Raw genomic sequence first — 121,896 nt, 5'->3', positions numbered from 1 at the left:
CAGCCACTTTGTTTTGCTATAACTTTGATCAAATTATTTAAGCAGCTTAAGGTTAAACAGCAGTGCCCAACACATACTGAGAAATGCTTATGAGTGATAATACCGATTGCTTAGTGACTGCTTTGTGCCAGGAGCTCCTCTGCAAACTGTAATTTGTATGAGTTCCTTTACTCTCCATCATCCCTAACACAAAGAATCTACCACCTCCCCACTTCACAGATGAACAAGCTGAGGCACTGAAAGAGAAAGTGACTTGCTGACAATCCCAGAGCCGTGGTAGTTCTAGAACTTATGCTCTCAATTACTAATTTATTCAATAAATTACTTAATGACTCCTCTCCTTCCTCACTTTTTCCTTTCTTCTCCCTCTCTATCCCACCTCTCCTCCCCCCTCCCTTTGTTCTTTTTCCTCTTTTATTTCCCTCCTCCTCTTCCTTTGTCATTGAGTAAAATCATGAAATAGATATGAAGACATGGAAATTTACAACCTGCTCTTTCTGATGTCTTTCAAGCACTGGATCAAGCTGTCCTGAAGGCGGAATTACTCCTGGGCTGTTTAATTTTGTAAGCTATACATTCCATTTGCCTAAGCAAGTTTAATTTGCCTTTCTATTCCTTATAACCTGAAGAGGCCCGATCAAAACACCAATAGCATAACCAAGACACAGAGAATGGAACAAGTAATTTTGCATGGGAGCATCAAAGAGTACTTGATGCGTGTGTTCAAAACCTTAAGTGACAGGGGCCAGCGCCGAGGCTCACTTGGTTAATCCTCTGCCTGCAGCGCCGGCATCCCATATGGGCACCAGGTTCTGGTCTTGGCTGCTCCTCTTCCAGTCCAGCTCTCCGCTGTGGCCCGGGAGGGCAGTGGAGGATGGCCAAGGTGCTTGGGCCTCTGCACCCTCATGAGAGACCAGGAGGAAGAACCTGGCTCCTGGCTTCGGATCGGTGCAGTGCCGGTCGTAGCAGCCATAATGGGGAGTGACCCAATGGAAGGAAGACCTTTCTGTCTCTCTCTCTCTTACTGTCTGTAACTCTACCCATAAAAAAAAAAACCTTAAGTGACAAAGCAAGATTTGATAGAACTTTAGATGCTAGGCTTAGGTTTCTTGTTATATTTATGGATACTGTAAACTGGGCAGGATTCCAAAAAAAGGCCATTCCAGTCTTTAGGATCCAAGAATATAGTCTCTGGGAGAGGTGCTCTAAAGCTGGCTATAAATATCAAACAGTTTCTCATTAAGACTTAAATGTCACCTCTCTGAATTGTCTTCCCTGACCTCCCCATCCAAAATTGTCCCTAAGTTTCCTTTCCCCGTTTAAATGCCTGAAGAGCACTTTTGGCTCTGTGTCTTCTGTAAAAATTTGTTTACTGTTTTTACTTATTTATTATAATCATCTTATCTTAGAATACAAAATCCTGAAAGATGAGAACACTTTCAGTCTTGATAAGTGTGAGATCTGTAGTGTCTAGCTCAATACTAGTCATCTGGTGGCATTTAAACATGTGTTGAATTAATGTTCAGTGAATTAGAGAACTGAATTCTGGCTTGTCTTCCAAATGTTTTGTAATGATACAGACAATAGCAGCTTAGAGAAAAGAAACAGAAAGAATGAAAGGGTTGAGCAGTTCAGGAAGGAACTCTTAAAGGAATTAATACAGATGGCTGTGGAGAAGGGATTGCTCAGGAATGACTCATTTCACAATTACATGATGACTCTTTACTCGAACAATGCAGAAAAGTTGTTGTTTATTGTCGCTGACTGCTGTATCAAAGGAGGAAACCAGTAAGAGCACTTTCCGTGAGCCAAAGGGAACACTTGAGTGCTATTAGCTTAGGGGAGTATCCCAACATATTATGGCTTTATTCAGATGCCCACCTTTGTCAAGAGAGCAGAAACTGCTGGTTGTTTATCCAATAACTACGCTCTCCTTCACGGCTTGTGCAGAACTCCGACATTAGGATGCTTCTAAGAAACTGCATTTCTGCTACCTTAGTATGTGAGGGTGTCCTGGTCAATGGCATGCATAGTGCAATGTTATGGGGAAAAAGCTGCTTAAAGGAATTCCTGAGAGTTGTAACTCCTTTATTTGCTGCTTTTCTTCCTCTCACAGGCAAGGAAAATAAGCGTTTTAGCTGAGTTCCAGCAGCTATTTTATGACTTGGAGTACAGAAATCATGAATGGCAATGAGAAGGAGGAAAGTATCTTATGTCCTTTATGATTTCATGGAGTTACAATACTGGCCCTGGACTACCAAGTTCCTGGCTCCGTTTACGTGGAATAAAAACTTTTGTATGCTTTAGCCATTATCTTGCATTCTTAGTGGCAAAACAAGTCTGGTATATCTAAGTTTTCTCTATCTTAAAAAATGCTTTTTTCATTTTTTATTTGAAAAAGCACACACACACACACAAAGAGACAGAGAGAGAAAGAGAAATAGAGAAAGAGGGAGAGGGAGAGAGAGAAAGGGAGAGACCGAGCTATCTGCTATCTGCTGATTCATTCAAACCAGAGTCCAGAATTCCATCTGGGTCTGGGTGGCAGGGACCCAAGTTCTTGAGCCATCCTCTACTACCTTCAAGGACATACATTAGCAGGAACCTATATCACAAGTGAAGAGCTGGGATTGAACCCAGGCCCCCTGATCTGGGATATGGGCATCCCAAGTGGCAACTTAATCACTGTGCCAAGTGCCCACCCCTAGGTTGTCTCTTTTAAATCAAATATATCAAACCTATTTTATAAGAGATCTTTAAAAAACTACAAACTAGTTTAAGTTTAATATAACTGTCTGAGGGGCAGGCGCTGTGGTGCAGTAGGTTAATTCCCTGGTCTGAAGCGCCAGCATCCCATATGGGTGCCGGTTTGAGACCAGGCTGCTCCACTTCCTAACTAGCTCTTTGCTATGGCCTGGGAAAGCAGTAGAAGATGGCCCAAGTCCTTGGGCCCCTGCACCCATGTGGGAGACCCAGAAGAAGCTCCTGGCTCCTGGCTCTGGATCAGCACAGCTACGGTCATTGTGGCCAATTAGGGAGTGAACCATCGGATGGGAGACCACCCCCCTCTCTCTGCCTCTGTACCTCTCTTCTCTCTGTGTAACTCTGACTTTAAAATAAATAAATAAATATCTAAAAAGAAAAATGAAAAAAATAACTGTCTGAATTCTGGGTTCTTTTTTTAAAAAGATTTATTTATGTATTTGAGAGGTAGAGTTACAGAGAGAGGGAGAGACAGAGAAAAGTTTTCCATCTGCTGGTTCCCTTGGCTGAAGCTGGGCCAATCCGAAGCCAGGAACTTCTGAGTCTCCTATGTGGGCTCAGGGGTCCAAGCACGTGGGGCATCTTCTACTGCTTTCAGCCACAACACAGAGCTGGATCAGAAGAGGAGCAGCTGGAACATGAACCGGTGCCCATATGGGATACTGGCACTTCAGGCAAAATCTTAGCCCACTATGCCACAGAACTGGCCCCTTTTCTTCTTCTTCTTTTTAATTATTTCTTTATTTGAAAGTCAGAGCTACCGAGAGAGGAACAGAGAGAGAGAGAGAAAGAGAAAGAGAGAAAGAGAGGGAGAGAGAGAGAGAGAGAGAGATGTTCCATCTGTTGATTCACTCCATAGATGGCTGAAATGGCCAGTGCTGGGCTAGGGCAGAGCTGGGAGCCAGGAGCTTCTTCCAAGTCTCCCATAACAGGGGCCCAAAAACTTGGGCCATCTTTCATTGCTTTCTGCAGGCCATTAGCAGGGAGCTGACTCAGAAATAGAGCAGCTAGGACATGAATTGGCACCCATATGAATGCAGGCTTCCCAAGCGGCAGCTTACCCAGCTTCACCACAATGCTGGCCCCTGAATTCTGGGTTCTATGCATATACACACATAAGATGGAAAGGAGGGGCCAGCGCTGTGGCTTAGCAGGTAAAGCCACCTCCTGCAGCACTGGCATCCCATATGGGTACTGGTTCGAGACCTGGCTGCTCTACTTCCAATCCAGCTCTCTGCTATGGCCTGGGAAAGCAGTAGAAGATGGCCCAAGTCCTTGGGCCCCTGCACTGGCACGGGAGACCTAGAAGAAGCTCCTGGCTCCTGGTTTCATACTGGCCCAGCTCCACCGTTGCAGCCGTTTAGGGAGTGAACCAGCAGGTGGAAGACCTCTCTATGTCTCTCTCTGCCTCTGTCTCTCTATAACTCTGACTTTCAAATAAATAAATAAATCTCAAGGAAACTCAAAAGAGTGGATAAATTACAGGAAAAATTTCAGAAGTTAATATAGAAGATTGTGTATGCAGAGGCTTATACACTAAACAACAATCAAACTCAACAACAGATTGGAAGAGACTTTTAGACATTTAAGAGTAGAAGCTCACTGCCTTAACTGGGAATTAGTATCAATCAAGGTGAACCAGGAAACCAGGAATGAAGTATGTGTGTTACTTCAAAAAGCCTCGTAATTTTAGCGTAGTTCAATGGAATTTTGATGTGAAAAGGCTGGGAACAGATCTTTTCAATATGTTTTACCATTGCCAGATCTTTCTTTGTTTCTTTTTTCTTTTTTAGATTTATTTATTTGAAAGAGTTACACACAGAGAGAAAGAGAAGCAGAGAGAGAGAGAGAGAGGTCTTCCATCTGCTGGTTCATTTCCCAGATGGCCGCAACAACTAGAGCTGAGCCCACTTGAAGCCAGGAGCCAGGAGCTTCTTCCAGGTCTCCCATGCCGATGCAGGGGTCCAAGGACTTGGGCCATCTTCTACTGCTTTCCCAGGCCATAGCAGAGAACTGGACTGGAAGTGGAGCAGCCAGGTCTCGAACCGGTGCCCATATGGGATGCTGGTGCTGCAGGAGGTGGCTTTACCTGCTAAGCCATAGTGCTGGCCCTGAGATCGTTCTTAAAATTCGGGTATCTTGTTTTGTCCTCTAAATGATAAAGAGGAGAAAACAGGAAGAAAAATGAGTAAGGGATAGAATATAGGTAATTTGCAAAAAGGTTTTAAAAGAAAAGATTTGTATCTTGGAAACAGAAAAGTAAAGAGGATTAACATATTACAAGTATTGCTGCTTGTGAAGTACTATATTATTTATTTATTTATTTATTTGACAGATAGAGTTAGACAGTGAGGGAGACAGAGAGAAAGGTCTGCCTTCCGTTGGTTCACCCCCACAAATGGCTGCTGTGCCAATCTGAAGCCAGGAGCCAGGTGCTTCCTCCTGGTCTCCCATGCAGGTGCAGGGCCCAAGCACTTGGGCCATCCTCCACTGCCTTCCGGGGCCACAGCAGAGAGCTGGACTGGAAAAGGAGCAACTGGGATTAGAACCAGGCACCCATATGGGATGCTGGCGCCACAGGCAGAGGATTAACCAAGTGAGCCACGGCACCGGCCCTGTGAAGTACTATTAAGAGGACGCTGGGGGCCTGTGTTATGTTGTAGTGATTAAACTGCCGCTTCTGATGCTGGCAACCCATGTTGGAGCTCTGGTTCAAGTCATAATTGCTCCCTGATAATGCACCTGGGAAGGCAGCAGATTATGGTCTAAGTGCTTGGGTCTCTGCCACCCAAATGGGAGACCAGCATGGAGTTCCTGGCTTCTGGCTCCTGGCTCCTATCTGGTTCAGGCCCTGTCACCTGGTCTTTGGCCTTGGCCATTCCTGGCTATAATGGCCATCTGGGGAGTGAACCTGCAGATGGATGGAAAATTCTCTCTCTTTCTGTCTCTAATTTTTTTTTTTTTTTTTTGGACAGGTAGAGTGGACAGTGAGAGAGAGAGACAGAGAGAAAGGTCTTCCTTTTCACCACCCCCCCCCCCCCCATGGCCACTGCGGCCGGCGTGCTGCGGCTGGTGCACTGCGCTGATCCGAAGCCAGGAGACAGGTGCTTCTCCTGGTCTCCCATGGAGGTGCAGGGCCCAAGGACCTGGGCCATCCTCCACTGCACTTCCGGGCCACAGCAGAGAGCTAGACAGGGACTAGAACCCGGTGTGCTGGCACTGCAGGCAAAGGATTAGCCTATTGAGCCGCGGCGCTGGCCTCTAAATCTCTTTTTGCAGCTCTGCCTTTCAAATCAATAGATCAATCATTTTTTTAAAGGAGGCTGGTCAGTTTTAATAATTAATGTAGAACAAAATCAAATCACCTTAAATGGAAGGAACTGTTTATTGGTGGAGTGTTTGTGCAATCCAGCGTTAGTCAAGGCCATAGGAGACTTTGAACCCTACAGATCTTCATACAGTCCAGAGTGGATGAGAGAGTGCCCCACTGTGAGGTCTCACCCCATGATCATCCATGCACATCCCTCCTGTAGCTGACAGCAGATTATAAAAGACTACCTAGAAAGACAGAGGACCTCCTAGAATTCCTCTCCTAACTCTTTCTTCGAAATCCAGTAACTGGAAACTTCCTTGAATATATCTCAGTTTTGTTTTTAAACAAAAGGACAGATGACACATCTGTAGCAGATGCTGTGGGTGCCCTGCACACATTCCCTTGCCCTTCTCATGCTCAGTATGTGCTGCCGACACCTGTGGCTCTCCACCCCAGGTCTTTCCCTCTACCAGTTTCTAGAGCAGTGATTCCTTCTTGCTAGGGCAGCAACACAGCTGTTCCTTCCCACTGAGCTTTGCCAGCACCACACTCTGAGGGCTCACAGCCTGTCTGATTTGTCACCATAGAATTCTGTATGACAAGTGATCCAGAACCAAGGGATCCACTTCATAGTAGTGGACTTCACAATGGGCAGATGCCTATGGGATATACTTATTATATACTTCATCATCAATAAATGTTGCCTGATAAATCTCTTAAAGGTCTTCTAACAGCCTAGCCTAACCTCCCGCTAGGCAGCCAGGGGGAGGTTCTGTTGGATCAGTGCCATATCCTTCAAAATGTGGCATGTACTTTGAACCTAAGGTCAAATTATATTGTGTCCCTAGTGGCTGGATGGAGCATTCACTCCCATACCTAGTAACTGATGTATGATTGAGCTAAATTTATCAGGGGAGTTTTTACTTGTTTTGGTGGTTGGTTTAAAAGAAGTGGGCCAACAGCATCTTGGAAGATGGAACTCTTCTCAACACATACTGATAGGTAAGGAGAAGCTGCTTTTTCTTCTGACTTTGGATTTAGTGTGTAAAGATAATGCTTGAAACACTTACAGTCATCTGGTAAACCAACGTGGACACTGAGAATGGTGAAGAGATGGAAGAAGCTGGGACTTTGATGACATTATTGAGCCTTTGAAGTTATCATGGCACTGCCTTCCTTGGGATATTTTGTTACATAAGATAACAGTGTTAGTGGGTAATTTCAGGTGATATCCATGGCAGACTTTGCTGGGTAGACTTTCCTCCATTTATTTCATCCTATGCCTTCCTCTATGTTAATGGTGCCTGTTTTCCATTAGAGAGTCCAAAAATACCTCTTTGGTACTTTCCCAGCCTTCCTTGCAGCTAGACAGGGACATGTGACCCAATTCTGGCCACTGAAATTTGTGGAGCAGTGTGTTATGAGCCTTCTGAGAAAGATATTTTTCCTTAACAAACAATGATGCTTAGGATACATGCCGCTCTTCTTTAACCAGATGCTGCTGAGTGTGTATGTGACACTGGAACTATGACTGCCATCTACGTCTATTAGTGGATGGCTTAAGGAAGAAACCTATATGAGACTGACAGAGTCAAAGACTGGAACAGCCCAGGTCTTCGGTGATAAATAGGATCTGTGCACTGAACTTGGACTTGCCCTGTCTCTTAACTTCCCTTTATTTGTGAAAACAAATGTGATTTAAAAAGTTTTGTGTTGAGTGTTTTCTCCTTAAAGCCAGAGACATCTTAACTGAAACATTTGCCACCGGCATTGCAGGCTGCAGCTTTTACCCACTTCGCCTCAGCACTGGCCCCCAATATTTATCTTTTAATTCCATTTTTCACCAGCATTTTGAAGTAACCTTGCATTACAATGGTTTGGAAAGATGTTAGTAGTATTTCATGATACAATCACACAGACTATTTCTGCGACGCCACATGAGTTTTAGAAAACCGAGTGTACAGTAACAGCCACTGAAGTTGGAGAGTGCGTAGAGACAGGGGAAAGAGGTGGTGAAACCCAGAATTGCCCAAAGTGTAATTCCCTAGGGGGAATTAACAGAGAGAAACGCAGTTCCAGGTGTCCGAAAGACAAGGAATTACTATGCCATGAGGCTGCAAATAAAGGTGTTATAGACCATTGTGGCCCAAGGCTAATCAGACTGCTCCTGGACTTTTTCAGGATTAATAATTCCCGGCATCATGTAACAACATGAAATAAGAGCTAAGGTTATCTTAACCACCTTGCTTATCTGGTAAAGGTTGGGATGACCTCTACGGTGATCTAGAAGGCAAGATGGCGGTATGTTCAAGACGGCCAAGTTATGTCAAAAAGAATCCTCCCCATATGAGATGGATCATGAGATAGTCCTGAAAATTACGAAGACATCATCCCTCAGTGTTGCTGGAATTTGGAGAAACAACAAAAAGATTGAAGGAGCTGCTGTACTCCTGCAGAGGTTTTCCTTCAGTTGATAACAGTTTCAGAATTGAATTTTTATAAAAAGAATGAAATGTCGCCAAAATCCATACCTCTCAAAAGCTCTTAGTAAAAATAGACTGCAATTTGTCTAAAACAAAAGCAACTGCGCTTTTTTCAAATTTAAGACAACAACAACAACAAACCTAGAAAGTAGAAATACTACATTTCTGTTTAGTCCAAGTGTTAAACTGCAAACAATATAACATTTGGAATTTAAGCTTCAAGGACTATTTTCCTTTAAATATAATATATGCCCATAATATATTGGTATAATATACAATTCAATGGTGTTTCCAAGTGTTTGTGGAAAAATGAAATGAAAAGGTAAGTTTATTTTGTTGGGAAAAAGTTTTGAAATCTAAGCATAAGAGAGGGATCTTCAAAAATTTCATGGAAAAAGCATTTATGAAAAACTACTAAATTCCATTTTCCATGTACTTCTTGAAGTTCCGTAATTTTTGTCTAAAAAGAGGTAACAGAGAAAGATATTGCTGGAATTGTACCACTGATGGGGAAAAAAAAATCCAACATTAGTTTTGTTCCTTTAGAAGTTACTTGGTTTTTCTGGAGGTTCTTGGTGGAACTGGAACTATTCCTTACAAAATACGCTTCCCTCTGCAGAACTGTGGCCATCTGTTCACATGAGAAAATTCTGTGTTCCCCTAATCTTCGGGGTGTACTTTTGATAGCATTTTGTGGAACCAAGGAACAAAGGAACTGCCTTATTTTCTAGTGGGAGGCCAGGTTGCCTGAGTCGGATAGCCATCCCTTTAGGAAGCTAAGTTGGCCCAGGTCTCCCTTTGCCTGTGCATCAGCGCTCCCCCTCCTTCAAGTTCTGGCGGCTCCCTGATTTTGCCATTCTTCTGGCAAGTGAGCCTGAAGCTGATTCATGAATGCCACCTTTCACCTAAAGTTCACAGAGCAGCAAAATAATATGTTGGGTTAAAAAAAAAAAAAAAAAAACGCCCTGATACTAGGTTCATGAAAGTCTCCTTTCTTACAGCACACTGCAGCTGTTGTTTCAAGCGTTTGTGTTTTGGTTTGTGTGTGTGCGCTTTGTTCTTCGATTCGTTTGGCGGCAGGCAGGCAGTCTACCTTTTTCCTCCTTCCCTAGGGTGGGCACGCTTTAAAACACACCTTTAGAGACCTAGGTAGAAGCAATAATTTGGAGTAAACTTTACCTTTTGGAGACAAACACCAAACCTGTACAGCGGGTGCATTTAGAGGAAAACGAATTATACGCTGGGCTGAGAGATGCCAAGACAAGAGGAATAATCGCGGACGTGCACTGAGGTTTTGTCTTTTCCTGTTCCACGTATTTCCAAAAGCCACTGCGTTTTGCAAAGCTCGGCATAAATTTGTGCAGGACCAGGATAACTAATGTAAGCTGGTTGGGAACGAAAAGCACCGTGCATAGTACTTCACAGCCTCTATCATGTGGAGATTCGTACTAAGACTAGGACGCTTCGTCGTTCCGCCGGGTGAGCGGCGGGGGCGGGGTGGGGGGTGGACAGAGGTGGGCTTTCCTCCCGAGGGCCGCCGTGCTCCCGACACTACCCGGCCGGCCGCTCCTCCTCCGTCTCGGCCGCAAACCCCCGCTCCCCTCCTCCGCCAGCCGCAGCCCCGTCCCGCCCCCCACCGCCCCGCCGACCCTGTCCCCGCCCCGCGCCGGCCGCGGCCAGCTCCGCTCCCCGGCTGCTCCGCAGAATGACCCTTAGTAACCCCGCCCCGCCCCGGGCCGCCTGCGCCGCGCTCCCCGGCCGGGATTCGATAGGTCCATCCCCGCACGCGCCACCGCCCGCGGGCCAATGGGCGGCGGCCTCCGTGCCTATGCAACGAGCGCCGGCCGGGGGTGCGCGTCTTGGGCGGTTCAGCTCAACAGACGCTGGTGCCGGCGCCGGAGAGCGACGCTGCGGTTGTCCCCGTGGCCGGGGTTGGGACGAGGAGGCGGCGGGCTCGACAGCGGCCGGTCGTCCCCGCGCAGTGCGGCCGCGGCGGCTGCGCCAGGGGCTCCAGGAGGCGGCGCGAGGCGTGAATGCTCTGGGGCGCAGCCGGGCCTGCGTGGGCCCGAGGCCCAGGGCACCGGGGCCCCGGCGTTGCGGTGAGTGCGGCGCCCGTTGTGGGAGCGGCGGGGGCCGTTGGGTGGCGCGGCCTCCGCGTGCGCCAGGGCTGGGCCGGAGGGGGCGTCCGGGCCTGAGGAGCCTGGGGGCCCCGCGTGCCTCAGGTCGCCGCGGAACCTGGCGCCGGGGGTGTGTGCACGCCGGCGACCCGCGGCGTTGGGGGCGGCTTCGGCGCCGGGGGCCCGGCTGACCGGAGGCTCGGGCCGGAGGGGCCCGCGTGAGCCGAGCGGCCGCAGCCTGCGGGGCGTCCCGGGGAGCGAGGATGCCGCGGCGCCCAGGGGCCGGGGGCGGCCGCTTGGTTGAGTGAGGGGCGTTCTCGCAGCGTGGGTGCGAGGCAGCGCAGCCTCGCGCCGGCACCGGCGGTGGCCGCGGAGCTGAGGAGGAATCGGCGTGGGCAGGGGCGGCCTTGGGCATCGGTTGGGGACGTTGGCGGCGGCGGCGGCGGCGGCGGGGCTGCGATGGGGACTGGTGTTTGGGGTTGGGAGTTGTAGGTTTACTTTTCCCGAGTGCGTTGTAATTACACACTAGTACGTCATGGGGCGTGTGACACTTTGAAGGGAGCGCTTGCTCGCGGCCGCCCGGTGCAGTGGACGCGCTCCGGTCCGTTTCGCAGATGAGGATCCTCGAGGCACAGATTGGACTGGTTCGCCCAGACCGTCTGGTTTTTAATAAAATGTGGTCGAAGCTATTTCATACAAGGCCCCTCGATCCATAGAAAGAACAACATCTTTAAATTTATATGGAGAAGCAGAAAGGGGAATAGGGGCTTTGTGAAAGCGGTTATTGCCGAAGCAGATGACAAATAGCTGACATTTATTGAGCCTTTATTGTATGCCACGCACTGCCCTAACAGCTTTATGCCCAGTGTCTTTTGACAGCCCTCCAGGGCGGTGTAGTTATTCCCATTTTACAGCGGGGGAAACTGAGGTTTACCCCGCGTTCACTTGCCGCAGATCCTGGCTAGAGAGGAGAGAAGCTGGCATCAGGAAGGCCTGCCTAAATCCAGAGCTCTTACCTCTGCTCGTTCGCTGTCTGCATAGTTGCCACGGTGGAACGGAGTCTGGGGGCGCAGGGGCGCTTGTAGATTGGCGACGCCTTCCAACATGGTCCTCAGCCTGTTTTGTGCCTCTAGGTGAGTTGAAGGGTGCGGCTGAGTTGCTCCTGAGGGTGTCCTGGAGGAGGGTATTGTGGGAAGACTCGCTGTGACTCCTGGTCGGCTGCAGACTTTCTCTTATCATGTGCAGTTCTCACACTTAGGGATGAGTGAAGCTTCTCTGTCACTCTGGCATGTGTTTTTGTCTTTAGACTTTGGTTTCTCTCATGTATACAGAGTGCTGGTACTATAGGAGATGCATCTTGGGTGTAGGGCAGAGTGGCCCATGGCACCTGAGAGTTGAAATGCCAAGTCATCTCGTGTCTTTGGGTCTCCGTTACCGGATCTGTAAGACATCTGACTGGATGACTTAAAGCTCTCAAATACATTCTGAGTCTAAAGTGTCCTCCTTGAAGGTAGAAAGGGAGGTTGGGAGAAAATCACTCTGCTGGGTTTGGGGTGGGTATCCCATCTTAAAGCCTTAAGATCAGTATCAGTTGCTTATGTGCCTTCCTGCTTTCTGGTGACTGGTTCATCCCTCGTTCCACAGTTGCTCCGCTGGAGCCTTTTAAGGCTTCTGTAGGTCAGGCACCGTGTTAGGTGCTAGGAATATGAGAGCTGCAGTGAACAGAATCGATGAGATCCCTGCCCTTAGGGAGCAAACAGGAAGCAAATGATCACACAGATAAATACATAATTACATGTTACAATAATGTGCAATGAAGGGAAAGTATTGTGTTAATGAAGATTCTAATCAGGATTATGACATAGGTGGAGATCTAGTCTAGGAAGCACCTTTGAATTGATATGGTGAAATTTGATTAGATGGCAACCTTTCACTTTTTTTTAATTTAGCTTTTTTTTTTTTTTTTTTTTTTTTTTTTTTCATGAGAGAAAAAGAGTGAGGAAGGGAAGGAACAGGGATGCTTTCATCCATCCTGAATGCCCAGGAACTCAATCCAGGTCTCCTGTGTGGGCGATAACCCAACAACCTGAGCTGTTCCTACTGCTTCTCAGGAGGCATTAGCAGGAGGGTGGAATCAAGAGCCACAGCCAGAGCCCAGCCCAGGCATCCTGATGGACATCTCAGCTGCTAGGCCAAACACCTGTCCCCACCTTGCATCTTGAGGCCGCCGTTAAGTGTATATAATAAAATATTTGGGGAAATTTTCAGCAAGAATACTTCTTTTCATTTCTCAGTATCTGTTCCTATCCAGAGTGTCTCTCCAGCTCACATTGCAAGTTAGGTAAATGAATAGGGAACTTTTCCAGCAGTCTTTTTTTTTTTTTTTTTTTTTTTTTTTGACAGATAGACAGTGAGAGAGACAGAGAGAAAGGTCTTCTTTCCGTTGGTTCACCCCCCACATGGCCGCTACAGCCGGCGCTGCGCCGATCCAAAGCCAGGAGCCAGGTGCTTCTTCCTGGTCTCCCACGCGGGTGCAGGCGCCCAAGTGCTTGGGCCATCCTCCACTGCCTTCCCTGGCCACAGCAGATAGCTGGACTGGAAGAGGAGCAACCGGGACTAGAAGACAGCGCCCATGTGGGTTGCCTGTGCCGCAGGTGGAGGATTAGCCAAGAGAGCCACGGTGCCGGCCTCCAGCCATCATTTTGAATGTCTTTCTTCAAGGTACTTAAAAACTTAAACATCCCCTCTAATACTTTTTCCTCCTCTGGAGATGAACAGTTAGAGAACAAGAATCTTTTATGTGAGATTTGGATTTGAAGATGAGATTTCAATTTTTTTTTTCAGGAAAGCTAGACTAAAAGTGACAATCTTTTCTAATTTTAGATAAACAGTGCCATAATTATCAAAAGTACCCATTGTTGTTTACACTTTACAGGATGATTTAACTTAAAATTCTCACATCTTAGGAAGCAAAAAGGTGTGGTCATTCTAAGCCACTGCTTCAGATACTTGGCATCCTTTGGTCCTGGCTATTTTGTACTTCCTATCTAGTTTCTTGCTAAGCGCCTAGGAGGCAGCAGATGATAGCTCAAATGCTTGAGCCCCTGCCACCCATGTGGGAGAACCAGATGGAGTTCCAGGCTCCTAGCTTCCACCTGGCTTAGCCTCAGCTGTTGCTGGCATTTGGAGAATGAATCAGCAGATGGACAATTGATATGTCTGTCTCTCTTCCCGTTCTCTGTCACTCTGCCTTTCAAATAAAATTGTAAATTATTAAAAAAATAAAGTTTTTGCCTCTTTGGAAGCAAAAAAAAAAAAAAACCCTAATGGTGCAGATTGGGAAATAAAACTGTTAAATATATAAATATTTCAGTTGAACTTGTTTGAAGCCACTATGTTCATTGCAGTACATTAAATGCCATCTGCATACAAAGCATTGTCTTTAGGTGTACTGTGGAATAAATAAGATGAACTTGACAAAAGTCCTTAACTTCGAAGAGTTCAATTAGCACTAATACTCAGAGTTAAGGTTTTCTTCCTCCCTCCCTCCCTCCCTCTCTCCCTTCCTTACTTCCTATTTGAAGATTTATATATTTGAAATGAACAGTTACAGAGAGGGAGAGACAGAGAGAGGTCTTTCATTCACTGGTTCACTCCCCAAATGGCTGCAACAGCTGGGGCTGGGCTAAGCTGAAGCCAGGAACCAGGAGCTTCTTCCAGGGACTTGACCCATCTTCCTCTGCTTTCCCAGGCACCTTGGCAGGTAGCTGTATCAGAAACAGGGCAGCCAGGACTTGAACTGGGACTCAAACCAGTGCCCATATGGGATATTGGGGATGTATGCAGCATTTAACCTGCTATACCACAATAACAGCCCCTCTTTTTTTTTTTTTTTTGAAGTACTGTTGTATGTTGGCTTTTACGAGCTTTATAGGATAAGGAGAAGTATTAAGAAAATGGAGATTTTTAACCATAAAATTGTCAGGTCATGGTGATAAATAGTATATAGGGTGGGGCTGGTGCTGTGTCCTAGCAGGTAAAGTTGCCGTTTGCAGCGCTGGCATCCCACATGGGCGCTGCTCTCACTTCCGATCCAGCTCTCTGCCATGGCCTGGGAAAGCAGTAGATGATGGCTCAAGTCCTTGGGCTCCTGCACCCACGTGGGAGACCCAGAAGAAGCTCCTGGATTTGGATCAGCACAGCTCTGGCTGTTGCAGTCAATTGGGGAGTGAACCAGCATAAGGAAGACTCACACTCACTCACTCTCTCTCTCTCTCCCCCTCCTTCCCTCCCTCTCCCCCCTCCCCCTCCCCCTTTCCCCCTCCTTTCCTCTCTGCCTCTCTGCCTCTCTCTCTGTAACTCAGACTTTCAAATAAATAAATAAATATTTTGGCCGGCGCCACGGCTCACTAGCCTAATCTTCCGCCTTGCGGCGCCGGCACACTGGGTTCTAGTCCCGGTCGGGGCGCCGGATTCTGTCCCGGTTGTCCCTCTTCCAGGCCAGCTCTCTGCTGTGGCCAGGGAGTGCAGTGGAGGATGGCCCAAGTGCTTGGGCCCTGCACCCCATGGGAGACCAGGAGAAGTACCTGGCTCCTGCCTTTGGATCAGCGTGGTGCGCCGGCCGCAGTGCGCCGGCCGCGGCGGCCATTGGAGGGTGAACCAATGGCAAAGGAAGACCTTTTTCTCTGTCTCTCTCTCTCACTGTCCACTCTGCCTGTCAAAAAAAATTTTTTTAAAAAATAGTATATGGGGTATGAGAAGAAGGTGTCAAGTGATTACTAGACTTCATACTAATGAAACTGAAGGCATGTGTGTGCTATTCACTGAGCTGGGACTTACTGGGATAAACCTTTGTTTTAAATCTGAGACAGTGTGACTTCAGATTTAGAAATGTTCAATTAGAGCTTCCTTGAGACCTCTTTTGACTTCCTGGGTTAGTACTCAAAACTGGGGTGGATTTTTACTGTTTTGGAACCCTCAATGTAGAGATGAAAGCTGAAACAGTGGGTGCAGGTGAAGATTGTCTAGAGAAACCATAGAACAAGGCTAAAAGGAGGATGACTGGGATGACAGGGGGTAGAGGAGGCTGAGCTTGCAAAGGAGACCAGGGTGGTAGCCAGGAAAATAAGAGGACAGGTGATGTGGGCGTCCCTGCAGGGCAGGTGGTCAGTACTGTGGCAAGCTCCTGTGAGAGAATTGAGAATCATTCATTGGAATCAGCAACATGGAGGTCTTTTGATGACCCTTGCAAGAAATGCTGATCTGCTGATAGGGGTGGGATGGCAGAGCAAGTGGGAGGCAAGGAAAAATGAGACATAGCAAGCTTGGGAAACTGCTTCCAAGAGTTTTGATTTCAGCATATTTACATACTGTTGGCAGGATTGATTGAGAGGGAGGGGTTGAATATAGACAAGAAAAGAATATACTCACTTGGGCAGATTTCCTGAAAGGGTGAGGGGAGATGAGATTCAAGGCAAAATGAGACGTGTGCCTCTGCTGGAAGGAGTACCACAGAGTACAGGCTTATAACCTGTGTAAATCAGTAAGTACTTTGTTTACTGTGGGGCCTTAAGCAGATTCCATAAAATTGCCAAAGATTGTTAAATTCCTAAAAAAGCACCCAAGTTTAGCTAAGTTGTGACAATCTTTCAGGAAACTTCACCACAGAAACAGCTTGTGAAGTTGATTTAATGTGTGACTTACCTTTGATTTCATCCACCTCAATAGAGTATATACCTTCATCTGACTTTTGATGATTTATTTCCCTTCTGAAAAAGAAGGCCTGGTAAATGGTAAATTTTGTGATTATTTTGCTACATGCTTATTTTTGGTTTCATAACAATGGTTTTCAGGTTACTTTTGTTTTCCTTGTTTTAAATAATTCTTGAAGTTTTAGTTTCTATTATTATTGGAGTATTTTACTTAGATACTGCTAAGTTTCCTTCTTTGAATGCTTATTTAGTGGGTTAAATCAATGTGCTGAGTTGAAGATCCTTAAATAACCTTTTGGATAAGTTGAAATCCCCTCAGATAGTTAGATAATTGTTTGTGATGATATCTGTTATAAGGATATACTCCTACAGGGACAATGAATCATTCATGTATTTGGTATCTATTTTGCAAGGCACTGAGAATCTGGAAATGATTGAGAGATAGTTGCTGCTCCCAAAGAACTCACAGTTCAGGAAAGGAAGGAAGTATATGAATAAACATTACAGTATGGTATAACAGAAGAAGGCATATGAGCAGATACTTTACAGTTTGGTGTAATCAGTACAGCAGTGGAAGCTGCTAGGAAATACAAAGTGTGAAGCAGGCACAGGGCAGGGGAGGAAATTGGGATGGGGAGCTTTGCAGAGGAGGTGGTGGCTGAGGCAGGTTTCCCAAGAGAAATTGGTTCTTTGCCAATCTTTACCTTGATTTTTGGACCAGGTGTGTGTGTATGGAACACATACAGAGATATATACACACTGAAGAGGTTATAACAGTATTGAATAATATTTTTAGAAAAATGAAAGCAAAAAGTAACAAAACTCTTGCTATCAACACTGCTGAAGAGGTGAACAGTTTCCCGTCATCCCCTGTTTAGTTGTAGTCAACTTTTTGGTTTCAGTGCTGCACTGAAGTGTATTTTTCTGAAAAAACAAACAAACAAACAAACAAACTGGTTTTTCTTTTTCTAAGGCTTTTGGGATGAGGGTAATGCCTTTATAGTATCCTGTGGTCAGGTACTGTTCTAATTTTCTTAGTCTTGTGTGATAGGTTCTTTTATCATCCTTATTCATAGATGAGGAAACTGAGGCACAGGATAGTGTAGGTGACTTGTTTGAGTTTGTGGTGGATTTTGTCCCAGGCAGTTTGGCACTGTATCTTCTCTCTTACGATGACAGTTTGGCTTGAGGTTCGTTTAAACTTCTGAAGGTATGGTTGTATCTGGAAAGGAGCTGTTTCAACATTTCGGGGCAGTGTTTAGATCTGTTTTACCACACAGGTGCTTTAACCAGCTAAGCTATGGAGCCTTGATCTATTTTAATTACACACAGTTATTACTCCAAATAAATCCCACCTCTTTGTTGTTGTTGTTTTTTTTTAATGAGTGGGAAAAATAAAAGGTAAAACAAACTAAATTGAGGGAGTTCAAGTAGAATTTTCTTCTTGACCTTGAACATAAATATTTCAGGATACATTGTCCTTTACTATTCCTTAATATGAATTAGTGTTATTACTCCTTTAGATTTCTCCTTTGGATCAGAATTTAAAGGAATTTGAAAAGCCCTAATCTGTTAACTCCAGTTTTCATTTTCTGTATGTCTCAAAACTATTTAATAACATTTAATATAATTGAAAAAACTCACTCTTGTCCTCTAAATCTTCAGTTAATCATTGCCCAGAATTTGCTGTTTATTATTCTTACGCATTTTTCTGCAGTTTTGGTTCACATAATTGTATACCATTGTATGATACTGTTTTGTGTATTGTTAACTTTATATAGATGATACTGTGTGTATTGTTATGCAGTATCTGTGTGGCTTCATCCTTTGAGTTCTATCAATAAGCGAACCTAATTTAGTTCATTCAGTTTTACTGTGGAAAATGTATTCCTTTTTAGGCTGGGTATACCTTATTTATTTCCTTTTTGTTGGTAGAGTTTAGGTTGTTTCCATATCTGTGGGGAGGTATGATTACAAGTACTATTACTCTATTATTGAATATGAGTCTTTTCCTAATTCCATTTTTGATACTATAGTTTCCCTATGCTTTTTTTTCTTTACATTTTTACATTGGCTTTGCTCTAGTCTTTTCATTGTTTGAGTCAAGGTACCTTATAGCACAAAACTACAATGAACATTTTTCCTTAAGGCTTTTTTAATGACATTTATTTTAATCATATTTTACTTTTTTTTTTTTTTTTTGACAGGCAGAGTGGACAGTGAGAGAGACAGACAGAGAGAAAGGTCTTCCTTTTGCTGTTGGTTCACCCTCCAATGGCCGCCGCTGCTGGCGTGCTGCGGCCGGCACACCGCGCTGATCCAAAGGCAGGAGCCAGGTGCTTCTCCTGGTCTCCCATGGGGTGCAGGGCCCAAGCACTTGGGCCATCCTCCACTGCACTCCCTGGCCACAGCAGAGAGCTGGCCTGGAAGAGGGGCAACCGGGACAGAATCCGGCGCCCCGACCGGGACTAGAACCCGGTGTGCCGGCGCCGCAAGGTGGAGGATTAGCCTAGTGAGCCGCGGCGACGGCCTTTAATCATATTTTACTTTTTTTAAAGTAGGAATTTTATAAGGATCTAATATTATTTTACTTTTAGTTCCATAACTGACTAAGGGTAATTCATATGTACCCTTTCTCTCAGGCAGTTTTTCTTTGTTAATGTTTTTTTGTTTTACTCATTTCTGTATTTATGTGCTTGTTTCCTTTTAAAAATTTTCCTCTATGATTATATCTTTCGCCATTGCTGCGTGCGTGTGTGTGTGTGTGTGTGTGTGTATGTAAAGGAGCCATGCTTGGAGTTAAGATGGCTTGAATTGGAATCTTGGGTCTATCTCTTATTAGCTCTGTGACCTTGGGCAGTTTATTTAACTACGGTGCTGCAGTTTCTTCATCTGAAAATAGAGATGATAATAGAATGTACGTGAAGATTGTTGTATTTATATAAGTAGTTGTATAGTCAGCACTTAAATAAATATGAACTATTTTTATTTATTTTTACAGTGTGCAATATTTTCTAAGTCTCACTCACTTTGTATTATTGCTGTCTTTTTAAAGAAGCGTTATCTTCACATAGAGAAATATACCTCAAGGACATGTTGAGTGTATCATACATAACCTCTTGTTAATGGAGGTTGGGAACAGGGAGCTTATAAACAGTAGAAAACTATAAATTGTGGGACATCATTAACTATATTTTTTATATCAACATCAGTAATTTAGGGTTTATCTTTTGCTTTTATTTCTTATAATTACATGTACAACTCATTGAAAAAGGTTGACATGGTGTACTTTCATTTATATAAATAGCAAGCGTTTACTCTTGTGATTTTTAAGTACCTTCCATCCTATGATCTTGATAATGATTCAGGTAGCATTTCTAAATAGAGGGAGCTTTAAAAAGTTCATGGAGAATATACCTTTTAATTTAAGTTTTCTATAAACTTTTTGAACCCCTTTGTATTATCGTATATTATCAAAGTTTTTTTCTTTTTCTTAAGATTTGTTTATTTATTTGAAAGACATAGTTACAGAGAGGCAAAAGCAGAGAGAAGAGTTTTCCATCCTGTGTGGTTCACTCCCCAAATGGCCGCAAAGGCTGGAGCTGGGCTCCATCCAAAGCTAGGAGCCAGGAGCTTCTTCAGGTCTCCCTTGCACTGCTTTCCCAGGCCACAGCAGAGAGCTGGATCAGAAGTGGAGCATATGGGATGCCAGCACTGCAGGCAGTGGCTTTACCTGCTGTGCTACAGCACTGACCCTATCAACCTTGTTTTGTTGAGTGGAGAAGGAACCATTGCCACACATGTGTGTAAAACTTGATATATAAATTTGAACTAGTTATTTACCCTTTCTCAGCTTTCCATTTCAATTTCTATAACGTGAAGATTTTAAAGGGCTATATTGTGAGAGGTGAGGGAGACCGTAGGTAGTTCAGGGCACATTGCTGACTCCTTATGTTAGTTACTTCCTCCATCTCTGCCTCTGATACCTCTCTCTTTTTCTCTCTCTCTCTCTCTCTCTTTTTTTTTTTTTTTAAGATTTATTTGTTTATTTTAAAGGCAAAGCTACAGGGCGGCCAAGGCGGTGGGGAGAGGGAGGGGGAGAGAGAGGAGAGAGGAGAGAGAGAATCTTCCATCAACTGGTTTACTCCCCAAATGGCTGCAATGGCCAGGGCGGGCCATGCTGAAGCCAGGAGCCAGGGGTGTCTTCCAGTTCTCCCACATGGGTGCAGGAGCCCAAGCATCTGGGCCATCCTCTGCTGCTTTCCCAGACACATTAGCAGGGAGCTGATTGGAACTTTAGCAGCTGAGACTTGGACTGGCACTCAGTGGGATGCCAGCACTGCAGGTGATGGCTTCACTTGATCTTAGCCAAAAGACCCAGAAGCAGGTGATGGCTTTATCTGCTTCGCCACGGCGCTGGTCCCTCTGTTGTCTCTTAGTTGCCTTTTATTCTGTTTTCCCTCTTCTCCATTCTATGTTTCTTCTTCCTCCTTTGTCCTTCAGAAGTGGTTTTTTTGGTAAACAGCACAGTGCTCTGAATCCAGCATGTTCAGGAATCCATTACATGAATAAAAGTATATGTCATTTATAGAGGTCTAGGAGGTATTAATTCCTGAAGGAAAAGAGCTTCCAGACTGTATGAAGGTACAGAACAAGATGTGGTAAATCTAATATGAGCAATACCAGAGGACTGAGAGGTTGGATTTGGTCCTGCTCAAAAGGAGACCTATGTTGGATTTGAAGAAAGGGTTGAGTTTGAGGAAGGTATTCAAATTGAGTCCAAGGGCAGTGGAATTTGAAAGAGCAAATTGACATATAAAATTGAGCCATCAACTATTTAGGCGGACCAAAGAAGCTGCAGGGATAAATCACATCCCATGGGGCAGCAAGGAACAGACTTAGAGGACAAAAACAATGAAAACCTTGCATTAACTTCTTGATTGATTGATTCAGTTCAGAAAGTAATTGTTGGATGAATTAAAGCAGGGCTGAGGAACATCTGGCTGGTAGACTGTATAAGGCCCATGAAATCTTTTGGTTTGTCCCTGAAAAGGAAACTGTAGGTGGGACTTGAAATTCAATAAATCAGTAGCAGGCTAACTTTTTTTTTTTTTTTAAGATTTATTTATTTATTTGAAAGTTGGAGTTATACAGAGAGAGAAAGAGAGGCAGAGAGAGTGCGAGCGGTTTTATCTGTTGGTTCACTTCCCAATTGGCCACAGTGGCCAGAGCTGTGCTGATCCAAAGCCAGGAGCCAAGAGCCTCCTCTGGGTCTTCCTACACAGGTATAGGGACCCAAGGGCCATCTTGTACTGCTTTCCCAGGCCATAGCAGAGAACTGGATAGGAAGTGGAGCAGCTGGGACTCAAACTGGCGCCCATACTTGCCTCAGTATTTTTGTTACCTGTGCCATAATTCTTTTCTTAGATGTCTTTTTATTTATTTATTTGAAAGGCAGAGTTACAGAGAGAGTGAGAAACAGGGAGAGATCTTTCATCTGCTGGTTTGTTCCCCAAATGACTGCAACAGCCAGGGGTGGGCCAGCCAAAGCCAAGAACCAGGAACTACATCCAGGTTTCCCACGTGTGTGGCAGGGGCTCAAGCTCTTGGACTGTCCTCTACTATTTCCCAGGAACTAGATCAGAAGTGGAGCAGCTGGGACTCGAACCAGCGCCCATGTAGGATGCTAGTGAAGCAGGCAGTGGCTTAACCTGTTCTGCCACAATGCTGGCCTCTTGAATAGATTTTCAAATCACCAGCATCTTGTTTATTTGAGGTCACAGATATAGAATGTTCCCTTTTCACTTCTCTGATTTTACTTGTGCAGCTTGAGTCACTGCCAAAAAAGTGATGCTGCTACTATTATGACATTTTCCCTGTTTGTTTCTGGTGACTATAATATTCACTATAGAAAGTATGATTTCATGGAAAAATCTTAAGTAACGCAAATGTTTATTTAACAGGAGGGATTCAAAATTTATAACTACCGGTGTGCCTAAGTTTATAAAGTAGATAATAGTACTAAGAAGGTTATATAATTTTTATAGACAGTAAATTTAAACATCATAGGAAGATTTTTTAGTTAAATCATTATTACAAGATTTATTTTATTTTATTTGAAAGGCAGAGTTACAGAGAGAGAGAGTGGGAGAGACAGAGAGGATCTTCTGTTGGTTTTCTCCCTAGAGGGTCACAATAGCTGGAACTAAGCCAGACTGAAACCAGGATCTAGGAACTTCTGGGTCTACTATGTGAGTGCAGGGGTGCAAGCACTTGGACTGAACTCCACTGCTTTCCAGGTGCATTAACAGGGAGCTGGGTCAGAAGTGGAGCAGCTGGGACTGGAAGCAGTGCACATCTGGGATGCTGGCACTGCCGGCCCCTACATAATTTTTTTTTTTAAGGATTATTTTTATTTATTTGAAAGGCAGAGTTACAGAGAGAGAAAGAGAGAGAGGTCTTCTATCTGCTGGTTCAATCCCCAAATTGCCACAACAACTGGGGCTGAGCCAAGCCAAAGCCATGAGCTTCTTTTGGGTCTCCCACATGGATGCTTGGGCCGTCTTCTGCTTTCCCAGGCACTTTAGTAGGGAGCTAGATTGGAAATGGAGCAGCCAGAACTTGAACTGGTGCCCACGTGGGATGTCAGTGCTGCAGGCTGGGGCTTTAACCTGCTGCGCCACAGCTCCAGCCCCAAATAATTATTGTTAACATCTACAAACCATCCATGCAATTGATGAGCTCCCACTGAAGACTGTTGGTGGACCTTGAGAATAGAGAGATGAATAAGACAGATGTGTCCCTTCCCTGGTGCATGGAGTAGGAAAGTGGACAGTAAGCACTCTCACAAATCGTTTAATTACAACTGCATTAGATGCTGTGAAGACAAAATAGGGTACTGAGAGAGTGGTAACATAGGCTTCCCTGGGATGCTTCTCTGAGGAAGTGCCACTGAACTGAACCAAGTCATGGGGGATGAGGTGGGGTGAATAGGCAGCTTTGTAGGCATAGTCTTAAAGCATTCTGAATGTGGGATGGAAACTTAGCACTGGGGAAAATCTACATGAAGGCTAGAGGGTCATGAGTTAGATAATCTGAGAGTAAATCCGACTCATTTGAGGGCCCACAGCATGCATAAGACAGAAGGTAAAATGGAGCCTTTTGGTCTCTTAAAAGCCATCTGTTGAGAGTAGGGAGGGAAGATTAGGGAATTTGGAGGTTCAGCTGTGCCAAGTAGCTAGCAATACCTATATCCAGTCAATAGGCTGGTTTGGTCCCTCAGTTACTACAAAAAGAAGTCTAAATTTATTACCACAAAATGTGGAAGCAGCTTACTTTTTCCCTTTTGTAGTTTGAGTTGTATTATTAAGAGTGTTAGAAATAAGCAAAAAATGGGGCCGCTGCTGTGGCTCACTTGGTTAATCCTCCGCCTGTGGCGCCAGCATCCCATATAGGCATTGGTTCTAGTCCTAGCTGCTCCTCTTCCAGTCCAGCTCTGTGCTGTGGCCTGGGAAGGCAGTGGAGGATGGCCCAAGTGCTTGGGTGCCTGCACCCGCGTGGGAGACCAGGAAGAAGCACCTGGCTCCTGACTTTGGATTGGCGTAGCTCCGGCCGTAGAGGCCATTTGGGGAGTGAACCAACGGAAGGAAGACCTTTCTCTGTCTCTCTCTGACTGTCTATCTGTCAAATAAATTAAAAAAATTGTAAAAAAAAAATAAGAAATAAGCAAAAAATGATCTTTAGCAGTATTAAAGCATCTGTAACACAACAACTTACCTAATTATAATTTATTGTGTTGGTTTTGATATGGATGCATATTTAGTTAGGGCCAATGAAAAAAACTTCTGTTAGATGAGATAATATTTTATGATTCTGTTGTTATGTGTTTTGAACGAAAAGATTTTAAGTAATGTCTATTCTGAAAGTTTCTTGTTTAAAAATAAACTGGCCTACTATTTCAGGTATTTTAGTATTGTTTGCATATATTTGTAGACATTTTAATGCATTTGAATATTTGCTTAAAGTTTTTCTTAAGTATAACAATATATGTTCAAAGAGAAAATTTGGAAAATACATGAAAGCATAAAGAAGAAAATAAAAATCCCAGCTAATCCTACATTCCAGTTGTAAATTTGGGCACTTTTAGTTTTGGCACCTATTTGTGTGTGTTAACAAAAGTTATATTGTGTATATTTAATGTTTGATCTCCTTTTCCTCATTTCTCATATTTTTCTTTTAATTTATTTGAAAGCCAGACAGGGCTGGCACTGTGGCGTAGCAGATAAAGCTGCTGCCTGCAGTGCCGGCTTCCCCTATGGGCACTTATTTGAGTCCCGACTGCTCCACTTCTGATCCAGCTCTCTGCTATGGCCTGGGAAAGCAGTACAAGATGGCCTGAGTCCTTGGGCCCCTGCACCCGTGTGGGACACCCAGAAGCCCTTAGCTCCTGGCTTCGGATCAGCCCAGCCCTGGCTGTTGGGGTCGATTGGGGAATGGACCAGTGGATGCAAGATCTCTCTCTCTCTCTCTCTCTCTGCCTCTCCTTCTCTCTCTGTGTAACTCTTTCAAATAAATAAATAAATCTTAAAAAAAAAAAAAAGGGCAGAGTTAGAGAAAGAGAACACGCGCTTCCATCTGCTTGTTCACTTCCCCAAATGGCTGCAACAGCTGGAATTGGGCTGATGTGAAGCCAGGATCCAGGAGCTTCTTCCAGGACTCCCATGCAGGTTCAGGGGCCCAAGCACTTGGGCTATCTTCTACTGCTCTCCCAGGCCATAGCAGAGAGCTGGATTGGAAGTGGAGCAGCCAGGACTAGAATTAGTGCCCATATAGGATGTGAGCACTGCAGGCGGCAGCTTTACCTGCTACACCAAAGCGCCGGCCTCCTATCTGACAGTATCTTTTTTTTTTTTTTTTTTTTTTGACAGGCAGAGTGGACAGTGAGAGAGAGAAACAGAGAGAAAGGTCTTCCTTTGCCGTTGGTTCACCCTCCAATGGCCGCCGCGGCTGGCGCGCTGCGGCCGGCGCACCGCGCTGATCCGATGGCAGGAGCCAGGAGCCAGGTGCTTTTCCTGGTCTCCCATGCTGGTGCAGGGCCCAAGCACCTGGGCCATCCTCCACTGCACTCCCTGACCACAGCAGAGGGCTGGCCTGGAAGAGGGGCAACCGGGACAGAATCCGGCGCCCCGACCGGGACTAGAACCCGGTGTGCCGGCGCCGCTAGGCGGAGGATTAGCCTAGTGAGCCGCGGCGCCGTCCTGACACTATCTTAAAGTGGGTATTGTGGGGGTACTGACTGGCGTAAGGTAGGAGGTCAGAGAGGAAGGGAGATCAGAGCACCTCACGTATTACTGAAGAGACTAGAGTGGTAGACAGGAGTAAGGAAGAGCTTGAGCATGGGGACCACGTTTTATAATTCTGTTTCTTTAAAATAGGGATGATGCCTGCCTTGCAGGGGACATGATGCTCTGGCATGTACATGCAATCAGTTGCTGGCGCTGGAAGAAACTGGTGGAAATTCTCTTGTTTAAAAACAGTTCATATATTTTATATACATGATTTATAATGTTTATAGTATGCAAGGACATAATATTAAAAGTACACACTTGGAATGGCAATTTTTTTTTTCAAAGGGTGCTGTTGTGATCCTTGGTTTAGAGGTCATGACCTAGTGGATAAAAGGTCAGCCCATGCTTATTAGTTTGGGGCAACTCTAGAGATGAGTGGAGTTTGGGGTGGGTAAAAGTGCTGAGTTTGTTGGCTCTGGAAATGAATTGAAGGGTATTGAATTTAGGGAGTTAGTTTCTGTAAATTCATTTGCAAAGTGGTGGACATAGTAATGATTTCAGTTACTTTATGAAAGTCTTAAACTACTTACTGTCACACTAGATATATTCTCACATTACATATTGTCACATCAAGTGTTAGAGAATTACATGGTCAAAATTGGATGGAATACCACCCAGAAACATGAATCACTATTAGAGAATTGTCCTTGATGCCTGGATAATTTGCCCACAGATAATTAGGAGCTGACTGTATGCGTGTTTGTGTTAATAAGGTTTATTTATATTATGTGATGCCAGAGGACAGGCATATTAGCGATAGGTGATTCCAGTTTTTGTTTCTTATTATTAATTTCAAATACAAGTATGAATAATGGTATTTTCTGTTTTTTAGGTAAGTCAGAAATATCATATATTTCCTTTGATCTCTTTAAGAGAGTGTAGGTTTGTTTGACCTTTCACTAGAAGGAATACTCTGTGAGAGGAGGCATGATTGTGTTTTATTCACTGCTGTATCCCCAGTGTCTGACATCTAGGAGACACTCCTATTTGTTGAATAAATCAGTGTCTGCATCCTTGCCACCTAGAGCAAAAATGGACATGAGACACTGAGCAAGCATTTATTATATTGAGTTGAAAGGTTTAAGCATAATATCAGGAAAATTTTGGAAGGCCAGCAATCTCACATCAAAAATGACCAGTATGTACTTCTTGTTAGTGGTGCTCTGAGTTGAAAGAATGGGGTTACTGTCAATAAATATGTACTTGAATAGCTAGCTGGCTAAGTAATATATACAAATAGTTTTAAAAATTGTGTGATAGAAAGGCAAGAAAAGGATAGATTGTTTGAGGCCAGGCTGTGTACTACTTTACCTCTTATCACCCTTTTGGTAGTTTTTTTTAAGATTTATTTCATTGGGGCCAGCACTGCACTGTGGCTTAGTAGGTTAAGCTTCTGCCTGCAGTACCAGCATATACCATATGGGTCTTCCATCTGCTGGTTCACTCCCCAAATGGCCACAACAGTCAGGACTGGGCAGGGCCAGAGACAGGAGCCAGGCGCTTCTTCCAGGTCTCCCAGGTGGTTACAGGGGCCCAAGTACTTGGGCCATCTTCCACTGCCTTCCCAGGCACATTAGCAGGGAGCTGGGGCTTGAACCAGCACCCGTATGGGAGCTGGTGTTGCAGGAGGCAGCTTTACCTGCTACACCACAGCACTGGGCCCTTTCTATAGCTTTTGAAACTCCTGAGGATGCCCTTATCAACTTTCGTTTTGCCTTCTTTTGGATTCTAGGGCACTAGCTCTTGGTTCCTTTACCTGTGTTACTGGCTCTTCTAGTGATTGTCCTTAATGTATTAAGGACAATTAAATATAAGCTAAATACAACTAAATATACTGCTCCCCAAGGATTCCATGGTCTTTGAATACAATCAGATCAGACTAAAACCTTGCTATTGGCTGTGTCTGGAGCTCCAACACTGTATTTCTAATACTGTATTCATATCTAATCCTTCAGTTCCTTCCATCCTTTAATTCAGTGCTCTCATACAAGTATTTTTTTTTTTCCTTCAGTATCCCTTATATCTATCACAGGCCATCTCTTTATTCCTCCACATAAGAAATGTTAATCTTCAAAGCCCTTGCCGTCTGCATTCCAGCTGACAAGTGCTATTAATTTTACTTCTGTGAAGTCTTTACAGTTGGTTCTATTTCTTCTGTATCTACTGCCTTAAATTATCTTAGCTCTTACCCTTTGGGCTATTGAAATAACCACATGCCTGGAATCCTTTCTGCTTTGTTTCTATATGATGACCCAAGTCACCATTATGAAAAAACAAATTTGACCAAATGCCTTACTTAAAAAGTATTCTCATTCTATCTGGAACATTATCAATACCCCCTCCAACCCTCCAGTATTTCCTGTGTTCTGTGTATCTCAGCCTACTTGAGATTCTTTTATTTCTTTTTTTCTTTTTAAAAGATTTATTTGAAAGGTAGAGCATCAGAGTGGGGAAGGGATGGGAGAGCAAGAGCAAGCAAGAGAGATCTTCCATCAACTAATTTACTTCTCAGTTGATTGGAACAGCTGGGCTAAGCCAGGCCAAAGCCAATAGCCAGGAACTCCATCTTGCTCTCTTATGTGGGTGTCGGGGGCTCAAATACCTGGGCAACCTTCTTTCTTCTTAGTTGCATTAGCAGACATGCTGGATCAGAAGTAGAGCACCTGGGACTTTAACCAGCACTCCCGTATGGGATGCTGACATGTCAAGTGGCAGCCTAACTTACTGCTCCACAATGATAGCCCTTGGGACTTCTCATTCTGTGTTCATTTATGCCTCTGTGTGTTAAGCATGAGGGGAAGAAGGGCTCTCACCCAGACTGACTGATTCAGTTCTGATGTGAGTCCATAGGAGGACTGACCCTCATGATGAGGCTTTAACTGCATTTTGAAGGCTGAATTTGCTTTGGCAGTATTCTTTGCTGCTTCTCCGTGCTATTCCATATCCCAGATTCAAAGTTCTGGAGAGGAGAATATGATTGGATCAACACATACATCATTTTGATATAGGCCTCACTGGTTATGGGCTCTTAGATGCCTGTGGATCCCTACATTTGCCGCAGTCGTCTGGGTGGAGATGAGAGTAAAGTGGCATCACGTAGTTCATACAGAACCAGTGCTTCCTACCCCAGAACAGAAGTAGGCCAGGCATATGGGCTATGCAAGCTAAGGCTGACATCACAGGAGATGGTTTCAGAATCAGGAAAAAAACTGATAGCATCCCAATTTTGGGATGTGGAATTGTGAAAGGTTATTAGTTGATGGCTTGTCTGTCCTGGACATAAATAAACCATTATTTCAATTCTGATTTTTCTTTCGTACTCTTGCAATTTAGTGAATACTTTTTTACCCACTGGTCTGAAATGTACTGTGGTCAAAGTTTCCTTTTTTGGTTTTTAAATATTATACCAGAGCAGTTAGTGTTCATTTTCCATCTAATAAGACGTAACACATTAAATGTCCCTTTTCTTGCGTTTCATTAGCTAATCTTACAAATTTTTCTTCCAAAAAATTTTAGAATTAACATATTAAGTAACCATACAAAACAAAAGATTTATTTATTTGAAAGAGTTATAGAGAGGCAGAGGCAGAGAGAGAGAGAGATTTTTTTCATCTGCTAGTTCACTCCCTAAATAGCTGCAGTGGCCAGGGCTGGGCCATGCTGAAGCCAAGAGCCAGGAGCTTTACCTGGGTCTCCCTTGTGGGTGGCAGGATGCCAAGCATTTGAGCTATCATCCACTGCTTTTCCCAGGCCATCAGCAGGGGAGCTGGATTGGAAGTGGAGCACACAGGACATGAACCGGCTACCATTTGAGATGCCGGTGTTGCAAGTGGCAGCTTTACCTGCTGTGCCACAATGCCATCCTCTCCCCCCCAAAGACTTTGATTTGGAATTGCATTTGATATAGCTTAGTTTTGGCAGAATTATGTTTATCTTTTCCACTAAGGAACAAGTCTATTTTAACAAATATTCAGGTTTTTTAGTGCCTAAGTATAGCATTTTACATATATTATTATGTGAGGTATTTTAATGTTGCTTTGCTATTGTGACTAAGATCTTTTTGCATTTTATTTTCTGTATGGTATTTGAAAAACTATCACTTTTTATTATTTACTTCATATTTAGATATATTAGGGAATTCCACTGATTGGATATTTTTCAAATGATTCTTTGAGTTTTCTTTTCAACAGCCATTTGTCTGCAAACAACATGCATTTGTCATACTCATTCCGTTTTGTGATTACAGTGGCTGAATTGCAGTACTATTCAAAGGAAATGCAATGAAAGCCATAGATGTCAGTCATATATCTGATTTTAAAATTCTAGTATGCATATTACAATAAGAGCAAACAGGGAAAATTACTTCTGATGTTTTTCATTTAATGCAGTATACTCCAAAATACTGTTTGTGTTTGTCATAGTATAAAAATCGTTAATGAGCTATTTTGCTTTCCTTTTTTCATACTGAGTCTTTGGAATCTTGTGTGTATTTTATATTTGGAATACATTTCATTTTGCAGTAGCCACATATCAAGTGCTCAGTAGCAGTTTTGGTTAGTGGTTATCACATTGGATATGTGGCCAGAGCCTTCTCAGTGTTCCTTATTTATTTATTTATTTAGTTAGTTAGTTAGTTAGTTAGTTTTTTTGACAGGCAGAGTGGACAGCGAGAGAGAGACAGAGAGAAAGGTCTTCCTTTGCCGTTGGTTCACCCCCAAATGGCCGCCGCGGCCGGCGCACCACGCTGATCCGATGGCAGGAGCCAGGTACTTATCCTGGTCTCCCATGGGGTGCAGAGCCCAAGCACTTGGGCCATCCTCCACTGCACTCCCGGGCCACAGCAGAGAGCTGGCCTGGAAGAGGGGCAACCGGGGCAGAATCCGGCGCCCCGACCGGGACTAGAACCCCGTGTGCCGGCACCGCAAGGCAGAGGATTAGCCTAGTGAGCTGCGGTGCAGGCCCAGTGTTCCATATTTATGGCCATACTTGCCCTCCTTGTCTTGTTCTGTGTTGTAATGGAAATCACTGTGCAGTATGATGTTTACTGCTGTTTTTTGATAAATATACTTTTTTAAAATAAATTTTCATTTTTGTATTTATTTGAAAGGCAGAGTTACGCAGAGAGAGAGAGAGAGAGAGAGAGAGGTCTTCTATCTACTGGTTCACTCCTGAGATGGCTGCAATGGCAGGAGCTGGGCCAATCTGAAGCCAGGAGCCAGGACTTTCTCCAGGTCTCCCATGTGGGTACAGGGACCCAAGTGCTTGGACCATCTGCTGCTGCTTTCCCAGGCCATACAGCAGAGAGCCTGATTGGAAGTAAAATAGCTGGGACTCGAACTGATGCCCATATGGGATGCTGGCACTGTGGGCAATGGCTTTACTTGCTACGCCACAGCGCTGGCCCCAATAAATATACTTTTTTTTTTAAGTTAAAGAAGCTTGTTTTTTCTTAGAAAATATTTTAAAGTTAAAAGTTGATATTGACTTTTCTTAAAAAAATACATATCACAACTTGCCCTTTCCACTTACCATGTTAATGTAGAGAACATCTTTGTATTTATACAGTGTGAAACATCTTTGTATTTATACAGTAAACAAATCACGCTAGGTCTCACTAGGTCTTGCTAGGTTGTGGTAGATTATTTTTACCTCTGTTAGATTAGATGTGCTGATATTTTAGAATTTTTTTTGTTAATATTCACTAGAGAGGTTGTTCTATTTGGTATGTCAGGTTTTTGAGTCAGTATTGTACTAGCTCTTATAAAACAGATTACAAAACTTTAGATTAATTTTGGCCTAAAAATTGTCTTTTAAAACTTTTATCACAGGATTATGTACACACAGTTGAGGACTTTTTAATGTAATTTCTTAGCAAAGGGTATTTATGGAATGTAAATTTAATGAGTCGTTGCATGTCTGAAACTTTCTTTATTCAGCTTCAACTGATTGGAAATTTAGTTGGGACTAGAATTTGAGGTTAAAATTAATTTTCCATAAAACTTATAAATGTTTATAGCTACCTGTATTCCTGAGATATCTGATGCCAGTAGATTATCATTCCCTTATAGGAAGAGTGACCATACATTCCTGATTTGTCTGGAACATCCCAAGTTATACTTTTTCCTAATTTTTCAAATGTTTATTTTCATTTGTTTGAAAGGTAGAAAAACAGAGAGAGAGAAAGACAGACAGACAGACAGTGACTCTTGAGATTCTTCTGTTTGCTAATTCACTGCTCAGGTGCCCACAAGAGCCAGGGCTGGACCAGGCTGAAGCCAGGAGCCAGGAATTTCATCCTGATCTCCCACATGGAGTCATTACCTGCTTCCCAGAGTGCTCATTAGCCGGAAGCTGGATCGGAAGCAGAGGTGACTCAGTCCCAAGAAACTCTGTGGGTTGTGGGCTGCTCAAGTTGTAGCTTAACCTGTTATACCACATAGCCTTTCCCAAATTACAATTTTTTTTAAAAGATTTATTTTATTTATTTGAAAGACAGACTTACAGAGAGAGGTAGAGACAGAGAGAGGTCTTCCATCGCCTGGTTCACTCCCCAGGTGGCCAAAATGGCCGCCGGAGCTCATTTGTTCAGCTTGCTATAAGTACTTAGACTTTTCTGAAAGTTATCTTTCATTGTGTAACATCTTTGTACTTTTGCAAATACTGTTGTTACTCCCTGCAGTTGTTATCTACTTGGACAAAAATAGACCCATCAACTCAGCTTGTAGTGACTTCCTGGCTGTACAGAGGACTGCATTTGCCTGTCTGTTTTCGTTCCCTGCCTCTCTCCCTCCATTCTTCCTTTCTTTCCTTCTTTCCTTCCTTCCTCTCTTTCTTTTTCCTTTTCTTTCTGTAAGATTTATTTATTTATTTCAAAGTCAGAATTACAGAGGGAGGGAGAGAGGGAAGGGGGGGGAGAGAGAGAGAGAGAGAGAGATCGATCGATCGATCGATCGATCGATCTTCCATCCACTGGTTCACTTCCCAAGTGGCTCTAGCAGCCGGGGCTGGGCCAGGCTGAAGCCAGGAGATAGGAGCTTCATCCAGGTTTCCATTGTGTGTGTTGGGGCCCGAGGATTTGGGCCATCCTCTGCTGCTTTTCCCAGGCACATTAGCAGGGAGCTGAATTGGAAGTGTAGCAGCCTGGATTTAGGATGCTGGCACGGCAGGCAGTGGCTTAACCTGCTATGCCACTGCACCAGCCTGTGTGTTTGTCTAACAGTTTTTGCATGTTAAAACAATTTGTTTTGTCAGGCCTTACCTTGGGACTAGGAACTTTTTGAGCTCATTTGCAAAATGAGAAGCATAAGGTCTGGAGCCTTATATGGGTTTATTAAGAACTTGTTGGGGAGATTCTTAACATTGGACTAGGACCTGTCATGTTGGGCTGTTTAATTAACAAAACAAACCAGGGGAATATCAGTATGCACATGTGCAAGAGTCAAAAGAGATTTGCTGGATCACAGCAATTTACATTTCCAGCTTTTTCTAGATGCTGTCAAATTGTTATTCAGACTGACTATACTTTCCCCAAAGTGCCAAGAGCTGTTCTGTTTCCTGTTTACTTACCAACAATTGTGATTTTCTTTTCACTTAAAAAAAAAAAAAAAAAGATGAGGGAAATGATAGTGTTTTCATAGTTATATGGACATAAGGGATTTTCTTCTGTGAATTTCCGGTTAATACTATGATTAAACTAACGTTAAACTTCAAAATGTGGAACATTGAGATGTAAGTTTATTTTGGTCTGAACAATTTTTAAATCCATGCATCATGAGTCTTCAAAAAATTTGTGAAGAATGTTAGTATGAAACAAACTATGCATGAATTTTATTTAAGATATTTAAATAATTCCTCCGTGTCTTTTTATGACTTTATAGCTCTTTCAAGCACAGTTTGTTCATCCATTCACTTATCATGGTACATCTTGGGTGCTTCCAACTCTTGGCAATTAATAATAAAGCTGGTATAAATAGCCATGTCCAGGTTTTTGTATGAACATGTTTTTAACTCTTTGAGGTGAATATCAAGAAGTGTGATTGCTAGGTTCCTAGGGTAAGTGTAGGTTTAGTTTTTTATGACACTGTGAAACTGTCCACCAAAGTAGCTGTCTCATTTTGCATTCCCACCAGCAATGACTGAGAGTTCCTTTTACTCCACATCCTTGCCAGTGTTTGGTGTTTGGATTTTGGCTATTCTGTAGGGGAATAGCATATATACTATCCTTTTTTGGAGAAATGTTACATAATAAGATGTCATTTATTAGTGAGATTTATAATGTTTCCAGAAAAGCTCACTAGAAATTTTCTTCATGAGAGGTTAGGAAGTCACTTTTTCCTGAGCAAAGTTGATATTTGGCTTTGATTAACTAAATTATGAATAATATTTGTCTCTTTATTTGTTTGTTTTGACAGGTATTGACACAAAGGCAGCTATTTTGAAGGCACTAGTACCTCCTACCATTGTCAACTGGTAAAAATTTAATTTTTTATTATGAATTATTTCATTAAGCTTGAAATGTTTTAAAACCAATTATTGTTAAATTGACAAAAGGAAAAAATTAGAAATTCTTCCCATTTTGTGATGACAGAATTACTATGAAAGTTATGTACTTATTTTAATCCTGTACAAAATCAATGAGACATTAAACCATGCTGTTCAGTTATACTGTCTCCCCTCCTTTCTTTAGTTTAAATTCCATTAAGTATCTGTGCAAAGAATTTAAACTCAGTAGCTCTTTAAAATTTGTGTTTTTTTTTTTTTTTTTTGTAAATTTCTAAGTGGACATTTTAATAGAAATTGTAGCTTTGAGGTCATTTGAGGTCAGGAAACAGCAGCGTTTTTTTTATTTTTATTTTTTTAATTTTTTTTATTAGCCCATAGAAAATTCAGCATGATAATCACAGTTGTTATGGAGCATAAAATACAGCACAATTTCGTTCTTCCCCTACTGTGGCTTCTGAAGTAAATAGATTTTAAAAAATTTTGGGCTAAAAATGTAAGGATCAAGTGACCTGAAGGTTTGTATTATCCTGAGAAGTGAGAGTAAAATTGGATAGGACTGTTACAAGGAGTAGTCCATGTTGGTAACATGCTTTGAGTGCATATGAACAATTAGCATTTTATCCAGTAGAAACACTATTGTTGACATGCGTCTTCTGAAGGTATTGTCTTTTTTTTTTTTTTTTTTTTTATTAGCACAGAACTTAGGCATCCTAATTCCTGTCAAGGTAGTAACCCACATGTCATACCTGGTGCTGATCTGATGTTTTATTTTATTGTGCAGTATTCTGGACTGTATCTACCACACTGTGCAGTAACTGATGCTCTGGACCTTTTTTTTTTTTTTTTTTTTTTTTTAAACAGGCAGAGTAGATAGAGAGAAACAGAGAGAAAGGTCTTCCTTTTTGCCGTTGGTTCACCCTCCAATGGCCGCTGCGCTGATCTGGCAGGAGCCAGGTACTTCTCCTGGTCTCCCATGGGGTGCAGGGCCCAAGCACTTGGGCCATCCTCCACTGCACTCCTGGGCCACAGCAGAGAGCTGGCCTGGAAGAGGGGCAACTGGGACAGAATCCGGTGCCCTGACCGGGACTAGAACCTGGTGTGCCGGCGCCGCAGGCGGAGGATTAGCCTAGTGAGCCGTGGCGCCAGCCATGAAGGTCTTTTCAATGTCTTTGTCCATATCACTTGAATTTACTACTCTTTACATTTTTGAGTGATTTTAGTATGTTTATTGTATCTATTGCTAAAAACTGTCAATGTTAAGAGAGTGTAAGAAGACAGGAAGCTTTCCTGTTTCCTTCTTTATTTCTACAGTGATTATTCTTGTACAATATGGACTAAGTCCTTCTAGGCCTCTGCTGTGTACACCCCAGATTTCTATCTCTTAACAAAGCAGGCATTGTGGAAAAAGCAGTCTACTTTGCTCATTGGTGTGCCTTCATTTTATGTTAGACATTTCGTTGCCCATATCTCTTTGAGGAATGTATATGGCCAGATGAAGAGTGCTTTGAAGTGACTAAACACATTAGAACATGGTACAAAACTGCTACAGACTGCTTTTAGTGGCTAGTGGGTTATAGGAACCCCAGACTTCGAATTCCTAGCTTGGACTGCTTCAAGAGAGTTTAGATTTAAAGTGAAATTTATAATTTACAGTATATTAAATAATAATTATTAAATGGTAATGCATTTGTAGAAATGATTATAATTACCTTTGGGGTGGATGGAGAAGTAGTTTTGTTGCTTTAGGACAATTTCTGTTGCCTCATGTAGGGCATTTAGGACACTTGAGGGAGGAGGCAGAAGGACATCAGGAGCATAGTCATGATTTTTGCCTCTGACATAATTTTGCCCCAAATCAACAAGGTCTAAGAAATAATAATCAAGATTAAAGAAAAATATTGGCACATATAATTTTGTATTAGATGTTATAGAATATTTGTATTGTATGTATATTTTTTTCTCATAATTTAAAGCAGTATAAATGGATTGTGTTATCTCAGTTTTTCAACTGAATTTGAGACTTGAGAATGTTAAGGGACTTGTTTCATGTTATACAGTGGTCGAATAGGAAGCTGGCATCTAACTCAGCTTATTCCTGTGTTTCTAGAAATAGGGAGTCTGTTGAACACTATATATATATAATTTATCTCCAAACTACTCCTGCAAGTAATAAAACTGTTGATCATATGAAGTATCTAAATAAGTACCTGTCTACTTTGAAATGCTACATGAAATAACTTTGTACCCAATCCTCCTGTTACTGGTGAAGCGGTGGTAGCAGCAAAGAGATGATCTCTGTTCTTTGTCTTACATGGAAGAAGAACTTCTATGTTTATTGAAGTCAGGGACCTTCTGGCCAAGTGGCCAGGAAGGGGGCACCAAGAGAGGCAAAACCTGAAGGGGCTAGTGGCAGGTATGGTTTTTAAGCACAATTTTGGGGAAAAAAAATCAGCTTACAGTCAGTTACAAGGCAGGGACAACACCCATCAAAAGAACTGATTTGTGATCTCATTTGCCTTGTCTGGCTTGCTTATGATAAAACAAAGTAGGGTGGGATAGGTAACTTATTTCTATTCATAAGATAAAACTAGAAACTCAGAGGGTGGGATGGGCACTTCTGTCTTGCTGAAGGCAACTTTTGGGGAGAAACATACATTGGGATTTGGCACCTTCTAAGGGGGACTTTCCTTTTTCTCATTTCCTACCCTGACCAACCTGGCTGTGTGACCTCTCCCACTTCTGTTGTAATAAGTAGCTCTTGTAGTGCTTTTACATTTTCTCAAAGCCCTTTGTATCTACTGCATTTCGTGTTTTATTATTTAATTTTGTGCATTAGATGATGAGGACAAATACTGAAAAATATGCAAAAATTATTTAGCAAAAAAGATTAAATTTTAACTATTAGTAGACCTAGGCTACATTTAGTTTGCTGATTCCATGAAATGTTTCATTGTAGAGTAGCCTGCTTATCTCAGTTTGCTGGGGACTTCCTTGGTGTTTAGCATTGAAAGTGCTGTGTCCTGGGAGAAATGCTGCAGTTCCAAGCAAACTAGTAGGATGGCTGGTCTCCCTAATTAATTATAGCACTTTGTGGTAATTGGGGATGGGAACAAGGTTGCCATACTTGTGGAATACAAGGCACCCAGTTAAATTTGAATTTAAATTTGTTAAATCTGGCAACTCTTAAGGAGGGAAGGGACATTCCAGTTTATAAAAAATCCACTCAGATGTTTGGCTATACATTTGGCTCATACATTTAAGGGAAGTACTGTCTGCCCTTTTCTGGGGCAGACAGATGGCAAGAGGTTGGGATGAATATGAAACCAGATTTTGCCCAGTGCCTGTGTATGTGTTTGTGTGTACTCGCGTATGGGAGGGCTGGGGTGGTGGTTTGAAGTATTTGGTTCTCTTACTTTATTGGAAAATTAATTCAGGTCTGAGTCTGTTTCGTCTTTGCTGGCTCAGTCTATCAAACCAGCACATTTTCATGGAGCATCCATAAGGTCTTTAGACTGTATGTTAAAGGTATTTTTTGATGTTGTTAAGACAGTATATTCAATATAGTTCAAGAACTTTTTTTTTTTTTTTGACAGGCAGAGTGGACAGTGAGAGAGAGAGAGAGACAGAGAGAAAGATCTTCCTTTTTGGCGTTGGTTCACCCTCCAATGGCCCCTGCGGCCGGCGCATCGTGCTGATCCGAAGCCAGGTCTCCCATGCGGGTGCAGGGCCCAAGCACTTGGGCCATCCTCCACTGCGCTCCCTGGCCACAGCAGAGAGCTGGCCTGGAAGAGGGGCAACCGGGACTGAATCTGGCGCCCCGACCGGGACTAGAACCTGGTGTGCCGGCGCCACAGGCAGAGAATTAGCCTATTGAGCTGCAGCGCCAGCCCAAGAACTTTTTTTAAAGCAAGGGAGTTTTTTCCAAAAGGGGAAGTATTTTGTACTAGGAGACAGAATCCTTCAGGTTACTTATATATCATCATTGTTTTATGGCTGATAGTACTCCTAAATCTATTTTGGGAGAGCTAGATGTCAGTAGAATACAGTTTTTAAATTGATCCAGTTGAATTCCATCAGTATTAGTGGTGAGCAAAGTTAGATTTTTAGCGACCGAGTCATAGTAACTGGTGGCAGAGCTGATTTTTAACTAGAAGAGGAAGATGGAATAAAAGTAGTTTTCCAACGTTTCTGTCAGTAGGTTTTGGAAAGTCATGGGACCACTTTTGTATTTCACGGAGATTATGAAGAATCCTATACTTTCAACTGTTGAAGTAAAAGGACTGAAAAAATTTGAAAATTACAGTAGATAACTAGTAATTTAAAAAGGTTAGTTGGCTCTTTTGAACTGCTTTTTAATTTAAATATACTCATAGGAAAGAAATTCAGTATCTCTCCCTCATTTCCCCCTCTGTCTCATCCAGTATATATCTTCAGAGCCAGTATTTCAGTTTTGGAGGTTAGAATAAATATGAGCTTAGTCGTGTTCTTAAAAAGAAATACCAAATTATTATTTCTTCATAAAACTTTTTAGAAATTGAAACTTCTGTAATCCAAATGGAAATACAACTAAATTGTCTCATAGTGTATTATTGTTGTAGGCTGAAAGGACTTTCCTGTCCAGAAATTAACCATTTTATTAGTTGTGTTATAGAAGCATTTGCATAGGTTAATGATTTTGTTTTGCAGCCCTAGAATCATTGCAATATCATATAGCAAAAACAGTTTTAGGATCAGAGTTGAAATCTTCAATGTTGTTGGAGCATTGTGTTAATATTTTGAGATTTAGAAAGGAAAAATACTTTGTCTTCTTGTCAATGAAGAACCACTCTGTTATATAACACTGAGACAACATAATTCACTGTGTGTAAAGACTTTAAAACAACTTTCCTCCAGTGGAGGGTGGTTTTTTTGGCAGACGGACAGCAGGGTATACAGTCAGTGAATATTTTAAAACCATATGTATTTTTTATTATGCTTTTAGCCTTGGGAAGCAGAGAAGCAAATATGTTCAGCAGAGCTAGGGTCCCCCTCTAAAGAAACTTCCTGATAGCAAATAAGGGTTGCTGGTTATATTTTCCATTACAGCTCTGGGAGGCTGGTCTGGAAAGGAAATAGTTCTGTCTAGCTTTTTTGACTCCAGTTTCTCATTTCAATATCGATGATTTAAATCATTCATCTAGGACCCTTTGTTTCTGTAGACCATTATCATATGTGATTTTTACTTTTGTGGAAAGGAGATTCAAAAGGAGCATGGTAAGGGGTTGTTTAACTCTTCCCCCCCGCCTTTTTTTTTTTTTTTTTTTTGACTGACAAATATTAACCGTATAATTTACTTTGGGATTGTGTGGAAGTTTAAAAAGTTGGATGTGCTTTGGAGAGAGATTGTTAAACCAGAACTCTTGAGGCCCAGGAATTTCTGAAATAAAAGGGTTTATGGAGTTATTATGTGTCCCAAAGGAAAGGCTTAGATCTTGTGACAACTTACCACAGCTTGCACCAGTGAGGTTAGGTAGCAGTTGGAAAATGTACATTGGACTATAGCTCAGAGCATTTTTTGATAACTAAAATTTGGGGAAGAAAGGCATGAGTTGGTTACATTGAACCTGTCTTATTTGTAGATAAGAAGGGCAAGATGGCATAGGGAGGAGAGCTTAGGAGTAGGAGGTAGTCCATAAGAAGTCATTGTTGCTTCTGAATTGTTGGGGTTGTGATCATGATGCCCTGACACCCAGGGCTGTTGATGGCATTTACGTTAAGGTTTTAATATTTATTCAGGAATGTACAAAGGTCTTTCGTACTCCTCAGCACTCCCCAAATCCTTCTCCTTGTTAGGAAAGAGGCACAGAATAGAGAGGAGAATCTATAGCCAGGCCGAATTTATTCAGAGAAAATAAATTCGTAGAGGTGGGTGACCAGCTGCTGGTATGCACATTGATGGAACACATGGTAGAAGACCCTGACCACAGAGACTGAGCCTTTTTATATTTTAGGAGGGCTAGGGATGGAGGGTGGGGGGTAGGGGACAGCAGGCAGAGGTGAATTCCTGGAACTATTCTTTCAGGTGTCCGTGTAGGGCTTGGGGACCTGGGAAAGAATGTGGGGGTGCAAAGGCAGTAGGGTGTGAGACCCAATTGAGATCCAAGGGCAAGGAATAAATTCTAATGCTTATCTTTTGGGCAATGAGTGAGAATGGCTAAGATTTATGTCCTGTTCCATAACTCCTACTCTTGTAACTAGATTTAGGACATCTTGTAACTTGTCTCATATCAGCATGTAGGTTGAAGTCCCACCTGATCTGTTAGTTGTGTGTTTGGCATGATCTATTTGAAGAGTATTTTTGTGAGAATTAAATGAGATACTCTAAAAACTTCGCTGCATAGTGTTTTCTTGGTTGATACTCAGTGTTGTTTCCCATTTATTGCAAGCTTTGTGAAAAATTCTGGGCACATTTCACATTTGCAAATATAGATTCCTTGATACTCATCTCTTATTTATGTTTCAATAGAAAGTGCTAAGCTTACTTTTTCTGCAGATATGAATAGTTCTGTAGTATTGATGCATGCTTGGTTGTTGTAGGCTGAAAGGAAAATACAGAGGAGAAAATCAGAGTATTAGGCAAAGTAACCAGGAAAAAATTGTTATCAGATGCCCCTTCTGGAGCAGTTTTTCCTCACTACCCTCCCTGACTTCCCTCTGCTGCACTCTGAGTTTGTACGAGAATTCAGTAATAGGATTCCTTCCCTGCTCTGGAGGTTGAGCTTGCAGTTCTGTTTTCTTGAGGGACTGGATGTGGGGAGGTGTGAAAGATTAGCTCCCTGTGTTGGTAGGGTGTGCATATAACGGCTTTATTGACCACTTCCCTTCTATGCAAATGTCTTAGATTCTGAGGGTGACCCCATTATTCAAGTCACCAGCTTTGTGAGAGTTAACTTCTTAGGTCTACCAGTTTTGGATTGAGATACTATGCTGCATCTCTCCTGAGCCTAAGAAGTTCTTTAAATGTTTACCTGCAAATTACTGCAACCAGATCTAAGCAGGTACAGTCATTTAATACATTAGAATGAATGTGATTCTTGTGGCAGCCTTCTCCCTCTCCCTGTTTTTCTGTTATGTAACACTTGTTTCTGTTGAAAGCTTTTTATATGGGGAGAATTTAGGCCATTTTATGTTAAAATGAGAAGTTAATATACCCTTCTAAGATGATGGTATTTATCCTCAATATCAATTTAGCATAAAATTTCATTTTAGTATCAGTTTTCTATACTGTCAAAATGCATCAGTTGAGAGTGATTTTATAGGTGAGAATAAATGTCCGTTACTTTGTGTAGTTTTCATAACCCTAAAATCTTTCCTCAGCTTTGTGACAGTGACACAAAATCCTACACTTTTCTTCTTCCATTCTTGCCAAGTCTTCTGTGTTCTTTTTCAAATAATAGAGATCATACAAGGGAAGGAGCTTTCTTCTACTTGATTGAAAGCAAATACTAATTAAAATGATAAAATGTAATAACTTTTTTTTTTCTTTTTGACAGGCAGAGTGGACAGTGAGAGAGACAGAGAGAAAGGTCTTCCTTTTGCCATTGGTTCACCCTCCAATGGCCGCCACGGCCGGCGCACCGCACTGATCTGAAGGCAGGAGCCAGGTGCTTCTCCTGGTCTCCCATGGGGTACAGGGCCCAAGCACTTGGGCCATCCTCCACTGCACTCCCTGGCCATAGTAGAGAGCTGTCCTGGAAGAGGGCCAACTGGGACAGAATCCGGCGCCCCGACCGGGACTATAACCCGGTGTGCCGGCGCCGCAAGGTGGAGGATTAGCCTAGTGAGCCGCGGCGCTGGCCTAAAATTAATAACTTTTATGTAATGCAATAATGGGTCATTTATATTGAACTTTTTTAAAAAAGATTTATTTATTTGAAAATCTGAGTTATACAGGGAGGAGGGGAGAGATCTTCATCTGCTAGTTTACTCCTCAGATTGCCACAATGGCCAGGGTTTGGCCAGGCTGAAATCGGGCGCCAAAAGCTTATTCCAGGTCTCCCACAAGGGTGGCAGGGTCCCAAATTACTTGGGTCATCTTTGGCTGCTTTTTCCAGGCCATTAGGGAGCTGGATTGGAAGTAGAGCTGCTGAGACTTTAACCATTGCCCATATGTGATGCCAGTGTTACAGGTGGTAGCTTTATCTGTTGTGCCATTGTGCTGGCCCCTTATATTGAATATTTTAAAAACACATTTCAAGTGCTTGAATCTAGCTGTTCATTACTACATAGTTTGATATTTTTGGATTTAATATTTGCTCATCTGTACTTTTATAAATAATAGATCATTTGCTTGTAGTACTGTTAAACTTGAATCATTTTAATTAGCAGTTTTGAGAGTATAGTGAAGTTGGGAGTTGTTACATTTTTCATGGTAAATATACCTTTACCAGCATTTAAATATGTAGTGATAATTGCCTAAAAACCTTGCAATATCCCTGCTTTTTTCTGTGGTTGGACACGGAGCCACAAACACCTGTGAATACATTTTCTTCTTGTACCCCTCCATTCTCTTCTTGGAGTCCCTCCAGGTCAGTGCATGTATATCTAATTTGTTTTTAATAGATACTTAATAAAGTTGGTATTTCTCTACCTCTCTTCTTTCTTCCTCTAGGTCTTAGCCATCAGTATGCAAACAAGCTATTCTGTGTGTTTAAAACAAGAATTTCCTTTGTCCTAGCCTGTTAACCCATTTCCCTGTCTACTTTCTCTCTTCCTATTTCTTGTTAAACCAGTTGAGCTTTGGTCTTAACACAGCTCTTTTCAAAGTCATCAGGGACCTTCACATTGTGAAATCCGGTGCTTGAGGGGTTTCAAGATGATGGAGTAGCAAGGGAGCTTACTGCTCTAGTCCAAGAGAAGATAGTTTTAAAAAAGTGGAGATTGTGTAGTCTCAGGGAAGAGGTAGGGAAAAAATGGCAGAGGAAACTCTACTGCAATTAGAGAGACATGGTGGACCTACATGGAGGGCATGGGTGTCCATGGCTTGGGACTCCAACAGTGGAGAGCCTGCGTACCCACGTACCCGTGCTGGAAAGTGAGGGGAGACAAGACCGTAGTAGCCCGAGCCACTGGCAAAAAAGCCACAGGAAGAGCCTAGAGGGAAAGAGGCTTGGAGCCCAGTGGGGGAAAGTGTACCAGCCAAACTAGAGGAGAGGAAAAAACAAAACAAAACAAAGATGGTATGGACATGTTTCTCTCTCTCCAACCATCTCACAAAGGTGTATAAGCCAATAGAGGGGGCACCATTTTGCAGAAATATAGCAGCAGGGTCAGCTTGTGTCTGTGCCCTGCAATCAGCTGAGCGGAGACTCCTGACTCTGGTGGGGAGAAATAACAGGGGACTAGGAGCTTGTGACTGTGTGATGCTTCTGAACCAGGATTGTGGAAAAAAAAACAAAACCAAAACCAAAAAAAAAACAAGGTGTCTGGGAAATCTAGCAGAAATGGATAGATTAATGGACACATACAACTTACCTAAATTGAACCATGAAGACAAAGAAAACCTAATCAGACCCATAATCTAGACAGAAATTGAACCAGCATTAAAGGCCCTCCCAAAAAAGAAAATCCCAGGACTGGGTAGATTTACTGCTGTATTCTACCAGACATTTAAAGAAGAACTAACTCTGATTCTTCTCAAGCTATCCAACACAATTGAAAGAGAGGGAATCCTCCCAAATTCTTTCTACGAAGTCATCATCACCTTAATTCCTAAACCCAAAAAAGATGCAGCAGAGAAATAGAATTACAGACCAATTTACATGAAGAACATAGATGCAAAAATCCTCAATTAAATTCTAGCCAATAAAATACAACAACACATCAGAAAGATCATCCACCCATACCAAGTGGGATTTATCCCTAGTATGCAGGGATGGTTCAACATTCGAAATCAATCAGTGTGATGCACCACATTAACAAACTGCAGAAGAAAAACTATATGATTATCTCAATAGATGCAGAGATAAAATACAACACCTTTTCATGATGAAAACCCTAAGCAAATTGGGTAGAGAAGGAACATTCCTCAACACAATCAAGGCAATTTATGACAAACCCATGATCAGCATCATATTGAATGGGGAAAAGTTGGAAGCATTCCTACCAACATCCAGTAACAGACATGGATGCCCACTCTCACCGTTGCTATTCAATATTGTTCTGGAAGTTTTAGCCAGAGCTAGTAGGCAAGAAAAAGAAATCAAAGGAATACAAATTGGGAAGGAAGAAGTCAAACTATCCCTTTTTGCTGAGGATATGATTCTTCACTTAGGGGATCCAAAGAACTCCACTAAGAGACTATTGAAACTCATAGAAGAGTTTGGTAAAGTAACAGGATATAAAATCAGTACGCAAAAATCAACAGCCTTTGTATACACAGACAATGCCACAGCTGAGAAAGAACTTCTAAACTCAATCCCATTCATAATAGCTATAAAAAAACCACAATAGCTTGGATTAAACTTAACAAAGATGTCAAAGGTCTCTACAATGAGAATTCCAAAACATAAAGAAATGGAAGAAGATACAAAAAAAGGAAAAAATCTTCAGTGTTCATGGATTGGAAGACTCAATATCATCAAAATGCCCATTCTTCCAAAAGCAATTTATAGATTCAATGCAATACCAATCAAAATACCAAAGACATTTATTACAGGTCTGGAAAAAATGATGCTGAAATTCATATGGAGGCACAGGAGACCTCGAATAGCTCAAGCAATCTTATACAACAAAAATAGAGCCAGAAGCATCACAATATCAGCTTTTAAGACATACTACCGGGCAGTTATAATCAAAACAGCCTGGTACTGGTACAAAAACAGATGGAACAGAATAAAAACACCAGAAATCAATCCAAACATCTACAGCCAACTTATATTTGATCAAGGAGCTAAAACCAATTCCTGGAACAAGGACAGTCTGTTCAACAAATGGTGTTGGGAAAACTGGATTTCCACATGCAGAAATATGAAACAAGACCCCCTACCTTGCACCTTACACAAACATCCACTCAACATGGATTAAAGACCTAAGTGTATGACCTGACACCATGAAATTATTAGAGACCATCAGAGAAACCCTGCAAGATATTGGCACAGGCAAAGACTTCTTGGAAGAGAGCCCAGAGGCACAGGCAGTCAAAGCCAAAATTAATAACTGGGATTATATCAAAATGAGAAGTTTCTGTACTGCAAAAGAAACAGGAAAGTGAAGAGGCAACTGACAGAATGGGAGAAAATATTTGCAAATTATGCAACTGATAAAGTATTAATAACCAGAATCCACAAAGAGATCAAGAAACTCTACCACAATAAAACAAACAATCCACTTAAGTGATGGGCCAAGGACCTAAACAGAAGTTTTTCAAAAGAGGAAGTCTAAACGGCCAACAGACACATGAAAAAATGTTCAGGATCACTAGCCATCATGGAAATGCAAATCAACATCACAATGAGGTCTCACCTCATCCTGGTTAGATTGGCTTTCATACAGAAATCAACAAACAATAGATGTTGTTGGGGATGTGGGGGAAAAGGCACACTAATCCACTGTTGGTGGGAATGCAAACTGGTAAAGCCACTATGGAAGACAGTTTGGAGATACCTCAGAATATTGCCCTACCATATGACCCAGCCATGCCACTTCTCAGAATTTACCCAAGGGAAATTAACTTAGCAAATAAAAGAGCTATCTGCACCTCCATGTTTATTGCAGCTCTATTAACAATAGCTAAGACATGGAATCAACTTCAGTGTTCATCAACAGAAGACTGGATAAAGAAATTATGGGATATATACTGTATGGGATACTACACAGCAGTTATAAAAGAGAATCCTGTCATTTGCAACAAAATGGAGGAATCTGGAAAACATCATGCTGAGTGAAATAAACCAGTCCCAAAGGGACAAATATATGTTCTCCCTGATTGGTAACAACTGAGCACCTAAAAGGAAACCTGTAGAAGTGAAACTGACACTATGAGAAGCAATGACTTGATCAGCCCTTGTCCTGACTGTCAAGGAATAGCTTGCTACTTTATTCCTTTTAGTATTTTTTTGTTCTTCTTAATATCATTGGTTAAACTCTTTACTTAACACAGAATTATTCTTAGGTGTTTAAATCCAATTGAAAATTGATCCCTGCTAAAAATAAGAGTGGGAATAAGAGAAGGAAGAGATGTACAGTTAGGCACACGTTCCCTAAGACTTACCTCTAAGAGTAAAGGTAAAAACTTTTTCATGGGACTCCAAATCCCATTAAGTTGGCAGGTACCAATGCCATCTTACTAGTTAAAGTGGTTAGTTTAAGCTCATAACTGATCATAAAGATAGGATTAAGTGTCAAAGGGATCACATAAATAAGAAAGAGTCTGCTAATAATAATAGAATTAAAAAGGAGAGAACAATCCAACATGGGGAGCTGGCCACACAGCAGACTCACAGAATGACAAATGCCCCAAATAGCACTCTGGCCTCAGAATGAGCCCTTAGGCATTCTTATCTGGCTAAAAAGCCCATGAGAGCATTTCAGTCATGGAAAGCCAAGATACTGTGGCAAAAAATGGCCTACATGAAAGATCTCTGTGAGTGAGAGCCGGGTGGAAAGAAGGGGCCATCAAAGAAGGATGTATTTTTCTCTGAAGGGCGGAGAGAACTTCCACTTTGGTTATGGCCTTTTCTAAATATTTTCGGAATTTGTGGACTCAAGAGGCTTCCCATAGACTTGGCAGCTCAAGGCAAGAGCCTTGGGTGATCACTGACATCGTAAATAGGAGTGTCAATTGTTAAATCAACAACAGGAGTCACTGTATACTTGTTCCCCGTGTAGGACCTCTGTCATTAATGTGTTATACTATGAGAATTAATGGTAAAACTAGTCTTCAAACAGTACTTAATACTTTGTGTGTCTGTGTGGGTGCAATCTGTTGAAATTTTTACTTAGTATGTACTAAGTTTATCTTAATGAAGAATGGGATAGGAGAGGGAGTAGGAGGTGAGATGGTTTGGGGCTGGGACGGCAGGTATGGGGGGAAGAACCATTATAATCCAAAAGTTGTAGTTATGAAATTTATATTTATTAAATAAAAGTTTTCTGTATAAAAAAAGCCAGTGCTTAATTCTCAAGCTCTTTTTTTGGTGGTGGGGGTGTTGAAATTGTAGAGTAAATATAATATGTATCATTATAATCATCTTTATGTATATAATTCAATGGCATTAATACATAGGCATGGCATTCAGCCATTATATATGTTTAATGCACACTTTTCTGTAAAATTGTTTAAAATGTGGAATTGCAAAAAGTGCATGTGTTTTTAAGAGTATTACCAAATTACTTTGTTTGTTGAGCTATGGCTATTGCGGTCTTTCACATATTTATGAAACTGTTATTTGAAAAGTGGTATAAGCTTCTCTATAATCTTGACTACAAATTAAGGAAAGCTTGTTGTCATATTTTATTAGTCTTCTGCCTTTCTCCTTTTTTTTTTGACTTCCATATGCATATTCTTTTCCCAGTTTTCCTTGTGTTACTAGACTTATTTAATTTATAGGAGGTCTTTGTACATTTTGTCATTGTTTGTTCTTTTTCTTTGTTTTTTAGATTTGTTTTATTTGGAAAGCAGAGTTACAGAGAGAGGTAGAGATAGAGAGAGGTCCTCCATTTGCTGGTTCATTCCTTGAATGGCCACAAGGCTGGAGCTGAGCAGATCTGAAGTCAGGAGTCAGGAGCTTCTTTCGGGTCTCCCACAGTGGTGTATGGGTCCAAGGACTTAGGCCATCTTCTACTGCTTTCCCAGGTCATAGCAGAGAGCTGATTGGCAGTGGAGCAGCCAGGACGTGAATGCTTTGTTCATATGGGATGCTGGCGCTGCAGGCAGAGGCACTTAGCCCACTATGCCACAGCGCCAGCCCCTTTGCCAGATATTTAAAGCTAGACTTCTCAGGCATTCGTGTACAAAAAATCCATGTAGCTGCTGCTAGAGTTTTCAGTTTATAGGTGTGGTAAGGAAGTAGGGGTGGCATATCTGATGAATATTGTTTGTACACAACTTGTAGGATAATTTTGATATGGTTGCTGTATGTACGTATTCAGGAAACATTGCTGTAAATCTGCTCTATTTAGAATAGTATGGAATTAGAACAGCAGTAGGCAAATCCATCAGAGAAAGAGTAGTAGTTAGAACTCATCCAAGTGGCCGGCGCCGTGGCTCAATAGGCTAATCCTCCACCTTGCGGCGCTGGCACACCGGGTTCTAGTCCCGGTTGAGGCGCTGGATTCTGTCCCGGTTGCCCCTCTTCCAGGCCAGCTCTCTGCTATGGCCAGGGAGTGCAGCGGAGGATGGCCCAGGTGCTTGGGCCCTGCACCCCATGGGAGACCAGGAAAAGCACCTGGATCCTGGCTCCTGCCATCGGATCAGCGCGGTGCGCCGGCTGCAGCGGCGGCCATTGGAGGGTGAACCAACGGCAAAGGAAGACCTTTCTCTCTCTGTCTCTCTCTCTCACTGTCCACTCTGCCTGTCAAAAAAAAAAAAAAAAAAAAAAAACCTCATCCAAGTGTGTATGAGATGAATGAATATGACCTGATAAGAAGAGAATGGTTTATGTAATAAACAATTGAGACAATTCATTCACCGTATAGAAAGACAAACTCTACTCATTAAAACCTAGCTGAGACAATTATGCAAATATTAAAAAATATTCAGGAAACCAAATTTTTACCTTTCAATGGGTGAGGCCTTAATGGATTGGAAATTTTGAAGCGGGGCCAGTGCTGTTAGTGATCTAAGCCTCTGCCTGTAGCAACGGCATCCGGTGTGGGCACCATTTCATATTCCAGCTGCTCCTCTTCCAATCCAGCTCTCTGCTATGGCCTGGGAAAGCAGTACAAGGTGGCCCAAGTCATTGGGTCCTGCACCCACATTGGAGACATGGAAGAAACTCCAGACTCTTGGCTTTGGATCTGTACAGCTTTTGGATTATAGTGGTACCCCCCCCCCCCCCCAAACACCCTCCCATCCCAAACCATCCCATCTCCTACTCCCTCTCCCATCCCATTCTTCACTAAGAGTCATTTTTAATTATATACAGAAGATCAACTTAGTATATACTAAGTAAAGATTTCAACAGATTGCACCCACACACACAAAGTATTAAGTACTGTTTGAAGACTAGTTTTACCATTAATTCTCATAGTACAACACATTAAGGATAGAGATCCTACATGGGGAGTAAGTGTACAGTGACTCCTGTTGTTGATTTAACAATTGACACTCCTATTTACGACGTCAGTGGTCACCCGAGGCTCTTGTCTTGAGCTGCCAAGCTCAAGCCTCTTGAGTTCACAAACTCTGACCTTTAAATCCTTATTTTCAAGACTCTGTTTATCTCTTTTCCATCAACCTTCCAGTCATCAGCCAACTATTTGACTTTTTGTGTTTCTTTCTTAATTGAAGGCACCAAAACCATTTCTCTCCTTGGTAATGCAACTGCTCTGATCCCTTTTGCAACCAGCTCCACCTTCTAAGAGTCACCTCTTTAGGAAAATTTGAGACAACTGAAAGGGGCATATTAGGAATAACAAAAGCTGCTCTTCTTCAGAAGAGTTTTTAAGAGCTCTGTGCCAGGAAACAGGGATGAAGATAAATATATGCTATATTTCTTACTTTATTATTTAAAATTTGTTTTCATTTTATTTGAAAGGCAGAGAGAGACAGACACAGAGAGATCTTTCATCTGCTGGTTTATTCCACAAATGCCTACAACAGCCTGGGCTGGGGAAGCCCACCCCAGAGTTCAGAACTCCATCTAGGTCTCCCACATGAGTGGCAGAAACCCAAATACCCAAGCCATCATCTACTCCCTCGCAAGGTGCACATTATCAGGAAGTTGGATTGGAAGTGGAGATGCTGGGACTCTGATACAGAGTACCAGACATTCTGATATGGGATGTGGATATCCATGTGGCAACTTAAGCTGCTGTGCCAAACTCTCCACCCCTGTATTTATTATATCACAGTCTTCTATCCTGCAAGCTTGTTGAACTCATAATTAAGTTCTAGTAGCATCTTAATGGAGTCCTCTGTATACATGATTATATCATTTATGAATATGCCTTTTTAAATCAAGATAACTAATATTTTAAAAAGAGATTTATTTATTTGGGAGGCAGAGAAACAGTCACAGAGATCTTATATCTGTTGCTTCCCTCACTAAATGGCTACAGCAGGAGGCAAGAAGTCCATTCTGGTCTTCTACATAGATACAATTGCTTGGGTCATTATCCACTGCCTTCCCAGGTGCAGTAATTGGAAGCTGGACTGGAAGCAGAGTGGCTGGTACTCTAGTATGGGATATCAACATCGTAAGTGGTGGCTACAGGGAGATGACCAAACAAGAGATTTCAAATAAGAGTTTGTGTCACAGCACTGAGTTTCCACCTGATTTCATGTCAAAGAATTCTCTGAAATTTGTTTAGCTACTTTCCCCAGTTCCCCTTTTCCCCTTTAAAAGACCCTGGAGGAAAAGTGTATTTGGGATCATGGACTCGGCTTTCTTCCCAGTGGCCACTGTATAGTAAACTTACTGTCTGCTTACATCAACTGTTGTGTTGACTGTCTAGTGTTGACCAGCCCAGTTTTAGTCCTATAACACTGGCTTTGATTCCCAGGGTTGCAGGCATGTTGGGGAATGAATCAGTGCATGGAGTGTTCTCACTCTTGGTCTTTCTCTGAAATAAAACATAATTGCAACAAAACAAAAAAAGCAAAATTAAATTTTTGAAAGAATACTTAATTAGATAATGATGTTTATTCTTTGCAACTCCCATTTCCTGGAAGTAGCAAGAACATTTGTTGTCATTGTGTCATTTTCTGTACAGAAGTGCTTGGTGACTTTCCTCACCTTTATGGCGAAAGTCCAAGTTCTCTGGAATAGTCTCCAGAGTACTTTGTAATTAATTTCCAAAGAAAACAGCTTGGAATGGTGAATAGAGCTTAGGGCTCAGTTGGGAGGCCTGGCTTCTTATCAGGTGTTCATAAACAAATTAGTGGATGTTCCACATGTTGTAGGATTGAGAGTTTGATTTTTTTAAAAAGATTTATTTGAAAGGCAGAACAGAGGCGGCAAGAGAAAGAAAGAAAGAAGAAAAGATATCTTCCATCCTCAGGTTTGCTACCCAAATGGTTGCAAGGCCGCAGGCTGGGCCGGGGCCTAGACAGTTTGGCCATCTTCCACTGCTTTTGCAGGCACATTAATAGGGAAGCTAGATTGGCAGCAGAGCAGCTGGGACTTGAACAGGCGCTCTGATTTGGGATGCTGGCATTGCAAATAGTGATTGTGAACCTGCTGGGCAGGGTCACAGAATCTTTCATCCACTGATTCAATACCCAGATGACTGCAGTGTTTAGAGCTGGGCCATGCAGGAGCCAGGAGCTTCCTCTGGGTCTCCCAGACTGGTGCAGGGGCCCAAGGAATTGGGACATCTTCTACTGCTTTTCCAGGTCATCAGCAGGGAGCTGGATCGGAAGTGCAGCAGTTGGGACTTGAACCAGTGCCCATATAGGATGCTGGCACTGTAAACGGCGACATAACCTTCTGCATCACAGCACTGGCCCCTTGATTTTTGATTTTTTAAAAGCACTTTTTTTCCTCTTAGTTCTTTGGATAAATTTACAATAGTTGCTTTTATGTCTTGTCTACTAAGTCCAGTATCTGGGCCTTCTTAAGAATAGTTTTCTGCACCCTGCTTTCTCCCCCACATTGCCTGTGTCTTCCTGTGTTGGTATTATACTCAGCAGTTGTCTTTTACTAGTTAAGACAGAGCTCAAGGCAGCCATAAGTTGCTCTACAGTGTGAACCAGTGAAACTTGGTGCCCTTTTTTAGAAGTTGTGTTTCAGACCAGTGTCTGGGGCTTGTCATGAGTCTAGGAGGGTTCTTAGGTGTCCCTTTCCCTGATTCTCTGTTAGACTTGTTTATTCTTTTGTTTCTGTCATGGAGAGGTTTGGCCATAATCTCAAAAGTCAATCTCAAACCTTATAATCCTGAAAGATCAAAATCCTTAAAGTCTAAAATACTTAAACAAAAATTCGGGCAAAATATTTCAAAAGATCTTTATAAGACATTTTTTACTTTTTAAAAAGGAGATTTATTTAAGAAGTTTAAAGACATTTAGAACATTTACTAGGCTACTTTATACAATAAAAGTCAACAATAATAACCTCACATTTTTCTTAAGCATAAACATTCAGGTATCCTAGCATCAGTCATATGGGTATGGCAGTTAAACACAGGGATGTCTTTTAATTTATTAAGTTTATAAGTTTTTACATATATGAACAATGGTGCTTACACATAAACTTAATGTCATGGTAATGCACTTCTGTAGAGGAGACAGATTTGTAAAAAGCAAACTGTAAATCAGAACTCTATAAAACTTTTTTACAATTTATATAATGAATTTATATAATGAAAATGATGTTATGATAAAGTATGTGGCATATTGATTTGTAGCTGACAATTTAATATAGTGAGGGGGAAACCCTAAAAACAGAAAATTTGACATGAAAAAGTACATTATAGCATAAGTGATAAGCAGTTGTATGGAGTGGTCTCTAAGAGCTGGCCACCTGTCCCATCATGCACTGTGTACTGAGGCCTTCTCCAGCTTTCTGGAGGGGAGGGACATGACTCCTCACAGAATGCACTCACATTCCTTTTTTGTGTTACACTATTTCTGAAATTCTATGATTCCTTTTTTTTTTTTTTTTTTGACAGGCAGAGTGGACAGTGAGAGAGAGAGAGAAAGGTCTTCCTTTTTGCCGTTGGTTCACCCTCCAATGGCCACCGCGGCCGGCGCGCTGTCCATGATTCCATTTACGCTGAAATTCTCTATTGAATTGTCCCATTTTTTGTGCCTTGCTGTATTTTTGGGTACATGGAAATCTATTATACACACATTTGTATACAGATGACATATTTGGCAGAAACAACGCTGGTGGCCGACAGCAGCATGGTCCTGTGATTGTCTTATTCTACTATGCACATGATTATCCTTGAACAAGTCAGTAACTTTGTTGGCTTCTTAATCCAAATGTGGCTTTCATTCATGGAAACCTCCTGGAATTTCATCATCTGGAAGGAATGCCAATGTAGACAGATAACACATTTTTAAGTTGAAGTTTTCAAACTTGTCATATTCTGTGGCCAATCTTTCACCAGAATTTGAAATTTTTACCCTTTTTATATAGCATCCCTGTCCCCTAGCTTTTAAATTGTAATTGTGGCGTTGGGGATTTTGGCTTCCAGGATTTAAGTATTGTGATTTTCAGGATTTTAGATTTCAGGGATTTTCTTTAGATTTTAGGGATTTTGATCTTTTGGGATTTTGCTATTTGGGATTATGGATTTCAGCATTGTCTTTGGGGATTATGCTTGGCACAGTTACAGAGCTATCAGCTTCATCTTAATTGTTCCTCAAAAAGGCTTGAAATTTTTCACAGTGCCATTGGATGTGAACTTCTGTGTGCCCTGTTCCAAATAAAGCATGATTCCTAGAAATCGCTGAGGCATTCCCGTTCTTACAGCTTGCTCCTCCAGCCTGTGCAGAATCTGTCGCTGCTCTGGAGCCGGGACCAGGGAGAGTGGCTTGGTTTTCTTCTCCCTTTTCCCTTCCCTCCTGTCTTTCTGTCTCTATCTCTTTCTCTCTTTCTCTCTTTCTTTCTTCCGGCTTCCCTCTCTCTCCTTCCCTGCCTTCCTCCCTTTCTTTCTCTTGCTTTTCTCTCTCTCTCTTTAAAGATTATTTGTAAAGCAGAGAAAGAGATTTTTCATCTGCTGGTTTGTTCCCCAAATAACCGCAACAGCTACAGTTGGGCCAGGAACCTAGAACTCCATCTGGGTTTCCTATGTGGGTGGTAGGAGCCCAAGTACTTGGACCATCTTCTGGATCACAATGCTGCCCTGATTTTCTTGGAGTTAGTCTGTTCTGTGAGAAGTCAGCTAGGCCGTGGCTGTAGCCACCAGTCTTCTTGGTTTGGAGCTTTTCTGCCTGCTTGAAACCTCTACCTTTCTTATAAGTGAACAGATGTAAGGATAATTTGTGCCCAGTATTCTCAGCCTGCTCTGCCTGGGGGAGAGTTTGTGCCCTATGAATGGCAACTGGGTGAAGGAAGGAGTTCTCAAATCTCTTTGGCTATCCTGCCTGGAATAGAGTTTCTGCAAATGTGGGAGTAGCTGGCTGCTTGCCCCTTCTGGTGATAAATCATAGTTTTGGGCAAGGTACTGTTTAGTAGTTTGCTTCAGTTTTGCTCTCTCTCTTTGAAAGTCTCTTAGAGCAGCGCTCCCCAGAGACTTTTCCTGACTACTACCCAGGTGATAGGTCCTCTGCAACTCTGTATTTCCTTTTCCTGGGTTTGTTTTTCTCTGTAGCATTTATCAGTTCCAGGCATGCATGTATACCTACATATGTACTTGCTTATTTACGTCTCCCAGAGGGTGTGTTTAGGTTCCATGAAAGCAGGGACTTAGGCTGTTTTGTTCACTGTTGTATTCTCTAGATCCCTTTTGAATGCAAAGCCCTAATGAAGGCAAAGTTAACTTTTTTCTTCTTCAGTTTAGCCTGTGTAAATTGAAAAATGTCTAGAACTAGTATGCAAAATGTAATTGTGAGTTTCCCAGCTCCAGTGGCTAAAGCGAGAATGGGATTACCTGGGAAAGAACTCGTTGATTATCTGGCAAAGGCTGCTATGGCCTTATGAAAGGAGGATGTGGCATCTCTAGTGCCATGAGACAGTAAAGAGCAGCAAGTGGGTACATTCTTTGTTCTCTATTCTTTTTTTTTCTTCTGGCTTGGTTCCTCTTTAGTACTGGGAAATGTTTGTGGATGCTTGAGTTAGATCGGAAAGACCACCTGTTGACAGTATGCTGTGGAGATTTTTGTGTAATTTATTGTTGATAAATAGGTAGAAACCAGTCTTTTGGAATTACCAGGACGTTGCCGGGGTCAGTGTACCAGCTTCTTTCCAACTGAAGGAAAAGTCCTTGTTTTCCTATCTAATGTGAGGAATTTTTCTTTAAAATTTTTAACTAATGCTTTTCTTTTTCTTCCTCATAGATTCTTGCTGGAATCTGTAATTCTACTTTGGAACACATGAATAACCTCATATCTTCAAAACCGTCTACCATGAAGCTGAAACAGACCATCAACCCCATCCTTTTATATTTCATACATTTTATAATATCACTCTATACAATTTTAACATACATTCCATTTTATTTTTTGTCTGAGTCAAGACAAGAAAAATCAAACCAAATTAAAGCAAAACCTGTAAATTCAAGTCCTGAGTCTGCATACAGATCTGTTAATAGTTTGGATGGTCTGGTTTCAGTGTTGTACCCTGGATGTGATACATTAGATAAAGTTTTTATGTATGCCAAAAACAAATTTAAGGACAAAAGACTTTTGGGAACACGTGAAGTTTTAAATGAGGAAGATGAAGTACAACCAAATGGAAAAATTTTTAAAAAGGTAAAGTGATGTTTCATTGCCTTTCAGTCCCTTGAATAAAATGAACTCCTAGAAATGGTGGCACGAGACATGCACAGCCTACTTCTATGGGAATGTGCTGATCTTGCAGGAAAAACAGGATAGAAAGGAGATGAGACTGTGCTCTCATCTCAGCCTGTGCTTACTTGCATTGATTTGTTCTGAATTTCCAGAAAGATTGAAAATATACACTGGTATGGGGCTCTTCTGATCCTTGTGTCCACCATGGTTTAGAATAGAATGTCGCGTGGATTTGGGGATGAAACCATATTCCATGTCTTCCAGAAGCATTTGGATGTTTAAAAGGCTTTTGGGGGTGTAAACTAATGTTTCAGATTTCCTGGGGGATTGCAGTGTGTGCTTAATGTCCTGGTACTTGGCTTGTGGCAATTGCATAGTTTTAAAAATTTCTTTTTATAATCACAGAGGAACTGGCCACTGTTGATTTGAAATAGAGGGCAAGGTGTCTTAGAGGCAGTGTAACAGAGTGGTTAAGAGCCTGGACTCCAGACACAGACTGTAGATTTCAATTGTAGCTTGCCCATTTACTGACATTGTGACCTTACAGAAGTTATTTAACAAGCTTGCCTCATTTTCTTTATCTGAAACATGGAGATGATCATCATGTTTCACTAGTATTTATCATAAGTCAAGGTATTTCATGAGTTCCTCATTTTGTCAGTTTATTTAGCTCTATGTGTTACGGTCATCCCTACTTTACAGATGGCAGCATTGGGCACAGTTGGGTTAGGTAACTTACCAAGGATACTACAGTTAGCAAATGCTGAAACTGGGACTCGAACCCAGGCCTTCTGACTCCATAACTCACACTCCTTAACTGTCGGTAGCAAGTTCTATTGAAGATGAAGACAGAAAGAGGTGGATTCACTGCCCGTTGCTCCCATCTTGCTCTATGTTGCCAGCCTTCTGAGAGGACAAAGGCTTTATTACTGATTAGTAAAGGGCAGGAGAAATGATTCAAATCTACATCCTTGAGTCAGATTTGAGTGAAGCTTTTTGGAGTAGGTAGGAGGGAGCTGATGTTTGAAACACAGGAGAGGTAAGTTCTGATTGGAGGGCCTTGGAATAGATCAGTCCAACTTAAAGTTATGTTCGGTCACTGTTCCTGAGAAAGTAGGAGCTTTGTGTGTGCTTCTCTCCTGCCTGCCTCAGTGCCTTTGTATTCATTGATAATTCAACAAAATATGAAATATTTGGATTCATACAGAAAAGTTAGTGGCCAGTGCTGTGGCACAGTGTGTTAAGCCACTGCCTGCAGTGTTGGCATCCTATATGGCTGACTGGCCCAGGTACTTTACTGCCAATCCAACTCCCTGGTAGTGTTCCTGGAAGAGCAGTGGAGGATGACTGAAATACTTGGGCCCCTACACCCATGTAGGAGACCCAGATTAAAGTCCTGGCTCCTGGCTTCAGCCTGGCCTAACTCTGGCCATTGCAGCCATTTGGGGAGTAAACCAGCTGATGGAAGATTTCTCTCCCCCTCTCTCCCCTCTCTCTCCCTCTCTCCCCCTCTCTCTCTCCCTCCCCCTCCCTCCCCCTCCCTCCCCCTCCTTCCCTCTCCCTCTCCCTCTCCCTCCCTCTCCCTCTCTACTCGCTCACTTTCACTTTCTGCCTCTCCTCTCTAACTCTGCCTTTCAAATAAATAATCTTTAAAAAAAGAAAAATTAGATGATGAGCTAGCTGTTTTTAGTGAACAACTTTTTCTGTTTATAGTACATTTTTAAAAAATATTTATTTATTTGTTTGAATGAGTTACAGAGGGAGAGATAGAGAAATCTTCCATCCCTTGGTTCATTTCCCAAATGCCTAGAGTGCCCGGAGCTGTGCCAATAGCCAGGAGCTTATTCTGGGTCTCCCATGTGGGTGCAGGGGCCCAAGCACTTGGGCCATCTGCTGCTGTTTTTCCAGGTGCATTAGCAGGGAGCTGGATTAGAAGAGGAGCAGCCAAGATTCGAACCAGTGCCCATGTATGATGCCAGTGCTGCAGGTGGAGGCTTTACCCTTACACCACAGTGCTGGCCTCTATAATACATTTTTACAGGAAGTTTTTAGATTTACGTATGTCAGAAGATCTGCTTGCTATTAGTATTTGTCATTAAATTGGCATTTGGATTCATTAAGCCTTGTTCAGAAGGTATAGAAAGATGAGAAACATGTATTTTTCTTGTCTAAAGTTAGGTTCATTGGGAAAGAAGAATTGATTTTTAGGGTTCACGTATAGTAAATGAAGCAAGTATTTTCCGTTAGCCTTACTGAGGAAGAAAGTGTGTGGTGCTGCAGGCACTGGTTTCTGTGGGTGGGTCCTGAGCTGTAGCTATGGCAGTGGCATGCTGCCTGGCTAGTGACTTCTCTCCTTAGAGCCAACTAACCGGTGCAGCTATGGAGAGAGGTCAGAAGACATTTTTGATGAAGGTCATCTTCATTAAATGGTTCATTAGACATCAGCTCCAAAATGGCGGAATAGGGAGGGAGCACACTGATAGTCCGGGAAAAGACAGTTTAATAAAAGTGGAGATACTGTAGGTTCAGGGAAGAGTTAGGGGAAAAACAGCAGAGGAAACTCTTCTGGAACTAGTGGGACATGGAATGGTTCACGTATTTGAAGATAATTTTCAGTTGGAAAAGAAAGCCAATGATGTAGAAACACTTAGCAGTTTCTTCTCATTTTGTGGGACAGACTTTGGAGATTCAAACCAGATTATATAGGTAGAAGCAAAGACATGCAGATCTTATTTCAAAATAATGAACTTTGAAGCTTTGTTTCCATATTATTCTAACAGTCTGTTGTGAGCATCCAAGGGAAGATATGTAGAAGAAAAGGCAGGTGATGATTCTGCTCTAACTATGCCCAAGATCGAGTGGCCACCAGCTTAACTAGTACAGGACTCTGAGGAGCAGGCAGAAAACTGCAAGCCGATTCAGTACTGCTGTCTGATGTGGTTTTGTAAAACCGTAGTTCAGTAAAGCACCTGGAATTTGTGTCATTATCACTTACTTCCTGCCTTCCAGCAGCAAATGCATTGTGCTAGTATCTTAAAATGAAGAACAGTAGACAGTTGGATTTCAGAGCAACTTTAAAATATGTGCACCTGAAATGGAGCGGTTGCAACGAATAAGAACAGAAAAGAATACAAAGCTGGTTCAACTATCGTCTGAGCTAACTATCAGAAATACATTCAGTATTTTTTCTTGTATATTTTACACAGATTAAAAAAATGTAATATAATTTTCATGCATGGAGAAGTTTTGCTGTGACCTTTTTAAATCAATCTAGAAAGACAAAATATTCATTTTTTACCTTGTGAATTGACTTAGTTTTCTTTTTCTGTTTCTTAATGCTTATTCCTAAGTTACTTCACATTTTTTTACTGTTTGCTTATATGTATGAAATATATTTACTGATTTTTAAGACATTTGAATCATAATTAATATCAAAAGTAATGACCAATCTCTTGGTCAGAATATGTTGCTTGGTTATTAATATTATCTCTCTTTGATTTTCTCTTCCAAACTTGTTCCTCTCCTTGCCGTTCTATTTGTTAAAGGCCCCACCATACACAAAATTGCTCAAGCCCCAAAACCATGAATCTCTGATTTATTTCCCTTACAATCCTTGCTCCTCCTGCCCCCCCCCCCTTTTTTTTTAAACGTCTTCTTATTTCCACTCTTGCTTCTACTGGAATTCACCCCACACAGCAATTAAAATGGTCTTTTGCAATTGTATCTCAGACCACCTTACTCTTAAGGCTTTATAGGAGACTGACTCCTTTCTAGAGTACTTAGCACTCTGGGTGACTTTTCCTAAGTTTGTATTCTGGTCATACCACTTATTAGTTGTGTGATTCTGAGCAAGTTTTAAAGATACTTCAAAAGGTTTGTGGGAAAATGGAATTCAGAAAAGTTTATTGTGGTGGATGAAATTTTGAAGTGCATGTATAATTTTTCATAGTTGCTATCTTCCATAAACTTTGAAGCCTGCTTTTATGCATGGATTTCAAAATGTTTGCACCAAAATTTACCCTTTCATTCCATTCCATTAACTTTTTGAAGTATGCTTGTACTTTATCTGGGCCTCAGTATTCTTATCTAAAATAGGGGATAATTATGGTAGTTGTCTCTTACAGTTACTGTGAGAATTTAATACGTTAATACCTGCAATGACTTACCATGTAGTAGATAGTAGTAAATGTTAGCTGCCTTCATCATTACCATCATCAGGATTGTTCTCAACTACCCTGGTCTCTGTAATATTTTTATTCTCTCTGGCTCCCTCACAGTAATTTGTTCATAATAATCTTCGGTTGCAGAGAGAGAGAGAGATTAAGCCAGGTATCCTTTATTGAAGAAGACATGATTTGAGGTACTTCGGTTCCAAATAGTGAAAGCAGAAACAATCCTAGGGTTTAAATTTGTTAAACTCCTGGCTGTTGAAAACTTGATCTTTATTTGACGGTCTGACCTGTCAGGGACTTGAATGGTTAAGTATCTGTGCTTCTGCTTTATGGGATAGTCTGTATTCTCTCTATTTTTTACTTTTTTTATAGCTTACCTTTGAGGTAGGAGACTATTATAAGAGCATGTAATTTCATAAGTTCCTGAGCAAAGTAAATTATTAATTTCCTGTGTCCCAGGCAGTTACAGTCTGACTGAAAACATTGATATTTACACATGTGTGTGTAACACCTGTCATAGAAAAGCAATGTAGTCAGTTGTGAGAATGGAAAATGATCTTAAGAATCATGGTAACCCTTCCCCAGAGTTTATGAATGAGGAGACTGTTCAAGGATTCCATGATAATCTTTCAAATAGCCACATTGAAGGAAAATGAACATTTTATATGCAAGTCACTGGTAAAACATTTCAGAGGTAATAGACGATGTAGTAGGTGATTGAACAGAGATCAGAACAAAAGTAGCTGTGGGAGTCAACTGTTTGGGTGGACCTGGACTTTTTTAAACCAGTCTTTTAAAAGGAGGCTGCTGGAGGAGAGCATGAGATGAAAAGACTATTGAAGTTGTGTTGAATTATACCATTTATGCAAATAATTGCTGAGTGCCTGGAACTCTTCTAGGCACTAAGTAGACAGTGATAAATAGGACACATGAGTTATTTTATCATGGATCTTGTATGGGAGGAACAAAGACAATAAACAAGTTGAAAAATACAGTAACTACTATGAAGAGATAAAGCAAATTAGTGATCAAGGAAAGCCTCACTGAGTAGGTTTTAGTTAAGCTGAGGCCTGACCAATAACTGTCCAACTTTCTCAAGATGTGTGTAAAGGAATTTCCAGGCTGTGGGACAGGATAATGCAGTGATTGTAAGACAGGAGCCCAGCTGTTGAAGTTCACAGGATGAAAAGTGTAAGAAGGCATTCTGGTCCTGAGAGGAGGAGTGCCTCCCTAGATTTGTGTCCTAGTGTCTGTCTTGCCCTAGCTCAGCTGTTTGAAGGACATAAATTACAAAGTTGTGTTTAGAGTGAGTCAGGGGAAGGAGTTTGGGCACAGAGAGGCTTGCAGCTTCTAGAGCTGGTCAAGCCAGGGTGAGGTTTTTGGACTTCATTGTTCCTGAAAGAGAAAACCCTGCAGAGTGTTAATGCAAGCAAGAGATGTGGTTTATATGGGTTATGAGAAAATAAGAGTGGAAGCAAGTTGGCCAGTTGGTGTGCGTTCAGGAGAGAAATGGACTAGGATGATAGGAGTGAATTATTTTGCAGTAATGTTATAGTCAGGGAAAATATATATATATATATATATATATATATATATATATATATATATATAGTCAATTCATTCCCTGACTATATTGTCAGGGAATAAATAAATGAGTTTAGTGTGGGATTGAACTAACCAAAGTGACAAATTGAGGATTACAAGTTTTTTTTCTAGCAAAAATCACATAAAATTATGGGTAGAGTTCTCTAAATGTGATTTTTATAAGTGCTAGATGACTAAATATTTTAAATAATTAAAGTAACGAAATTCAGATCTTTGTTTTGATGTACCTGAAGAAACCTTACACTTTATTAAGCTCATCACATGGTGACATCACAGCATGAGTTTACATATTTGGATCATATTTTATATTTTTGAATGCCTTTTCAGAACACACATACTCTTTTTAAAAAAATTTTTATTAATATAAAGAGAGCAGATTTCTTACATTTCACAGATATACTTCCCTCCCAAGAACACATGTAGTCTTTGAAATTTATAAAGCCCATCATTTAGCTTCTTTTGAGCTTAAAATTTTTAATAATTGTAATCTAGTTCACATGTTGGCCAAATTTTCATCTGTCTTCTCACCCCCACAGAGCTCCTTTTGAAGTCATTGGAGCTCCCTGGGAGTGCTGAGCCTTTCGTGGGGGTGCAGAGCAAGGTGAGAGTTTGGGACCAAAAATTAATAAGTATCTTAAATACAGTTGGCTTCTCCATCAAAATAGAATTTCCATTTTAAATCTTAAGTCTGAATAAACACTAGAGGGCGGCATTTATCCTTTTAAAATTTTTAGAAATCTTTATCCAACCTCTTTTTTCTAGAAATCTCTTCAATGTTGTTTGCATTTTTAAAAGTGGATATGCTCAAATGGTTTTAAAGTGCTTGAGACATACATTAATTACATAACTATCTTTGGGAACCATCTGCATGTTTGCAGAGAGATTTTTATCTAATCTGTGTGTAGTTGGGGATGTATGGCCTTACTGAAGTTGAAGAAAATCCTTAACAACAAAAATATGTTAACCAGCTTTAAAAGAGGGTTATTAATAAGGTAAACCTGATGTTACCAGTACTTTTTTTTTTTAATAAAGATTTATGTATTTATTTGAGAGGTAGAGTTACAGACAAGCAGAGGCTTAGCCTAGTATGTCACAGCGCTGGCCCCATTACCAGTACTTTTGATAAACACAGATAAGATGTTAAAAGCCTGGGGAGTGCCAGTGACCATTTCATACTTGAACAGAGGGGCTTTGATGAATAATACAACTAGTTCCTAGATGGTTGCATAAATAGAAACTTGCTTACTTTGCTATTGAGAGTTAGATAAAGCAATTTAAATTGAAGTCTTAAATATTTCTATTAGCTTAGGACTTGTTTCTGTTTGTGGGTCATGTTGTACCATCCCATGTTAAATCTAGGAATTTCTAAGTAGAAGAAGAGGAAATTTTGGTGTCAGTAGTACTTGATACCTTTTAAATTAACATGTAAATCACTTAGGTAAATGAAATCTGTAAGTTGATTGATAGTATGTACAGTTAAAGATTTAGAATAGGATTTGAGTTGTCATACAAGATATTATAACTAATTTTAAAAATAGTTCTTCACTTGAAATTCAATTACTAGCTTTTTATTGGAAAAAAAGATTTATGCAAGTATAACGTTCTTGTCGCTCAGAATTTGGAATATTTTAATTTCTTTTGTAAGGTAATATTTTGGATATATTAAAAGCTATTTGTATTTTTTTGTTCCATCAGGTTATTCTTGGACACTATAATTGGCTCTCCTATGAAGATGTCTTCGTTCGAGCCCTTAATTTTGGAAGTGGCTTACACATGTTGGGTCAGAAACCAAAGACCAACATCGCCATCTTCTGTGAGACCAGGGCCGAGTGGATGATTGCTGCACAGGCGTGTTTTATGTACAATTTTCAGCGTATGTGGGCTTTCTTACTTTCCGGAAGAGTGGACTTACTATTTTAAAAGAGATGATACTTAAATATTATAATATTTCACTCTCGAGAGGGTGAGAGGTGGGGTTAATTTTCATGGGGCATCCAATTAGTAGAGAATTCTTAGTTGTGACTTGTAATTTTTGGTCTGTTTCTGAAAAAGAACCAGTTGTGGAACAGATTGTCCCAGTCAATGTAGTGAAGAGGATTAGCTTATTAGCAGGGGATTTTCTGGGTCTAAGGAAACAGACCTACACTCACTTAGGGGTCCCTGCTCCATTATCGTCTCTCAGGAATCCACTTTTGAAGTCACTGTTCTTGTGTTAATGCCACATCTCCCAGTGGCAACAGTTGACCTCTAAGACACTTCCATACTTGGACACGGTAAACTTCAAGGTGCCAGGTTAAATGATAGAGTATTTTAATGTTGTAATTGCTTCAGTGGTAATTGAGATGGCTCAGTCTGTGGGATATTCCTGAATGCTTGGTTAAGAGATGGTGGTACCAAAACGTTAAGTGTAGATGTTGTCACCTATTTCAGATGAGACTGAAAAGATACTTTAGCTAGGTTTCTTGCTGTATGTATTTGTACTTTTTCTTCTATTTATTCTATATTTTTTTAATGAATGAGACAACTGCACACACACACACACGCACACACACACACACACATTAGACACAAGGAGAATGAGTGCACGCATACTGTGCAGCTTCACTCCCCAAATGCCCACAACTGTTGGCTGTTCTGGGGCTGAAGCAAGGTGCCAGGAATGTAGTCCATGTGAATAGCAGAGACCCAGTCACTTGAATCATCATTGCTACCTCAAGGGTATGCATTAGCAGGAAGTTGGATTCAGGAGCTGGAGCCAGGAATTGAACCCCAACCACCTGATATGAGACATGTACATCCCAACTGATAGAAAAAATGCCCAGCTCATGTTAAGAATTCTTCTAAAGCTTCTTAAAAGAAACCTATTTTCCAAGTCATTTTGTGTCCAACTTTATTTAGTTAGACAGAAGGTAAGAATCCCCATTATCATTTATATTCTGTAATTTTGACGTTTTCTAAGATTTTTCTTTAGATTTTTCTGCCTTAGAATAAACCATGCTGCCACTTGCTCATGCTATTTTCTTGACATGTTATGCCTTAAGTCTGACATTTCATTAATCATGATATTGGTATGTTATTTTTTACATTTTAATACCAAGTAGTCAACAATTATTTAAAAAAAAAGAGATTTATTTATTTATTTATTTGAAAGAGTTACACAGAAAGAGAAGGAGAGGCAGACAGAGAGTGAGAGAGGTCTTCCATCCGCTGGTTCACTCCCCAATTGGTTGCAACGATGGAACTGTGCTGATCTGAAGCCAGGAGCCCCTTCCAGGTCTCCCATGTCTGTGCATGGGCCCAAGGACTTGGGCCATCTTCTGCTGCTTTCCCAGGCCATAGCAGAGAGCTGGATAGGAAGTGGAGCAGCCGGGACATGAACTGGGGCCCATATGGGATGCTGGCACTGCAGGTGGTGGCTTTACCCTCTATGCCACAGTGCTGGCCCCAAGAGTTAGGTTTTGAAATTTTTTATTTTTTTTAATTTTTTTTTATTTTTTTGACAGGCAGAGTGGACAGTGAGAGAGAGAGAGAAAGGTCTTCCTTTGCCGCTGGTTCACCCTCCAGTGGCTGCAATGGCTGGCGTGCTGTGGCTGGCGCACCGCGCTGATCCGATGGCAGGAGCCAGGTACTTATCCTGGTCTCCCATGGGGTGCAGGGCCCAAGGCCTTGGGCCATCCTCCACTGCACTCCCGGGCCACAGCAGAGAGCTGGCCTGGAAGAGGGGCAAATGGGACAGAATCCGGTGCCCCAACCGGGACTAGAACCCGGTGTGCCGGCACCACAAGGCAGAGGATTAGCCTAGTGAGCCACGGCGCCGGCAGGTTTTGAAATTTTAAAAATCAGTTACAGTTCGTTTCCAGAGTGATAGTCCCAGAGTAACATCTGTAGGTGAAACCAACTAAAATTTAGAACCGTTCATTTGGGGGCCAGTGCTGTGGCATAGTGGGTAAAGCCGCTGGCTACAGTGCCAGCATCCCTTATGGACGCTGGTTTGAGTCCCGGCTCCATTTCTGATCCAGCTCTCTTCTGAAGCCTGGAAAAGCAGTAGAAGATGGCTCAAGTCCTTAGGCCCCTATTCCCACATGAGATACCCAGAGGGAGCTCCTGGCTCCTGGCTTGGATCAGCTCAGATTTGACCTTTGCAGCAAGCTGGGGAGTGAACCAGCGGATGGAAGACCTCTCTCTCTGCCTCTCCTTCTCTCTCTGTGTAACTGTGACTTCAAATAAAAAAAAAAATCTTTAAAAAAATAAAGCTGTTCATTTAAAAATATTGGAAACTGGGGCTATTAGGTGAGGGTGAATAGGTATGATGTCAACAAATTATGTTAGAATAATTTTAAAAAAAGCACTGTCTCATGGGCTATGGATTTCACAGTTTAGAATGCTCGGTTATGATATACATCCGCTGTGAGGCTTTATTTGCACCTGGTAGTTTATAAAATGTGTGTATTCTTGATTTGTTCTTCTTTTCCTTGTAGTTGTTACGTTATATGCTACTCTAGGAGGCCCAGCCATTGTTCATGGATTAAATGAGACAGAGGTGACCAACATCATCACTAGTAAAGAACTCCTGCAGACAAAATTGAAGGTGAATTCTGCAGTTGCTTTGTTACTGACACTTTAGAATTTGCAGTGTGATGAGACCTGTTAAGATACTTTATTTATGGTTTCTTACATCCTTACTGTCTTTGTAAGCTTTTATGAATATCATACCCTGTTATTTTTCTTGAGGAAATAAAAAGTGGGTTTTATATATATATATATATATATATACACACACACACACAAATTCAGATAGTCCAGGGTTATGAACTGTTAATGTTCTTATGTTTAAATAAAAGGGGTCACAACTTTTATTGTACTCATATATTTTCTAGTCTTTTTAATAAATTTGTAATTTCTAAGGGTTATATTTTAAACTGGTAATTCATGTTGCTCCTGAATTATTGTATAATAATGACTTCAGAATATTGTAAAAGTTAAAATTGGAGACTTGGAAAATTATAGAAAATGGGCTTTAGTTTCTAGACAGTTTCCTATAAAAATAGAAATATCTGGACCATTCATTCATTGGTTTATTTAGCTTTATAACTTTACAATTGAAATCCTCACTCCCTACTTTATCTCATGTGTTTTTATTTCACTTCTTAAAAAACTGAGTGATTGACTCTGATTTCCCTGGGGCTCATGTCACCTGTGTGTATGTGCCCACTTGGCAAGGCAGTGGCTTCATTGATTAAGATTTTACTAACGAACATGGGGTACATGCTGTAAAAGAGTAAGTTCAATTTAGTGCAATATTTCTCAATCTTAAAGTGCTATTTATGCCATTGCAACCCCCCCCCCTTTCTTTTGAGATAAGAAATTTCTTCAATAGTTGTTTAATATGGTAAATCTCTTTTCTTGTATCTTGAACTATTTGCTAAACTGTTTCAAGAATTACAAAGAACTTGGTAAATGTTGGCATTTTTCCAGGATATAGTTTCCTTGGTCCCACGCCTGAGGCATATCATCACTGTTGATGGGAAGCCACCAACCTGGTCTGAATTCCCCAAAGGTGTCATCGTGCACACCATGGCTGCAGTGCAAGCCCTGGGGGCAAAGGGGAGCCTGGGTATGTTCCCTTTACTCATTCTTGATGAGTGCTTTCTGTGGGCACTTCTCCAGGATTACTCCAGAGATTTGACTCTGTGGTTAGATCAGATCTAGACCATGAGTGGGAGAAGTGTTTCTCTCTAGGTATCCTTTCATCTAGCCCATAGAGAAAAGTTTAAAGAAAAATACATTCTTAATGTTCTAAAAGTAATAAGAGTAATTTAAAAGAAAATATTTGATAATATAAGTTTTTCTTTTATTTAATCTTTCCATCTCCCTTTTCTGATCATTTTGGGATAGTTTAAAGTTGATTTTGTAAGTATGCCATTAAGCTTGTCCATGTGAATTGCTTGCTTGTGTTAACAGATGGAGGACTCGACCTGGAGCCCTCCTTTTACACTCTGCTCCCACTCTTCCCTCTCTGGAAGTGACATGGTTGTATCTTCAGTTAGTACACCTGGCATGGTGCCTAGAAGTTTTTATTCATAAATAAATGTAAAAAAAAGTTAGGGTGTACTTTACTTCCTCTTTAGTAGGAAACTTAGTGATTCAGTGTGAGCATTCACTTAGCTCAGGAATAGAGTTGTGCTGACATGAATTTTGGGCTTGTGTTTTAGGTGCTGATAGGACATTCACGGGTATATACATGGTCTACTTGAGTTTGGAATTAAGAGATTTAGAAGCTAGTAATAGTTGGGTATTCATTAGAGCTTTGGGAAAAGGTGAGGTCACCCACAGGGAAAGGTGTCACTGAAGGCCCCTGAGGACTACTCAGAGAGAAAGGAAGAAAATGACATTAGGAGTGTGTGGCTGGTGAAGCCAAGGGAAGGAGATTTGGACAAGTCATCAATAGGACTAGGTGTACAGAGAGGTCAGGTGACACAGGGGTTGCAAAAGCACTACCAGACTTGGCAAATGTTGTCTTAAAGAGGGCAGTGCCCAAGATGTGATAGAGGTAGAGAATGGTGTTAATGGGTTGCAAAGGAATGAATGACAGATGCAGAGGCAGACTTGACTGAATTACTTTTCAAGAGACACATCTGGGTGAGTAATAGAGAAGGGAGATTTTCTTTGGGAACATGTATAAAGACTTTCCCCATTTATTTAGAAATCCACATCAAGGGTTGTTTTATTCAGGTATGTCAGCATTTTCATCCATGACTCATTTCTTTTTGCTTTGTCATCTCTATTCCTTAGGGTTGTCATTACAAATGGTTGACAGTGTTTTTTTTTTTTTTAAAGATTATTTATTTGAAAGGCAGAGTTACAGAGAGGCAGAGGCAGAGGCAGAGGCAGAGGCAGAGAGAGAGAGGTCTTCCATCTGCTGGTTAACTCCCCAGATGGCCGCAATGGCTGGAGCTGTGCCGGTCCAAAGCCAGGAGCCAGGAGCTTCCTCCAGGTCTCCCACATAAGTACAGGGGTCCAAGGACTTGGGCCGTCTTCTGCTTTCCCAGGCCATAGCAGAGAGCTGGATCAGAAGTGGAGCTGCTGGAACTCAAACCGGCCCCCATATGGGGTGCTGGCACTGCAGGCGGCTGCTTTACCCGCTATGCCACAGCGCTGACCCTGACAGTGTTTTTCAGTTCAGGACTGCAAGCCACACTTATTTCTAAGTTGAATTGGTAAAATAGCCTTTTGTTTCCTTAATTCCTTTCTTGTCTTTATAGTTCGTTAAGCATACAGCAGCCAAGTAATCCTTGTCACAGGTGATGATTATGCCTCTGTTGAGAACAACATTGTTTCTCTCTGGAGTAAAGTCCAAAGTCTTCAGCGGGGCCTATAAGACCCCACGTGTATGGTCTGGTCTGCCACCTCACCACAGTTCTCTGGCTGTCTTTTGTGTCCACTGCATTCCCACTGCATTCCTTGATCGTCTTTATGTATGCCAAGCACATTCGTACCTCAGGACCTTTGCACCTGCTTAGTATCCTTTGAATGTTCTCTCAGTCCCAGGGTTTTCATGGCTCTCTTCCTCACCCTATTTAGATTTTCACTTAAAATAGCTGCAGAGAGGCGTTCCCTGATACTTGTATCTAAGTAGCATCTGCTTCATCTCGTTGCCTTGTCTTGCTTTGTGTTTCTTCATAGCTGTTATTCCAGTATAGATTTTTTTGTCCCAGTAGATTTTATGTTCTTAATGTGTAAAACATGTATATTTTAGTTGAATTGAGTTAGAATAATTATGAAAAAATCGGTGATATGATTAAATTTCTCAGAAGTGTGTTATTTTTCCTTCAATACAGAGAACAAACCTCATAGCAAACCATTGCCCTCAGACATTGCAGTAATCATGTACACAAGTGGATCCACAGGAATCCCAAAGGGAGTCATGATTTCACATAGTAACATCATTGCTGGTATAACTGGGATGGCAAAAAGGATTCCAAGACTGGGGTATGTCATAGTAAAAAAAAAAAGGGGAATGTTTTCATATGTATGTTGTTATTAACAGATATGTCTTTACTAGTGTATGGTTAAATTGCTCCTTCAAAGGCTATTTACACTGGATTTTTTTTTTTAATTTAAAGATTTATTTGATAAGCAGGGTAACATAGAGGCAGAGGCAGAGGCAGAGAGAGAAGTGTTCCATCTGCTGGCTCACTTACATGGCCACAATGGCTGGAGCTGGGCTAATCCGAAGTCAGGAGTCAGGAGCTTCTTCCATATCTCCCACGTGGGTGCAGGGGCCCAAGGGCTTAGGCTGCCTTCTACTGCTTTCCCAGGCCATACCAGAGAACTGGATCGGAAGTAGAGCAGCTGGGACTTGAACCAGCACCCACATGGCATTCTCGCACTGCAGGCGGTGACTTTACCCTCTATGCTACAGTGCTGGCCCCAATATACTGAATATTTTCTAAAAATTGGACACTAAAATTAATTATGAAATATAAGGTTTAACTTTTTAACAATTTTAAATTTTAAATGACTTATATAAATCCCTTAATTTTTTAAACTAGTTGATACTGTTGCTTCTTTAGTCATTTTTATATCGAAATACTGTTTAGGTAAACAGATAACTTGTAAATATTTATTCAGTAAATATGAGCTGTGTTCACAGTCTCTGATTATTTTATTTAATTTTTAATTTGTTATTCATTGAGAGGCAGAGGGAAAGAAAGAAATGGACAGAGTGAGTCCTCATTGTCTGGTTCTCTCCTGAAATGCCTGCAGTGGCTTGAGCTTAGAACTTAATCTGGGTCTCCCAAGCACCCGACTACTTGAGCCATTACCTGCTGCCTACTAGGCACTAAGGGTTCACATTAGCAGGAACCTGGAATTGAGAATGGAACTGGGCACTGCAGTACGGGATGTAGGCATTCCAACCAGCATGTTAACCACTAGACCAAATGGCTGCCCCTGATTTTTATTTTTAAGACAAACTCCAGTGATAGCAGGATGGGTATAATGGAGTAGAAAAGAGATAATGGAGGAAAGCAGATGGAATCTGAGGGGTGGTAAAGGAAACATTCCCAGAGATGGAATCAGTATTCCCGTGACTGATCTGAAGCAGTGGCTATTTTTAATGCCTTTTTGTACTGAAGCCACACACATATGTACACACATAGTTACTGTGGGATTGAGCTTGGGGATAGAGCATGAAATTTCTTTTATATATTTGTACATTACAGAAAACAAATTAGGAATAACAATTTCCTTATAGGTTTGTCTGAGTTGTACTTGGTATTTTGGGGATGGGGGCAGTTGTTGAAATACACACACACACACACACACACACATATATGTATGTATATATATATATGTAATATTTGTGGTATATTAGCCTATAATTTTTTATTTGCAATTTAGTCCCAACTCCCAGAGCAGAATCTGTTTTGTAAAATATCTGGCAGACACTTGTGGATTGGAAACAGCATCTCTTCTTGTCTGCTGCCTCAGTTTCGGTTTAGCTTGAGCAGTAGTTTTTTACCCTAACATCCCCGCTAGTACCTATCTGTTCCTCCCCTAATGTGGTCACTTTGAGCATAGAGCACAGCTGACCTTTCTCCTGTCTCCTTTGTCTTAGAGAGGAAGATGTTTACATTGGATATTTGCCTCTGGCCCATGTCCTGGAGTTAAGTGCTGAGCTCGTTTGTCTCTCTCACGGATGCCGCATTGGCTACTCTTCACCACAGACTCTAGCAGACCAGGTAAATTAAATGTCTGTGACTTGAAATAATGGACTTTTCAGTATGACAGTATATTGTAAGGATGACAGTAAGTCATTTTGAAATAAACTCTTTGCTTCTAAAGTGTTTTGTAGTTTATAAGTACATTAAAATGATGAATTTATAATATGCTTTTTGATTTGAGGTTTCTTTGCGTATTCAAAGTGAGGACCACTTTATATGGATCATTTTTTTCTTTTCTTATAGTCTTCAAAAATAAAAAAAGGAAGCAAAGGGGACACATCCATGTTGAAACCAACCCTGATGGCAGCCGTTCCGGTAAGATTTGAGCAGTAATGCTTGTGAAAAAGGTAGCACTGACATGGTAATTGATGCAGAATTTATTCCATATTGTTTTAGAGCATTATGCTTTATAGGATTTATTCTTACATTTTTAGCTTTAATTTTTCTTCGTGTTTACTGAGCACTCAGCCTGGCTTCAGCTTCCATATATTATCATCAAATACTTAAATGGAAAGTTATAGAAAAAGGACCCACAGCAGTTTTCTGGCTTCTATTATGGCTTTCTGATTTTGCTTAAAAGTGTTGGGAATTACTTGCGCTTATATCAAGTGTATTTACGTAGTTATTTCAAAGTCAAATGTAAATGGTCAGTAGTTTGGAGTTTAAGTGTGATTATAGTTTCCTAGTAGTACCCTGCTTTAAATTCTTAATTTGTTCAAAAACTAATTATAACTTAAAACTGTGGAGAAAAAATTATTTTAAATCATTAACGTATACTTTTTAGTAATGAGACTTGGCAAGCACAATGCAGACAAGGAAAGTTTTCATGGCAACGATATTAAAAGACAAACAAATCAAAAAACAAAGGAAACCTAGGCCCTTTTGTGAGCAAACAGTATGCTACATCTATATAATATGAAGTTAGAGGGGTTGGTGCTATGGCGCAGCAGGTAAAAGCCCTGGCCTGCAGTGCTGGCATTCCATATGGGTGCTGGTTCAAGTCCCAGCTGTTCCACTTCTGATCCAGCTCTCTGCTAAAGCTCCTAGGAAAGCAGCAAAGGATGGCCCAAGTGCTGGGCCCCTGCACCCATGTGGGAGACTCAGAGGAAGAAGCTTCTGACTCCTGGCTTTGGATTGGCTCGGCTCTGGCTGTTGCGGCCATTTGGGGGGAATGCCAGTGGATAGAAGATCTCCCTGTCTGTCTCCCTCTCTCTGTAACTCTGTCTTTCAAATAAATAAAGTAAATCTTTAAAAAAATAAAGTTAGATTATAAAAATAAATATCAGATAGATGTTAATTATTTTGTGAGTTTAGTGTTTGGTTCAGAGTAAGTGAGATAAACAAAGAAATATAAAGAATTAATAATGATATATTCCTGCCCTAAGTCTTATGTTTCCCCCTTTTTGTGTTATTATCAAGAGTATCTAGGTGTATTTCTGTTAAAAATTATTTCTTCAGAAGTCTCATTTTTAAACTAATTGTGGCTGTATTTCATAAGTTTTGTTCTGATAGAATATACTTTTACAATGCCTTAATGAAAATTTATAAAGCCTTAAATAGAAATACAAATCAGGTTTTCAGATTTGAATATTTAAGGCAGCTGCTAATCATTAACTGCGTTATGGATTCATTTTTGTATATTTATATATGTATTATGTTATAAATATACATTTATAAAATATAAACAATTATACATAAAATATGTTTATACCTACAAATATATTTATATACATATGTATTTATGTGCTGTATGTTCATTTTTATATTTGCAGGAAATTATGGATCGGATCTACAAAAATGTCATGAATAAAGTGAATGAAATGAGTAGTTTTCAACGCAATCTATTTATTCTGGCCTATAATTACAAAATGGAACAAATTTCAAAAGGACGTAGTACCCCACTGTGTGACAGGTAAATAAGGACCCTCCCTTTTCCTTTTGATAATTTAATCATTTAATTCATGTTAATTAACCAGTTAATTGAGATAGAGATAAGTAATATTGGGGGAGGGCAGCATTGTGACGAAGCAGGTTAAACCACTTCCTGCAGTGTTGGCATCCTGTATGGTTGCTGGCTTATTACTGGCGCAGCTCCAGTTGTAGCAGCCATCTGGGGAGTGAACCAGCGGATGGAAGACCTCTCTCTCTCTGTTTCTACTTCTCTCTATAACTCTGTCTACAGATAAATAAAATCAATAAAACATAAAAGATATAATAAAAAAAAGAATATGAGGTATTTAAAAATAACCTGCAGGAGCTGGTGTTGTGATATAGTAGGTTAAACCACTGCCTGCAACGTTAATATCTCATAGGGGCATCAATTTGAGTTCCAGCTGCACCACTTCCCATTCAGCTCCCTGCTAATGTGCCTGGGAAAGCAATGGAGAACGACCCAAGTATTTAGGTCCCAGGACCCATACAGGAGACCTGAAGAAGCTCCAGGCTCCTGACTGCAGGCGTCAGCCTGGTCCAGCCCTGTAGTTGAGGCCATTTGGATAATGAACCAGCGAATGGAAGATCTCTCTGTATGTGTCCCTCTCTCTCTCTCTCTTTCTCCAACTCTGCTTTTCAAATCAATAAAAATAAGTCTTGAAAAAACCTGCAATATCTTTGGAAAATATTTTTCGTTTAGAATTTTGCTGTATTTAATTTAATTTTAATTTTTTATTTAATGTAATTCTGTGGACACTTAAGGGACTTAGTACTTTGAGAAAATTTCTCTTTGATTTGAAATTTATATTGGCATCAATATAAAATTTCAGTATGAATATAAAATGAAGACTAAATATGATTAAATGTTTTGTATTTAAAGTTTTAAATGACCAATTTTATCCCAGATATGTATTTTGATAGTGTTAAATAGATTTATGATTTTATGATTAAAATTCAAATTTTTATGAAAAAATTAGTTTTCAGGTACTTCTTTTTATTTAGAACTCTATAAGCTTTTTTCCCTGCCTTATTATCTCTTTAGCAAGATATATATACATTGCTTTGGAAAGTTTGTTAATTTGATTTTTCAAAGTTATTTAAAAATTTTTTTAAAAATCTTCTTCCCCTTTTGGATTGAAGTAGTGAATAATCTTAATTTATTAAAATTAATTTATTAAAATATTATTAGAAACTTATCAATTAGATGATGAATTATTTTCCTTTTTTTTATTCCTCATAGATGATTTCTTTTAAACAATAATAATGTTTCTTTTAAACAATAAAACTTCAATTAGTGAAATATTAAAAATAGCTAGGAGGTGGGTATTTATTTTTAATATTTATTTATTTGAGAGATAGAGTTATAGACAGGGAGAGGGAGAGACAAAGAGACAAATCTTCCATTTCAATCCCCAAATGGCGGTAACGGCCAGAGCTTTTGCTGATCCGAATCCAGGAGCCAGGGTCTCTCATGTGGATGCAGAGGCCCAAGCACTTGAGTCATCTGCTACTGCTTTACCAGGCCATAGCAGAGAGCTGGATTGGAAGAGGAGTGGCTAGGACTCAAACTGGTGCCCATATGGGATACTGGCGCCTCAGGTGTAGCCCATTATGCCACAGAACCAGCCCTGGAGGTGGTTATTTAACCTAATAATTAAGACACTTAATCCTGTATCAGAATGGTTGGGTGCAATGCCTGGACTCAGCTCCCAACTCCCAAGTCAGCTTCCTGCTCATGTATACTCTGGGAGGCAGTGGTGATGGCTTAAGTAGTTGATATCTGTCACCCATGTGGGAAAAGTTGAATTTTTGGTTCCTGGCTTTGACACGGTGTCGCTCCCCCTCTTCGTGGAGGAACGACACAGGACCCTGCGCTGTTCTTTTGTCTGCTCGGCCCTCCCCGGGTTTGCTGCTGGTTCTTCCAGTGTTGGCTACCGACCTTTCCACCTCCGTGGAAGGGCGGTTCCCCCTGCCACTTTCCCCACTTCCGCGGGGGAGCGGCACACCGCCGGCCGGCTCTCTTGGGGGCTGCACAGGTGTTCCTTCAGATAGATGTTCCTGGTGCATGTTGTCTCTCCTCCTTTATAGTCCTCTTCCACCAATCCCAACTCTGCTACCCACACGCCGAGTACGCTGCTCTCCTCCAATCAGGAGCAGGATCAGCTCCTGTAGGTCATCACTCAAGTTGGCGAGAGGCAGCTGCGTAGAAGTTGTTACTCCCTTCTCAGCGCCATATTGTGGGAGAGCAGATGCATAGAATAAGTCTTAATTCCAGTAACAGTCTAGTCCGAGTTGCTCCCCACAACACGGCCCAGTCCTGGACCTTGCGGGCATTGGGGAGTGAACCAGCAGATGGGAACACACCGTATCTCTCTCTCTCTCTCTCAACAACAAAAAGGAGCTTTGTTGCTGTGTATAAATATGTGCACATTTCTAATGAAGTAAAGCAAAAACCTAATTTGCTTTTAATTTCATGTAGATATAATACAATAATATATATTATATAAACTAGTTGCTATGATTTAAGGGATTTTCCATTATTACACAAAATTAAATTATATAATAATTCTTTTTGAAGATTTATTTATTTGAAAGGCAGAATTAGAAGGAGAGACAGAGAAAGAGATCTTCCATCCACTGGTTCACTCCCCAGATGGCTGCCATGGCTGGAGCTGGGCTGATGAGGAACCAGGAGCTAACTTTAGGTCTCCTACATGGGTTGCAGGGGCCCAAGCACTTGGGCCATCTTCCATTTCTATCCCAGGCACATGAGGAGGGAGCTGGATCAGAAGCAGAGGAGCCAGGACTCAAACCGGTGCCCATATTGGGTGCCAGTACTACATGCAGTGGCTTTACCATAGTGCTGGCCTCCTTATGATTGTGAATTTAGATATTACTTGAAAATTTCTTATGGGGAATTCATGTATTCTTTACCTTGTTAAACTATTAGAAGCTAAGATTTAAATAACAGGTCAAGAGAATCTCCCAAATTGGCTGTGTGACTTTAGATAAGTCACTTAATTAAAAAAATCTCATATCATAATTGGGAGATTAGAAAATGATTTGGAAATCTTTCAGCTTTAAAATCCTGTGACTCTGATTAATTCCTTTTTTTAGCTTTGTTTTCCGGAAAGTTCGAAGTTTGCTAGGAGGAAATATTCGACTTCTTTTGTGTGGTGGTGCTCCACTTTCTGCAGCTACACAGCGGTTCATGAATATCTGTTTTTGCTGTCCTGTTGGCCAGGGATATGGACTTACGGAATCTACTGGCGCTGGAACAATTACAGAAGGTTAGTGTTGTTCCTGAAATGAAGTGTCCATCTGAGACTTAAGTACAACTCCAGGTATTTTTTTGGTATGGATTATTTTCTGCAAATATATTGGAGATGAGTAGTAGAGGTTTTTGTCTAGTAGATGAGTGGGTAAAATTGAGGTGGTATTATTGATACCAGTTTTTAGAATATATTGGATGTGTCTGTAGTCAATAATTTATCTGGAGAGGCTTTTCATATTAAACTATTCAGGTATTTAGCATTCTGGAAAGAAGCTTTAGTGACCAGCATTGACTGTGTTGTATATATTTATCTTCTAATATCAGTTATTAGATTTCTTGTAGAAAAATTTGGGTGTTTTTGTCTAGTTGAGCGCTCAAGTTCAGAAATGTCTATGGAGATCTCTCTAAGTGTGGAGAGGAACCAGATTTGAGTCTAGTGAGTATAATTACCAGACTTCATCATGATGAGGGGTTGAGGAGGAGATCCACTGCCTAAATGGTGGTTGTTTCCCAGATGAGTCCCATAGATAGTGCCTCATGTGTCCCTTATAGGAGAGAGTCATTTTGCTTCCCAGTGCTAGAGAACTGTGCTCCTACTTTATATGTCATAGATATTGATAGATACTAAGTTTTTTAACTGCTCATTTTCCATATGAGTGCTTCTGTTTACCATTCATATGCAAGGTTTTTCTTACATTCTGTGTTTTCTTGCCTTTCAGTTGTGTTCTTTTATTTTACATAATTTGGAAGCTAATTTTAGATTTATTTTGCAGGAAATAAGCAGTCTTAAAAACATGCAAATCTGGAGCTTTTTTTTTGCAGATATTTAATTTCTTCTGTTTATAAGATTTAGATTGAATATGGGGTTATCAATAACAGTTTGTATTATAAGTCAAAGTCTTTGAAGTGTTAAATATCAGCCTTTCATTTCTGATATTTGAATACTCTTTAAAGAGCAAACATAATATAGTTGTAATTCATGATAGCGGAAGATTCCAGCAGTCTTACTCTGTGGCCTGCTTCTGAGATACTGTAGGAATTTCAGATAGGGCTTGCTATCATAAGGTAAGGTGAGGGAGACTGTAATAGTGACACATGGAAGACCAGAGTTATTTGTGCTGTAATGCTGTGGGGCCTGATAAGAAAACAGAGAAGTGTAAACGGCTTGCTCCATCAGCCTTTAAGCTAGGGGTACAGACTCATTGAATGAGCAGCCGCTTAATGAATGCAGTGGGTCCTGTCTTGAGGAAATGTGATGGGAAAAAATTCTAGGGGGACTGAGCAGGCATCCTGTCTAACAGAGGCTGTTGATTGTTGCTATATCTTTAATGTGGGTCTGTCCTCACTGGAGATTCCACACTTATCTGTAAAATTCCATGATTTTTTAAAAAAGATTTATTTATTTTCTTTGAAAGAGTTACAGAGAGAGAGGAGAGGCAAAGGGAGAGAGAGGTCTTCCATCCGATGGTTCACTCCCCAGTTGACTGCAACAGCTGGAGCTGTGCTGAAGCCAGGAGCCAGGAGCTTCTTCCTGTCTCCCACATGGGTGCAGGGGCCCAAGCACTTGAGCCATCTTCTACTGCTTTCCCAGGCCATAGCAGACAGCTGGATGGGAAATGGAGCAGCTGGGTCTCAAACCGGTGCCCATATGGGATGCTGACACTTCAGGCCAGGGTGTTAACCCGCTGTGCCACAGTGCCAGCCCCAAAATCCATGATTTTTAAAAATGGTAATAGCTAATTCAGGTTTTAGGAAAACTCAGTATAACAGCATGCCTGTGCAGACTGCATCCTGTGGTTCACCAGTTTGCAGTTTATGATTTTGAAGATATTTAGCTTTGGGATAAATCATTATGTTGGTAATTTAGGAAAATGAAGTTGTTTGTTTGTTAACTACTGTTCTCAAATGCTTTTTTTTTTTCCATATGTCTCTCAGTGTGGGACTATAATACTGGAAGAGTAGGAGCACCATTAGTTTGCTGTGAAATCAAATTAAAGAACTGGGAGGAAGGTAATATCCTACTTTAACCATAGAGCATTAATTTTTATAACATTAAGGTTGAAAATTAGAATTATGCTTCATTTTCTTCCTTATTTTTAGAATAATAACTTCCAGAGCTTATTTTTGTCCTTTGTAAAATAGTTATAATTCTATCTAGAGCTTTGGGAATACATTTAGTTACCATGTTTCAAAGATGGTTCTGAAGAATTTGTTTTTATTTTATTAAATGTAACTAAGAATTGTGGCATAAACTTATGTAAGGTGCTAAATGGATAATGTTTTTATTTTGTAGAGGTCAAATCATAAAATTTATTCCATCAAATGGGATTTTTTTATGCTTCTTTCTTTTCTGTAGGAGCTTCAGTGTAGAATTATCAGAAGGATTCCACTTTAATTCTATAAATGTTTATTGCATATACCATTTAAAAAACATTAGTTGATCCTGCTAAAATTTAGTGAAAGTTTTCTTTGATTTATTGGGATGCACCTTCTCTGCAAAGAATGATCCTAAGGCACAGAAGTCATTTTTCAGCTATCTTTAGCAGAATTTATGGAAATGTTCAATAAATTTAAACTCACTGTCCTTCTGAAATTATAAGAATATCTCCTAAATATATATTGTTGGATTTTATAGACTTGTTCTCTTATTAAATGTATGACTTAGTACTTTTATTTTTATGCTAGTGTGATATTTAAGACTCTACAGAATCATAGAACTGCTTACCTGTATAGTATTTCTAATTATTTTATATGGTAGGTGGGTGGGTGATACTGGATTTTAGAGTATAGTATTCTTTTCTTTTTTGAATAGTGGCTTAAAAGCATACTTGCCTGTGGTTAAGCAACTGAAATTTTGTGCCTAGTTTCATATTGATGAATATTATCTATTCATTGAAACCAGTAGTTTCAAATTTTCACATTACATATAGGGATAAAATACTGAATTCTTAAATTATTTTATGTTTGTTAGGTGGATACTTTAATACTGATAAACCACATCCAAGGGGTGAAATTCTTATTGGTGGCCAAAATGTGACAATGGGATACTATAAAAATGAAGCAAAAACAAAGGCTGATTTCTTTGAAGATGAAAATGGACAGAGGTGGCTGTGTACTGGAGATATTGGAGAATTTGACCCTGATGGTTGTTTAAAGATTATTGGTGAGCCATCTAGTAATTTTTTGGTTAATGACTGTTTATGAAATAGTTTTGCATAAAAGATATTGCATATTTAGGAAAGCTGTTTAATAATTTCAGAGTATATTTTTATGTAATGTTGGCATGGACTATTGAATCCTCCCTGGATCTGCACTTTACTTTCCTTGCTTATAATTAGAAGCTTGCTATTTAGAAGTTCCCAAAATTCATAATTGAATTATTAGGAGATAACTGTTGGTCATTCTTTCCTCCTTGTGTAAGGAATACTCATTTTTGTGAATTCTTTGACATTAGAGGTTATTGGATGAGACTTCCCATGTACCCTGTGTCTTTGGCTTGCGCAAGAGAACAAAGGAAAGCACGACAGCTCAAGTACTGTGACCCATACTGGGCAAAAAGTACCTGTGCCTACTTCCTCTATTAGTTTCTTTTTCCCAGTTAATGGTATTCCTGTCCCAGTCATTCTAACTAGAAACCTGAGAGGAGCTGGAAGACTCTGCAGTCAGTCCTGATGCCTGTTCATCCCATTGATTGATCCTATGGGATGTGCTTCAAAGTCATACTCTTACTACTTTCTTTGCCCTTACCAGGATTGTAGGCCAGGCCTGAACTGTCTACCATCCTATTGCAAGAAATTACTCTTTATTTCCATTCTTGGATCCCCTTAAAAACACCTCCTCATGCCACTGTGTCATTACTCAACACTGACCTTACAGATTGCTTTCTTCGGCAAATGTTTTAATGGCTCCTAGCAGCTCAGTTCAGGGTATCTGTCACATGACCGTTGTTCACCTGTTTACCTGCATCTTCACTTGTTTGCCTCCTGCTTTATGCTGTACAGTAATTGGAGCTGACATATTCTCTGGCCTTTGCTAGTGATTTTTACTTGGCTTTATCTCACTGTCCCCTTAAGTCTCAGCCTGAGCTGTACTTAATCGTACAAAAATTAGAGCCCAATTTTATATTATATTTTTTTTACTTTTAGCATAACCCTTAATATCTAATGTAACAAACTTTAAGTAATTTGATAAATTATTTTGGGGAATGGCCAGTATTTATTTGTATTAAAGGTATGATCAATGTCATTCTCCTCAGTGCTCCCCCCTCCTTGTTTTTTGTACAGATCGTAAAAAGGACCTTGTAAAACTCCAGGCAGGAGAATATGTTTCCCTTGGAAAAGTTGAGGCAGCTTTGAAGAATCTTCCACTAATAGATAACATTTGCGCATATGCAAACAGGTAAGAAAAGTAGAATTCCTACTACTTTTACTTCAAATATTTGGTGTGCTATAGGCATTTCCTGCGTATGTTATACCTTCTTTGTAGAGTTTTTACAGGAACTTTCCTTCCTGCCTGTTATCTCTGGGAACAACCCCTCATTAGCTGATTTCTTTCCTTGCAATGCTTTTCCCTCCTCATCTTCCTGTTTGTCTTTTCTACTTTACATCTCACTGTGGTGTCCTGTGTGGTAGGGAATGGAAGAAAATAAACTCCTCCTTCCTGATAGCCTAATGTACTCCCAGCTATCTGGTCTTTGGTACAAGGATGTTTCACAGGATGACCCCAGAGGAAAGGGAAATGAAGAAGTACCAGCAAACAGTCCACCGTTCAGTGCTGGATCGCTCTACTCCCCTTGTCCTCCGTAAGCCCCAGACCCTCCCGGAGAGAAGAGCCCGCAAGCTGAGTCCAGACCAGCACCGCCCCCTCCGCCCACTGCTCTGGGGGGAGGAGCGGGGAGCACGTGTGGCTTCCGCGCTTCCTCTGCGGCCCCGCCCAGCCTCAGCCTTCCAGAACTTTCCTTCCGAGGAGCTCTGATGGCAGCGTCTGCGAGCGGCCCTTGGCCGTGGCTGCCCCGTGGCTGCGTTGCGGGGGGGCATCTGCCCTCCGCGCCTTGCCCTGACCGCCTTGCGGCCACAGCTGCGGGCTCCGCCCCGCCGCTGCGCTGGCCTCCGGGCCTTGGACAGGCCCCCGCGCTCGGCCGGCAGCTGCCCCAGAACCGCCCACCTTGGCCGCGACCGACTGCTCGGGGCCAGGACGGCCGGCCGTGGGGCCCCAGGAGGCCCGGGGCGGTGTGGGGCTCGGCTGCGCGGGTCCCAGGTAGCTGGTGGGGGGCAGGGTGCTGCCGGCCACTTGCGGAATAAACACCGTGACCTCTGCTGAAAAAAAAAATAAAGGCAGCTAGAGCCGGGTTAGCTTCTGGGCAGGTCTGGGAACTCCCACCTTATAGCATGCCAAGTGAAAGCTTACCATGTAGCATTCCTAGCTCATGAGATACAAAGAAGGTGGGGCTAGAGAGTTTTAAGTTAAAATTCCAAAATTATGTTTAAGAGAAATGTGTTGCAATTTCAGATTGAAACTCTGATAGCATTTTTCTATAAAAGTATTGCAAGTGGTAATTATTCAGAGAGAGAGGGAGAGAGACTTTCCATCTGCTGGTTCACTTCTCAGATGACCTCTGAACCAGGCCAAAGACAGAGTCTTCATCCAGGCCTCCCATGTAGGTGTCAGGGACCCAAACACTTGGGCCATCTTTTGTTGCATTTTGCAGGCTATTAGTAGGGAGCTGGATTGGAAGTGGAACAACTAGGACATGAACCAGCACCCACATGGGATGCTGGGTTCACCAGCTTCACAGGTGGCTGAGTTACCTGATATGCTACAGTGCCAACCCCCCCCCCCCTTTTTTTAAGATTTATTTGTTTATTTTGAAAGTCAGGAGTTATAGAGAGGGAGCGAGAACAATCAGATGTTTTGTGGATGAGCCTAGGAATCCATCTATAGCAGTTGACATTTATTACGGGAGAATTGAGTCAAGTATCAAAAAAAAAATTTAGAAATAGACTTCGGGGTATGGCCCAAATTAAAGATGTACTACATTGGGGCAGGGGTTTAGCCTGGTGGTTAAGAAGCCTATGTTCCATATCAAATACCTTGGTTTTATTCCCAGCTGTGACTTTTGACCCCAGTTTTTTGGCAGTGCACACCCTGGGAGGTAGTGGTGATAGCGCAAGTGATTAGATTCCTGCTACCCACATGGGAGACCTGGATTGTGTTCCCAGTTCCAGGCTGTGGCCCTTTCTGTTGAGGGCATTTAGAGAGTAAACCAGTATGTAAGAGCTCTCTGTCTCTATCTCTGCCTCTAAAATAAATAAATAACAAAATTTTAAAAAGGTGAACTAAATTGATTTATAAATGATTCTACCCTTTAATTAGCCATTTAGTATTTACCTTAGTGATGCCACAGTTCTAGATTTTAATGTGATAGCAAATCTATCTTGTTTCTTCAGGTTACTGTTTTATGATCTTCAACAAAAGTGTTTGTATTTGTATGCTCAGAGTTCATCTTTCAACATAAATTCTCCTGATAACCAAAGAAAGTGTCACAATTATTAACATTTATAGTTTTTTCTTAAAGATGTATGTATGGCACAATTTATAATAGTTAGGAACACTTGAAATTTATCATGAGATGTCAGATTAAAGTTTATTTAGCAGTGAACTCTTTTAAAGCTTTGAAACTTACTAAAACTCAACCAAGAATACCATTGCTTGAAGTAAGTTTGCCATAGTAAATATGGTATGTACATTTAAAAAAATGGTGGACAGTTAATAATGTCAGTGTAATTAGTAGCTGCAGCTAACTGCTTTGTTCGTTTAATTAAGTTATCCTTTATATATATTTCAGTTATCATTCTTATGTCATTGGATTTGTTGTGCCAAATCAAAAGGAACTAACAGAATTAGCTCGAAAGAAAGGACTTAAAGGGACTTGGGAGGAGCTGTGTAACAGTTGTGAAATGGAAAATGAAGTCCTCAAAGTGCTCTCTGAAGCTGCTATTTCAGGTGAGTTTCTGGATCCATGAGATGCATTGATAGCTCTTTCATTTGGTGCCTTTCCCATTTCTTTGTGTAGGCGCCTATTGCTGTAAACTTTCCTCTTAACACTGCTTTTGCTGTGTTCCATAAGGTTTGATATGTTGTATTGTTTTCTTCATTTGCTTCCAGTAAGTTTCTTTTTCCCTGTGACCCACTGTTCATTCAGGGGCATGTTGTTCAGTCTCCATGTGTTTGCACTTGCTCTAGATTCCCAAGTTGCTGATTTTGGTTTATTTGGTGGATACCTAGGAGTGGAATTAATGGATCATTTGTCAACTTTATATTAAATCTTTTGAAGGACAATCTAACAATCCTCTGCCTAATCCAAGTCACAAAGACATAGCTCAAAGACATAAAACTTCTTTCTAAGATTTGCTTAGTTTTAGGTCTTACATGTAGCCTTTTAATTAATTTTAAGTTAGATTTCCTATGTGGTGTGAAAAGGGAGTACAGTTTCATTAAGTAATATCTATATTGGGAAGAATTATGCAAGAGATACACAATCAGTATAAGGTTATATATTTTAAGATACAAATGTGTCTCTCTCTCTGTGTGTGTGTGTGTGTATGTATGTGGGGGGAGGAGAGAGAGAGCAAGGGAGTGTTACTGCAAGAAATTGGCTTAAGTGACTGTGAGGTCTGTATAGTAGTATACAGAATTGTCAGGGCAAACTGTTAGAAGGGCTAGACCCTCAGATAAGAGCCGAAACTCCTGCCCATGTGCAGAATTTGTCTTTGGAAGCCCTCCTTCTGCTTTAAGGTCTTTCAGTTGATTGAATCAGCCCCACTAAGTTTAGCTAGTATGTACAAAATACCTTCACATCAACACCTACTTTATTATTTAAGTAGGAGCCTGTGCTTCTTGACACATAAAATTGACTTCACTGGCCTACTTCTTATAAATGACATTTACACACATTAATCATAGTTAATTCCATATACAGACAGTTCCAAAGTTAGTCTTCTGCCCAGCTTTGACAACAGTCATCTTGTATACAATTGAAAATACACCACCCTTTCCCCAGAGACACAACTCCTTGGGTGATTTTAACTCTTTTTCCTTCGATGGCCTTTAACTTAAGTACTGTGATACAAAGTTTACTGTTACTAATCCATCTTATGGCTATCAGAAAATAAGAAAAACATAACGCAAGCATGTCTTTGACATAGTTAGTACTCATGACTGTTAGAGTGCTCATAGCTCCAATTCGTCATGCTGTGCTTAGTTTCCTGAAGCATGGGTTTAGATGATACTATCACAAAAAAGGATAATTTTGGGCCAGCACTGTGGAGTAGCTGGTAAAGCCGCTGCCTGCATCCCATATGGACGCTGATTCAAGTGCCAGCTGCTCCACTTCCTATCCAGCTCTCTGCTATGGCCTGGGAAAGCAGTGGATGATGGCCCAAGTGCTTGGGCCCCTACACCTGTGTGGGAGACCCAGAAGAAGCTCTTGGCTCCTGGCCTCGGATTGGCCCAGCTCCAGCCATTGCGGCCATTTGGGGAGAGAACCAGTGAATGGAAGACTTCTTTCTCTGCCTCTGCCTCTCTGTAACTCTGCCTTTCAAATAAATAAATAAATAAAATAGTTTTTTTTTTAAGAAAAGATAATTTTGAGTCATCATAGAGTGCTGTGCTGAGCAGTTTGAAATAATAATAAGAAATATAGTGTCAGACTCCACTCCATTTGTAAGTCAGTTCTTTGTTACCTGCCTTAATGATTTTGCTGCCTTTGGAGACCGCTCTGGTGACAATCTTGAAGGCTCAAACCCTCAGTGTTTTTGTTTATGAGTTCAAGTTAATGTATCTTTTTTTGCTCTTGAGGCACCTTATACCTTTAATTTGGTACATTTCCTTTCTTTTAGTGTAATTTAAAAAAAAAAAGATAGCATTCAATTTACCACCCTAGCCATTTTGATGTATACAAGTGTAGTAGTGTTAAGTTTATTTATATTAGTGGCTGCAGAGTTCTAGGACTTGGTCTTCCAAAACTGAAGCACTGTGCCTGCTAGGCTCTGATTCCCTTTCTCCTTGCTTTTGACAGTCACCTTCCTACTTTCTGTTTCTGTAATTTGACTTGAATTATTTCATTAAGAGTGGATCACAGTACTTGTCCTTTAGTGACTGGCTTGCTTTGTCATACCCTCACAGTTCATCCATGTTGTAGCATGTGACAAGATTTCCTTCTTTTTAAAGCCTGTATATTACTCTGTTGTGTGTGTAAGTAGATTTCAGCAGGTTTATAGAAAGATAGAATTAAAAGAAGTAATTTTGGCCTTGAGATTCCATATGAATTTTAGAAGATTTGTTTGTCTATTTCTTCCAAAAAATACCATCAGAATTTTGGTAAGGATTGTGGCAATTCTGCCAGTTGCTTTGGGCAGTAGTGTGGAAATTTTTTTTTTAAGATTTATTTATTTATTTGAAAGGAGTTATGGAAAGAGAGGGAGACAGAGATCTTTCATCTGCTGGTTCACTTCCCAATTAGCCGCAGTGACTGGGGCTGAGCCAAGCCAAAACCAAGAGCCAGGAGTTTCAACCAGGTTTCCCATTGGGCCATCTTCAGCTGCTTTTCCCAACAAGGAGCTGGATCAGAAGTGGAGCAGCTGGGATTCGAACTGATGCCCATATGGGATGCTGGTGTTGCAGGCCTTAATAATTTTGCTCCCTATAACCTGCTGCACCACAGCACCAGCCCCTAGTGAGGAAATTTTAAAGATATTAAAGATAATGACTCTTCCAATCCAGCAGTACAAGATATCTTTCCATTTCTTTGTATCTTTTATTTCTTTAAGCCTCTTTTAGTTTACAGTGTACATGTTAGGTTTGTCCCCAATTTTTTTCCCCCCCACAATGGTTATTGTTAATATATAGAAATACAACTGATTTTTGCTTGTTGATTTTGTATCCTTAAACTTTGCTGAAATCTTTGTTGTTGTATTTTTATACATATTAGGATCATGTGATCTGCAAACAGTTAAGTTGTACTTCTTTACAGTTTGGATGCCCATTTATTTGTTTTTTGTCAGGTTGCTCTGGCTAGTACTTCGAGTGTTGTGTTGAATAGCAGTGGCACGTGGGAGATCCTTGTCTTGTTTTTGATATTAGAGAGGAAGCTTTCATTCCTTTGCTGTTGCATATGATGTTTGCTGTACTGTAGGCTTTTCGTGTATACCTTTGCTTTTTTTGAAGTAATTTTTTTATTTCTACTGCATTGAGTGTTTTGATTTTGAAAAGGTACTGAATCTTGTCATGCTTTTTCTGCTTTGACAGGATCATATGATTTTTTAAATCAACTTCCTTTTTAAATTTGGTGTGTTTCACTGATTTTTCCATATGTTGAAGCTGCTTTGCTTTTCAGGTGTAACTCTCACCTGGTGTTGATGTACTATTTAGTTTGATTTTGAGAGTATTTTGAGGGCATTTTTACATCAATATTCATCAGGTCTTTAGTTTTCTTACACTTTTTTCTGGTTTTGATATCAGAATATGGCTGACTTTATAGGATGAATTTGGTATTTCCTCTCTAATTGGGAGAATTTGAGGAGGATTGCTGTTAATTTGGTTTTTTAAAACAATTGGTCGAATTTTTTTTACAGCTTCACTTTTTCCTAATGTCTCCTCATCATCCTGCAGGCTGTAGTGCCCTACCCAAGTGACCAGGTGTACTATTGTGATAAGGCTGGTCTCTGTCAGTAGTTCACCTTCTTGCCCTCCCCTGACTGGCTTAGTGACCTTCAGATGCACCAGGGAAATCCCCTCAGCGTTTGCTTATGTACTCTGCTTCTACTCCCCTTCACGGCATTTGCCCCTGTATTTTCACTCTCTGATCAGTTGACGGGTTGGTGTGGCCTGGTGTGCCTCTCTGTGTTGTTATTCCGCATCTGCTCCTTTCCCAGCCCTAATGAGCTCTGATTTTCCTTTAGCCCTCCTACTGGTCCCAAAGTCCTAACTCCCCTGGTGTGTCATGGAATCATGTGGATTCTTCCAAGGGTATTGTCCTGCCTCGTTGCTGTTGTTATTTTTATTTTATCCTATTTGCTTTCTTGTTTATAGTGACATGTTTTGATCCTCTCTGCATTTCTGTCTATGTTCCATAGATATTTTCTTTGTGGTTATCAGTGCGGTTACATAAAAAGCTAGTTATAAAATCTAATAGTTTAACTATAATTTTATATAAAAATTGTACTCCTTTACGTCTTTCTCCTCCATTTATATTATTGATGACACCAGACACCTCCTTTTAAATTATGTATCCACCATCTTAGATTTAAAATTACTTTGTATGGCTTTGTTTTTGAAATTCAATGCTAGGGGAGTGCATTTAGCCTAGCAAACATGTTCCTAAGATATTTATATGCCACATTGGAGTAGCTGGCTCCAGCTACTGACTCCTGCTTCCTTCCAGTGCAGACAGACCCTGGGAGGCAGTAGTGATGGCTCAAGGGGGAGAGTTGAAGTTCCTGGCACCTGACTTTAGCCTTAGCCCAGCCCCTGCTATCACAGACATTTGGGGATTGAACCAGTAGGTGTGAGCCCTCTCTCTGTGTTTCTGCCTCACTGTCTCCTCACAAATGAATGGAATGGATTTCTGTACTGGATTTACAAGTGATTAAATACATACACTACTGTAGAATTCTGTATTTCTCTGTGTATTTGCTGCAGAATTTTATATTTTCATGTGATTTTTGTATTACTATTTTTTGTCCTTAAAAGACTGTCATCATTTCTCATAGAGTAGATGTAATGGTTATGAATGATTTCAGCTTTTACTTATAGGGAAAATTTTAATTTTCTTTCATTTTCCTAAGATAGATTTTAATTTTCCTTCATTTTCCTAAGATAGATAGATACTAATTTTCCTAAGATAGATAGATAGATATTAATTTTCCTAAGATAGATATTTATTTATCTATTTATTTATTTATTTAAAAGCGCTAAAGAGAGAGAGATCTTCCATCTGCTGGTTCACCCTCCAGGTGGCTGTAATAGCCAGAGCTGAGCCAGGCAGAAGCTAGGAGCCAGGAGCTTCATCTAGGTCTCCCATGTGGGTACAGGGACCCAAGCACTTGGACCATCTTCTGTTGCTTTTCTAGGTGCGTTAGTAGGGAGCTGGATCTTAAGTGGAGCTGTTGGGACACAAACCAGTGTCCATGCGAGATGCTGGCATCACAGGTGGCAGCGGCTTTACCCAATAAGATAGAATGCTGGCGCCATTTTCCTTCATTTTTTTTTTTAAAGATTTATTTATTTACTTAAAAGTCAGAGTTACACAGAGAGAAAAGGAGAGGCAGAGAGAGAGAGAGAGAGAGAGAGAGAGAGAAGTTTTCCATCTGCTGGTTCACTCCCCAAGTAGCCGATCCGAAGCCAGGAGCCAGGAGTTTATTCTGGGTCTGCCACGTGGGTGCAGGGCTGAAGCACTTGGGCCATCTTCCACTGCTTTCCCAGGCCACAGCAGAGAGCTGGATTGGAACTGGAGCAGCGGGGACTTGGGCGCCCATATGGGATGCCGGCACTGCAGGTGGCAGCTTTACCCACTACACCACAGCAACAGCCCCTTGTCCTTCACTTTTAAAGGACAGCTTTGCCAGGTATAAGTTTCTTGGTTGGCAGTTTTTTTTTCCTTCTAGCATTTGGAATATAACATCTTTTTCCTTTTTAGCCTTCAGTCTTTCACCTGAAATGTCCGATATTCTAATGAAAGCTCCCTTGTACGTGATGAGTCACTTTTTTATTTTTGCTTTCAGGATTCTCTGTAGTTTTTGACACTTTGATTGTAATATTTCTGAGTGTAGTTCTCTTTAGATTTGTCCTAGGGAGTTCTTTGAACTTCTTGAATTTGTGTGCCTGTTGTTCTCAGATGTGGAGAATTGGGAGCCATTATTTCTTCAAATAGATCTCTGGCACTTTCTCCTTTTTTCCTCTTGTGATTCCCAGAATGTATGTTTTTCCATGTGATGATGTCCCATAGATTTTTTTAGGTTCCTTTCATGTTTTTTGTTTTTTCCTTTTTTTTTTTTTTTTGCTCTTCTACTTTGTAATTTCAGAAGCCCTCTGTTGAGTTTGCTAATTTTTTTCTGATCAGATTTCTTGTTGGTATCCTCCAATGAATTTTTCAATTTGTTTATTTTACTCATTTCCAGAATGTGCTTTATTCTACTTCTTAGTGGGTTTTAGGTCATTATTATTAATCTTTCACTTATAGTCTCATAAATTATTTTCCTGATTTTTTTTGGTCATCTGTGTTCTCTTACTTCTTGAGTGTCCTTATTGTATTATTATTATTTTTTTTTTGCATTCTTCATTTGATAATTCACAATTTTTCTTTGAGTTTGATTTCTGGAAATTTACTTTGGTCTTTTTGATGGGCCTTGTGCCTCTCTCTCTCATTTTGGTATGTTTTACTATGTTTTGCTTGAACTTTGGCACTTGTAAAATTGGCTACCAATCTCAGTTTTTGTGTCTTGTTTTGTCCTGGGAGGATTTTCTCCATTCAGCTCTGCTAGAGATTTTTCAGCAGGCCTAAGGTGTTTCCTGAGGTGTATCCCCCTCTGATTTGCTGGTTTCTATTCAGGAGCTCCCCCTTGTGTCTTTGTGTGATACTGCAGCTTCTGGTACTTGCTGGTTGCCTTTGTTCTTGGCAACCCCCAGCACTGGCGCTTTCTACCTGTTAGCACTTAGATTCAGGCGAGACAGAACCCAAAGTCAGAATGTTAGATGTACATCCCCTCCAGGAACAAGTTGGCAGTTGGGGGTGTCCTCTGTGGCTTTGCACTGTGAGAAGGATGGGTTCTGGCAGGTGAATGCCATGTGTTCTCTGTGTCAGGCTTTGTTGCTGTTTTCATGTTTGCCTGGCGTGTAGGGGCCTCTCAGCTGGTTTCAGGTTCCTCACACAGGCATACACAGGATTAGTGTTCAGTCCATGTCTCGGGCGGGGGTGAGGGGACGACAGCTAAGTCTGTTCTGTCATTTTACTGACATCACTCCTCCCTCACACCTGTTTTATGTATTATTATGGTTTGATGTTTGCTAGAAACATCCAATCCCCTGTTGGATTGCAGACCACTTGAAAACATTACCTATTCATTTTTGTGTTTTAAAGACTGTTTATTAAAATACTATACATATAATAAATTCTCAAATACTTGTGAAAGAATGAAACAAAAGGCAGCGATGTTAAGGACTTTAATTTTCTTTAATTAAGTTTCTTTAAGTAAATAAATAAAAAACATTTTAAAAAGATACTTTTAAAATGTTTTTTATTTATTTACTTATTTAAATCACCTTGAAAGATGTGGTAACAGAAAGAGACAGTGAGAGGTCTATCGCTCTTCCTTCCTCTGATTCACTCCAAATTCCTGCCTTACCCAGGGTGTAGCCAGGCTGAAGGCAGGAGCCCAAGCACTTGAGCCATCAGGTGCTGCCTCCCAGGATGGATTAGCAGGAAGCTAACAGAGTATCTGTGACTTGAACTCTCACTCTGATATTGGATATGGGTGTATTTCAAGTTGTGGTTTAACCTGCAGTAGCACAATGCCCACCCTGAGTGAGTAATTTATTAAACTGCATTTTAAAACTTTAACACTGCATCTCCTTCTTCACCTCCCTCAGATGTCCTTTCCTCTCCCTCCCTCCTTCCGTTTATCAGCTATCACCAATCTACTGTATCAGTAGTAGGAATGTAATAGTGACCAAGCATTCTGTCTTCATAGCTTATAGTGAATATCATGATTCAGTGACAACATTCTCTCTAAGCTTTATTATTTTTTAGCATCTGAAGTCATTGTGTTCTTTGTAATCAATTCAAGGAAAACAAATGTGTGTGAAGGAACAAGTGAAAATGTCCTCGGCCGGCGCTGCGGCTCACTAGGCTAATCCTCCGCCTAGCGGCGCCGGCACACCGGGTTCTAGTCCCAGTCGGGGCGCCAGATTCTGTCCCGGTTGCCCCTCTTCCAGGCCAGCTCTCTGCTGTGGCCAGGGAGTGCAGTGGAGGATGGCCCAGGTGCTTGGGCCTGCACTCCATGGGAGACCAGGAAAAGCACCTGGCTCCTGGCTCCTGCCATCGGATCAGCGTGGTGCGGCGGCCATTGGAGAGTGAACCAACGGCAAAGGAAGACCTTTCTCTCTGTCTGTCTCTCTCACTGTCCACTCTGCCTGTCAAAAAAAAAAATGTCCTCCTCCTTCTGGACCCCAGCCCCTCGTGTTATCTGTGTCCGCACATCTGGGTGCAAGCCTCCCCTGCCTGTGCTGCCAGTCGCCTTTTTTTTTTTTTTAACCTATAAGTGAAATTCATTTTATGACAAAATTGTATCCTACTTTATGCCTGAATCACAATTTATTTAACTCCTTCTGTTGATGAGAATCTGTAATTAGTTTTTCACTGCAATAATTATCATGTGTCCATGTTTTATTTATACTTGTATTTTTGAGGGACAGATTTCTTAGACATGAGATTTATGGGCCATTTGTTGGTTGTGCGTTTTGATGAACACTCAAAGAATGAGGAAGCTATTCTATTAGCTTAGAATTTTAATCGCACATTTTAAAATTCCTTTGCTTTTCCTTTTTTCTCTTTTAAACATCTCAGCAAGTTTGGAAAAGTTTGAAATTCCAGTAAAAATTCGTTTGAGTCCTGAACCATGGACCCCTGAAACTGGTCTGGTGACAGATGCCTTCAAGCTGAAACGCAAGGAACTTAAAACACACTACCAGGCGGACATTGAGCGAATGTATGGGAGAAAGTAATTATTCTCTTTTGACATCAGTTTGCTACAGCGAGCTCAGATCAAATAGGAAAATACTTGAAATGCATGTCTCAAACCGTGAGACAAACTCCATTCCTCGTATTAAACCGAAACTGTTATTCTCATGACATCACCATTTCTAACTGACAGGATTAGTAAAATATTAAGACAGAAAACTTGTGTCTGTCTCTTCTTTGTTTTTCCCTACTCCAGTTTACCACCTATGACTGTACTTGTCAGTATGAGAATTTTTCTGAATCATATTGGAGAAACGGTGATTTTAAAACCTCAAGTTTTTAAACATGATTTGTATGTTCTGTATAATGTTCAGTTTGTAACTTTTTAAAGTTTGGATGTATAGAGGGATAAATAGGAAATATAAGAATTGGTTATTTGGGGTTTTTTACTTAACTGTATTTAAAAATGCAAGGGTATTGATGTGAAATTATGTAAATTTCAAATGCTTATGAATCAAATCATTGTTGAACAAAAGATTTGTTGCTGTGTAATTATTGTCTTGTATGCATTTGAGAAAAATAAATATACCCATACTTATGTTTTAAGAAATTGAGAGCTTGTGAATATATGCCTGACAGTGTCTTCTTTATATATTTATTTTTTATTAGAAAAAAAAAAAGTTTGGTTGAAGTTGCAGGACAGTCATGGTGTAATGGCAAATGATTTAATACAGCAACTGTAGCATCAGATGTTAGTCTCCAGTAGCTTACTGTCAGATTAGTGTCTTCTCTTTAGCTGTTGAGACTAGGAAAATGTCCAAACTTAAATGGGAGCAATCTGAAGGACAGGGTAGAATGTTTTTTTTTTTAAAGGATAGATTTTTTAATGTCATTGACCATATGTATATTGAGTTGTCTCTATATGAACAAATTATTCATGAGAAATTATTCTATTCCAAACTCTTATTCTAGTTTTAGTCTAGGTATTAATCATATGTCTCATTTCACAGTTGCAATTTTTTTTGATATTTTGCACTGGTGTCTGTGTGACAGGGTCAGTGGTTGTAGTTTATTAAAGAGCACGTTATCCTCTCTTTCTGCCATAATTTGTCCATACTAGAAAATGAAATAATTTAGAATGCATTTGATAATAGCATTCTCACTAAGATACATGAGAATTTAACTTTATAATGAGATAAGATTGATAGGCTGTATGTCAATGTAGAAGTTATTTGTGATTCATAAAACATTGCTTGTATATACATAGTCTTTCCATATGTAATGCTTGTTGTTATTTCAGGAGTAATATTACACCGATTAAGATGTGTTCAAATCAGAACTCAAGAGTTGTAGGAACCACAGTTTTCATACCAAACTAGTCACTGTTTCTCAGTTACTTTAGAAAGAAAAATGAGCATTATGTATGTGTATGTGTGTATGTGCACAGATGGGTTTAAGGTAGCAGGAGTCTTATGAAGAGCCAGGACTGTGTAGTTTTGGTCACATCACAAGTGCTGTATCTGGATGTTTCAATTCAGTGTTTTGTTTTGTTTTCAGGTTTTTTTTTTGTATTGCTGTGTATTTGTATTATGTCTTGAATTCTTTTGTTTTTGTCATTGTATGAGTTTTAATTATGTTGGGGAAAACTGCCAAAAAGTTCAGCTGAGAGAAAATGAACGGAACTTCTCTATGTCAGAATGCTGTCATCTGAAAGTCAAGTCAGGGTGGGTGAGAGAATTAGTTTTGATGCTTTGTCTTTAAAATAATGTTTGATTTCAAATTATTTTTAAAAAGAGGTATTTAGGAAAAATACTCAAAGCTTCAAAGGAAAGATAACTGGTAATTATAACTTGAAACAGTGTCAGAGGACTCTGTAGTTTATGTCTTCAGAAACATCTAGTGTAAGGCTAGCTTAGTTTACATCTAATTCCATTTGTTTTCTCATGCGGTAATGTTTATAATTTATTTTCAGTCTCAAGATATCAGATGCTGGATTTGAAATGCCACAGCAGAGCATGAGATTAAATAGATAGAATGACTTTTCAAACAAATTTTTCTCTTACCCAAATCATCCTTAGTGACTTGAAAAATAATAATTTGGTCAATTAAAAAGAACTCCAAGCATTATAATTGTTAAGAAATACTGGTTTAACCAGAAAATATTTGGGTAGGAAAATTTTAAGGAATTTCATAGTAAATTGCTAAATGTAATACACATATTTGGGAATGGAATATAGGTGCTACAGAACTGTTATCTTCCAGAAGTGAACCATATGAAGACACCTTAAACATTTTCTATTACAGAACCGTAAGCATTTTATACATGGAGACTGGTGGCCACTTCCACTCTTCTCTTACTCACGCTTGCTGATGTATTTTACCTGAAATTTCGTTAACTTTTTAACTAAGAACACAACAAAACTGAAAGTAGTATCTACTTTCTAAATGCTACTTTATTTTTTAAGTAGTAGAGTTATATCCATGATCTGTAAAACTTGCAATTTTGGGGCAATGTTTAAAAATAATTTAACTTAAGGTAATTATTTGCTGCTAAAAGACTCAAAATTTTAGAGTTTTTAAACGATTAGTCCCTGGGATACAAGTTTTAAAATTAAAAAACACTCTAATATGTGGGTACCTTCTTTTACTACAAGAATTGTGTACATCTGTGATGTGTAAGAGGGCTATCCACATTTCACCAGTGTGTGTACTGCGCCACACTTGGAGTGTAATGCCTCCTTTCTATGCTTACAATTCATGGTTTCCTGTGAGCTTATTTCCAATGGATTCTGGGTTATTGCTGTTTTCTGCCTGAAGAAGTGTGTATCAGAAAGAAGCTACATGGCTACATGGTATGGACTATTTATTTGTAACTTGACCCTAAGTTTGAAGAATAAAGAGATGTAAATATTAAAGTTTCTGATATTAAAATTCTTAATATTTTTTCTCAAAGAGGAAGTTCTCCCACACTAAAGATTTTGACATTGCCAAGATTGTTGTTGGAAAAGGGAATTTGGGGGATTTTTTTCCTGGCCTCAAAATCCATTCGAAGAGAAATTATTCTGGAAGTTCTGATCCACTTTGTTTCCTAGTGTTCTTGTGTTCTGGCTTTGCTCTAACCCCAGCTGAGGGCCTTTCCATTCCTTTCTTGGTTTTAACTGCACAGAAGGTATGCTGTCAGCATTTTAAAGTCAGTGTTTACAAAATGCTGTCTACACTTAAAATATTCACATTGCATGAAGTCTTCAGTAGGTTGGTAAATTAAAGTTTGACATAGAAATTCATGGGCTAAAAGCAGATTGGGAGCAATAAAATACTTTGTTTCAATCCTGTGGTTGTGCTAGGGAGAGTGCTGTGCTATGATAGATCAGAAGCCAGCCCCTCCCTCCATGGACTGCCAGGCAGGGTCTGTGGGGTATGTGTGACTTTATACTAAAACTTTTTAAAATAACAGTCCATCTTTCTGTTTAATCTTGTAACACTTAATTTAAATATGTGCCTCTGGCAACTTCCGTATGTTTCGTTTTTTGCATTAACTTGAGATGTTTATGCCTTGTTTCTCTTATTAAATTTTCTTGGATTTTGTTTTTTGAACACTAATTGCTTAAGATTTCTACCACACTACCTACAGGTTTTATGATGAGGCATACCAAACAAAAGTAGCAGACTATGTGCAGATAAATAGCCTGGTTTTAAGTTGTAAAAATCTGTTTATCTTCTGATTTTAAAAAAGTGCTCTGATTCTTTAATCAATCTGCATACAGGCCTGTAATTTGCCAACGCCTGTCCATTTCAGACGTGGCACTGAGCCCAGTGCCGTAGCATGGTGCCTGGCCCCAGAGCAAGTGTTTAGCAGTTATTTCTGAGTACATTAAAGTGTTAAAGTTGGTGTTTGGCCTAGCAGTTAAGACACCCACATCCCATGTGGAATGCCTGGGTTCAGTATCTACCTATGGCTCCTAATTCCAGCTGCCTGCCAATGGCAGACCCTGGGAGGCCATGGGGATGACTCCAGTAATGACTGCAGTCACCCACGTGGAATTGCTGGATTGAATTTCCAGCTTCCAGCCTGGGCCGCCTTTCAGCCCTAGCCATTGCGGGCATTTGAGGAGTGAACAGGCAGGTGGGAGCTGTCTTTGCTTCTCAAACAAAACAAAACAAAACAAAACAGTTATAATGACAATACACTTAGATATTTGGATGCCTTTCTTCTAGTTCAGTCCTTTTTTTTAACTTTTATTTAGTAAATATAAATTTCCAAAGTACAGTTTATGGATTACAATGGCTTTCCCCCCATAACTTCCCTCCCACTCGTACCCCTCCCATCTCCCGCTCCCTCTCGCATTCCATTCACATCAATTTTCATTTTCATTTATTTCATTTTCAATTATCTTTATATACAAAAGATCGATTCAGTATAAAGATTTCATCAGTTTGTACCCACACAGAACATAAAGTGTAAAGTACTGTTTCAGTACTAGTGATAGCATTAATTCACATTGGACAGCAAATCCCCATCAATCTCCTTATTTGTTGACACCTTTGAGAAACGTTGCTTTTGGTGGGATTCATTTAGAGGCAGCTTTTCCCACTCAGTGACTCCTCTTTGGGTTAGTCCTCAGGTCTTTGTGAAGAGTTTCCCATTCTGTGTGGGGTTTTGTTATCCATTAAGATGGGATCTCAGTGTGAAGCCTTTTCTTCCCAGTTGCCTCTAAAGAAACAAGGTTTCTGGTAGTTCCTGTGGCTGGAAGTTTTCCATGCTTAGTGCATTTGCAGGTTTTCTGTCTGACATGTGTCTTCAGAGAAATGGAAGAGCTATAGCTGTAGGTTTTCTTATCCTATGCTCCTTCACAGGAGGGTTCTTCTGCCTGTGAGTTCTTTTATGTTCAGTCAAGGGTAGGCTGCAGGTGAAGATTGCTCCATGTTGTCCTTATTTGTAGTTTCTTCAGTGTGGATTCTTTGCTGTGTTTTTTTTTTTTTTTTTTTACTTTTATTTAATGAATATAAATTTCCAAAGTATGGCTTATGGATTACAATGGCTCCCCCCCCCCCATATCGTCTCTCCCACCCGCATCCCTCCCCTTTCCCACTCCCTCTCCCCTTCCATTCACATGAGGATTCATTTTCGATTCTCTTTATATATAGAAGATCAGTTTAGCATACATTAAGTAAGGATTTCAACAGTTTGCTCCCACACAAACATAAAGTGAAAAATAATAGATGATTTTTTTAAATGATGATGAAATCAGATCAGACCTATTGTCATGTTTAATCCCAGTGAGAGTCAAGGTGGGAATTTGATAATTTCTTCTTCTTCTTCTTCTTTTTTTTTTTTTTTTTACAGAAGATCAGTTTAGTATACATTAAGTAAAGATTTCAACAGTTTGCACCCACATAGAAACACAAAGTGAAATATACTGTTTGAGTACTCGTTATAGCATTAAGTCTCAATGTACAGCACATTAAGGACAGAGATCCTACATGAGGAGTAAGTGCACAGTGACTCCTGTTGTTGACTTTACAAATTGACACTCCTGTTTATGGCATCAGTAATCTCCCTATGCTCCAGTCATGAGTTTCCAAGGCTATGGAAGCCTTTTGAGTTCACCGACTCTTATCTTGTTTAGACAAGGTCATAGTCAAAGTGGAGGTTCTCTCCTCCCTTCAGAGAAAGGTACTTCCTTCTTTGAAGACTTGTTCTTTCCACTGGGATCTCACAGAGATCTTTCATTTAGGTTTGTTTGTTTGTTTGTTTGTTTTGCCAGAGTGTCTTGGCTTTCCATGCCTGAAATACTCTCATGGGCTTTTCAGCCAGATCGGAATGCCTTTAGGGCTGATTCTGAGGCCAGAGTGCTGTTTAGGACATCCGCCATTCTATGAGTCTGCTGAGTATCTCTCTTCCCATGTTGGATCACTCTCCCCTTTATTTATTCTATCGGTTAGTATTAGCAGGTACTGGACTTGTTTATGTGCTTCCTTTGACTCTTAGTCCTTTCATTATGATCAATTGTGAACTGAAATTGATCACTTGGACTAGTGAGATGACATTGGTACATGCAGAGTGGACAGTGAGAGAGAGAGAGACAGAGAGAAAGGTCTTCCTTTGCTGTTGGTTCACCATCCAATGGCCGCCGCGGCCGGCGCACCGCGCTGATCCGAAGGCAGGAGCCAGGTACTTATCCTGGTCTCCCACGGGGTGCAGGGCCCAAGGACTTGGGCCATCCTCCACTGCACTCCCTGGCCACAGCAGAGAGCTGGCCTGGAAGAGGGGCAACCGGGACAGAATCCGGCGCCCTGACCGGGACTAGAACCCAGTGTGCTGGCGCCGCAAGGCGGAGGATTAGCCTATTTGGCGCTGGCTCTTTGCTGTTAAGGTGTTAAGGATATGTTATGGCTAAATATTTCCCCACTTTCCTCACATTCGTAGTTTTTTAAAAAACTTGTGTGAACTTTCACATGTTTAATCAGGGAGGGAGTCTTAGGGGTTTCAGATATTTTATCAAAACTTTAAGATCCTAGCGTTTCTGACGGTTTTTCTCATAGTGATGAAGACTTCTGGTCCCGCTTTTTGGTCTCACATTTTGCCCTCTGAAAGAAATTATTGACAAAGTAAAGGAGGACGTCAGGAAGCTTTTACTTAGGTGGCTTACATGTATTGATGTATACATTTTTTAATAAAGATTGTTTTATTTGAAGGGCAGAGTTAGAGACAGACAGATGGATGAACACATAGATCTTCCATCTGCTAGTTCACTTCCTAAATGGCAGCAATGGCCAGGGCTAGGACAGGCCAAAGCCCAGAGCCTGGAGCTTCTGGGTCTCCCACATCAGTGGAAGGAAGCAAGGGCTTGAGCAGTTTCCCACTGCTTTCCCAGGTGCATTAGCAGGGAGCTGAAGAGCTGGATCAGAAGTGGAGCCACTGGGACTTGAACTATCATCCATATGAGATGCCGGAGCTGCAAGTAGCAGCTTAACCTGTTGTGCCACAATGCCAACCCATCTCTTTCTCTCACATATAATATAGATCTAGATCAATCTCATATAATATAGATCTATATATGTTTATATATTTATATATATGTATCTCTCCAATCTCTATAAAGTGTATATTTTCATTTACTTGGAAGAGTGACAGTGAGTGAGAGTGCTTCCATCTCTGGTTCACTCCACAAATGCCCGCAATAGTTGGGCCTGGACCAGGAACTCCATCCAGGTCTCCCACACGTGTGGGTGGTAGAAACTCAAGTATTTGGGTCATCATCTGCTGCCTCCCAAGTGCAGCAGCAGGAAGCTACATCAGACATGGGGTAGCCAGGACTTGTACCAGGCACTCCAATATGGGATGGGAGTGTCCCAAGCAGTGGCTCAACCTGCTGCATCACAGTGTCTTCCTCATATCTACTGGTATTTTAAATATCATAGGCTTTTTTCTTTTTAAGGAGTTTGCCCTGAGCCATGAATTTTCAAATTATTCACTTTGATATTCTTTAGTGATAATTAATGAAGTCTAAGAATGGCTTAGAAGACCTAAGTGGATGGGGCTTCTGGCTGTATGGGAAAGAAAGGGGAGGGAGAAGGTGTGGTGTACAAAATTCTCAGCTCTAAAAACCCAGTGCTGCCTTGGAGGCTGCTGTGTCTTGCTCAGGGGCCTCGTGGTCTGCCAGGCTCCCAAGCCCACAGGGAGGCCTCACTCTCGCTCTGCTCCTGTGAGCCCAGGACACAGTCCCGTATTTGCCAGGTGCTCTGCCTGCCTGTACGACATCTGCCGGCTCAGCCTCAGTGCGGAGGCCATTGTTGCTGACCATCCTCTGGGTTTGATTGCTGTCTGAGCGCTGGGACAAGATCTCTGAAAATTAAACAAGGAAAGCATGTTGGCCATTCTGTTGCCATGGTTAAGAGTAGACTGCAGGATTTGTTTGTGAACCTTGGCTATGAATCAACAGCTCACCTTGGGAGCGTAAGGTGCACCAGGGGCTGAAAATGTTCCCTGTTCTCAGTCCTGCTCCTGGGAATCTGCCTTCAGAAAATACCCAAGAGATGCAGGTTGAGATTGCTTGCACAGGGATCTTTTTTTTTTTTTTAACTTTTATTTAATGAATCTAGATTTCCAAAGTACAGATTATGGACTACATTGGCTCCCCCCCTCCCCATGACTTCCCTCCCACCCGCGACCCTCCCCTTTCCCGCTCTCTCTCCCCTTCCATTCATATCAAGATTCATTTTCAATTTTCCATATATACAGAAGATCAGTTTAGTATACATTAAGTAAAGGATTCAACAGTTTGCACCCACATAGAAACACAAAGTGAAATACACTGTTTGAGTACTCGTTATAGCATTAAATCTCAATGTACAGCACATTAAGGACAGAGATCCTACATGAGGAGTAAGTACACAGTGACTCCTGTTGTTGACTTTACAAATTGACACTCCTGTTTATGGCATCAGTAATCTCCCTATGCTCCAGTCATGAGTTTCCAAGGCAATGGAAGCCTTTTGAATTCTCCGACTGTTATCTTGTTTAGACAAGGTCATAGTCAAAGTGGAGGTTCTCTCCTCCCTTCAGAGAAAGGTACCTCCTTCCTTGAAGACCTTGCACAGGGCTTTTTAAGATCTTGTTTAATCTGTTTAATCAGTCAGGTACAATTTAAGCACCCTTGAGTGAGATAACAACTGCATACTATATTCACTTGATTATATAGGCAAAAAAAAAAAAGCTATCTGGATAGCTTTATTGTGAGAACTGTTTCATGCGATGGATGATTTGGGGTGAAGAAGCTGGGAATCAGAATTCAGTAGGTTCTTTGAGGTGATGTCTGTCTATAACATGAGGGTATTTGTGTATGGCTTCTGTATTTCATTTTTTAAAAATTCTCTGATAAGGGCCGGCGCTGTGGCATAGTGTGTACAGCCATCCTCTGCAGTGCCGGCATCCCATCTGGGCTCTGGTTCTGGCTGCTTCTCTTTCGATCCAGCTCTCTGCTGTGGCCTGGGAAAGCAGTAGAAGATGGCCCAAGTCCTATGGCCCCTGCACCTGCGTGGGAGACCTGGAAGAAGCTCCTGGCTCCTGGCTTTGGATCTCCCCAGCTCTGGCCGTTGCAGCCATTTGGGAAGTGAACCAGCGATGGAAGACCTCTCTCTAACTCTGCTTTTCAAATAATCTTTTTTAAAAAATTCTCTAATAATTGCTTTCATGCTTTATATGTCTTTATTTTCATGTTCTTTTAGAAATTTAATTATTTATTTGCAAAGCAGAGCGATAGAGACAGAGACTGATCCCCCATCTCTTGGTTCACTTCCCAAATGCCTGCAACAGCCAGACTGAGCCAGGAGCCAGGAACTCCATCCAAGTCTCTGACATGGGCGGCAGGGGTCCAAGTGCTTAAGTCATCACCTTCTTCTACCCAGGGTACACATTAGCAGAAAGCCGGAATGGGAAGTGGAACCAGGTCTCCAGTCCAGGCACTCTGGTACGGGATGTAGGCACCCCAAGTGGTGCCTTAATGCGGCATCAAAATACTTACCCTTCTCATTGCTTTTTCAGTTGTGCCCTATTTCTTGAGATCTTGCTGTGACTGAATGACCCTCTAGAAGCCTTTGCAGGTGCCCAGGCCTCTGTTTCATTGTTAACTCTGATATCAGTGAGAACTCTCTGAGCTGCAGGTGACAGAACATTCCAATTCAAACTTCACTAAATAAGAAGATTCTGTTGGTTCATGGAACTGAGAACCCTGGTGGGAGGTCTTCAGGTATGGTGTGATCCAGGGCTGCAGTGAATGTCAGGAGGACCTGGTCTTTTTTGCCATGGTTCTTTGCCCTCTGTTTTGGGTTTGTCCTCAGGTAGCCCCACTCTGCATGGTAACCTCTAGAATCTCCACACGTACATCATCACAACCCCAGTTCCAGCAGGAAAGAGTGCCTAGTAACTCCAGCAAATGTCTCAGTACTTGTACCCAGTGGACTGATTCTGCCAGTGCTGCCCTTAGCTCAATCTGAACTAGAGGGATACTTCCTGAAACCCAGTTTTCATGTTCTTTGCATGTTTTGTTTTTCTTACTGCTTTATTACTCTGTTCGAATTTTTCCATAACTGCGTTCTATGGGACCTTGGTTCCCAAACACTTCTTTTCTAGAATCTTCATGCATGGCCAGTGGATTCGCTATGGCCTTTCCCCTCCTCCTTTCAATGTAAAATTTCATCAAAGTCAGTATCAGATGCTGCATCTTTCTAAAGGTCATCCATTAAAGAGAAGAAGGTAACTTGCTGGTCTAAAGAGCTCTCACAGAGGAGGGAAATCGAGGGACTTGCCTTCTCCTGTTTCCTTCTCCTTTGCTCTCCAGTGGCTGTTTCCGGCTTACCTGATTCTGCTCCTGGCATCGGTGGTGAGCCTGCCTGTGGGATGATTACACCTGATATCTTTGGCAGACCAAGCCTGAGGCTCCACCCTTCTGTACTTTATTTTTTAAAGAAAACTTTTATTTGGAAATTATTTTAGACATACAAAATTTATAAAAATTCCATATTTGTTTTGTAAAAAATTGCATATTATGCAATTCCAAGTAATTCATAAATACAGGCTAAATCTGAAAGTCCTCCCTGCAGGGTTTTTGAAGAATATGTGAGTCCCAGGTTCATATGGAGAAGTCCTAACCCCTGATGGCTCAGACTGGACTGTATTTGGAGACAGGGTCTTCAAAGGCAATCATTAGGGTGAGCTCTAATCCAGTATGACTGCTGTCCTCATAGGAAGAGATTAGGACAGGGAGGAGAGAGGTCTGAGAAGAAACCAACCCTGCCAACACCTTGATCCCACACCTGCAGCCTGGAGAAGCAGGAGAAAGTAGGTTCATGTTGCCTGAGCTTACCCAGCCTGTGCTGCTGGTTATGGAAGTCCTAGCAAACTAATATAGAATTAGTTAGATCATAACATAGATGCTGCAACCTGCTTTTTCACTGAGAGTATACCAGGGACATCTTCTATGCCAGTTTAGACCAGGTAGATAGTATTCCTCAGAAAGGCTTTATTTTAACTTTAACCATTTGCTCATTGCTGGGCATTTAGGCTATTCCAGGTTTACTGTTGGAATCAGTGACCACACACAACCTTCGCCAACACTGGAAACTTATCTACAGAACCACCTCTTAGCAGTGGAATGGCTGGATCAAACCTTAGAAGTTGTGTGCATTATGCAGATACGTTTACAGTCCTGAGGACATGGGTGTTTCAGTGGTCCGTTCATGTCCTCCAAGTCTAGCATCATGTCTGTTTTAGGAGGTTGAGAATGAGTATTGACTGTAACATCGTTTTCACCAATTAGCCTTTAATACAGGCCAACATGCAGGAAGCAGGGGGAAAGGTGGTGTGTAGTGCCCCATCTCTGAGCACTTGTGGACCCTGTTATTAGGTCTGTTGGTCACATCTGACCTCCCTCTTTCCTTCCTCCTCCTGCCTTCTTTCCCCATGCCCCACCTTCCGTCCCTCCTGACTTCCCTCCCACTCCTCTTCCCTTTCTTCCCTCTGTGATTATTCAATGAGTAATTTCTTAGGTCTTCTGAGTCATTTGAGGAGTTGTTCTGCTCTTTCCCAGAAATACACTGATAATGAATAGAATAAAAATGAGGCTAGTACCACGAATCAAACGGGATCATGCAGGAATTGGACGTGAAATCTGAAGCCAGCCTGTTTATGCTTTCGCCTTCCTGCTTCCACCGCATTTACAGGAAGTCGTGGGGCTGTGTGGGATAACTCATGTTGCTCTCTCTGACTGCCACCCTCTGCTCTTCTGTGAATCACTGGACTGCGTGCCTGTCTGCCTGCAGTTCCTGTGTTCCCAAAGCACCGCAGCCACAGAGCCTCCAGCTCAGAGCGGTGGGAGTGTACTGTAGCAGGCAGAGCCATCCTCCCACGTGTGGAGCATGAAGAACACAGGCCTGGCACCTGTGTGCCCATGACACGGAACTGATGGCCAGAGCTGCATTTCACCAGATGTGACAAAGGACAGTTTTTCAACCATGATACCGATAACAAGAATTGCTTTTCAGATTTGATGTTTGGTAGCTCCCTGTTGGTCTCCAAATTCCTTCCTCTTTTTTTTTCTATTTGTTCAAAGATACGGAAAGGCGGCATCACCTAAGATTGGCAAAACCCATTGAGGGGCCCTGCTCTGCCAGATGCAATCCTCATTCTTGTGAATTCTGTAATAAGGATTTCAACAGTCAACACTGACAGTTTACCGTGTATTTGATGCATGTTCTGTAAATTCTCATGACAGTGCCACACAAATGTGTGCATGTGTACCCCTTCCTAGGTTCCTGGTAGCTTGCTGTGATCACATAGTGGTTAGTACTCTGGGTTGTGTATACTCTTCTTAATGGACTGGGAAGTGGGAGCTCACAGTGGCTCAGTGAGTGACTGAGCTGGGCTGGAACCCAGGCAGCCAGAAGCATGCTTCAGGCTAGTTTGGTGGGCTCTGCTCTCTCAGGCTCGGCCCCTGCAGGTAAATGCTGCCAGGCCTTCCTGAGCTGCACTTTTGGTCCTAGTTCATTGACTGACTAACTCCAAACCCCTCTTCCCTGCCTTAGTGTCTTGCTGACCCATGGGGCTTGCTGTATGCTGCCCACCTTGTTTTTCTTCAGTCCTTGCTTCTTTGGACCAACCCTGGTATCCATACATGGCACTGACCATCTGCCCTGAACACCTAAAACAGCCCTCAGCTGATGGCTGACTGCATGCTGGCACTGGGCCAGGTGCTTTTGGTAGATCCAGGAATAAATGAACACGTTGGATTTGTGCAGCATGCAGACTGCTGTATTCTTAGAACAGAGTTTTGTTAACTTTGGCATAGAGCAGGCAACATATTTGTCCTGTTCTTGAGACTTCAAGCGTCCTGGCTATTTCAAGTTTGGTTTGCATAGAAAAACTCAGGTAATAGTTCCCACTTAAATTTTCTGCCTGAGGGTTTTCTTTTACTTTTAAAAAATGTTTATATACTTATTTTCCATCCACTTAGATGACAGAGCGAGAGCAAGAGAGAGAGAGGGATCCACTTAGATGACAGAGTGAGAGCAAGAGAGAGAGAGGGATCCTCCATCCACTGGTTCACTCTCCAAATAATGCAACAGCTGGGCTGCAGAGAGTGAAACCAGGAGCTCAGAACTCAATCTGGGTCTAAACACATGGGTGGCAGAGGCCTAAACATCCGAGACATCTTCCAGTGCTTTCTCAGGTACATTAGCAGGAAGCTGGGTTGAAAGCAGAGCAGCTGGGACCAGCACTCTGATATGGGCTTCCCAGGCAGGAGCTTAACTCACCAACACAATGCTCACCTTTTTAAAATTTTTTTTGCCCACTCTTCTTCTACCTTTTTTTAGAAACCAATGTTACTGAAGTATAATTAACATACTTTAATATTTCCCCATTTAAAGTATATAATTCAGAAAATTTTAGCGAATTTATTTTTTAAAACTATTTATTTGCAAGAGTTACAGAGAAGGAGAGGAAGAGGAAGAAAGAGGGAGTGGGAGAGAGAGATATCTTGCATCTGTTGATTTACTCCCAAAATGGCTGCAATGGTCAGGGCTAGGTCAGGCTAAAGCCAGGATGCAGGAGTTTCTTCTGGATCTACCACATGGGTGCAGGGGCCCAAGTACTTGGGCCATCCTCTGTTGCTTTCCCAGGCACATTAGCAGGGAGCTGGATCGGATGTGGAGCAGTCAGGACTTGAACCTGTGCCCATATGAGATGCCAACACTGCAGGCAGAGGTTTCTCCTTCTACACCCCAGTGCTGGCCCTAGGAAATTTATTTATTTTTTTTTTTCAGAAGATTGATGTAGTAAGTTAAGCCTCTGCCTGAAGTGCTGGCATCCCATTTAGGCACCTCTTTAGCTGCTCCTCTTCCAATCCAGCTCTCTGCTGTGGCCTGGGAAAGCAGTAGAAGATGGCCCAAGTGCTTGGCCCCTGCACCTGTGAGGGAGACCCAGAGGAGGCTCTTGGTTCCTGGCTTCAAATTGGCTCAGCTCCGGCCATTGCTGCCATTTGGGGAGTGAACCAGATGGAAGACCTTTCTCTCTGTCTCTCTCTCTCTAGATCTATAACTCTACCTCTCAAATAAGTAAATAAAAATCTTTAAAAATATTTAAAGGCAGAGTATGTGTGTGTGTATATATATGAATAGGTATATATATGTGTATATATATGTATGTATAATCACACACAAATGTGAGTGCAAGAGAGAGAGAATCTTCCTTCCATCGTTCATTCATTCTCCAAATGTAAAAACAGCCAGATCTGGCCCAGGCTGGGGCTAGGAACTCCATCCATGTCTCCCACGTGGGTGACAGGGCCCCGAATTCTTAGACCATCTTGCGCTGCTATTCCAGATACATTAGCAGGGAGCTGGATAGGAAGCAGAGTACACAGGACTTGAACTGGTGTTCCGGTCTGGGATGTTGGCATTGCAAGTGGTAGTTTCACCTACTGTGGACAACACTGGTCGTATTTTTAGTAAATTTAGGGGCAAGCAAGCAACACCGTCATCCGGCTTTGGAACACTGTCCTAACCCCATTCCTGTTTACTGACACTCTGGGGCTTCTTTTGCTTCCTTTGCCTCTGCCCTGGACTTTTAATAATTTCACTGTGGGTCCTCTGGTCCTTCTTTTTATCTCCATTTGTGTATATTCCTGGGTGGAGTCTGCCATCAGTGCTAATAGCCCTAAAGTTGGTCTGTCAACTGGATGACTTCTGCTGGCTCCTTATTCAGACGCTCACAGCTTCTCACCTGGGACTTCCCCAGCGGCTCCAGGTAAAGGAAACACTACCGGGACCCAGATACTCAGTGCAGCCCTGGCTAGATTCCCACCCAAGCCTTTCTTTGGGTCCTTCTCACCTGAAAAAGGGAGATTGTGGAGGAGAAGAGAGCTGGCATGTCCTTTGCTGCCACTTGTAGCAGATCCTGCCCCAGGGTTCAGAGTCCTGTGGCTCATCAAATTGCTGGTGAGAACTGCACCTCCACCTCCCCCAGGAGATGAGTCCAAGACAGCAGGTCATATCTCTAAGCGCCCTAGGCTCCTCCTTTGTTGATCTTTGGTTTGCAAAATATGCCAAAGCAGATCTCATTGATTTGTACTGAACTGAAATCCTGGTACCAGGGTTTGGGTTCCTAGAACTGAGCCATGTGGAATGCAGTGTAGAGTCCTTGCTCTCACAAAATGCTTTATCACAGAAATCTCTCCAGCATTTTTACATTAATTTTATGTCTTGCTTCCTCATTGAATCTTTTGATTTGGTTTTATCATTGATTTTTTAGATTTTTCAGTTGTTTTAGCATGTCAGCTGCAAATAGCAATAGTTTTGCTGCTTTGGGAATTCTTATAACTCTACCTTGTTTCTTCTGTCTAGCTGTACTAAGATGTTGTATTGACTAAAAAGTTGTACTTCCTAAAATACACAGTGTTGCGTGGGAGACCAGGAAGACACTCCTGGCTCCTGGCTTCAGATCAGCACAGCTCCGGCCATTGCGGCCATCTGGGGAGTGAACCATCGGATGGAAGACCTCTCTCTCTCTCTCTCTCTCTCTCTCTCTCTCTCTCTCTCTACCTCTCTGCCTCTACCTCTCCCTCTACCTCTCCTCTCTCTGTGTAACTCTGACTTTCAAATAAATAAATAAATCTTTAAAAAATATGCAATGTTGAATAGTAGTAGAGGTAGTATGGATAACTTTCAACAAAATACTCATTGCCTCGGGGTGCTGGTTGCCTGTCCCACTGTCCTGTTCCTTCAAGGGGTGGGAAATTTATTCAGACAGCAGTATGTTCTGCTAAAAGACTGCATTCTGGATCTTACTTCACCTGGTTGTGGTAATGAGACTAAGTTTTCATACAAGAGAAATCACTGGAACTGTTAGGTGGTTCTTTGGAACTTTTCTATCTTGGAGTTTGGATTAATGGTTGGAACTCTAGACACCCGGCCCCCAAAATAAATTTTATTATGCTTTAAAAATATTTTGCTGGCGCCGCGGCTCCCTAGGCTAATCCTCCACCTGCGGCGCCAGTACCCCGGGTTCTAGTCCCAGTTGCTCCTCTTCCAGTCTAGCTCTCTGCTGTGGCCCGGGAGGGCAGTGGAGGATGGCCCAAGTGCCTGGGCCTTGCACCCACATGGGAGACCAGGAGGAAGCACCTGGCTCCTGGCTTTGGATTGGCATAGTGCGCCAGCCGTAGCGACCATTTGGCCATTTGGGGGGTGAACCAACGGAAGGAAGACCTTTCTCTTTGTTTCTCTCTCTCACTGTCTAACTCTGCCTGTCCAAAAAAACAAAACAAAACAAAAAAAAAAAACAAAAAAAAAACCCAAAAAAAACTATTTCATGAGATATAATCCACATACCACATAATTCAGTTCAAGTGGAAAATCATATTTTAGGATATTTGAGTTGGTACAAACACCACCACAACCTGATGTTAAGATTTTGGTTAGCCCCCAGAGAAACTCTGTGCCCATTAACAGTTACCTCCCGTTCACCCATAACTCCTGCCCTAGGCAGCTGACCTAATTTCTGTCTCTATGGATCTGCTGGTTCTGGATGTTTCATCCATAAAATGCAGTCTACTGTCTTTGGTGTCTGACTTTTTTCCCCTTAGTATACTTTTGAAGTTCATATATGTTGTAGCATTTTATTTCTCCCTCATTCATTTTTAATTGACTCAATAGTATTTGATTGTATGACTATATCACATTTTGTTTATCCATTAATCACTGGATAGATATTTGGGCTATTTTCACTTTTTGGCTGTTAGGTTGGCTGCTACCATGAACATTTGTATATGCAGATTTTTGTGTGCAGCTGTGTTTTCATTTCTCTTGGGTATCTTCCTAGACATGGAATTATTTGATCCTATGAAGGGACTTCAAACAGGTTAATGGTGGGGTGAGCATTGTGGCACAGTGGGTTAATCCACTACTTGGTATGCCTGCATCCCAAATTAGAGCATCTGGAATTGAGTCTTGCTTCTGCTTCTGATCTAACCTCCTACTGATTCACACCCTGGGATGCAGCCGATGATGGCTCCAGTGTTTGGGTCCCTGAAACACTTTGTGGGAGACCTGGTGAGCATCAGGGGAGCTAATCAGTAAATGGGAACTCTGTTTCTCTCCCTCCCCAATTCAATAAATAATATAAAAATAGTTCATAGAAAATGGAATTAAAACAAGTGGATTTTGATAAAAATTGAAATCTTCACATTTTGTTCATAATATGCATTCATCCCCTCATTCCTTGGTGTGTTTCCTTGACGTCTGACTCCACTTACCTTGCCAGCATTCCTCTCCACACCTCAGGAGTGTGGCCACTGGGCTGTCTGGGCTCTGGTCTTCATTGAGCTTAGGACAGGAGAACTCTGTAGAACCCCATCCACTCCTCCTTTGCCTACTTTGTTGGCTCTAGAGGTCCCCCACATCCAGCTTGTTTGTCACTTCCTCAGGGAAGTCTTCGCAAAGCCCTCTGATGCCATCATTTTCTTATACTCTGACACCATGTGGTCTTCCTTTGGAGCCCTTGTCAGTTACAACTTTACCACCTGTTTGTAATTTTTAATGTAACACTTTTCTCTCTTACTGTTGCCATGATCCCAGCCATATTTGTTTCTCCCATGCCTCACCTTTATGTCTCCGGCATCTACACAGTGCCTGGCTGGTGACAGAAACTCAATGTATGTTTGACTAGTGAACAGTTGAAAATGTCGTCATCCCCAACTTTATGATTAAATATGAAGCAGTATCCACTTTAGCTAAGGGTTTTCTGATCGTTATGTCATGGAAGTACAGATCAGCCCAATGGTTATTAAGATTGTTCATTATGATGACGCAGATGTTAACAAAATGGCACAGCCTTCCCAAAGAGCTCACTAGCAGCTAAGCAGAATTTCTCAACAGCGGATGAACTCATGAAGCTTATCAGACAATGAGCTCACCAGGGATGAGAATATTGTTTCCCATGGAACGAGGAAACCCTGGAATCTGCTACTTAGCTCAGCACTCCACGGTTCAAAGATGTGTATTTCTAAGGGTCAGGATCCCGTGGCCGGGTTTTGAGACAGGACACCTCCAGGAACTTCCTGTCTGATCCCTGCCTCTGGGGGATCTAATTTAATTAGATCAGAATGTCATCTGAGCTTCTTCTCTCCCTTGCTAAATGATGACACAAGAGGATTTTTAAAAAGAAACATCCTTCCTCCCCCAGTGTATTTTAGGGACTAAGGAGGAGCTGCATAGAGTGCACTAGGAGCAAGGTCTAGCTACCTTCTGAACTCTGAAACTTCCTCCTTCCAGCTTTCTAAACTCCTGGACAGGAAGCCTTTTCAAGGTAGGTCACTTTTGGAGCAATAGCACCATCTTTTCCGAGGAGCCCAGGGAATGATGGTGTGGAAGGTGGCTTCCCAGACCTCTTGCAGCCTGGAAGAACATTTGCAGACTTCTGGGAGCAGCACGCCATCTTGAGTCTCATCAAGAAGCTGCCTCAATGGCTGGAGGCACATCCTGCGGTGGTTGCTGTGGGCCCTAAGGAAAAACGCTCTGCCTCGTGACACACAGGGGACTTGATTGCTGCTCTCTCCTCCGATTCCTTTTGTTTCTCCTGTTTCACACTTGCTGTTCCCTCTTTTCCCCTGGTCTGAGGTTGAGGTCCTCATATGCAGACCTTGAGATGAGGATGCCTGTGCAAGTGACAAATGGAAGACATGCTCCCAGGTCCCCAGGAGAGAGCAGGAGGAGAAACAGAGGCAGAGAGGGCAAGTGCCGGCTGTGAACTAGGCAGTGTCCACCCCAGAAGGAAGTTTCCACCAGATCCTGCAGAGGATGCTAGGATGTGTGTTATACTGCTGTCCCCATCCATTGTTGGTTAAGGCCCTGCAGGGATGGGGAGTACAGGGATTCTCAGTTTCTGATCCTTGCACCTGTGCCCAAACCTGGCCCAGAGGCCCCAGGGTCAGTCTCTGCAGAAGAACTGCAGGTGCTGGCTGCTGGAAACAAAAGCACAGGAAACATGGAGGGCTACACAGAAACAGTGAAAAGCGACCCAAGGTGAGGGGCGTGATGTCCATTTCCCGTTTCCAAGTTGTGCACTATGGTTGGAGGGTACCTGTGGATGAGCTATTGCCTGCTCCCCCAGCCCTACTGAAAAACACTTGGCTTCCTCATTCTTTCATTCCACTGCCACCGCTCAAGTGCTGACCCAACTCTTTCTGCAGGAGCTGTGGTGATAGCTTCAGAGGTCCCTTTGTTTTCCAAACCACGTCAACAGCTGCCAGCTTAGTCTTCACCAGGTCATTCACTTTTCAATTACGGCTTTTCAGTGCTTTAATTATGCAGTTAAAACTCCTTTACCAAGTACTGGAGGCCTCTGAGAATCTGGCTTCAACTTTCCTGTCTGGTCACTGAGTCTTATTTTCCCTGAGGAAGACCCTCAGCCTCGGAGATTTGAGACAGGGAGGGACTTAGAGTCTGAGGACATTTTAGGTGTGGATTCTGCTCTGGGACCAACCGCCTGTGTGATCACTGATACATCACTTCTTTCTCCCAGGCTGAATGTCCTGATCCATACATGAGCTTTGTAAATGGTTGTGAGGATTCTGTTGGATACAGCATAGAGGGAATTAGACCACTGTGCGGAGATACCTCTGCCAGGGAAATGGTAGCTGAATCCGAGTCTATGAAGTTTCTATGAACGTGAACCATGCCCTGGTAGACTTCGCTTGCTGGGCTTTGTACCTGAAATTCCTGCTTATTCCCATTGGCTAGAATCCTGCACATCCTTCGAGGCTGGGATGAAGACTCCCCTCCATTGTGCTGAGTTTCCTTAATGCCTGAACCCTAAAGTGATCAGAGCCACCTTTGGGTTCTCACTATCTTCTATTATGTCTCTGATAATTTCTTTCTCCACTATTTTGGAATTTTTTCCCCATAGAAGTTCTAATTAGTCTGATATTGTATCCATAGGTTGGTCTTTTAATTTTCCTAGCATCTTTTCTTTCTCTTATTTTTTGAGAAGTCATCTGGATTTATTTTTCAGTCCTTGTAGTGAATGTTCCTCTGCTTGCAGTCATTAAAAAATTCCCACTAGCTCTTTTTTTTTTTTGATTGGGGGGTGACTCTAATTTTTCCTCTTGACATAGCATCTTATTTTTGTTTTATGGGTAAAATTACTAATTATAGCTTTTTTCCATTCTATAGCCAAATTTATCTTTATATTGCTTGGAGTCATTTTAAAAAAATGTCTGTATTCTGAAATGATGGATCATCTTTGTTGTCCAGTCAAATTAACCTGTGAAGCAATAAAATGTCTGTTCATATGGACAGGGCCTGTCAGCTAGTTGGCTTTGTCCCTGGTAGATTGAGGACATCCTAAATGCAAGAATGGAGAGATGCTTCCTGTGGGGCCATTGGATTTGTGTTGAGGCATGCAATATGATGATAGACTGCACAGTAAGGTGGATGAGTAGGTAAGATGTGTGGCTTCGGAGGGAATGCAGCAGGGGAAAAGCAGCCAAAGTTCTCAACTCCTTTCACTACGTTTGTTTTCGTTCTGTTTCTCGGTGCTGAGCCTCACCAGGGTTTGGCGAGGTAGATGGGCTTTTTCCTGCAATGCCTTCCCTTCCATGCAGGCTCTGGGTTATGGGGTCTTCTGATCTGTATCTTACCGTGCTTGCATCCATCCTCTGCCCTATAGTTGTTTGCTAAATTTTCAGCCAGGGACAGCCCCTCTATCCCTTTATTTTATTTATTGCTAGGAATTTATATCCCTTTAAATTTTCTTGCTAACATTTTAATGGGAAGTCAGGTGAGAGCGAGTTAAATCCACACATTCAACTTTCCATTTAGAGCAGGATTTCTCACTTTTTATATAATTTGATAACTGTTCAGGATAGCTTTCTGTTTATGGAGCTAGGTTTTTAACACATGCAGAGCTGGATTGTATTTCAGAAAAGAGAAGATACCGTTTTATTCTTTGCTTATTTTGGGGAGACTAGCCCCATGTCCTGCAGCAGGTGCCCGGTTGATGTTAATCAGCTGAGTTAGCTTTGTCCTTGAAGCTCCATCACTTTCCTCTTTGTTTCACATTTCAGTGACCTCACAAGTGTGACTTCTCACAGAGTGGAGTCCCACACCAGGAGAGCCATTGGGATCTCCCTTTTAAACCTTTTAATATTTTTAGTCTTTACTGTGTACTTCTGCCAGGATTTGCCTGAGATGAGAAAGCAGCCAATGCCCTTTGTGGGAGATTCATATTCTGTACTGTGTCTTCAAAGCTGTGATCCTTTTGGCTGACTTCTCTTCCAAATAAAGACACAACCTGGGCATTTTATGATCCCTTTTCCCCTGCTTTCTGTTGTCTCCTGGGTTATTTCCTTGTGTAACATGCAGAGTTCTCTGGGTTACGGAGCATTCTTTCATTCCTTCCCCGTGGTCGTCAACGTGTGAAAGCGCACACTTGCGTGCATCACACCCTCTCAGACCTTCCTACCCTAGTATATACGTGGGACATTTTCCCCTTCCAAAGAAGACCAGGTTAGTGGTTTCTGCTCATCCAAACCAAACCACCAGGTGGAGCAGCCTGATGTGGTCCTTCAGTCCCCTAGGCCACATTTTTTGTTAAATGGCTGCCTCCTCCCATGAGGTACAATTTACCCTTTATCTAAGGCGTGACACTTTCTTCTGTTCCTCAATTAAAATGGAAGGAAAAACAGTTTCCTACATTGTAATTGAGAAAAAAAAGCCCATTGAGGAGACCTTTCTTGTTGAACTGCAGAAAAAGAAATTGTCGGCCCTGCGGGGGCCTCTCAGGGCGAGCTGGCTAGTCCAGGATGGAATCAGTTTAAGACAAGGTGTAGAATTCCTTCCTGCCATATGGCTGTGTGCTTGGGAAAATTCATCGTCATGTTTTCCCTTTTTTGTGATTCCATAATCAATACAACTACTCCAATTAGTTCACAACATGCATTCAATACCTCTTTTAACAGTAAAACTTGACACCTACAGTCAGATCTTGGTATCTGTGGTTTCTGCATCAATGAAATCGCTGATTGTAGATTGAAAATGTTGAAAACATTGCATCTGTACCAGCATGCGCAGCCTGTTTTCTCACTGTTATTATCTACACAATGCTCTATAACCATTTGCATAGCATTTGCATTGTGTTAGGTGTTATAAGTAATCTGGAGATGATGTAAAATATCATCAGTGTGTACTTAGGGTGTATGCAGAGGCTGCACTATTTTCCATGAAGGACGTGAGCGTTTGTGGATTTTGGTATCCATGGGGAGGGTTCTTGAAACTAATCCGCCATGGATAGCAAGACTGCGCACAATTCAAAACACTTAGAATTAGGCAGCATGGTAGAAGGAGCCTTGTTCTTTGCAACTAAGGAAGATGTGACAATGACTTTGAATAGTAAGCACCATTTTATATCTAGCAATTTATTCTTGTGGTAAAAGCATTAAATTTATCATTTAAATCCTTTTAAAGTATATAATTCAGTGGTATTATGTACATTCATAACCTTATTCAATCATCCCATTATCCACTTCCCCAAAGTCTTCATCTTTCCAAACTAGAAACTCCATACCCATTAAATACCAGCTCCCCAATTTTCCCTCCCCATAGCTCTTACAAGCTCCATTCTATTTTTTTTTTTTTTGACAGGAAGAGTTAGACAGTGAGAGAGAGACAGAGACAGAGAGAAAGGTCTTCCTTCCATTGGTTCACCCCGCAAATGGCCGCTATGGCCACCGCGCTGTGCCCATCTGAAGCCAAGAGCCAGGTGCTTCCTCCTGGTCTCCCATGCAGGTGCAGGGCCCAAGCACTTGGGCCATCCTCCACTGCCCTCCTGCAGAGAGCTGGAAGAGGAGCAACCGGGGACAGAATTCAGTGCCCCAACTGGGACCAGATCCCGGGGTGCCGGCGCCACAGGTGGAGGATTAGCCAAGTGAGCCACAGCGCCGGCCTCTATTCTACTTTTTGTCTCTTTGATTTTGCCTATTCTAGGTGCCTCCACTGAATCAACAATTGTCCTTTTGTATCTGGCCTATTTCACTTAGCACAAGTGTTTCCGAGCTTCCTCCAGGGGTGGGGCTCAGCAGTACGACTCCTCTCCCCGCATACTCAGTTATGAGAATCCCAAGTCAAAGTTGCTGGGTTTGAATCCTGGCTCCACCCCTAATTCCAGCTTCCTGTTATGGGGGCAGCAAGTGGTGGCTCTTTAGTTAGTTGGGTTCCTGCCACCCATGTGAGACACGTGAATTGGGTTCTTCCTGCATAGCTTCAGCTTGGCCCAGCCCTGGGCATTGTAGGCATTTAAGGAGCGAACTAGTGGATGAGAGATCGTTTTCTGTCTCTGTCTCTCTCTGTATCTCCTCTTATTAAATAAATACATAAATGAAGTTAATAAAAGGTCCAACCCTGTTGTGGCATGTATTAGAAAGTCATTCCTTTTTTAAAACATAATGGTGGTCTGCTGTATGCAATTTACATTTATTCATTAACCTGCTGATAGGCATTTGGGTAGTTTCTACGTCATGGGTATTGTGAACAATGCTCTCTGAATATTACTGTAAAAACATTCATTTGAGCTTCTGGCTCTCTTTCTTTCATTCTCCTATATCCAGAAGTGAAATTGCTGGGCCATGTGATAATTCTGTGCTTATCTTTTTGAGGAACCACAGCACGCTTCTCCACACCAATTTACAAATGAGAAAAGCTACCAGGCCCAGGTCACAGAGGGGGCCTCTGAGGGGAGCTACTGAAGTTAGATGAGTGCGTGATGTGACTGGACAGTGTTTTCCGTAAGTGGGCTTTCAATTAGTGCTAATTCTCTTTCCCTTTCTGGTGCTAATTCAGACGCATTGGCCTAAAGCTGAAATTTACTTTAGATTCCCACACTCTTTCATTTCCTTTATAGGTTTCTAAAAGTAAGCAGTTCTCCTAATCCTGGCCAAAGTGAGTCCAGAACCTTCCCAACTCTATGAGGCACCTGGTACTTTCCAGCAGTTCTTGGGCTGATTCGAATCATCCTTCTCAGCCTACACACAATGCTCAGGCAGCCTCTGGTGGCTGCAGGTCCTGGAGTCTGAAGGTCTTGAGAGTGATGGAACTGCTTTGTAAGTTGGTAATAATTATAATTTGTAATAAATAATAAAATTATAAATTATTGGATTGTAGACTTTTCGCAAATGCTTGACCTGGCCCTTACCTCTCCTCAGTGCGACTCTGTGGGATGGAGTTAGGGAGGGGCATTGTGCGTGGGCAGGTGCAGTGGCGCGGTGTGGTAAGCTGAGTGCAGGTAGCTCGGAGGCCGATGGCCTTTCTTTGCCGCAGGTCTGCCCCTGCGTCCACCCCTACACTTCCCATTTCAGGTGAGCAGAGCCCTCTGCCCTCCTTCCAACACCTCGCTGGGTCATTAGGGCTGGAAATCCCCTGTTACCTCTCCCAGGTGTATTGGAATCCAAGGCCTGCATTCCGATGTGGGATAAAAGACACCTTTCAGAGCTCCCCACAGGCTGGTGGGCGTTCGGGTTTGAAGCCAGGGAGGGGCGGCCTCCCGCGGTGGCCCTGAAACAGCGCTCCTGGGACGAGAGCCCCCTCCGGTGTGGAAGGCCAGTCTTCCCGTCGGTGTTTCCTGGGGTAGGGAGCCGAACTGGACGCTGCTGCTAGGGTACCAGAACCTCAGGCAGCCTTCAGTTCTCCCCTTGAGTAGGAGCAACCTACAACACTGCTACCTGAGAAGCACTTGGGACATTTGGAAAGTCGAGGGCTGGTGAGGAGAGGCTGTAAGGGATTCCTTTTGGGGCGGGAATGAGACGTCTTAAACAGGCATTTCACGCAGTTGCTGGGACCCTGGAGGGCGTCCCTTTTCAGTAGGTGTAGTTCCCAGGTTGTCCACAAGATGGTGCAGATACGCCGCCCACAGCTGGTACTTCACTGAAAACGCCTCTCACGGTTTGCTGCTTTTGCCAGATCCCTGGTGCAGTAAATTGATAAACTGGTTTTGCGGGCAGGATGAAGCCTTCACTGTGGTGATTATACCTTTGACATTTTAAGCATTTTGATTGACTATTCAATTAAAAATGTATCGCATTCCCAGTAAGCTAAATGAAATGACAAATGTGTACAAAACTCAGCCGCGTGGTTGCCTAGGCAATCTGTGCAGGAGGTCATTGTCCGACAGGGAGCTGCAGGAGAACTGAGTGAGATATTATGCAAGCGCCTCCTGTTTCTGGAGAACTTGAAGCCAACTGGGGATTGGGTCACTCATCACAGTGGGCACTTCCTTCGGACACCGCTGGTCTGGATGCTGGGGGGACAGTGATCAGGAAAGTCCCGGTGCTCAGAGACCTTGCACCCTGTGGAGAGAACCACAGGGACAGATTCCATAGGAGAAATTAGTAGTGTGCCGAGTGGTGGCGCACCACGGGGAAAGTATTAAAACCTGCAAATAGAGGTGGAAGGCGAGACTTTAAAACAGCGTGTCAGAGACCTGAAGGATTGTGGGGCGAACCATGGGGAGTCTTGGCTAAGGTCCTGATGTGGGAAGATGCCTGGCAGACTCCAGGAAGGTCCAGGAGGCCAACGTGGAAGGGAAGAGGCCGTGTGCAAGGTCAGGGAGGCCACTGCTGGCAGCAGCGGGCAGGCGACGTGAGGCAGAGTGACATGGTTGGGGGCAGAGCAGGGGCTTTGGAAGCAGATGGATCACATAGAACTTACAGGGCACGATGAGACTTTGGGTTTACGTTGGCACTGATGGGAAAGCTCTGTGCTGAGAAGAAGAGTGGCGAGATCTGACTTCCTTGGTAAGGTTCACGCTGGCTCCAGCATTGAGAAGTAGGTAAGAGCAGGAGCGGGGAAGTATTAGGAGAAGTCTGCCATGTTCCAGGTGAAGGATAGAGGTGGCTGGAAGCCACTGCGACAGCAGCCGGAATGGAGAACTGTGGTCACGGTTTGAGTCGCTTTTGCGTTCATAGATTTGATGATAGATCATGTGACTATTTAAGAGGAAGAGGCCAGCGCTGCGGCTCACGTGGCTAATCCTCTGCCTGCGGCGCCGGCACCCTGGGTTCTAGTCTCGGTCGAGGTGCCAGATTCTGTCCCGGTTGCCCCTCTTCCAGTCCAGCTTTCTGCTGTGGCCCAGGAGGGCAGTGGAGGATGGCCCAAGTGCTTGGGCCCTGCACCTGCATGGGAGACCAGGAGGAAGCACCTGGCTCCTCCTGGCTTTGGATGGGCGCAGCACACCGGCAGTAGCAGCCATTTGCGGGGTGAACCAACGGAAGGAAGACCTTTCTCTCTGTCTCTGTCTCTCTCTCACTGTCTAACTCTGCCTGTCAAAAAAATAAAAATAAATAAATAAAAATAAAAAAATAAAAAAAATAAAAAAAGGAGGAAGGGCCAGGTCAAGGATGACCCCAAGGTTATTTCCCTGAGCAACTGGGCAGATGGGGTTGCCATCAACTGGGATGAACTGGAGGGGCAGGTTTTTTGGGGAAAGATCAGGAGCTCAGTTTTGGATGTGCTGAGTTTGGGACGTCCACGTGGAAAGGTGGATCTGAGAACCTGGAGTTCAGGGTTAGGGTGAGGGCTGAGATGTGCCTTTGGGCGAGTAGGTCTGTAGATGGTATTTAAAGGCACAGCCTGCAATGAGAATGGAGAGACAAGAGCTGGAGTCCCAGGACTGAGCCTGGATGCACCCCAGCATTCGGATGTTGGACAGGTGAGGAGAGGCCAGCACAGGGGACCGAGGAGGGGAGACCAGTGAGTCCCAAAGAGTGAGGTGTCCTGGAAGCAGGGAAGGAGAAGGCCACAGGAGCACGAGGTCGGCCGCGTTGGCTGTTGCTGCTCCCAGGCAAGCGCTCGGATCCCTCTCCACTGGTTTCTGCGCCTTAGCCTGGCCCATGATTGGGGCTGGCTGCGCTGTGGTTGTCAGGACATATCCTGCACACCGCAGCATTTTTAGCAGCCCCTGTTTGCTTGCTGACCATGAGGCACAGCCTTAACCCCAGCACTGGGGATCTCAAGTTCTGGGGGAGGAAGTTCTCCTGGACCGGCTGGCACCCTGGAGTTGGCTGGAAAGGCCAGTGGGACATTGACAGGGTACCTGGAATGGTGTGCAGAGGGCAGCTCAGCCAGGGAAAAATCCCGGATTCCTGACGCAGTTGTCCGTGTAGAGACCAGGGTTTCCTTTGGGGGTCATGGAAACAGTTCTATCAGCTCCAGGATCTCTTGCCTCAGGCACGGACATGGTTTCCATGACATCCGTCCTCCCCACAAAGGAAGACTGGAGCTCAAGTGGCTTTTCCTCCAGAATGTAACGTAGGGAGATGGAGGCATGATAACACATGTTCTACCACTGACCAGCCATGATTCAAGAAGAAAAACTGCTCCGCTGCCCTCCTCACCTCTCCCACCTCCCAGCCTCCGGCAGCTTTCCAAAGTGGAATATCAGAAACTTGCCTTCCGCCCAGTTTCCAGATACAAGATCCGATTGCTTTTCTCCCCATTGGAATATAAAATGAATTTATTACTTTCCTTAAATTTGATTTAAAAATCTCTTTCCTTTCAACACACTCACACTCACTCACACACACACACACACACAGTGGTGGTGAAATTTGACATCTTTTGAAAACAACTACACTAGGAGGCTTTATTTATTTATTTTTGACAGGCAGAGTTAGACAGAGGGAGAGAGACAGAGAGAAAGGTCTTCCTTTTCCATTGGCTTACCCCCTAGATGGCCACTACGGCTAGCGTGCTGCACCGATCCAAAGCCAGGAGCCAGGTACTTCCTCCTGGTCTCCCATGCGGGTGCAGGGCCCAAGGACTTGGGCCATCCTCCACTGCACTCCCGGGCCACAGCAGAGAGCTGGACTGGAAGAGGAGCAACCGGGACAGAATCCGGCATCCAACTGGGACTAGAACCCGGGTGCTGGCGCCGCAGGTGGAGGATTAGCCTAGTGAGCTGTGGTGCTGGCTCACTAGGAGGCTTTATTGAACACTTGTTGGAGTAATTGCTTTTCTGTGATTTAAAAAAAAAAAGATTTATTTAATTATTTGAGAGGCAGCATTATAGACGGAGAGAGGGAGAGAAAGAGAGAGTCTGCCATCCTATGGTTCACTCCGCAGTAGCCGCAATAGCCAGAGCCGGATGGATCTGAAGCCAGGAGCCAGGAGCTTCTTCCAGGTCTCCCATGTGGGTGCAGGGGCCCAAGCACTTGGGCCATCATTCTCTGCTTTCCCAGGCCTTAAGCAGAGAACTGTATCAGAAGTGGAGCAGCCAGGAATCAAGTCAGTGCCTGTATGCGATGCCGGCACCGCAGACAGAGACTTAACCCATTATATCACAGTGCTGACTCCTTCTGTGATTTATAAAAAAGCATTATTTATTTGGAAGTCAGAGTTACAGAGACAGAGAGGAAGAGCTTCCATTCTCTGTTTACTCCTCAAATAGCCACAATGGCCATGCTGGTCCAAGCTGAAGCCAGTAGCCAGGAACTCAGGGCCCAAGTACTCAGGCCATCTTTTGCTGCTTAGACAGACACATTAGCAGGGATCTAGTTCAGAAGTGGAACAGCTTAGAACTCAAACCAGCACCCCGAAGTGGGATGCAGGCATTGCAAGTGGCAATTTAACCTGTTGCACCACACGCTGGCCCCTTGGTGGTTCTTTTTTTTTTTTTTTGACAGGTAGAGTTATAGACAGTGAGAGAGAGAGACAGAGAGAAAGGTCTTCCTTCCGTTGGTTCACCCCCCAACACCCCCCAAATGGCCGCTACGGCAGGCGCTGTGCCGATCTGAAGCCAGGAGCCAGGTGCTTCTTCCTGGTCTTCCATGCGGGTGCAGGGGCCCAAGCACTTGGGCCATCCTCCACTGCCTTCTTGGGCCACAGCAGAGAGCTGGACTGGAAGAGGAGCAATTGGGACCAGAACCCGGTACCCATGTGGGATGCCTGCACCGCAGGCAGAGGATTAACCAAGTGAGCCACAGCGCCGGCCCCAGTGGTTCTTGTTCTGGACTTTTGCCCATATGTCCAGCGGACAAACTCACATTGCAAATACAAGAATTTCAACAGAAAAAGTCTTCAGGGTGAGAAGTAGTAAGTTCATTCCACTTTGAGGGAGATGTGAAAGTGGAAAGTATTCGGACTTTGGAAGGAGGCAGGGACTTGACTGAGTAAAAGAACAGAGAACATCCTGCATAAATAGATTGGACTGGCTCCTGGCATTGCATTGTCTTCTTGGAGCTTGATGGGCAACCCCCTTATGGTGAGTTTCAAGGAGAAAACTCAATCAGTGACTAACTTGCAGATGCAAACCTTACTAACTGGGTGTGGAAATGGATTGTTGCAGGGGCTGACCATCACAACCACCAAGGATGCTAAAAAAGGCAGGACTCACCCCTAGAGATTCTGGACCTGTGATGCACGTGGCCATTTGTGAATCATTTGTCCAATTTTCATCGAAATCAAAGAGTTACAAGTGTAATGCAAGGACAAAGTTTTGTAACCCGGCGAACCTGAGTTTTATCTATCTATCTATCTATCTATCTATCATCGATCATCTATGTCTATTGTATGTATATATATAT

General features: G+C 41.9%; 1 protein-coding gene and 1 long non-coding RNA gene across 5 annotated transcripts; both read left to right on the top strand.

Annotated features, from left to right (window-relative positions):
* The first annotated feature begins 10,415 nt into the window (after positions 1-10,415).
* Positions 10,416-95,190, top strand: ACSL3 (acyl-CoA synthetase long chain family member 3). Of its 4 annotated transcripts, none has more exons than XM_008259234.5 (16): positions 10,416-10,658; positions 34,146-34,203; positions 55,382-55,795; positions 63,307-63,484; positions 66,090-66,199; positions 67,087-67,225; positions 69,450-69,600; positions 71,231-71,354; positions 71,580-71,651; positions 73,109-73,248; positions 76,386-76,558; positions 78,478-78,552; positions 79,514-79,705; positions 80,826-80,940; positions 83,387-83,544; positions 92,162-95,190. In XM_008259234.5, the coding sequence occupies exons 3-16, from the start codon at positions 55,418-55,420 to the stop codon at positions 92,317-92,319; spliced, it is 2,163 nt and encodes a 720-aa protein (XP_008257456.1). In that variant the 5' UTR covers positions 10,416-10,658; positions 34,146-34,203; positions 55,382-55,417; the 3' UTR covers positions 92,320-95,190. The 4 variants fall into 4 exon arrangements, with proteins under 4 accessions (XP_008257456.1, XP_008257455.1, XP_089185094.1 ...); XM_089328968.1 differs by lacking the exon at positions 10,416-10,658 and adding an exon at positions 11,720-11,809; XM_008259233.5 differs by lacking the exon at positions 34,146-34,203 and having other exon boundaries at positions 10,456-10,658.
* Positions 95,191-115,353: 20,163 nt separating this feature from the next.
* LOC108176890 (uncharacterized) lies at positions 115,354-116,481 on the top strand. Its single transcript, XR_016231167.1, has 2 exons — positions 115,354-116,106; positions 116,223-116,481. It is a non-coding gene; the product is annotated as an uncharacterized LOC108176890 (long non-coding RNA).
* Positions 116,482-121,896: the final 5,415 nt, after the last annotated feature.

Source organism: Oryctolagus cuniculus, chromosome 3, assembly GCF_051225735.1.
Source record: "Oryctolagus cuniculus isolate XC-2025 breed Fujian yellow rabbit chromosome 3, ASM5122573v1, whole genome shotgun sequence".
NCBI lineage: Eukaryota > Metazoa > Chordata > Mammalia > Lagomorpha > Leporidae > Oryctolagus > Oryctolagus cuniculus.
Note: the sequence above shows the minus strand (reverse complement) of the source record. Positions and strands in the feature narration are given on the sequence as shown.

Bases quoted from the DNA above. Each gene is read 5' to 3' on its own strand.
- ACSL3 (XM_008259233.5), top strand. From the start codon at position 10,593: ATGCTCTGGGGCGCAGCCGGGCCTGCGTGGGCCCGAGGCCCAGGGCAC. The intron at 55,796-63,306 runs GTAAAGTGATGT...TTGTTCCATCAG, and splicing joins ATGGAAAAATTTTTAAAAAG to GTTATTCTTGGACACTATAA. The intron at 83,545-92,161 runs GTGAGTTTCTGG...TAAACATCTCAG, and splicing joins CTCTGAAGCTGCTATTTCAG to CAAGTTTGGAAAAGTTTGAA.